Consider the following 128,677-nt stretch of genomic DNA (forward strand, 5'->3'; position numbering starts at 1 on the left):
AAATAATTATTATTTTGTGCCAGCTCCCAAGAACATGGCAATAACTCAAATTATGAAAACTGTGTTAAATTATGCAGTTTCTTACTTCTTATTCTGCTTGTGCCCAATATTATATTTTAATATATAATTAGTCAGGTCTTGAAAAACAGCCAAGGAAAATCTGCAGTAAAATGTGCATTTTATTGATGTTAAAGTAAAATATGGCACTTGTTAATGTAAATCACTTACAGTATTGGGTTTTTTTTTAATGCCCTAGGCAGCAATTTTAAACTTTTTAATTAGAAGAAAATTATTCTGCTCTCTGCCTACGAACATAGAATAAATAGTACATGTCACTTAAATATATGCTAATACTCTTTTGCTTAAATCAGGGGGTGGGAACCAGCAGCCCTTGGGAGCCTCCTTAACTGACTTGCAGTGTCCTTTCCTTGTCCTGGCCCCTGCAGAAAATAAGCCTCCTGTTGGAGTCAATATAAGTTATCTGAGCCAAAGTTTGAGGGTTGTCACAGGCAAGGAGGGGAGGCTTAAACATCCCCCAGCTGCTTGACAGTGGAACCATCTCCCTCAATAGGTTGTGGACTCTCCTTTCTTGGGAGGTTTTCTAAGCAGAGGTTGGATCACCATCTGTCATAGATGCTTTCACAGAGATTCCTGCATTGCAGGGGGTTAGACTAGATGACCCTCAGGGTCCCTTCCAACTCTAAATTCTATGATTCTATCTGTTGCAACTCTAACCCTGCTGGGGAAAAAATAGCTGGCTGTGACAGTATGCAGCCTCTCCAGCCACATTGTGCAACAAGTTCAATGTGAGCTTATCCCAGAAGGCTTGAAAACAGAATTCGGTAAGGTGTCAATGGAAGGAATGGCAGATGAAAATGATAGACTATATGAAACTTGCCGAACTGACTGGGAGACTCCGAGACCAGAGAGAAGAGACGGTGGAAGAAGATTGGAAGAAGTTTAAAGAATATTTGAAAAAATATGTTAATATTTAAATCTTAGAATAGCTTTGGAAGTGGATATAGGTTGTAGGGTTAGAAGTAGAAGATAGTGTGTTTTACAATAGTATTACTTGTTACAGATAGGTAGCCGTGTTGGTCTGCCATAGTCAAAACAAAAAAAATTCCTTCCAGTAGCACCTTAAAGACCAACTAAGTCAGTTCTTGGTATGAGCTTTCGTGTGCATGCACACTTCTTCAGAAGAAGTGTGCATGCACACGAAAGCTCATACCAAGAACTGACTTAGTTGGTCTTTAAGGTGCTACTGGAAGGAATTTTAATCGTATTACTTGTAAGGGATAAAATGTTGAGATTTTTATGGTAAAAGTAAGTGTGATAAAAAATGGTTAAAAATTATGATATATGTAAACTGCTAAAGATGAGGTAAAATGAAAATCAGATGGGGGGACTTGGGGAAGCTCACCTAACAATGTTTAGAAAAAATAAGGATAAGAAGGATAAGACAAGAATTTGTTTGTTTTTCTGTTTGTGTTGTTTTGTTGTGTTAGAAAATGAATAAAAAATGTTGAGGGGGGGGGGAAGGTGCCAATGGAAGGCTGTTTTCAAGCCTCATGACTAGTGCAGCTGGACAGGGAAGGGTTAAACATCTCCTCAGCCGCAGTTTCCCTTGTAGATCACCCACCTTGAGCAGTTAGGCATGCAGTAAAGGCAAAATGCTCGTCTTCCAAGTTGAAATGCACTGTGCAAGAGACTGTTTATGTCTGTGCTATATGCGTGCTGGCTGTGATTCTGCCCACTCTTGGCATAGGCCCCAGGAAGGTCAGCTCTCTGGCTGAAAAGGCTTAAGTGCTCTCATTTTGCCTGCTGCTTTACTCCGGGGTCCAACATTTGATGACTGGTTTTCTCATGCTTGCGTCTCACTCTTCCAACGGGAACGCACAGAGCAGCAAACAATTAAATCACATGCACAACATTACACATGGAAGTAAAATAGCGTTGAAAACAGTTCTATTTTGTTATTTGGGTTACATGGATAAAAACTGTTTTTTTAATAAAAAACAAACAAACCCAAAACTTTGTAACATAACCAGGAACGGAGCCGGAAGTGCCCTATCACACCTTGGATGGTAGTTTTTATGTTCTTGGCTTTGAATCAGGCAGTTGTGTTTCACTTTGGGCCCTATGACATTTGCTAGATCAGGAAGTGGTCTTCAGCCTTTTCAGATGCAGGACCCACTTTTAACACAAACAGCTATTTGGGGACCCATTTCTTAATCTTATACCATGCATTGCAATAGTGACTGTGCTCCTCTTGCAACCCACTTTAGGTCAGGTGGTGACCCACCAGCTGAAGACCACACGGAGGGTTCACATGTGTCATGGTGACTCAACTCTTGAAATGGGCATATGGCTTCACTGCCCTAGAATTCCAATCACTTGCGGACATTTTGTGCATTCTATAGATTAGCTGTCAGTTTAAGCAGAATCGTATTCTACATAACAAAGCAAAGTCTGGCGTGGCAAGGTGAATATAGTCTTTTTATTGACTACTGTGAGTAGAACAAACTAAATACATCTGTAACAGTTTGGGTTCCTTTATACAGTACATTAAATAAGTTATGCACATAAAATAGGTAACAAAAAACTCCTAGTATAGAATTGAATGGCAAAAATTAGATAGAAAACAGAATCCAAGGAGTCTTCCCGTAGTAGAATTCCACATACATTTTCAAAAATTGTTTTAAAATCATGAATGGTAGCATTCATTTATGTACATTGGAGTTAGTGTGTTTTCCTCTTAATACATAGCAAGCCATTGTAGTTGCATGGAAAGTTATGGAAGACTGCCTATTTACACACAATTTCAGAATGCCGTCTCTCTTTCTCTCTCTCTCTCTCTCTCTCTCACACACACACACTCACGCAGACCCCCCCCCCCCACACCCCTTAACTCTTTGGAGCAAATCTTTTCACGTCTCTGCAGAAAATAACATGGCAAGTGGGGATTTACAAGCCAATAAGTAATTTACAAGCCAATAAGTAATAAGTAATTTCAACACCACAGCTTTAATTATAATTTCCATATTTTTCTGCAAAACCGAATTAGTATTCCTTGCAGTACGAGAAAAGTTTGAGATTAACAGGGCTGCTTCTTTTACTGCTTTTTTCCTTTTTCTTTTTTGCATGTGGCAGAGAAAGGTCTGCATCCAACAGAAGTGGCCATTTTTGATAATTTTAAAACCTTGATCCTCTTCACTCATCAATAAAACTGAAGACTTCCCTCTTTGGCACTGCATCACTAAGTGATGGGTCGCATGCGGAATTTTTGGCTTTTTTTTCTTCAGGCAGTTTAGTATCTGAGGATGTGAATGCATGGAGATGTGTCTCATGAGCAAAACCAAAGCAGCTCCCAAGCAGTGTTCTAGAAGATCAAATATTACCTTAAAAAATTGGCTACTACGGGATAGCCATTAGAAATAATGCTAAATCACATTTGGGCACCAAATGAACAAGCCCTGTTTCTCATGTGCTCCTTCATCTTCTGCACTCGCAATTTCATCTCCCACAACAACAATAGTAGCAAAATATAACCTTCAAATGAGGCAAAGTATGCTTCTGCTGCTAAACTACAAGTGAGTTAGGCAATTTAAAGCACAGAGTTGCTTCACATGGTATACATCTGAATTAATCCAATGTCAACCATATCAGAATGATAACCTTTCAAAGACAAAAGCCTTACATAGCTGCTTTGCTAGCGGAATGCAGCTTTGGGTATATCTACACCCCCAATTTTGGGGGGTGGGTGTGTTTAAGTCTTTCCCCAATCCAAATCCTTACCCCCTTGCACCCCGGGAAAACAAGTAAGGCTTTCCATGTGGCTGCATTTATATATTAACTTTAATTTACTTTTTAATCTAATTCAACCATCAAGTTAACTTCAGTCTAGTCCAATCATATAATTTAATAGTTAATTTGGCATGCTCAAGATTTAGCATCACAACTTAATGGATTTAAGTTCTTAGTGGATTTGAATTCTTTTCAAGTGTCCTCCCAGTGACATGCTTTCAAATGCCCTGAAGTGAACAGGCAGGCTGCTAAAGATGCAACAGGGAGGCCTCACAACTCAGGAACATAGCCAAATGCGTTGGTAAAGTCACACTCCTTGGTTTTCAATGCACAGGATCCCTAGCTGGAGGTATCAGTTTAAAGATATATACTGTTTAGAGAAGCAAAAAGATCCCATTGGATGTTCATGAAATCTGTTATTTGCAACTTGAACTTTATTTAACTTAGCTCACATGCACTGAGAGACCAGGTGATAGAAAACCTGTTGGAATAAAACATGTCTAGTGGGGGTCCTGTTATTTTATTTATTTAATGTATATACCACATCAAAGCAGTTTACAAAATTTATGTATCAATGAATCTCAAACATTAAAAGCCAACAACCTCCCTCTCTCTCTCTCTCTCTCTCTCTCTCTCTCTCTGTGTGTGTGTGTGTGTGTGTGTGTAAGTAAATAATATCTTGGTGTTACGAGACAAAGCAATTAGATCTGAGGGAATGACCACCAATCCCTTTTGTAAAAATCTTTGGATGAAACATTTCAATCTGTTGCGGCCCATAGACAGATTCTTAAGCAGCTTGCCCATAACTGTAAGGAATTAAAATGGATCAACAAGTGGGATGGCTGCTGAGTCATTATATGAAGTAGTTTTAAATCCTCATTTCGGCAAACAAAAATAGCATCCTTGTACCTCCCCCCTTTTTTTCCATGTGTCCAAATTGAGAGAGAGGTGGTAGAAATGGAAAGGGGGTGGGGGAACCAATAAATATAGTCTTAGATAATGGGAGGAGCAGAAATAGCTAGAACTAAGAATCAAGCTTACTTACATCTCATTTCACCTGATTCTCTTTTGCCTGAGAAAGAAATTTTCAAATAACGGTCAGATTGCATACCAAAGATGAGAGAAGAGGATGCCCAGGCAAGCTCTGCTTTGTAGTAAAACGAACAACCATCTTGTTAAAACCTCGGGTGAGAGTACCATTTTGAGAAAGTTCGGATAAAATGAAACAACAGGTCAAAGTCCTCAGGGTCCTAGGCAGACCGTTCTGAAATCCCACTAAGGAAGGCTAACATGGACTCCTAAAAATGACATTATAATGGTATGGAAAATGCCCCAAAACAACATAAGCCTGAGTGCCAATGTGCTGGAGTACAAACCTTCTTCAACATTTTGAGGCATCTGTTTTTCAATGTAGAAAACTAATAAACTGTGTTGAGCGCAATCTTCTCTTTTTTAGAGTGCGTTACTGTCTATTGCTGTCACGGAGGCTGGGGTGGAGGATCGAGAAGTGGCAGCCGACGTTTTCTCTAGAGCCGGACTTGCTACCGCATCGACTGCTTTGAGGGTGGCGGCTGCAGATCGGCCTGCTGGTATAGGGGCTGGTTTGACTTGGCTGTGTAAGCCCTGCCCACAGATTCGGTGGTGCCTCTCCCAATCTTTGTGCTGGCAGAAGGAGCCACAGTAGCGGGCAATGTTGCAGCCGCTACAGGTCTCGCTGGCTTTGCGCCCACAGTTCCAGCAGCTCTGGAAAACCAAAGAACAAGCATTTCTCTTAAGCACTGCTCCGAAAAAGGCTGGCTATTGCCCATCCCAACTGAAGCCATCAGAGGAAGGTAACAAACGGTACCCCCCCCAAAAAAAGTGCTATCGACCGACATTTCTATAATGCAGGGGTTCATAGCAATCCATGCAAGTACTACCACCCGTACCATTAAGAGAACAGCACCACGTCGTAAGAAGCCTACAACAAATTAGCCGCACAATAGGTTTAAATGGGTTAATTTGTAAGAAGCAAGGTTTTTCTGAAAGCCCATCCAGCATGTGGAAGATCTTCCCAAGGCATGGGGGTTTCAATCTGGAAGTTGAGCAGAGCCAAACAATAACTTTGCCTGCCACAACTAAGCAACATGGCAGAAAAGCAACTGGGAGAAGGGAATTCTGCCGTGACAAAAGCATCTCCTAAATTTGCTTTCATTCACCTACATTTCACTGACTGCCAACACCCTGCAAATCCAACATATAGCCTCTCCAATATAATTGCTGACATTGTCCTCGCTGCAACTGTTCCCAAACAATGGGGGACAGCAAGGTGTGCGGGGGGGGGGGGGGGAGCAAATCTCAAAGCCTCATGCAGTCACTGAAAATGACAGTGGAGATTCAATGGCAGCACCAATGAATCTGAATTAGTTGCTTGTTGGACAGAAGTGTCTCAAAACTCTAATTGACTTTAGATTTTTTGCTCCAATCAGATTAATCAGAATGAAAAACAAGGATGAATCCGGAAAGATTGCATGTCATCTTTAAAGTTCTTGCCTTGGGACTTTTTCCATGACTGCCAGAGATATTCCCTTGGCTTCTCACCTCTGTAGACTCCTCCTGCTCATTGATGACTAGGAAAGCGTCTTCTGTAGCCTGGCGTTTTGCATCGGCAATGGTCTGCTCCATGCGGGCTCTCTCAGATGCAATCATTTCAAATGCCTTCTGCTCGGCCTCTGCTACAGCTTTCTGGACTTCAGACATGGCCTGGCGCTTCACTTCATTCACAGCTTCTTCTGAAGGGAAACAAAAGCCTCATCAAACGGCTTCACATTGGAAGGCAAAGTATATAGCATGGAAGTACCCAGTGGTCATAGGGGTTAAGAAAGTGAAGCTTTTGCATAGCACTTTAGCCTAACTTATGGCAATACTATTGAAATCATGGTCATACTCTGATTTCTTATGCCCTCTACTGCATCACATAGGAGCAGCAACAAACTTTTTGTATCCAAAGAATTCAGCATGCTTTGGGTTACCTTGAGCCTCTGGAACTGAGTAAACTACAAACCTAACTAAATGCATTGAGATAGTTACCCTTTTAACAAAACTGGCAGTCCATACAGAAAGTTAGGGATGCTATTTGAGTAAGCAAGACAGTAGAAACTCTAGCCTTGAAAATTAATGCAGTCTCTTTTCCTGGTGCCATGTCACTCCTTTACTGTCCTTGACCTCACTTGTTGGCCCATCCAGCAGTTTAATTCTACTGGCTACAGAGACCCTTGTGATTCTGTTTACGAGCACCCATGACACCACGTTAAGGGTGGTTTTGCTGCATCAGCATCATCAACAGAGAATTGGATTAAATGGCAGTGTCAGCAAATGAAGCAGAAGCCAATGAAAGAAGGGAGGGGGCACGAAAGGGAAGCACTAAAAAGAACAGTATCAAACAATGCAAATTTGTAGGAGACTCAGAAGGTCACAGAGAAGTCAGGAGGTACTTTTCAACATGCACAAAAATTAACACAAAATGAAGCAAATGGTTTCATCCAGCCTCTACTTAAAGCAAACCATCAAACATTGTTCAGAACCCCAAGATGAACCCCATTTTTAGTAGTGTTATCCTTTTAAAATTGATAATGAAAGACAATGGCCAAAGTCCGATGGAGCTAGGTATGCTTATGCCCATGAATTTACAGTGTGACCTATGTGTAGAACCTATATTTCCATAGTGTTTTCCCTATGAAACTATCTTTTTAACTATTAAAAACATACTAACACAGAGACACTTTTCAATATTTTTCCCCAGAGAAGAGGAAGTGGAAGATTGTCTACCTTAGAAGCCAAACTCCACATAAACAGAGGGACGACATGTCTTTTAGCTTGCTTACTTGATCTTGCCAGTTTTAAAACAGTTTGTAATGCTAAAAAGAATTTGAAAATCACCATCTTTTCATAATTAGCAGACTGCTTTGGAAACTGTTTTTAAAAGTATTCTTGAAACATTTGCTTGCAGTTGTGGTGTGTTGTTAACAGAAACACTCCTATGATTTTTTTTAAAAAAGGGATATAGAAAAGTATTCCCTTAACATAAAATGGGATTCCTTTCCCTCTGCCTTCTCCTTTGCCCTATTTTGTCTCAAGGAGCAGGGCAAAATTCCCTTCCTTTCGTTCTACTATGCCCTCTTCCAGCTTCTGCCAGAAAGGCAAACTGAAAAACCAAGTGAACATTGTCATTACCGCCATTTACCCAGACAACCCCCAGATTAAACGTGCAAGGAACAGTGGCACATGTGGGACTCTCTATCAGCTACCTCCAAGGAAAAGAGGCTCAGCCCCCCCCCCTCTCCCCCCACTCTGTCTGGGGAAGGTGCCAGCGCTGCCTGGCTGGCTGAAATCTCTAGGTCAAACGGACAAGCAGTGATGGGTCCAGATGGGTCCATCTGCTGGAGGCCCTGGTTGGCTCTGGCCATTATCACTCTCTAGGCAGTGAGACAGCAGCATATTTATGAGGCCTTTCCCCAGCCAACCTGTGGTGCGTAAGGCTTTCCATCTTCTCAAGAATCTCTTGTAACATTCCACAGCTTCTCTGTGTGGCACTTCTCTGAAGGGGGCCTCCTTACTTACCAGCCTTTTTCCATATCTCTTCGGTGACATAACCCGCTGCTCCTGACCTGCCGCTGAACTCCCGCTGAGAATCTGTAGAAGGAAGGGTGGTGTCGACAGTATTAGACACAGAAATATTCTCCCACCCAAACTCTAAGAATTGATAGCTTGCATCTGTTCAGCAAGAAGTAGCATGAAGAGAACAGGGTAGGATTAATTGATAAAAACCAAGCCAAGAGACTTCTGCAGTTTAACAGTGTTCACCAAAAGGCAAAATGATAAATGGCCACTTTTAATTTAGTGTCCTGCATAATTTATTGGACAGCGAAGCCAATTTCCATCTTTTAATACTCTGTCATCACAGGCTACACACTTATAAATATGTCTTGTCAAGCATCTGCTTTGCCCTACTGTAATGAGCATTAATCCTTGCTAATGGCACCTCACGTTTTTACAGCGCGCCTTGTATTCCCAAGGATTTCAGGCCACTGGAGCACACGCTATATTTTAAGGAGTCCTTTGAGAACAGGAACTCAAAGATACACAGTGCTACACAGAAATCAAGGAAGATTAACAGTGAAAAATTTTCTCACATACATTATATTCTCACTGTCTTCGGTTGCATAGTTAGATGAGATGCTGCATACCTTCAGATTGAAAGCAGTGCATTTCTGACACCCTGATGTAAGGGTAACCTTATGCGCTAGATGGGAAAACCAGAGGATACAGCATTTCTCAACCCAGAAGTAAGTCTCCATTCTCATCTTGCCCCTCCCCATAAATATAGCTCACTTACAGACGTACTGCAGTATTCATTACAGAGTGCGCCTTTGTTGAATTCAACTTACTTTTTACTCAAAGTAGACGTAAGTGAAATTAATGAACCTAAGTGAGTCATGTCAATGTAAAATAAAAAATAGAGGGTAACCAACGTAAATGAACTTAATAATCAGTCTATATAAGCTCAAAATCTAATAGATGTGTTGCCTAACATTTTATTACCAAAAATAGAGTATAACCCTGAACTAAAAAGGCATATACAAATACACAAAATTAGAAAACTGAATTTAGAAATACCAAATATAAAAGCTTTGTGCTACAATAACTAAAAAAGAAAAATTTATAAACAGAACCTATATCTCCAAAACATATAACCATACAAGAAACTCTTTCTACATTGCATGGGTTATACTTCATCTGCAGACAGCCCTGTTTAGGGAAGCTTTTAGTGTTTGACAGACTATTGTATTTTAATATTTTGTTGGAAGCCACGCAGAGTGGCTGGGGAAACCCAGCCAGATGGGCAGGGTGGGTATGTATGTATGTATGTATGTATGTATGATGATGATTTAAAAATGCTATTCTTTATCACAGGATGTTCTTAATGTCCATCAACCAGATTTTCTGGATGACTGCAATATCAATACCATACATGTTCGGCTTACAAGCCTTCTTCAGTGGTTTATTTTGTTATGCTGCATCCTTTGTGCATGAGCTCAGCCAAATTATGTCCAAGTGTCCCTCTTGCTTGAGTCAAGGTTACAAGCCAGTATCTCCAGTTGCAATCATCTATGTAAAAGTCTAAGGCATGACATTAAGTTTTTGGAGCTCCCCCCCCCCTTCCTCCAGCATTCACCACTCTCAAGAGTGCTATTCCATACTTGGAATCTTCTATCTATATCTGAACAGCCTACCTCCACTAAGCCAAGTTTTGATGGGTTATGTAAGAGGTTGGTTATTTTGCAAGCACACTTCCTTGTTCCAGTTGTCAACTTCTCCAGCCCCCAATCCATAATTAAAGCATTTGAGATGGCAGATAAAAGTCCCCGGGCCCAACATTCTGTTTAATGCATGGTTTTGCATGCACCTTCTACTACAAAGTAACATTCATATACTTCGTTATGAGGAAGAGATATAGAAATGCCTCCCCTGTCATATCACCAGGATATGGTGGAATACAAAAAATCATTACCAATATTTTTTTACTGTTCCCTGCCCACAGGTTCACAATCCAAAAAAGACAGGACGTGCAAAGAAAAAAGGACTTAGAATTGTAGCAAAAAGTACGACACTTTCATTTCCATCTGGCGTCATTGTTTTGAAATTAAAGCCAATGGTTGCTGCATCAGTAAGGATTTAAAAGCATTATGTAGTTGGTTTTGTACAAGCTGCAGCATCATGAAAGCAGCTGGTAGGGGAGAGGTAGGCAGAGGCCACAGAGAAAGAACTGCGAATGGAGGGGTTGTCATCTTTGGAACTCCTTGGGAAAATCACCAAAATAAATCTGCTGAAACCTGGAACTGGGTGTGTGCAGCCCAGCTGATTGACAGCTGAATGGGACACAGCTGTGAACAGCCTGAGGAAGCTCTGTCCACCTTGCTGCTGCCCATGAAAGCAAGCCTAGAGGTGAGAGACTAGGGTGACGCTAGCCGGTACCAGAAACCTTCTTTGTTGTGAGATTCTGGGGAGGTTTGTGAGTTTGTTTGGGCCTTAAGTGAGAGCCAGGAGACTGAGAGATATTGACTGGGGAAGTGTGTCGAGGAGAAAGAATTTACATGGTCTGTATTTATTCGTAACTTGTATCAATTGATTTATTAATCCTGTCTCCCTGAAATAGGCTTGTTTTTGACACTATCCTATCCACCCCAGAATTTCAGGAGATAGTTATCAAGACAAATCCTCCACCTAGATCAGGGGTCAGCAAACTTTTTCAGGAGGGGGCTGGTCCACTGTCCCTCAGACCTTGTGAGAGGCCAGACTATATATTTTTTTTTTTTTGGGGGGGGGAGGAATGAACGAATTCCTATGCCCCAAATAACCCAGAGGTACATTTTAAATAAAAGCACACTTTCTACTCATGTAAAAACACCAGAAAGGCTCCACAAATAACCCAGAGATGCATTTTAAATAAAAGCACACATTCTACTCATGTAAAAACATGCTGATTCCCAGACTGTCCGTGGGCTGGATTTAGAAGGCGATTGGGCCAGATCCAGCCCCCGGGCCTTAGTTTGCCTACTACCCATAACCTAGATGCATGCCACAGGTTAAATATTAATGTGTGGTAAGCATCCTGTCCCATCCTGTCCCCATTTTACATGTGAATTTCTAATAAGGAAAGTCACTAACAGTATAATGGGAGTCTTAATTGATTTCATTGGAATGTAGTGGGGGGAGACAGATTCAGTGAGAAAGACTGCATTGCATTTTTACACTTAAAATGCTAGAAGCAGCAGCAAAAGGTAAGGATTTCACAAATAAAAGAAATACTACATGATTTCTATTTATTCCTTTCTTGTTTCTTTTGCATACAACTCTACTTGACATCCATTCAGGTTCAAACTTCTGAATACCCAAGGCAAACAGAGGCAGGGAAGGCACAGCTTGCTCAGTTTCAGATAGTTCTATTTTTGTGCAGAAGTTAACTCAGAAGTAAGGTGCATTGTACTTAATTAATTTGTGTATAAGTAATTTGTGTGTTTGAAGATTACAGACTAAGCTGCAAAAGCAAAGGAGCCCGTTGAAAAGAATGAGGACAATCTAATACTTTGGTCTTCTGGCACACTAATAATACACAGCCACTTTCTGAAAATGGTTGTTAAATGTTATTCCACTTCATAACATATATGGAACATGCAGAGTTCCATAGCTTACCACTGTTAATGGAGTCTGAACTCCCTGGGCTATGTTGCCTCGTGATTAAGTCATTTCCCCCTTTCCGTGGCTCTGTGGTTTCACTGCATCGCCTCTTCCAATAGTTGAGCTCTTCTCTATCAGCCTCCTGACAACGGCGGAGAACGGCCATAGAGCGCCTGGTCTTCTCAACCATTTCCATGATGCAGTTCAATGCCTTCCAGAGAGAGGAAAGAACAGCGTTTGAAGAAGCTGTTAGAAAATGTATTTCCTCCTGCAACTTTAAGAAAAAAAAACTCAGGGGCAAAACTACAGTATCAAAATTAACAGGGCGAAGGTTTTTTGGTTTTGCTGCAGTAAATGGTTTCAAACTGTGACGTTGCATGTTGTAGTGACCCTCTTTTTAAAAAAAGAAATCAAGCCCAAACTCCTATATATATAAAAATACAAGCATTATGGGAAAGGGGGCTGGTCTAGTACAGTCATTGATGTGCTAGTTTTTTACATAACTGAGATTTATTTTCTTTAAAAGGAAACATTTAAATATGCAATTCATCACATGAAATGGTACAGTCCAGTACCACATTATGATGCTGGTCACATAGCCTGGCTCTTAATTAGCTGCAGGACACTCTTTTGCATGACTCTCAATCTGTACATTTATTTGTATCAAATTCTACTGGAGACACCAGGAACTGAATCTGGGACTTCCTGTATGTAAAAAGCATGTGCCCGATTACTGCATTATGGCCCATCTAGGCTAAACAATTACATTCTCTCTCTCTCTCTCTCTCTCTCTCTCTCTCACACACACACACACACACACACACTTGCTGCATGCACACATGTTGTTACATTTCCACTGCTCCATGACAGGGCACACACTTTACACGCAGAAAGGCCCAGGTACAATCCATAGCATCTCTAGTTCCAAGGAACAGGCAGCAGGAAATGAGAAGAATCTCAGCTGGAGACTCTTGAGACCCTGCTCCAGCCACAACACACAATACTGAGCTAGGTGGATAAACAGCCTGCCCTGGTAATTAGGTTTTATGCAGTCCAGGTTTATTTGGTGTTTTTTTTCCCATGTCAGTCTCTCACATGATCAAGATGCTTCCATTCATCAGCCCATTCTCTCTCTGTTAGTCGATGGTCCACGAGTTCATCCTGATAGCCTCCGTTTAACCCTGTAATGCATGGCAAGGAAAATGCTACGTCAGAAAAAGAGCCTTAACAGTTCAATGCAATACAAAGATATGGGGTGGGGGAGAGAAAAGCTATTACAATGGACCCTCCAGATATGAAATTAATTCGTCCCGGGGGTCCATAGTTACCCCAAAAAGTCCGTATCTGGAGGTGCGCGGTGAAACTTCTGGTTTTGCCGCATTTGTAACTCGAAATTATGTTACCCAAAAGTAACATAACCCAAGGTACCACTGTATTCTATAACGGTGGCCCATGGAAAAAATCCCCTGCCTGGGAGTCAAATTTTGTCTGTAGGACTCTCCCCCCCCCCCCCTTCAAAACCACAGCCATCTATCAATCCAGCTCAATCCTGCTTGGTCACTATCTCCCCTCATCATCACCCACCTATCAAAGTGGGCCCACAAGGGTGAGGAAGAGATAAAAAGTCTGGACCGCCAGGCCAAAAAGGTGCCCCACTCCTGCTCCAAAAAAACACAGCCCAGGCTTCTAAAACCCCAGAGGGATACCAGATCAACAAAGGAGCTGTGTAGGTTTGTGCACCTTTGATTTTGCTATGCAAGAACTGAATCTACGGAGATTCAAAAAGCGTTGAATTTGCAGCTTTAATGGCTAAGGGAAATGCATTTGAAAACTACATGGGACTCCTTACCTATGCCATGTCTATCTCGCAGTTCTCTATGCTCCAATGCCTTGCTTGGGTCTCTGTACAAATGGGACGTTGCAATATCTTCCAGGGTGTAATGCTGGAGTGGGGGTGGAGTAGGATGAAACTGTCCTGCTGGATTTATGACGGGCAACATCAGAGCCGGGCTGTGGCGAGGGGCTGGACTAATGGTGCACACCCTCTTGGCAGGAGGCTCTGATGGGAGAGGCTCTCTCTCGAAGCTGTTTTCTTCCCTCCTGTGAGCAAGTCAAGAAAGGAAATTTTGCATTAGTACTAAGAAACCAAATGCAGAAAAGGAGAGTAAGTAGGTTTGTGTTGTGCTAGCAGTGAAACCAGTAATTAATGGGGAAAGAGAGATATAGAAGTGAACTCTGGAAAAGAGATCAAGCAGAAAACAATTCACACATACAGATGGAAAACAAGAACCATGCTTCTGGATCAATCCAATGGCCTATAGTCCAGTATCCTTTTCACACAGGGAGAAACGAGATGTGATACGGAACATGAAATTCAAAACCGGGTCAAGGTTTTCAAATAGCAGGTATGGTGATCCACAAACAAAAGATGAGGGCAATTTCCCTCTCCCATTGTTGGGTCTCTAGTGAAGGGAGAGACATCAAGCTGAAAAGTGTGGCAAACGACAGATGCACCAATTCCAAAACTCTTTTTCTAAATCATGCAGGCTATACTGAAAGCCACAAGTCAAACATTCGCAGAGGCAACCTAAAAAAGCCACATGTAGGCAAGTCTTGAACTTCCAGATGCCTAAAGAGGTCACAACAAAAGGGAATTTTAATAGAAAGCAGCTTATAAGGCTCCAGGTTGTTAGTTTTTTTTAATGACAAATTTGTCTGTTTTGAAACCAGCTCCTGCTACCTGTCTGGACTGTGCCTCTTTCCGTTTCCATTCACTTCCATCAGCAGCTCTGAAGAGTCAGCTGGGGACGCAGTGTTTGTGTTCAGCAAGATGTGCTCATGCTGGGCCAGGTATTGGGAAGGGGTCTGTTTGGCTGCCCGAGCACAATGCAGCAGCTCCCTCTGCAGAAGGGGAAGGTTGGCCTGCAAAACAAAGTTAGGGTTGCCATTTAGATTTATTCAGCTGCTGGGATACCTCTTGCTGCTGACCATCTAATGAGCCATAGGAGCAAGCTACTTGTTAAAACAGGGTTCCTTTCTCACAGAGACACCCCACCCCCCCAAGAATCACTGTGAGCCTCCTCAAGAGCAAATAAGACAAAAGAAAGTAGAATTTGCTGGCAGTGCCTATATCTGTGATAGGCTGGGCTATAGCTTGCAGTACTTGATGTTTGATCTTTTATTGTGTTTTTAGTATTTTGTTGGGAGCCATCCAGAGTGGCTGGGGAAACCCACCCAGATGGCGGGGTAATGTTGTTGCTGCTGTTGTTATTATTATTATTATTATTATTATTATTATTATTATTATTATTATTATTCCCATGTCCCAGACAATAAATGTCTTCTGGAGGGATGAGCTCTCATGCAACTCTACTATGAATAAATGGGAGATTCAGTCCCTTCAAACAGAAGGTGGGGAAAGGGCTGATTCTTTCCTATTCTTGCCGGGTCTCACAAAGTTCAGAATTCAGCTCCCCCTCCTGCTTCCCTGTGTAGAAGTATCCAGCTGGATCAATGGTTAAAAATAAAAAAGGAAGGAAGGAACGCATGGGCCTGGGCATGCTGTAATGACGGAGGCACGCTGTACAGAACACCCTCCAGAGAAAGCAAGTTTGTAAAAAAAAAAAAAAATCCAGTTGCTTTCATCACATCAGCTGAAACACTGAAGGTCAGGAGCAGGCACATAACCCACTTAATGGTCAGAGGTTATGCGGTGGTAGAGAAAGGGGGCTCTTGAGCATTCCTTGGCAACTACTTTTGGCTACACATTACATGTAAAAGGTAAAGGTAAAGGGACCCCTGACCATTAGGTCCAGTCGTGGCCGACTCTGGGGTTGCAGCGCTCATCTCGCTTTATTGGCCAAGGGAGCCAGCGTACAGCTTCCAGGTCATGTTGCCAGCATGACTAAGACACTTCTGGAGAACCAGAGGAGCGCACGGAAACGCCGTTTACCTTCCCAATGGAGCGTTACCTATTTATCTACTTGCACTCTGACATGCTTTTGAACTGCTAGGTTGGCAGGAGCAGGTACTGAGCAACGGGAGCTCACCCCGTTGCGGGGATTCGAACCGCCAACCTTCTGATCGGCAAGCTCTATGATTTAACCCACAGCACCATGACATGACTTTCTCTCAAATAGTCAGAATCCTCCTCCTATCAAAAATCATTGCTTGGTGAGTCTCTAGTGTGGCACACAGAATTTTTTTCCTTACTGGCTCACCAGCCAATGCACAGTATTAAGCAATCACCTTCAAGAATGGAATCACAAATGGACGAAGAGGAAAATTGGTAGCCTCCTGGAGTTTGCAGTGAAATTCCTCTATTGTCACAGTAGAATTCTGTAAAGACAAAGGGGATTGACGTGGTTATTGATTTCTAATTCAACAGAAATTCTACAAGGCCTTTTCTCTCTGAGAATCTGGATTTGCATGTACCGTGTGGAAAGAACCAATATTCCTTAGTGTCCAGTCCTATCTGACCTGCCTCCTCTCACATTTGGCTAAGAACCATGAGCTACAAATTCTCACACTCAATGCATAATTTATACATTAAGAATTTATTCATTTAACTTATATGCATTTATAGGCCCCTTTCACCATGCAGTCTTAAGGTGGGTTACAAAGAGATGTAGATATAGGAGGCAGGGGTGGTGGGGCTGACATCTATCACTGCATTGTGATTACTTAAGAAGATAGCTACTCCGGTTTCATAAGCTGCTTCTGCACCTTTTCAAAGTGTGACCACAGTCATTAGAAGTTATCTGGAATCGTAGAGTGCTAATGCTAGCTAGACAACCTCCAAAATATAAAGTAAATAAATAAAAATCCGAAACAGGAAAAATGGGTGAAATGTCACGTGTCAGTTCCTAGCACTTAATCAATTTTTGACCATGTATAATCAGGGTATGAAAAGCCTTGCAATGTGTAAACAGAATTCTCGAGATTACACTGAGACAGAATTAGATGAAAGTACACCTCAGTTGTGTGTATGACTGTAATATATATGTTACACACAAACACAAATATTTCTCCTTTTATAAACTGGTTTGAACTCAAATCAACAGCATCAGAAAATTATTAATTCACCATGCTGCAATTAATTATGACAAAATGGACACCCCAATTTCTGAAAAGTTATGCAATGAAGGTTTGGGGGGGGAGCCCACTAATCCTAGACGGGGGGGCAAATATTGTAAGAGGTTTGGCCATTTACAGAAAGCCTACTGACAAAGTCTGAGCAGGATCAGAAGGGTCTGGAAACCAAGCCTCATGAGGAACGGTTGAGGAATTTGGGTATGTTTGGCCTGGAAAAGAGGAGATATGATAGCCTTCTTCATATATATAAAGGGCTGTCACATGGAAGATGGGGGCAGGCTTGTTTTCTCCTGCTCCAGAGGGTAGGACCCAAACCAATGGATTTAAGTTACAAGAAAGGAGACTCTGACTCAACATCAGGAAGAACTTTATGACAGTAAGAGCTGCTTGACAGTGAAATGAATTCCCTCAGAAGGTGGTGGACTCTTCTTCAATGCAAGTTTCTAAGCAAGGGTTGTATGGCCATCTGTCATGGGCACCTGTGTTGAGATTCCTGCATTGCAGAGTGTGGGACTAGATGCCCCTCATGCTTGCTCCCTTTCCAAGTCTATGATTCTGCGATACCATAATGAAACGCCAAAGCTTCTGCTTTTCATTTCTTTGCTGTATTTGACTTACTAATACTCACCACTAATGCCAGAACAAGGGTGCGGACTTTCTCCCCTATCTCTGGTGAAATGTCGTTGCCAAACTGCTGGAGGGTGGTCAGGAAGCGTTTGAGTTTGCTGAGCTGACGGGCCCCACAGGTAGCTGGAAGCTGCTGGTTGGTCAGTGAAGATGAAGATGATGAGGCAGGGCCATTGCTGAACCTCTGAGGGGGTGACGGTGCTCCATTCAGCGTTGGGGGAGAATGGTTCATTCCATTGGGTACTACAGTGGGGAGGGGGAAGGCAAAAAGCAATGAATATGTTAGCTTTATATTTTGAGGTTTAGCCCCAAAATGCTTCTTTTTTACATAAATTTATATACCACTTAACTACAAATAGTCTCCAAGTGTTGTACAATAAATAAAATACAGAAAAGGTAAAAACCAGTTAATGCTATAAAGCAGCGGTTCTCAACCTGTGGGTGCCCAGATGTTGTTGGACTACAACTCCCATCATCCCTGAGTTCTGGCCTTGCTAGCTAGGGGATGATGGGAGTTGTAGTTCAGCAACATCTGGGGACGCACAGGTTGAGAAAGGTTGCTATAAAGTAAGTTAAAAGCAGGGATTTAAAAAGTACATGCCAGAGGTTCAACAGTGCGGGGGCCTGTCTGATTTCAACCGGAAGGAAGTTACACAAAATAGGAAATATTGAAATGCAGGCACAATTGCTGAGAACACAATTCAGGAGTTGACATATTTGCTTTTGATACTGGGTGATGGTGTTAAAAACTATTTAATATTTTAGGAAATAACATCTAGTGGGGTTGAGTAGTGTAATACTGTATAAGCTTTGCAGGTTGAAGATCCCTTGTTAATTTCCTGGCCCCTCTGGTTTTTGTTTCTAAAGGGAGGAGGGTAGGGGAGCTGGTGGTGGGAAAGACTTCCATCCACAGCCCTGGAGAGCTGCTGCCAGTCAGAGGGAGCATTACTGGGCTAGATGAGCATTCAACCTGACCAGCAGAAGGCAGCTTACATTCCGGGACCAGAGTGCTCTTTTTCTGTTCCTTGCAGGATGTCTGCATTCTGTACCACCCTGTACAGTACACAATAAAATTTAAGAGACCTAAGAAAACCCTAGCACTGCAGAATCTGAGAATAAATAAAAAGTTAACACACCAGATGTGCTGACAAACACACCTCTTATTAATGAGAACAGAAAACACAGATACAAAGAACTTGATGTTCTCAAGAAATTAAACATTTTTTAAAATTGCTTCCTAAATTAAAACCCAGCTTAAACCTATCTCTATCTCTATATCTATCTATCTATCTATCTATCTATCTATCTATCTATCTATCTATCTATCTAATCTCCCTCTCCCTCTCCCTCTCTCTCTCTCTCTCTATATATATATAATATGCATCTCAGGAAACCTGCCTGCTAATAAAGCCACAAAAGTGTCAAGGTAATTAGGTACTATCCCAGCAATTCACCTCCCCTGGACTGAAACAACAGTCCCTCACTTCTGTAATGTCTGCATTAGAAAGAAAGAACTCGTGGTGGCTTTTTGTTTTTCCCAGAAAGCTGAACAAGCCACAGCCTTACATGCTGCTGGGGTAAATGAGACAGGCCGAGGTCCACCAGGGTTGACAGGCGGCAATGGCGGCATGCTGGATGGCGAGGATCTTGACTGTATCTTCACTTCCACAGGGGATCCTGGCATTACTGGTACCCTCTTCTCACTCGCAACTGAAATGGAAAGTAGAAGAAAGAATGTTAACAATCCAATGGAACTTAGGAATTACACGGTGCTTCAGTGTTCAAACCACGTCATAGTCAGTATCTGAGTAATCCATACAAGGAATGTCAGTATTCTCTCCATGGGGGATGATAGCGAAGTTTGGCCTAAAATCCAATTAGCAGTTCAGTGGCAAAGGTGAGATCTAAAGGGTGGAGGGACGTCCTGGCTTATGGGTGGCTCTTGAAACATCATTTCAAGCTCAATTGTTTCAAATATTAACTAGAGTTTGTCAGTCTCCGATGACATGACAAGCTCTGGTCAAGAGACAGTGGCAGCTCCTACTTGCAACCATGCCAGGGACGGGGGACTGTGCAAACCTAAGGCCTGTCCCACCTTGTTTATGTCACACTAAACTATGGTTTGGCTCTATTCAAGATCATCTGATAGTTGGCTACATTCAAACCTAACACTTAAACATGGTTTTGCATTATGAGAATGAGCTTATCCTTATTCCTCCCTCCACAACCTAGTTTGCATGCTCCCGCTCCCCTCTCCTGCCCAGTGAGGGTCCGAGGAGGGGACCAGAAGGTTCTTGGCTTGTTCCATCAATTGTAGTATGCCTGGGATTGGATAACATGGCAAGTTGCTTATTATTATTATTATTATTAATATTCCCTGCCCATCTGGCTGGGTTTCCCCAGCGACTCTGGGCGGCTTATAGCATATCTAAAAACATAAAAATCTCCCGATATATGCCTTCAGATGTCTTCTAAACATTATGTAATTCTTTATCCTTGTGGCCCCAGATGTCATGAGCCCTGTGCGGACATCATGGCTAGGAGACCAAAGGAGCACACGGATGAGTGAGCTGGGGACGGCGGCAGGGCGGGATCCTGCATGGCCACAAAGATCACTTTACAAAAATGGTTTTAGTTCAGAAATTACCAATATAGTTAAGTAGTGATAAGGAAGTCTATTAAGAAGTCTTTTTAAAAAATGGGTGGAACGATTTGCAATGCTTGACAACGTGGTCTGGAGCATCCCCAGATCAAGGTGGTGAGCTGCAGTACAGGATAAATGGGGAAGGGAAAGAAGCTACCTTGCAGGTGGGATGTAAAAATGCTGAATAATTCCCAACTATGATTCTATGATTCCCTTTGCAACAGTGAAGGACAGAGAAGGAAATACTTCCAATGTAGATAATAAAATAAACAGATTACCCAAGAGTCACAAAACTGTGCAGGTGCCCAATGGGATTTTTAACCACCAGTATAATATTTAGTAAATATTTTACTAACAATAAAAAGGAGCTTTAAATAAATTGCTTTCATCTGTGTATAAAACAACCCGCTGCGGTGCAAAACAACCTGTTGCAAGCATATATATTTTTATAAATGTTGTGGTACAAGATATATGTTCTCCATCTCGTTGAACAACATACGGACCACTTATTAGTTCCTAAATAAAGGGGTGCCTGTCTTATTTGATTATTCCACAAGCAATCTGGGACTGCACTGTAGCATGTCTCCATAAACATATTGACAGGTTTCCAACACATCCATCTGTGTCCCATCTCCGCTCGCCTCCCAACCTCTCCTTTTGTTAAGGGGGAGACAACTAGGAAGGGAAGGAACTGACAGTTGTCTTTCACGTTTGTATGTTGTGCACAGAGTGTGAAAGCCCAAAGGGAGCCCTCACTTCAGACCACCTGCTTTTTCAGTGATGGGCGCCAAGAGGCCTGGAAGAGATCTTAGTAGTTAGACACGTTGCAACCTTCGGGACTTGGCATAATGCTGGAATTCAGTACAGCTTACCAGCAGGCATGCTGAAATGCCTACTCAAAAGTTTAAACAGAAAACTCTCAGATTCTCCCTCCTGTTGAGAATTAGCAGTTCCTATGCTTCCATAACCACTGAAATAAGCTTCTGTGGAAGGCTTTAGGAACTAAGAACAATAAGAGACTTTGAGAAGAACCCAAAATTGGACACAGTAGTAGAATAAACTGCAGGTCCTGTTAGTACAAATAAGCTGTTACTTTCTCAATATTCTCCAACCCAGCATACTGGATGCTGCTTCATGACTGCTAACATTCAATTTTGGATTCCATGAGCATCATTAATGAGTTATCATAAAATCCCATAGACCATGTTTGGATGATCATATATCGGTTTAATAAGCAGAAATATGAGTGTGTCTTTTGGCTATGCGCACAGCCCCTTTGGGCCATTGCTTTGCATGAACAAGCAAACCAAGAAGTATTCCATTAACAAAAGGTTCTTGTTTCATTCAAATTGGGAAACTATGATTCACAGATCCAGAACAAGCATTAGCTTAATCTCCTGGTTTGTTCCAAAGTTATTATCAGAATGAGAACTCACAGTAGAAGACCTCCTTGCCTGCGTGGGTGCTCATGTGAACAGAAGCACAAAGGGGCTGCATGCGCAACATAAGACTCATGCATAGCTTGGCTTATTAAGTCCCAGATGTATTCATTCAAATACTCCCATAATTAATTTTAAGACTTCACTGCTGTAAGATGTGGTAACTATAAACTAGAGTAACATTTTTTCCAAAAGGAGTTAGATAAATTCATGGAGATTAGGTCTATCAGTGGCTAAACAAAAAATCCATGATTATAAAAGACAATGTGTTGGGGATCCAGGGTTAGTCGTGTTTGGCACAGAGTCATAGACCATCTGAAAATCAGTGGGACTTAAGTTAGCAATGACTAATATAAGTCCATTGATTTCAATGGGCATACTCTAAGCATTGCTAAATCTGGCTCCAACCCAGTGTCTCTAGGATTATAGATGGAGGGAGGCAAATATGGTTATTCCATCATATTTGATTAGTTTCACTAAGGCCATTCTTATCTATCGGTGGTTAAAGGGAAGAATTAATGTAGCAAGAAAAAGTTCATTCTGTAATATTTATTAATAAAATGAACACAGACACACCCTGCTTATGTAGGGTAATTCTGCGTTCAGTCTCCAGAAGTGCCAAGTGCTCTTATAGATACAACTATATATTCTCATAATACTTTCTTATTCTGAATAATAAAATTTTCAATGTACAGTACCCTGGTACTCTTTTAGGGTTGAACAAACTTGTGGCACAATCCTATGCATGTATACTTGCTAATATCTAATGTTTCATTCCAGTAATTCAGCTCTAATTGATGGGATTTCATTTCCCTTCTACTCATAATTTTGGGGAGTTTTTCCTTTTTTGTGGACAGATACGTGCCCATTTGTGTTTTAGGATGTAGGTACACACGTGTATATCGTTCACACTACGTGCTGAGAGCAAATGAGCTCTCTGGAAAAGCAGGTGCATGGATAGCTGGCCATTGTCTCAATATGCTTCTTTCTGCAATTCTGTGCATCACTGCCAACATATTCAATGGACATGTTTACTTTTATGTTAGAAAGAAACAGACTCTTAGCGCACTTGGGAGCCCTGAGCACAATTTGCAACATAAAACCACAAAATAATAACTAAAATAGCCATGAAAGCAGGGATCCAAAACTAATGATACAACTGTATATCAAATCTCAAACACATCCTGAAAAAGACAACATTATCTAAAGGCTTCCATATAATCCCCCAAATAACAAGGCTCCAATAGAACTAACTCAGTGGACCGCAAGAAATGAAACAAGAAAACAACTCTTCTTTATAAACAAAGCTTCAGAGGGCAAAAATGTCTACAGTAGGATCTCACCTGAGAATCTATGAGCTAGCAACATGAATAAATGGGCAATGCAGCTAAGAGTGTTGTATCGCTTTGAATAAAGGTCAAGGCTAGCATCTACAGCACTCCTGAGATCGTCACTCGTCACACGTTACAATCGGGGTGGGGGGGCAGGGGCGGGGAGCTCTGAAGTCTGTTAAGTGAGCAGAACAGAAGGCCCCAAGCCAAATAAAAAGGAACTTCAGGTTTTCGCTGAATTACAATGACATGTCCCCCCACTTCCCAAAAGCCACTTCTGTTGGCAATCTGTTCACCTAAGGGGGGAGGTGTTAGTGTGTTAAAACATGTGAAAATCTGAACTAGCACAGGAACCCTTCTGCACACAGTGCTGAGCCGAGCTCTGCCGTCCTTCACCTGAAATCCCCTGAAATCCCCCGTGGAAATCTGAAGCACCTGTTTTTTCAGACACACTGTGCCAGAGTTGGCTGACTCCATTTCCATGGGGGAGGGCGGGCAGAATGGATAACAAGGCAAGAAAACTTGTTTTGGGTTCTCTCCAATGACAGTATTTGCGACAACAGTATCTCATTAAGGTTGTGTCATATAACAGATGCCACACACACATATGGGGGAAACCAGTTATTTACAAAAGCACAAACAAAGGAGGGCATCCCATATCAACAGCACACTGGCTGCATTAATACAACAAGCAGATCACAAGGTAGTTTACAGAAATCAAAAAATGCAAAAAAAACCCCAACAACAACAACAAACAGTAAACCCTATGCAGTTATTAAAAAAAATAAAAATCCAGCATTTATTCCTTTAATTAATTGCCTCTGGCCTTCCTGCAACATGGTTCTTTAAGAAAGTGGCTAGCAAACTAATGTACTTGCATGAACAGACACTGGAAAGAAAATGCTGAATTTGTAAATCCCTTTGATGCCTTAAGACACAAATACATAGTGATGGCACTCTCAAACTACATAGATATTTCCCTAACTGAAAGTAGTTGCTTGCTTACAACTGCAGACTACCCAAAAGAAACGCTATTCAAGAAATCAAACCAGTTAGTTTCTCCATCTCTTCAATGCATTCTGAAAAACACTACTTCTGGATCTAACAGAATCAGCTGTACCATCAGGGACTTAGCATGGTATATGGGGTGCCTTTACTATGTTATGAGCTGCATATTTCTGTACACATTGCAGCGTGCAGAACATTTATTTATCTGCATAACCACTAATTTAATATATGAAATCTGACAGCAATGCCTCCCGGCAGTGGAAATGGAAACATGAATGATTCATTTCAAAGGAAAGCAAGAACATAAATATGAAGCTGCCTTATATCAAGTCAGACCAAATGGTTCATATAGCTCAGTATTGTCTAGACCAGAGGTAAGGGCCTATCTAGGCCTCCCATTCTGGCAAAGCCACCTGCACCTGCCCTACCCCTAGTGTCATATATGTTGTCAAGTGCTGGGCAGGTAAAAACCTGATTCACCCAAAGCAGGTAGGGGATTGCAGACACTGCCATCAGCTGTTTGGCAGTGCCTGCAAAGCCCTATGCCAAGTGCTGTGCAAGACAGCTGGAGGTTGAACTACCACCGAGCTACGACTCTTCCCATCCCTCCTGTTCTTTGCACTGGTTTGCAATATTTAAAGGGCAAGGTCTCTGTGTCCCTCTGCAGTCAGATGTGCAAGCTGCCAACACAGGGACACATTGCACATTTGACCATGAGGAGAAAGTACATCCTTTCTTGCAATACTCAAAGAGCTTAGCAAATAATGCACATTAGCATTATTAAAGAGAACACACACTGCCCCGTGTTTCCCCTTCAAGCCTTTCTCAGGAAACCCTGTGCCACTCAAAGCTTCAGGGGCCTAAAGGGCTCCATTAGCCCCCAGCAGCCCCATCACAGCCCACTCAAGCAGTTCAGGGGACGTGCCATCTAAAACAACCCACAAATGCCCCTCCCCAGAAGCCTCCATTCTCTTTTCTACTCTATTTTTCCGCCTCACTAATCCTTAAGCAAGTTGGAGCTATCCAAGAGCAGTGACACTGTTTATTTTTTCTTAACTTGTTCTGAAACCTAATTTAGACCAGCCTCCACTGTTTCCCACGCTTGATAGCTGGCATTAGGACCCTCCTACCTAAGACCTCCTTATAGATTTAACCCCATACTGTAGTGCCTCTTCTTGCCTCTTCCGGAAGGAAGGAAGGAAGGAAGGAAGGAAGGAAGGAAGGAAGGAAGGAAGGAGACGGAGAGGGCAAAGGGAAGTTAGTGTGCCCTTATTCTTCGGCCTTACTCCTTCCTTGGGGCTACCAGGCTGAGCCGCTGCAGTGAAGCAACAATGGGAAGGATTCCCTTCTCAGGATCTCCGCTGCTCCTGACTCTAGGCCCTGTACATACTTTGTCCCAGTAGCACTTTCTCCTTTGCACCTCTGTTCTGCTAGCATTGTCTGTTCCCCAGCATTGTCTGTTCGTGTTCCTCCTTTCCAGATCACTATCAACTTTCCTCCACTTCCTTTGTCTCCTGACCAGTCTCCCTAGAACTCTTTTCCTCCCCCTCCGCCCAAAAAGACCAAAGGTTGTAAAAGCACCGAAGGGTCTCTTCAGAGCCCTCTGACGATTTTCTTTTCCCTCACAGAGACAGAACTGTGAGAGGGTTTAGAATATGTCTTTAAACACTGAGCTATCAACATCAACTTATCTGATCGGTGACAGAGGCTTCACTGCTACAAACCGCAGTGACACACTCACACCCCTTTTACATAACACTATCAAGGAAAACACTGACCTAGCTAAATGTGTGTTGTTGCTTTTCAAAGCTGTCCTCTATCTTAAGAAATTCTACTCTTTGTGAAAGATACCATTCAACACCCTATCACCTAGTAAGACTACCATCTGCTTTTTTCAGGATTTGTTCTTAGGTTATTGCCACCGGAACTGTATTTTTTCCAGTAGCAAAGGAAGCAGAAACAGTCAGCGCTGCTACCTTAAATAACAGACCATTCTGCCATATGTTCTTGCCTCTATAATAGTGTGTGCATTGGTGGTGGATTGATTCTGCTTTAGTTTGTCCTGCAATGCTTCCCCAATCCCACCTCATTATTGCTCTCCAGAGGGACTATAGTGAAACCAATGGAACAAAAATAAATCAGAACATTTGTGGTATAAAAAGCTACAGGATTTCAGCAGGAAGATGTGAGATATGCACAGAATGGAAATGAAGCAGCGTGACTGCCCCGAAACGTTTGCATGTGCAAACAATATTGAAAGAAGGAACATGTGTGATCGTCTCAATTCCATCTTGAGAACAAATCATGAATGCTCAATAAAAAGGATGTCTGGAGGGGCCCTTATATACAGTATATGAAAATGTCCATGACCTACTTAGATGATTTCATAGGAAAGCATTGTAAGCACCACTTGTATTCTAGGCATGTTTATGAAGAGGTTCCTTGCTATGTTGCTATACCAGCATCCCAACCTCTAGCAGGAAGAGGCCATGCCTCCATAAAGGAACACATGGATCCTACAGTTTCACTTATGGTGGTGGGTGACTCATTTCCATTAGTATGACCCTGTTTCAAGGTAAAGGAAAACTGCCTCTTTTGTAGATATTGTAATTTGAATTTTTAAAACCAATGTTCCTATTCTAACCCACTTTGCTAATAGTAAAGGTAAAGTAAAGGTACCCCTGCCCGACTCTAGGGTTGTGCACTCATCTCGCTCTATAGGCCGGGAGCCGGAGCCATCTGAAGACACTTCTGGATCACAGCGTGGCCAGCGTGACGGAGCTGAAACTGGCGAGCCAGCGCAGCACACGGAACACCGTTTACCTTCCCGCTGGTAAGTGGTCCCTATTTATCTGCTTGCACCCGGAGGTGCTTTTGAACTGCTAGGTTGGCAGGCGCTGGGACCGAACGATGGGAGCGCACCCCGCCGCGGGGATTCGAACCGCCGACCATGCAATCGGCAAGTCCACCCGCGTCCCTTGCTAATAGTACCACGCCTTTATTAAGAAGGTGCATCAAGAACAGATATCTCCTTTGAAAAACATCCTAATGCCTCCTATCCGAAGCCACTACAAAGCAAATGACAAATTCAATACACTCTGATCCAACTACCAGGTGCCATGGTACAGTGGTACCTCGGGTTACATGCGCTTCAGGTTACAGACTCCGCTAACCCAGAAATAGTACCTCGGGTTAAGAACTTTGCTTCAGGATGAGAACAGAAATCGGGCGGTGGCGGCACGGCGGCAGCAGGAGGCCCCATTAGCTAAAGTGATGATTCAGGTTAAGAACAGTTTCAGGTTAAGAACGGACCTCCAGAACGAATTAACCCGAAGTACCACTGTACTAGATATGCAGGGGGGAAAGGGCACTCTGGCCCCATCCATCAGCCAAAATAATGGAGTCACCAGTTGCTATTCAAGCAAAAACCGCCAGCAAAGAAGGGTCAGCGTAGACTGAGCTAGACATTAATGACAACATAAAGCTCACTACTTTATTCTGGCCTTGAAAAACTGGTGTCCCTTCTCTCCCTTCTTCCACATGCCTTCCCTTATCTGTCTTACCTATGTAGTTGGTATTCTTGATGGAAGGGCTAGTTTCTTGCTTGTTTTTAATTGACATGAGCTGCTTTGGGAGGTACTTCTCTTAAAATGAAGGATCAAAATAAACATTTGGGGAGCAGCAAACATCAAAATGGGGGGCATTTAACCCTTTAAAGTCCCTAAAGCAGACGACAGACTAGATCCATTTTGTCCAAAATTGTAAAGAGTCCTTCCCACATACATTGATCAGCTTGTGTTTTCCAGGTATCCTGTGAATTAATTATTTCAATACAGCTAAAAGTAGCATCGCTGTAAATGGATGAGATATTGTAAACATGGCTTTGTCACCTCCCCAGCCTGAGTAAATGCTTATTTTCAACAACACGCTTATCTACTTCAGCTGCTCGCCATCTGTTTCAGTCTCCACAAAGCTAATATTTTTCACATTGGGAACCAGAAAAGGTGGTGGTGGGGAGATTATCTCTCTTGTTTTATAATTAACAGAACTATTTCAATCTGAGGTCATCCTGCCTGAACCCCTTCTCTGCCTGACGAGGTTTTTGTGGGTTTTTTAAATGTGCAAACCTATTCGTCTTTGCCCATATGCACTAAGATCCTCAACTGACAGTGGAAATAATACATGCAAGCATTCACAACAGACAAGCCAACGTGGAGAGAGTTCCCCAACAACAGAACTGCCCTAGCCTGGTTAAGAGGAGAATGATATGATAGCCATAGTCGAGGGCTGCCATATGGAGGGCTGGAACAAGCTTGTTTTCTCCTGCTCTAGAGGGTAGGACCTGAACCAATGGATTCAAGTTACAAGAAAGGAGAGTCCGATTAAACATCAGGAAGAACTTTCTGACAGTAAGAGCTGTGTGACAGTGAAACAGACTCCCGCAAGAAGTGGTGGACTCTCCTTCCTTGAAGGTTTTTAAGCAGAGGTGAGGAGGCCACCTGTCATATGTGATCTAGCTGAGATTCCGGCATTGCAGGGGGCTGGACTAGATGACCCTTGGGTCCCTTCCAACACCACAATTCTATGATGCTATACTCTTGACTAGTTCTGCCCTTGGGGAACGCCATTCTTCGGCAATTCTGGTGGGAGAAAGAGCAGCACTGGTATATGCTTTATCAGAAAGTGGAAGCCACTGAGCCACATCTGGGTTATTAACATGGGGGGGGGGAATGGGACACTTGTGAAGCATTTTGGAAACAGCTCCCTTCTCTGAAACAAGCATTCATGTTGAAACAAAAAGATCATGTCGAAAAGACACACTCCCATTTCTTTGAATGCTTTGCCTGGGCGTACAAAACACTCAAGGATAGATGTAAATGACACCAACATTTAGATAAATGGAAGTTAGGAGTACTGATGAAAACCTGTCCTTTGGAGTTTTGATTCTGCAGAATGCAGTGGGAGTGGAAGGGATTTAACACCTCTTCTGAGCTCTCAGCAGCTTGTAGGATTGAACCCCCGAAACATGGGCCAGATACTAGATAATTCAAAAATAAATACATGCTTCTCCCACACACAGCTGCTTCATTTTATCTTCAATTTAGCAGCAAAAATAAGCACAAATTTGATATAACAGCGTATTTTACCCTTCAAAGCCAGTTTGAAAAAGCATTTAATGCAGGGAAAATTGAATACAAAGCTTTTTCTTGCTGCAAATGCATAGCTCTTGTTTGAAGGTGATCCAAGCATAGCACTGCATCCACCGTTAAAATACACTGAAAATTCACAGTCTGAACATTATGATGGGTTGCCTTCTATCAGAATTATGATGCATTGTCAGCTTCTGCCTGTTTTTCCTGCGAAGGGCATGGTGCAATGTCTGAGTGGCCAGCCCAAGTAGCATTTCGGTCTCACAACAATGAGCCCAGGCTCAGCAAAGCTTGTCATTAAGCAACTTCTGCAGTTCAAACTGTAGTTCACTGCGAATTCAGTTCCGTGAGCCTCTCTACAAAAGTAGAATGGATCCACATGGCAGGAATCTATGCTTCTTTTTGATGGGCTCTAACACCAAAAGCCCCACCTGAGTTGGGGTGTTGAGAAGTGCAGGCCTTTGATGCCCCTGTAAGCCAGTTCTTCCTACTTTTAACTTCAGAAAAGGGAGAACCCTTAATCAACAAAGAGGAACAGTGTGGGGAGTGTTGAAGAAAACAGGCCCCAATGTAAAAACAAATGAAAAGCTGCCTCCAAAAGCTTGGATCAAGTCCACACTGTTCTATGACTCTGCAGACTGTATTTTGACTGGGTCGGAATTCAATTTAAAAAACCTTCCCGGAGCAAATGGAAATCCCCCCCAATACAAATTACAAATGTGGGGGGCTCAGTCTGGATCAGGACCACAATGGGGTGCAAAAGATTAAAGTCCTCTGCACCCCACACCTAGCCTTATTTTAAGCTAGCCATAGTTAATGTTAGCTGTAGTTCTAGGACCAAACTACACAGAATTATGTGATTATCTAAAAGCAGAAGTGGATACTCCAAACTCTTCCAGAAAGAGGAAAGTAGCTCCTGCACAACGCACTAAACCACCATTTAGTGTGAACACAGGGAGTATTTATAAAGTGCTTTTCCAGTGTGCATAAATTCCTTGACATATATTATCTCATTAACTCTTATAAACAACCCAGTATTATCCATATTAAGGATAGTTGCAAGAGATGAGTAGAGGAAACAGTGGCTTGCCTAAAAAGCCGCAATGAACTCATAGTCAAGGTGAGGTATAACAGGGATTTCGTGCTCACCGCTAAGTTCCAAAGCAGGCCACCTCTCTAGTATAATTAGACTTGATAGTATGACTTGAATATGCCTCCTGGAAAACACACAAAACAAATCCACGCCTAGTGCAGGAAAGAGTTTTGCAGCCAATCAAACTGTCCAGTTCCCCAGTTCTAATCATGTTTACTAAGAAGTATGAGCAGGCATGCTTGGGACTATATAGCTTTAGCTTGTTAACACTACATACACAAACTTTTCCAGAAGTCTGCTTAGTATTTCAAGAGGTCTATTAATATTCATCCTCTAGGCTACGAAAGTGTTACGTGAAGTTAAAACTGACAAGATCAAAACATGCAGCAGTGTTAGGTTTCATGCAAAAAAGGAAGCTGGAAGGGTGTGTGTGTGTTCAAGGGTAGCCTTTTGCTTCAGTACTCTAAATGTTCCTGTTACAATTTAAACTATTTCACTGCAACAATGAAGCCTAGAACGAAGTTTCCAGATGTGAACATCTGTTTCTCATTTTCTTCAGCCAAGAAAACATGAGGAAGATTAACGACTCCAAGCCCAGCAGTGCCCAGACATAACAAGTAAAACCTAAGAATACTCTGGAGCGATAGTTGCTCACAAACCCTCAAAAGGTGATATTCTGCCAAGTCCCTCAAGCACAGAAGTGGCACACACACACACACACACACACACACACACACACGGAATCCAGGTACACCTAACATGAAATTCAGTGCAACAGAATGCAAAGATCACAGTTTCTATTATAGAACTATGTTTTTGACTGAAGGACAAGGGTGGTTAGTATTGCTGGGACTCTACCCTGCCACACAGAAATCTAAAATTTGGTACACCTGTAGCCCAAAACTTCATGATTACAAGAAACAAATGAAAGGCCGATATCTATACATCTTTCCCCCTAAAACACTCTGCGTGGGAGGGGGACATGAGCAGAGCTCCAAAATAGTAAAGATGCTTTCATACTAGCTAGAAAGCTAGGATCTGGTGCACATACAGTCCCACAATCCTAGGAAATGCTTGTGAATCAGTTCTTTTACAACCAACAATTAAAGCTAAAGGACATGATGCTTACGTACCTCATAATTTAGCTTACTGCTCCTGCACTGAATAAGCCAAGCCATAAACAGGAACATGTAAGAGTTCACTGGTCCCTTCACACACTTGAATCAGAATTGGGGGAATTTCCAGTAACAATGATAAATATATTTCCAGAATGCAAGTTCGGTTTGTCCATATGCTTTATTCCTCGTTGTGCAACAGCAAGATTAGGACAAGATTGCTCAGGGGTGCCTGCTCCAACACTGTGAAGCTCCTTGTGGACATTGGTTTTCCTTGGAGCTATGAGCAATGAAGCAGGCTGCATGGCGACAGAGGAAGTGGAAATGGCTGAAGGCCCAATATCAAGCTGACCAAACAGCAGTTAAGAGTGTTTAACCGTGTCATGTCGTATGGTGATGAAGGTAGTGAAAAAGCCTCCATCGTGCCTTGCCTAGCAGAGCTCTTTCATGCAGTAAAAAAAAGTTGCTAGCACCAACTGTGATAAGTTTGCTGGGCAAACGGGGGACAAAATTGTTCACCTTCAATTAACCCAAAGTGTGCTCACCAATGATTCCGCAGGCCTTGGTCACCCTGATGAATGACCCTTTCCAGGGAACATGGAACCCTGTTGTTCCTGCTGAATCTCTCAGTAGCTTTTGACACGATTGACCATGGTCTCCTCCTCAACAAGCTCTTGTGAATTGGGAGCTGTAAGTATTGTTCTATGGTGATTCTATTCCTACATTCACACCAGGTTTCAGAGGGTAGCATTTGGGGACTCTGTGTTTATCCCCTGACAACTTAGGCGCAGTGTTGTAGATGCAAAGTGTTGTAAGGCACCATTTTAAACCCAGTGTTGTTTAACTTCTATATGAAGCCTTTGGGAGAAGTCATCAGAAGGTTTGGGCCTTTATTTCACCATTAAATCTGAGTCAAGAGAGGATATGCACAAGCTGAAACAGTACCGGGACACACTGGTGGACTGGATGTGGGTCATCAGGCTGAAGCTTGCTAAGATAAAGACACTGCAGGTGAATGATCCCCAGGTTCAAGAACTGAGGACTTTGCCTGTTCTCAGTGGGGTTGCAGTCTCTCTGAAGGAATAGGTATGCAATTTAGGAGGGATTTGGTAACCATCTTTGAACAGTACATGAGCCCTTGGGTAAAAGAGTGCCTGCCTATCACGAGCTTAAGCTGGTGTGACATTTGACTGTGACATTTCCTGGACAAACATAGCCTGCTCACTGTGGTTTATGCACTGGTAATTTCATGTTTAGACTACTACAATGTGCTCTATGTGGGACTTCCCTTGCAGCTAGTATAGAGGCTGCAACTGATGCAGAATGCAGTAGCCTGGGTGGTGAAGGGGGGGGGGGCTTACTGGGCACATATCACACCAATGCTAAGGAATCTGCACTGGCTCCCTACTACCCACAAATCCAGTATAAATGCAGTGTTACTTAAATAGGTAAAGGGACCTTTAAAGGTAACCCTGCCCGTACGGGCCAGTCTTGACAGACTCTGGGGTTGTGCGCCCATCTCACTTAAGAGGCCAGGGGCCAGCGCTGTCCGGAGACACTTCCGGGTCACCTGGCCAGCGTGACAAAGCTGCATCTGGTGAGCCAGCGCAGCACACGGAACGCCGTTTGCCTTCCCGCGGGTAAGCGGTCCCTATTTATCTACTTGCACTTGGGGGTGCTTTCGAACTGCTAGGTTGGCAGGCGCTGGGACCGAGCAACGGGAGCGCACCCCGCCACGGGGATTCAAACCACCGACCTTTCGATCGGCAAGCCCTAGGCGCTGAGGCTTTAACCCACAGCGCCACCCGCGTCCCGCGTTACTTAAATACAAAGCTCTAAATAAGTCTGGACCAGGTTGTCTGAAAGATTTCCTTTCCATTGCCCAGTAATGGTATTAAGATAAACAAATGGAACATGATTAGTATTAATTTAAACCAATGTGTGGGAGGACTTGTGTGCCTATGATTTTGAAGAAATTGCCAACTATTCAGTTTACGAACTCCGCAAAACCGGAAGTAGTGTTCTGGTTTGTGAACTTTACCTTGGTCTATGAACGGAAGCCGGACAGTGGAAGGGCACCAGCAGCGGGAGGCCTCATTAGGGAAAGCGTGCCTCAGTTTAAGAACAGATTTGGTTTAAGAACGGACTTCAGGTACGGATTAAGTTCGTAAACCGAGGTACCACTGTAGTGGCAACTGTTCATGTGATCCCAAATTATTAAGAATGCAGATTCTATCAAATGCTAACTTTTTTTAAAAAAAACTATTACACCTATAAAATTTACCTGAAGATTACAGTAAAATTGAACCCTTTGTACAGTACATATTTAATGCTGAACTCTAGACACATGGATGATTTACTTGCATATTTAATGTTGAACACATATTGGTCTTGATGACAATTCCATGCATGATTTTTAAAAAAACCAAAAAACAAGCCACATCTTTTTGTACTCTCTATATATTTATAGGCAGCTTTCACATTGACATTTTAAAGTGTTTTCTCCCTCAAATCTCAGAATGTGAGTCTCAAAAGGGGGGGGGGGGATTAGATCAAGGTGACTGTCAAATTTGATTTTGGTTGATGTCCAGTTTTTCCTTCTCAATTTCTTTACTACCATGGTTGTATAATCAGGCTCCCGTCCCACAACCAACCAATTAATTTGCAGATTGTAGGATATAACCAAATGCACAGGGAAACAGAAGTGCACATGAAGTGCCATGTCAAATCTTGGACCAGACACAAGTGCTTGTCCTAAACCATGTTTTGAGAGGATAAAACTGGGAGGGGAAGACTGAGCTCCTTGGAGGAAGAATGGGACAAACATTTAATAAAATAGTTCCTAATCAGTGACGTTTGTATATTGCCTCACAGTACAATGATGACATCATTATTTACATTTTACAGATGAGGAAGTGGAAAGAGCTGAGAAACAGTGATCTTCCCAAATTTAATGACTTTGAGACTAAGCCAAAAATTTGAAAAACAGGCTTTCCTGCCTCACTAGGCACCAAAACACTGGTTTGCTTGCTTTTCTCATCCCAACTCTCAGTGCCCTTGAGAATTGCCTGCCATCTCCAGGCGGATCTGACCAAGCAGAAGAGAAAGGGCCAGAAAAGAAGAGAGCTAAAGTGTTTAAATTCAGCTACAAATGAATGTAAGTTGTAGTGTCAGGTTGCAAGATCATGGGAGGGGGTCCAGAACTATTTCCCCATCTGTATGCCGAGTTTAATAAAGCTCTTCACTCACATGTATGTTACAAGCATGCCCAAGAGGCTTAATTAAAACACATTTATAAAGCACTTTATAACATTTTCCCAGATATGTAGGTGGTCCTCCCCTAGGCAAGGTCATGTCTCTAGCCACAGACAGACACCCAAATCCAGAAATCTTTTCCATGTGCGGAAGCGTTGATACTTAGAAAGCTCTCACAACAGCCTCTCTATTTCCTACACACACAACATGCCCCCCCCAAAGAGGCTGCTAAAGATCGCACACATAGATTGGCTCCCTCCACTGAAATAAATATGAAGCCCTATGCTTACAAGAGATCTATCTGAAACTGCATAGATCTCTGGGATTAGACACAGTGTACACTGTCAAAATCTAAAACTCCCAACATTAGTGCACACAGCCCAGGGTGAATGTGTTATATATGTATATATATATATATATATATATATATATATATATATATATATATATATCACCACATCACTTAGGCAGCCAGGATCCATTTAGGTTTTCATCCTGAATTTCAATCACAGCCAACTGGGAACCAGATGTAAAAGAAGGATAAGTACTTGTTGAGAATCTGGGCAAACAAGGGAAGTGATAATGAACCAAAAGGGTCAAATTTAATTTGCACATTCTAGTAATACTGAAAACATTGGGTTGGTTCCAATGCTAATCCTACTCAGAGTAGATACATTGGAGCTAATGGACATTACTAACTTAGATTAATTAATTTAAATGGGTCTACTTTGAGTAGGATTAGCATTGGTTACAGCCCATTTAACAAATTTAGACGATGCCTTATACATGTAGAAGTGGAACCAAGGTGCACATTCTCACTATTCTCAATTTACAAACCACCACCTTGAATATACTGAATCAAAATTGCCTGAGAAATCCCAAAATGAAAAGGAAGGAATTTGTATTTTCCCCCACTTAGCTCCTTATTTCTGAATCTTGCTAATTATTCCAATCATATTTTCAAAGATGTATCTCCAAGTATGATTGTTAACAGATGAACACAGATTCTTTGGTATTCTATGAAACCCACAAGAATAGTTTTTATTTATTAAATGATAATCAGTCTGCTATTGATCAATACCAATTCCAGGGCAGAGTACAACATAAAATTATAAACAACCCAATCAATAAAAATCATCATATCCTTAAAGACATCAGCGAACAGAGGCAACTAATAGTTATTTAACACAGCTGAGAAAGCTAAAAATAGTCATTCATACAAAGACGTAAAATGCGCTAAGTAAAGCAGATACGCCTTAACCTGGAACTGGAAGAACAATGACGTCACTACCAGACATGCATGTAAAAGGAAGGCATTCCATAAACAGGGTGCCAGCCACCACAAAGAAGGCTTTAGCCTCCAAACTTAGCCAAGGCCACTACCTCTCACACTTGACAAAACCATGCTTTCTATTTAACTCAGTCATCTGTCCCTTCTCACCCTAGATGAATTCCTCTTAAAAAAAAGGATGGTCAGAAGTGAAAATGGAATCTACAGGTAGATCTTTGGGTGATTTGCAGTAGCTTGTCCTAAAGAACCTGTATTCAAAGTTGAGAAACACTATATGGAAAAGTAAACTGAAACTAACAAAAATTGTTTATTTATGTTCTCAGGCCTCCTCAAGACTACAGAAAGCTAGCAAAATTAGCAGTCAATAAAATATTATTTCATAATGGCTAGCTTGCTGGGGACCTAGGGAGCGTATGAAACAGCAGAACATTGGCAACCCACACAAAAGTTTTAAGACAAGACAGACACAGGATATCGGAAACTTCAGTGAAGCCAAGAGAAAAGAAGCTACCATTTGGTGCAATTGCAGTAGTTATGAAATAAAAGTGATTATAGATACCAAATCTGGATGTTATCCAATAGAAAATGACCTCTCCAAGTTCAAAAATGTTGGGGACAAGGTCCTCATTTAGTAGCTAGAAGAGGTACTTACCCAATTAACTATAATCTAATAACTAGGAGACTCATGAAAGAAGTCATTGCAGAGGATCTCTCAATAGAGCACTGGTGTCCTCAAGGTCAGAAAGCCTGTGTGACTCATATTCAATATGGCAAGTCTCATCCCAGTCTCCCCCTCGCTTTAGAATTAAAAAAAAAAGACTGAGACGGAAAGAGAACACTATAGATACTATTCAGAAAATGAGGGTAATAGGATTTGCCAAACTTCTGAATTATTTGACCCCTCAATGAGCTTATAGTTGTCATCAATCCCAACCCAGATTCTTAGGGTTGTAAATGAAAAAAATCAATAAATATCAATATATAATCAGCATTTATTGATCTGCAGTCACCATTACTAGGAATGATAAAATGTAAAAAAAAAAGTAAAACAATAAAACAATATGGTCTGATAATACTGTTGTATTGTGGGATCCCCTTATTAAGTACAGAAATTGTTCACTGGCAAAAGAGGTATGCTTTGAACATGCTCGTGTCCCTTATTCTGAGCCTCATGGTTCCTAATTAAATGCTTTGCACTGTATCTTGTAAACTTCATTTCTACTACCTTTTTTACCCCCGTTCAGCCTCTAGGCAACAGCTTTCCCAACTTTTCATGTTGATGACACAATTTTTAGACATGCATCCCTTCACAACACAGTAATTCAGATTTACTAGCAAAATGGAGGTTAAACTACCACCCTTCCAGCCCCAGGAGGAATACAGGTAGCGTTCGTGCAACACACCTACACACTAACGTGTTGTGACACACAGCTGGGAAAGCTCTGGTCTAGGCCTTTATTCACCCCATGCCCAGTCCATTGACTCAAGGGGGTCGATAACAACCATTTTGTGAAACGCTGGTCTAGGTGGTATTTATTCTTTGAAGATTCAAGCTGGTATGAAAAGCTGAGAAGTAGCACATGCCCACAGAGAACGTATTATTTTTTTAAAATGGAGAGAGAAAAAGCACAACACAGCTTTTAAATGTACAACTATTTAGAAAGTCAGGTTTAATTAACCAGAGAACACGCAGTCAAGAAAATTACAGGCAAAGGTATTGACCTGGGATGAGAAAGAAGTTGCACTACAAGGTCAACTTTCCTTGATGAGAACCAGCAGAGAGTCACTAAACATCAAGGAAAAGTTGTGCTCTTTGAAAATCCCAGATGTGAAGCAAAGTGCTGCAAGCAAATGCAGGCTGGTCCACCAGGGGAGCTTCTTCACCAAAAGTTATTTTGGGTGGTGGCCTCATGCAGCAAGCAACAAGCAAAATGATGGAAGATATATAAAAAAAGGAATATGCTGCGATGGGGTGAGCTCCTGTTGCTCGGTCCCTGCTCCTGCCAACCTAGCAATTCAAAAGCACGTCAAAAGTGCAAGTAGATAAATAGGTACCGCTCCGGCGGGAATGTTAACGGCGTTTCCATGCGCTGCTCTGGTTCGCCAGAAGCGGCTTAGTCATGCTGGCCACATGATCTGGAAGCTGTAAGCCTGCTCCCTCTGCCAATAAAGCGAGATGAGCGCCGCAACCCCAGAGTTGGTCACGATTGGACCTAATGGTCAGGGGTCCCTTTACCTTTATGCTTATGGAAAACGCTCTAATGAAATGGAGGCAAAATGGAAACACGGAGAAACAAGAGGGATATATCAGCAAGCTTGGACAGAGGGGGAAAGAACACATTTCCCCCACCAAAAAGAAAAAGCCCAAACAGCCCAATGGAGGAAAGTGGTGGAGGTTTCTAAGCAGACAGTGGATGGCCATCTGTTGGGGATGCTTTAGCTGCAATTCCTGCATTGCATGGTGTTGGACTAGATGATCCTTGGGGTCGCTTCTAATTCTACAATTCTGTGGCAGCATTCTCAGTTGCCATGGACGAACAAGTGTCATTTTCTTTGGGGGGGGGGAATTGCTAGGGAGATAGAGGTTCAAGAGGAACATGCTTTGCTGAAAGCCATTGCTGACCCCCAGTAGGGGCATTACCATTAGGGTTTTTTTTTAGTTAGAGGTTTTTAGTTTGGAGAAAAGGCAAGTAAGAGGTGACATGATAGAAATATGTAAGATTATGCATGGCATGGAGAAAGTGGGTGGAACAAGTACAGCTGGTCCCTATCCGGAATGCAGATTTGCATTGTGCTGAAGTGGCTACTTAAGTGTCACCATCAGACACTACATGAACGTGGAAAAAATTGCCTTGGGTCAGGCAGCATTTGGCCAGAGGGTCCTCCTACATTAATTTTATTATCTAATTTTACGGATTGCAGTCTAGGCCCGCCCCCTAGTTGGGATTAGCTGTTGCATGTCCCAATCTGATAGTGTTTTCACCACAAGCCAAAATAGTATGGTAGGTACCTACCTGAAACTTGGTTTCCAATGTGGTGCACCCTACTTAATCGACTGCAATATAAGCTTTTCAGCTTTGCCTTCATGACAGTACAGTGGTACCTTGGTAAGAACAGTCCTGTTTAAGAACGATTCGGTTTACAAACTCTGTAAAACCAGAAATAGTGTCCTGGTTTGAGAACTTTACCTCGGTCTAAGAACGGAATCCGAACAGTGGAAGGGCACTGGCGGCGGGAGGTCTCATTAGGGAAAGCGCGCCTCTGTTTAAGAACGGTTTCGGTTTAAGAATGGACTTCTGGAATTTCTGTAAACCAAGGTGCCACTGTATTAGCATCACTTCTTCTATAATACTGGGAACCAGATTTGTGCTGTTCCTGTTGTTGAATAACTACTTGAAGGTTTCAGTGTTGCTGCTGTGCTTTAAGATATTCCCAGCATTATGACTTGAAACCATAAGCTCAAAGTCATATAGTCTACAATGCCCACTGGAGAAATCAGAGACCCCAGGTGGAAGCTATTTTGAGAACACTTTCCCCTGTTACAAGATCACTAGCAATTGCAGAGGTTGATGGTAGGCAACTTTGGATGCTACAAATAAAGTGCATAACAGAATGAGCAAGTGACTTGCACTTCCTGTGTACAGTGGTACCTCAAGTTAAGTACTTAATTCGTTCCGGAGGTCCATTCTTAACCTGAAACTGTTCTTAACCTGAAGCACCACTTTAGCTTAATGGGGCCTCCTGCTGCTACCGCGCCACCGGAACACGATTTCTGTTCTCATCCTGAAGCAAAGTTCTTAACCTGAAGCACTATTTCTGGGTTAGTCTTTAACCTGAAGCGTATGTAACCTGAAGCGTATGTAACCCGAAGTACCACTGTAATATAAAAGTCAGAAAATTCTCATGTCTCCTATGCAGTAAGATGCAAGAGTTCCAGCTCACTTACACCTTACATAAGCACCACCAAAACAAAAACACAAAACTAGAGCGTCTTCTTTCTATGCTGTTTGTAATGTCCTAATCCACTGTGTGCTAACTCCAAAATGAAACAAGTTCTACTCTTCTACAGCCCACATTAGCTAAATGATTATGTCAGCAGCTGGAAGGAAACAACTTTCCTGATCACTACCAGCTGGGAGGTTTGTCCCATTAATTTGTAAACACAGCAGGAAAAATCAATTCTGTCCCTCCCACCCACCCACACATTCAACAACAGAAGCCAGAACATTGAATTTTTTTCTCACCAAGATATGAGTGCAATGAAGCTACTTCTCGATTTGACAGGGAAGTGTCAGGGGGTGGGGGGGAGAGAACTCTGAAGTGACTGTAAGTTTAACACCCAGAAGAAACAAAAATTAGAGCTTAAAGGGTCTCAATGTTTTTCTAAAACACGTTACAAAATTGGACAAGTGGAGTCCTGAGATTTGGGACCTATACACGCTATCCAGGAGTTTCTCTCCAAGAAAGAGAAAAATCAAAACATCTGCTAGACATTGGTGGAAAACCAAAGTACAGTATTAATTGTCCACACCCCTGAACGTTAGAGACAGGAATTAGCAGTATTTCATGGGTTGGCTAAACAGAGGAATTACAGGATTACCGAAAGTTACAAGCCCATCTGCAAGAATAGAATGCCTACAATTTAGCTCACAGCCGGATTAACCACCAGGCAAAACTATTATATTAATATAATGTTGCTATGTGTTCAAAACACAAAGTTACCTAGTTTTTCTAAGTGGCCACTATGCTTTATAATATGCACTTAAGCACAGTACACAGGAAGTAGGTTGCTAAGTGCTACAGTGTGCGATAAAATTGAGGATCTGTATGTGTGATTTAAGATGCTCATTTTGAAGAATTAGCCTTGAACATAATGGCTCCCATTTACATGAGCCTAATCAGCTTCCTTCTTCCACCTGCTCTGCGTGCAAAATACTCGTGTGTTTAAACCTCTCAGTAATTGATGTCCATTTTCTCCACAGGATCTCAAGGTACAGTTTGAATGCAAGACAGACAGATGCACCCCTCACACACCCTCTGTCTGCATCGAAGAACCAAACCCCAAACAAAGCAATAGCTAAAGCCAACCTTTCCAAGAACATCCTGCGCTACAACACGGAGCAAACTATTTCCCTTTGAAACTCCTAAAACATATGTGACACAACAAAATTGTAAGTTCTGTTTTGGCAAAGGGTACATATTTTACTTCCTTCAAGAAAAGAATATCCACCTCTTACTAATCCACAAAACTGTTAGCTAGTCATGTGAGGAATAGTGCACATTATCAGTCATATGAGTTGTTTCAGTCTTCTTCCTGCATGAAGACAATGGATGTGATCAAGATGATCATACTTTAGCTTAATAAGCAGAGATACAAATGAACTTGGTGGCTACACCATCTGCAGCTTTGCTACTCTCGTTGCAGGAGTTTGCAAAGAAACCAGGTATTGTTTCCTGTTTCATCTGAACACAGAAACTACAGATTCCCCCCCCCCTCCTTTTAAAAACTTGCCTCCTATATTGTGATTGCACAGTGCTCACACGCACACATAAAATTGAGGGGTGGGAAGAAACTTAAGATGTCAAGCTGCATAATATCTAGGGGACCAGCTATCCAGAAAAAAAAGTTGGCTAGGAACCAAACAAAATGATTTCACTATCACTAGCAAATCCTGATACAACATCATTTCCTTGTTCAAATTATAGGCTGCCCTCTAGCTCTTTCTAAACAAAACAGAAATCCTCTTATTTGTTTTGTTTTTTGTTTAACCGTGCATTTTTGCTAGGCTCAACTTTGCAAAACAGAAACATATCTAAGGGTGGGGTGGGTGAGGGGACACACACAACACTTTCGATTAAATGTTAATAACTTATCTTGAGAGGAGCTCAGGCAAACCTACAGGGTTTTCCTTCAAGATCTCAGCTGAAACTCATCAGTCATTTGTTTCAATGGTGCTTGTGCTGGCAAACATCCAAGTAAATTGTGCCTTTAGATGAAGGTGGAATTTGATATGGGGAAGAATACAAATTTTCTTTCAGGCTCCACAGACTTATTTTTAGCAAACTAGCAAGCCGTATGTAAACGTTACTATTTTCCTCTTGAGGCAGCCCTTCCCTCATGTCATTTATAGGAGTGGTTCAACTGGACAAAAAAGTTCACTGGCTAAATACTTTCCATTGATGATCATCTAACCGCTGGCAGGGTCCTTCCAGCTAGTGAAAAATCCTCACACATTTGGCTATTTCAGAGCACTCCCTCGCTAGCCAACGCTTATTGCGCATTTGGGAAGCTTTGAAGGAAGAGGGGAGGAGAGGAGAGGGTGTAATTAGCTTCACTTGTAAAATGTTTGCCATAGTTGTAATGCTGACTGATGGGAAGCCTATGGGGGGAGCCTAATAGATTTCAGGACATTGTTCCTTGCAGATAATAAAGTGTGTGTGTTTCAGGGTGGAGAAATTGGTAAGTGGATACTACTTCCCACCACAAGCCCATATGGATGTAATCAAGCGCAAGGGTGGCAGCTGGGGCCAGTAACAGTCACCTGCAGTTGAGGGACACGAGGGGCTTGGGGATCGGTTTTTAATGCTAATTTCCCCTCCAAAACAATGAGCTAGAAAGAGCAAAGTAACAGACGAGATGGGATGAATAGAGACCGGCTGGAACAATAGCTGCACCTGGTGTTAGGAGCAGAGGAACAGAGCTGGCACGCGTCAACAGCACAGGGCACATCTGTTACCCTCACAAAGTAGCCCATCCCCCTCCTTCTCCACCAGCCTGCGAAAGCCATATGAGGCCTTTAAATATTCACAGCTTGCCGTACAAGCAACAAGTTTGAGTTCTTTCAAAGGCTCCAGTGGTCCCTTCTCCGTCTAGCCTACCAGAGTGCGCCGAATGACAGAAGGCGATCACAATTCACCTCACAGAACAGGGCAAAGAGACCCGTTGAAAAAGCGAGAGAAAGTCAAATTAAGTTAAATGGAAAGCCCCAAAGTCTGCAAATCAAGTTGCTTCCATGGTATGCAGGATGCGTGGGGTTTTTTTCAGGATCTCATAGGTTTTGTCTCTCTACCCCACTCCACAGAAATCTGTGCCATTAGCCAACCAACAGAGAGAGATAGCAGAACTCTGCCCAATATGTGCCATTTCTAAAAGACTCGCTTCATATTTGGGAAGACAGTCACCTACTGAGCTATCGTTAACTTGCAAAAGGACTTGGCAGCGCAACTGGACTGAATATAAAAGAACATGTTACGTACGCTTCATACTGCAAATATGCCACTCGGAGCAAGAGCCTTTAGTGAGGAAAATGTACACAGCAAGGGAAAGTCCACAAAAGGTCACTTCAGAAACTTCTTTCCTGGTAGGTCTATGCTACAGTCAGGAGGCTATGAGATCTTGGGAGTATACTATCGTTAAAAGCAGAAGTGGGAATGTTTCAAGATTCAGCTCAGAAACCCACACCCATAGCCTATATTTAAATCCACTTCATCTCAGAATAGCAGAAAACTTATTCTGTGGACAGACCATCAAAGCTTTATCCAATTCCCTCTCATACAGTATGGAGATTCGAGAGGGAGAAGTCACTGCCACATCTCGACTTTGAGAAACATGAAATATGTTAATATTTAACTTGTGGTAAAGTTAAAATATTTGGAGTGACTGAGAAAAACTAGTTCCTAGCAGTTCCTTTTTTCTTGTTGCCTTACATTCAACTTCTAGGGTGCCTGAATCAGTACAGCTGGCCAAGTCATTTTTTCCTAGTCTCAACGGTAGTTTCTGAATGGATCATACCTTCCACTGTTGAACGAGTGAAAAATGTAGCTGCCCAGAATGGCCCAGAAAAGTGATCCAGTCAAAAGAAACCACCTTCCTTATCCAAGGACAGCCTTCCCCACCCTGATGCTCTCTAGAAGTTTTGAACCACAACTCACATCTGGGTTGTTGTAGGCCAAACATCTGGAGGGTACAAAATTAGTGAAGGCTACCATGTACAATATGGTACAATATACAATATATACCATATACAGGGACGCGGATGGCGCTGTGGGTAAAACCTCAGAGCCTAGGACTTGCTGATCGCATGGTCGGCGGTTTGAATCCCCGCGGCGGGGTGAGCTCCCGTCGTTCGGTCCCAGCTCCTGCCCACCTAGCAGTTCGAAAGCACCCTTAAGTGCAAGTAGATAAATAGGTACCGCTTACTAGCGGGAAGGTAAACGGCGTTTCCGTGTGCTGCGCCGGTGCTGGCTCGCCAGAGCAGCTTCGTCACGCTGGCCACGTGACCCGGAAGTGTCTGCGGACAGCGCTGGCTCCCGGCCTCTAGAGTGAGATGAGCGCACAACCCTAGAGTCTGTCAAGACTGGCCCGTATGGGCAGGGGTACGTTTACCTTCACTTACCATATACAAATTGAAATTTAGCATGAAGCAATGTATTTCAATCAGCACATCTTAGAAGCTGCCATTGCTCTCCATCAAAATTACACCTGGATTTATTTATTTTAACATTAAAATTTCAATCAAGGGGAGGGCACTCTTTAAGCTTGACTTCAGGTACAGAAGTACCCCAAACTGGCACAGCCCCTTTCTAATGAACACAACCAGAAGCTATACCATCTTATAAAAGAAACAGCGCTTATATTTCTGTAGGATGTGCTTAATATGATTGCACTTGCAAGAAACGAATTAGCATTGGATTCAAATTATTGAGTACCAACATCAACATTTTTAGGCAACTGGGGTAGTCTTCAATACTACTCAGAGAAGACCCACTGAAGTTAATGAGCATGACTAAGTTAGGTTCATTATTTTCAATGGGCCTACTCTGCATAGGATTTAGCTGAATACCACCCTAAGTCATCAGGAAGTTGGAAACGTTACAGTTACTGGACTGCGTAATTTCAAAAATTTTGTTTGACAGCTTTAACAGTATCCATTCAGAATTCAACCAATTCCTCCATATTTAACCTCTCATCCCCACCCTCACCCCACAAGCAGGTGGCAAAATATCTTTAAACCAGGGGTCTGCAACCCGCGGCTCTGGAGCCGCATGTGGCTCTTTTACACCTTTGCCGCGGCTCCAGGGCGTATACTAGTGAGGGGAGGAGGCGCATTGTGCGCCCCGACACTCCCCACTGTGGCGGACGCTGTACTGGCTGTGACGTCGCATGGGGGCGGTGCGTGCGTTAGTCACGCACCGTCCCGACGTCACCTTCCCGCCCGCTACATTGTAAGAGGCATGTATGCTGGTCACTGCATTGAAAGGGGGCATGTACGCTGGTCACTGTTCTGAACAAAAAAAGGTAACTTGTTAATTTAACGTTTATTTCTATGAGGAGGAGTAATTCTGAGAGGTCAAACAAAGAAATAATAAAAAAGTGACAAAAAGGTTATTTTTATAATGACGAGTTTTGCGGCTCCCAGTTTTTTTTTCTTCGGAAACGGGTCCAAGTGGCTCTTTTTGTCTTAAAGGTTGCAGACCCCTGCTTTAAACCAACAGACATGGCACTTCTTGCATTTACAGCAGATTCACACCAATGCAAACTTGAATTAGGCTACAAACAACTTGAAAATGAATAGGAACAAAATTCAACTTTGAGTCTTTTGATATTCAACTGTACAGAGCTAATAGCATACAATAATATGGTGTTTATGGTCAGTGGACTTTGGGTTACTAAATAATATTTGTCAAACAATTAGATCTGCAGAGGGAAAGGGGGCATTAGAACAACAAAAGCCACATTGGTAAGTTCTTTACAATGGGAAGTATTCATGCTGCAGCTTTTACAGTAAGGAAAATACTCAGGTCTCTTTGTTGAACTGCATTCTCTCAATTGAGCAACAGTTCTTGGCTTACTTTAATCCAAGGATGGGGAACGCTTTTCAGCTTGAAGAACACATTTCCTTCTGCACAACCTTCTGGGGGTGATATGCCAGTGGTTAGCGGGGCCAGAGGCAAAAGCCCAGAGAGAAATGAATGTGAATGTTATGCTAGTTTTGATACACCCTCATGCATCCAAGCAACCACGAAGTGTTATCAGAGTTCATAGACACATTCCCGCCATGCAAAAACACCAAAAAGGGTGAAAGCAGGGCCAATGAGAGATTGGCCTAGAGAGACCAGAAGGACCACATCTCTCTTCTTATGTTATTCAAAACAGAGTTTGAGGTCTGTTTTCTCCAAAGTCTAGCCTTTCAAGTTATGGAAATTCTTCTCAAAGCTACTGAGAAGCTATCTGTCAATAGCTTGAGTGTCCGGAAATTCTAAAAGTAGCGTTATGCTTTTCACGTAAGAATGAGACCCCCAGTCCTATGGTCAAAAACTTACTGAAGGACCTCACCTTGAGTATTCATATCTGAAGATGCTGATAAATATCTACGGGTAGACCAACATGCTTCAGTCAAATGGCTTTCTACAAGGACTTTCTAGTAAATTATATTCATCCAACCCCTAACTCTAATTGTATCTCCTCAAGACGACACACTTATCAAACTCCTGGTGCTAGATTAGAAATAGTACACCACACAGAGAGACACACACAACAAACTACTGCTGGTTTCTCCATATAGCCTCACACTTCCAAGGAGCTCATTAGCAACACTGACCACTGCATGAGCCTTTGAGGAAATTAAGCTAGACACACATTGAAGATGATCGCCCACAAGACACTTTATGTCATGAAGCAACACCCACTATGTTTTTTTGTATGTGCATTACTGATGAGAAAAAAAGCAGCACTGCCTACTTCTTTTTTTTAAAAAAAAAAATATTTTTATTAAGGATTTTCTTGTTTTACAGAAGTGTAGTGCCTCGTATTTTTTTCTTCTTCTTCTTCTTCCATGTAACGTTTTTACAAATCCGTTTCATTTGTTGAGGCATTAGGGGGAGAAGAAAACAGAAAGAAAAAAGAAAGGGGGGGTGGGGAGAGGGAGGATGGATGGGGGTGGGGTCGGGTGGCGGTGTTTCTATTATGTTTAGTGTATGTAGAGTTTGGTGTCAGCGTTGCTTGTGTTGTTCACTTGTGTTCCTTTGGTGGTGAGAGAGGTTGGGGTTGGCTTAGGGTGTGATTGTTTGCTTGTGATTGGCTGTGGTGATCTTTGTTTTCGTGTGTGAGTGAGGTGGGTGGGTGTTTTGGATCAGGTTAGCCATATTGATTTGTATGCTGTTGGTGGATTATTGTCATTGTCCTGTTGGGCTGTGTATGTGATAAAGGGGAGCCATACCGGGGTGAAGGCGTCTTCTTCTGTTTGTCCCCGTGTCAGTTTCAGTTTATTAGTTAATTTTTCTAGTAGGGCTGTTTCCCATACTATTTGGTACCATTGGTCCATGCTTACTCCTGACAGGTCTCTCCAGTGTCTGGTTATGATGTTTCTGGTTGCTGAGAGCAGGTGGGTTATAAGTTCTTTGTGGTGTAAATGGGCATTGTTGTCTTGGAAGATGTTTAGTAGGGCCAATTCTGGGGTGATGTCTATTACTTGCTTAGTTATTTTACATATTTCTTGTATGGCTGTTGTCCAGAATAGTTGAATTTTGGGACACTCCCACCACATGTGGAGGTATGTGCCTGAGGAGGTGCACCCTCTCCAGCATTTTGGTGAGGTTCCTGGGTGTATTAGCGCTAGTTTCCTTGGTGTTAGGTACCACCTGTAGGTGAGTTTCAGTGTGAGTTCTTTTCTTTTTGTTGATATGGATTTAAAGGGGGGTTTAGACCACATTCTGGTCCATTGAGTGGGGTTAATCTCATAGCCTATGTCATTCTCCCATTGTTTTTTGATTGTGTCTAGGGGATTTGCGGGATTTTGGAGTAGTATTTTGTATATTGCGGATACCGTCCCTTTACCATTTCCCTTTGTTGTTAGGAGGAGGTTTTCGAAGGTTGTCAGGGGCCTAGTTGCTGCTGATTTTACTGTTGGGTTGTTTAAGAAAGCACTGCCTACTTCTGTAAACTATTTCTTAGCAGCACACTAACATAAATTGAAAGAAAGGACCAAAAATGAGGTGGGAGCAAAGGGTAAGCTCACAGTTGCAGTCATTTCTTTCAGCTCTGAATAACCACAACTAAGCAGAAGAGAAAGCCTGCTCAAGTCCCTATGTTTTCAGGTTTAGGAAAGCAAATGTTGTTTGGGATGCGAGCATAGGCATTGTTATAATGCAGTATGTCAGACTGGGGGATTTGGCTGTTAAAAGTGAACACATGCATAGTACTATTTATCACTTTGCTAAAAAGGGAAGCCCCACCATTTTGCATGAACCAAACAAAAGCAAGTGGGAATTAGGGAATAAACCTGCCTTGGTCTAGGTGTCCCAAAGGACGAATGCACATCTTTAAACCTTTCCAGTCTGATCTCTTAAGTAACTGGGTGAAGCATTTAATGGAAACACAGAAAAATAAAAACGATAGTGGGTCAAGAGTTTGAATCCTGTACACAAAAAACAAAACAATAATTTGGGGCAAACAATGATTTGGCACTTGCTGGGTGCGCAAAACAGAATCCAAGGTCCTGTAGCGACCCATTACACACAAATATACCTTGACAATGAAGATTTTTATAATGAGTGCACACTGCTGCACCATAAACTGCACCAAAGAGTTAAACACCGGCAGCATTAACTGCTGCTTTTTCCAGGAGAGGGAGCATGTTAAGTGTACACAAGCCTGACAGGAATGCAAACAGAACAATATGCATTAAAAGAAAACAGCATTAAAAATTATTTGAAATGAAAACTGGAATTCACTGCTTGAGTTTATCCCATTACTGCATGACTGTCATTTTTATGCAAATATTAAAAAAAAATTATTGTAGTGTAAAGTCTATGGCATCATATATATTTATTTAAAAAAAATCCCATTACACTATGAATTACTGAAAGCTAGCATCCTTCCTAAGAAATAATGTTTCCTCATGACAAAAGAAAGATACGGCATTTGCATTGCTTTTTCTCTCAGCTACGAAAATCCATGTAGCAAATCTGCTCATCTAATGAAGTTTTGACACAGCAGAGGCACTGCAGTCAAACTGAGGGTTGGTTAGGGAGCAGGGAGGGAGCTGTAGCAAAGTACTGCATCTGTTAACATTTTCTCTTGCATGCACACACACACACACACACACACACACACACACACACAGGCACCAATATAATGAATAAAATTGTGCTTCTGGTGCAATTTAGGCCACAAAACAGCTTTTTTAAAAAAAAAAAAATCCCAGTAAAACTGAAATCAGAACAGCCTTCTTTAAGAGGAGTATTATTTAGAGGAGCTCACTTACCGTATGCACCCAAATGCCAAACAACAACAACCAGGCTGCTGTCCAAAATACACCCGATTTCTTTAAAATATAAATAAAAATGGGTCTTCTTTTGCAGCTCCTAATCTTCAAGCGGAGTCTGTGACAAACCTTCCTTCTCTTTTCATTAGCTGGACATGTGTCAGCTTCCTCACATCTGCGATTTCTCACTGACTGGAGCCGCCTGTCTGATTCCAGATAGACACAGATGGATCCCAGATGGGAAGGTCCTGCCAAACAGACCAGCTCTTTACCTTGCCAGAATACCCAGATATGCGCTCTCTCGCTCTTGCTCTCACACACGTCTCTCTCTCTCTCTCTCTCTCTCTACTTCTCCCACCCCCACCCCCCGCCCTCCTCCCTGTCACTTGCTCTCTGTTACCAGGACTCTCTGCCAGCTGATGTCACTAAGTACACACCTACTGGTGGCTTTCACATTAAGTCTGACATTAATATGTTAAAGACTTGTAATTTGTTTATAGCCAAATTGGGGGGGGGGGGGGAGAGAGAGAGACAGCGCCGTGCTAAAAGTATCCAAGATCAACCCTGGTGAGTACTGCATGTCCAGCGGGACTGACCATGTCAAAAGCCTCCATCTTTATCCTCCTCCAGCTCTTCTTGCCTTTTATGAAACATGCACACTGGAGACTAATATACTATGTCACAAGCTTCCTTGGGACAAATGGACTGGTCATCTCAATGGGTAGCAAGAGAGCACAAGGTGGTTGTTTTTGCTAAGTGGGTTCCAATGAATGCAAGGGGTAGGATTTACGCCACATTGCTATGCAGAGCACAAACGAATACAAAAAACCAATCAAGTGAACATGGAACCCCATCACTGCGCTTGTATCACCTGCACCCAGCAGAGGCCACTTGTGATTAATGGCCATGAGATAGTGTAATCAAACATCTAGAGAGGGACAATACCTTTTAGCAGTGCAGCAGCCATTCCCAATTTCTACATTGTGCAAATTCCAATTAAAAAAATTAAAACGCCTTCCCCCTTAATTTTGCCAAATATACCCTTTTCTGAATAAATCAGACCTTGCCTCCTCCTTTCATGCCCTAGTTAACTCTGCACTTGATTATCATAATGTACTCTACATGGGGCTACTCCATAAAGTATTCTGAAATTTCAACTGGCACAGAATGCTGCCCAGCCTTAAGTAATCAGAACCGTATTAATTTTACCCCCCTCGGGTGTTCCTTAAACAATCTGTGGACAGCATAGTGGGAAGGTATGACTTTCTGAGTGGGAATATATAAATGACAGTTATAAGTGTATTCTGAGAGTCCTTACAGTCCTCCCCAGACATCAAGAAATCTGCATTAATCACAGTTCCCCATCATTCAACTGAATGTGTTTAGTATAGGTGGAGTACAAAGGGGGCTTCTAACTTGGGCAATTATTTCAGGAATCTGACAAAATAGGCCCTTTCTGTTGAAAGCTTATGCCATCATCTTATGCTAAATCTCTAAAGCTACCACAAGACTTGTTGCTGTTGTTGCTATTGTTGTAATATAGACCAATCTGGTTATCTTCCAAACCTCTCACCGGACTACTGAAGTGTTCATCAAAAGCTTCATCTTAACTTTCAGTTTTGATTTATTTATTTTTAAACTGAATTTGGAGAAATTGTTTGATAAATTAGCACATTAATTTTCTGAAGCTTTCCAACAGCATGTAAAACTTCCCTGTAAACTGTCTCTCATATCTTGGCCACAGGGTCTGCAACAATACAAAATGTGGCATGTGTTAGCAATTAGAAAGCAGCAGCGGGGGGGGGAGAGGGGGGGTTCTGATGTTACAGGAGTGCTAAACTAGATCTCGAATCCCCAACACAGGAAGTGCATGTTTATAAGGCAAGCATTCTCACAAGATGGAAGAAATGATCAAAGGAGGGGGAAAGCCAGTAAGATGTCACATGGTTTTTTAAGTTATGCAAGTGTGCTTCAGATGGCAGCCTCAGAAAATCCTTCAATTAATTGCCTAGTACATATTGCTGTGGTTCTTGAACTGTTGCAGGAAAATGTGTCATGAATGAGAATGATTTGGCCTCCATATTTTTAAAGATGTATGCCAATGCTTAAAAAGTAGGTGTTTAAAATTCCCAGAGTCAAAATCATTCTACTGGGTGCTGAAGAGATTTTCAAAAGCTAAACCAGAGTGCTTAAAAACCCTGTGGACAAGAAGGAAGTGAAAAACTCCCAACAAGGTAGCAATATCCCCAAGTTCTCCAGATTTCTAGAGATCCCAATATACATGGCATGGGGCTGAAATCCTACATTCTGTTATCTGCATTCACACACCAGTATAATCAATGAGGCTTCATAGGAGACATGGGCACTAGCACTCTGTATCACAGGCCTTTTTTAAAAAGATCTTGGATCAGAGAAGTAGTATTCCCTGATAAATTATTTTCAGTGCTGTTAAAAATACTGTGCGAGAAAAATGATTAAGAGCATATTCTAAGTCAAAAAGCAGACATTAGTTATTGCTGTCGTGAACTGCATGTGAATATTTAATAAATACAATTTTTCAGGAAAATTGCTCATACAAGAATAAAGATGCACTCTTTTTCTGACACAAGTATTATATTCTTACACATATATGAAAAAATATGAAGCTGCAACACACTAAGAATCTATTAGTTGGATTATTCAAGCAAACTGGGAAGTATATTGCTCCTTATTAAATAGCATCCAACAGTTGCTTCCATCAGAATAGAGCTGAAATAAAGAAACTTGCATCTGTTGAATTTCTGCCTGTCAGGCAGCTGTTGAAGGTTCATGAGCAATGTTCATGTGCCCGTCGAAATGTGATGGGCGCATCTCCTTCATGATAGCTGATTCTTTGGGCTGCTTCACATACTCCTTTTTCCAAATGAACCTATAAATTACTAGACGTTTTAATTTGAGCACACACATGCAGACACTGGCAAATACATGTGTCTTGCAGGTACACTCATAGTGCAGCTGGTAGTGGCCACAGCTCCAAGTTGTGAAGGTGGCATACCTGAGTAACATCTGAAACAGCCTTCAAAAACAATTATATGAGTTTACCCTTCCCTTCAAAGATTCACATTTACTTGATTACCACAGGCCCTTTTAGTGAATAAATGTCCTTAGTGTATGGCAAGAATGGGGAGCCTGTGGCTCCTTCAGATGTTGATGGACTATAATTCCTATCAGCCCTGGGCACTTTCCTTGCTTGTTGGGACTGATGGGGGTTGGCGTCTAGCAGTTCTCTACTTATTGCAAAGTATTGGAAGACTCAAGACCTACCCACTCTGGAAGAATGGCAGGTGAAGGTAATAGACCAGGGGTCTGCAACCTTTAAGACAAAAAGAGCCACTTGGACCCGTTTCCGAAGGAAAAAAAACTGGGAGCCGCAAAACTCGTCATTATAAAAATAACTTTTTTGTCACTTTTTAAAATTATTTCTTTGTTTGACCCCTCAGAATGACTCCTCCTCATAGAAATAAATGTTAAATTAACAAGTTACCTTTTTTGTGTGTGTGTGTTCCTCACTCCCCTTCAAAACAGTGACCAGCGTACATGCCCCCTTTCAATGCAGTGACCAGCGTACATGCCCCTTACAATGTAGCGGGTGGGCGGGCGGGAAGGTGACGTCGGAACGGTGCGGGACTAACGCACGCACCACCCCCATGCAACGTCACAGCCAGTACAGCGCCCGCCACAGTGGGGAGTGTTGGGGCACACAATGCGCCTCCTCCCCTCGCTAGTGTCCGCCCCGGAGCCGCGGCAAAGGTGTAAAAGAGCCACATGCGGCTCCGGAGCCGCAGGTTGCAGACCCCTGTAATAGACTATATGGGACTGGCAGAAATGACCGACAGAATCCGAGACCAGGGAAGAGAGACGGCGAAAGAAGATTGGAAGAAATTCAAGGACTATCTTAAAAAATACTGTAAAATTAATGAATGTTGAAACGATGTTGGTTTAGAAATTACATGGTTATTAGCTGTAATGGGTATGAAAAAGAAAAGGAAAGTAAAGATCTAAACAGGATTGAAGGAAAGGATTTGCTGAACATTGTTTAGAAATTGGAATACAGAAAGGGAAGGTGTGAGGAAGTCGGGGAAGTAAGGTTTTTGAAAATAAGGGAATGAAACTATACTTGTTTTTGTTTGATTTGTATTTGTTTGCATGGTTGTTTTGTTTTGTCTTTATAGAATCTGTGAAAATTCAATAAATATTTATTTTAAAAAAATAGCAGTTCTCTGGAGCGCTGGTGTATGGCATTGCTTAGCTGCACTAGCGTCAATGTTCCTCATCTATAAAATAGTAATTATTACTTGGTTGGTTACCTGTGATCACATCTTTATGTTCTCCTGGTGCTCTTTTAGATCTGATGTTAAGAGTTCTGCAGCAACTCAGAAATCAATTTGTACTTGTTACAGCAAGGTTTCTCCAATTTATGGCTTATAAGGTACAGGAATCCATTGTAATCAGCTCTTCCTCCCCTCTCCAGCTGCCATTTTTGGTACCAGTTCCAATTGGCTGATCCTAGAGTTCTAGTTTGAAAAACAAAAGGTAGATCCTACAAGCTTGAGGTTGGTCCAATTCAGTCCTAAACGGTTATCCTCATCAGCAAACCTCCCACAGAGGAAACAGATTTAGGGCATTCTGCATATGAACTTTCTAACACAGCAAGCTTTTGACAGGAAAAAAACAAGGCAGCAAACCAACTTGGAGGAGGAGCAGCCAATGCCAGGATTTTGCAACCCAGACAGCAACAGCTCAGTGGAAAGAAATAATACTGCCTGCAATGACCGGGAAAATGCTTTGAAGCTGTTTTATTTTCTTCATGTAAGAAATTTCCATGCAACAAACTAGGAAAACCAAAGTTTTGAGCACAGAAGACTATTCATATCTGCATCCTCGATGTGGTTTCCAAGTTTTAAGCCAGAATTTCTGTACCTATCACAGGCCATTTCCACAATTTCCACAGAAGTTGAACTTGTGCTGACTTTTGTTAATTGTGATGTTGTCATACAACCCTTCCCCTTTTGCTGCTAGCTTTTACCCTGGAAAGAGGTCTCTAACTATTAGCATTTATCAAAATGCTGCCACTGGCATGGAGATTATTTAGGAATGCAATAGCAAACACTCATTGGACCTCTTCCCATTACTTTGCCTAGCATGGGCTTGTCCTTTGCCCTCCCATGCTATAAACAGGCTGTGGGGTCTACAGGACTTTCCATATCATGAGTTAAATGGTACCCACTTCCTTTCACCCCTCCCTGTCTCATCTCCCCCTCACTTTTTTTTAAAGCTAAAGCATAAGATGATCCAGTGCAGAGGCAACATTGGTGTACCATTGATGTACTTACAACATTTATTAGGATCCATACCACTAAAGTAGGGAAATGATAGAGACCACCTTCCTGGCTGATGAGCTTTAAATACACCTTTATTGCCCTCTTTCTTTGGAATGCAAGAATCATTAGTCCTCTTCGGGCAAACACAATGGGGCAAGCATGCAAACCCCATCTCCAGAGACCCTGGTCATTCTAGTTGCACTTCAGACCTTTCTGTGTTGAGAGAGGGGGTGTGAAGGAGGGTTTTAAGAGCACTGGGTAAACATGTTTAGAAGCGTCCTTGTGATAGTGAAACCCCCGCAAACACAGGAAGGTCTAGTGTAAGGTCATGTAAGGGATAGCTTCTCCTAACTTTCTGCCCACAAATAGAAAACATTGCCCACAAATGGTTTGCTGTGAAAGACCAGAAGTATTTTCTCCCTGGGGAAATAACTTCTATTCAGTACGAATGCCTCAGATTAGAAGACCTGTACAGGTATAATTACTCAGTATGCATGAGTCAGCATGCTATTAATATGTTAATACCAGCACAGCAGCAGCTAAGAGGAAAAAAGGCTGCAACCCTATGCAATTACTGGAGAGTATATCCTAAGTTCAAGTAAGCATGCAATGAAATCCATGCCCCATTGATTTTAACGGACTCAGACAGTGTGCAGTGTAACTGAATACTCTCGACACTTTTACAACAAGCTGCTGTCGGACTGTTTCTTAAGCAATCTGATTTAGGGATGCAGGGTCAATTTTGCTGTGGTAAGATAGCTACTCCTCTCCTCATAGCATAAGCTCAAGTAGGTCTCTCCTTTATAACTTTTGTGAGTATTTAAACAACATAAATCAATGCTGAGGGGGCATTTTTACACTTCTGACCCTGATCCAGCACCTAAAGAATAATTTGCTACACAAACTGACCTCTTCAAAAAGACTCCTGCTCTGTGCAATAGCTGGGACCATCTTGCAGTAAGGGATCTACAAATGTGCTCAGACAGCAATTTCACCGCTTCTGAACAAAACTCCTGAATTGCCACCCCACACTGCATTTCAGTTAAGATTTGGTAGGGCTACTGTTATAAGAATTTTAAAGTCATATATAAAAAAATTAAATGTTCATAACTGTATATATAAACCACATGTCTGAAACCCCACAGATTAGGTCCTGAACAAATTGACCTCAAATATTTCTCTGCAAGGTCAAAGTGGGAAACCTCCCCATTGACTCTTTCCTCACAAATCCTGTCTTAAGGGCACATTCAAGATATGAACAGGGTGTGAGCCTGTGACCTAGATTCAGGAATTAAGTAGTTATAATAACAAAAGAGTGGCCAAAACCAAGATACAGTGGTACCTCGGGTTACATACACTTCAGGTTATAGACTCCGCTAACCCAGAAATAGTGCTTCAGGTTAAGAACTTTGCTTCAGGATGAGAACAGAAATCATGCTCCGGCGGTATGGTGGGAGCAAGAGGCCCCATTAGCTATGGTGGTGCTTCAGGTTAAGAACAGTTTCAGGTTAAGTACAGACCCGAGGTACCACTGTAATGCAATCAGGTAACCTGCCAGACAGGAGATAAACAACACACTCAGATTTCTGTTGTAGACCGCCTTTTCTGTGATGTAGGTATGATGTATCTGGGGAGTGTTCTTGGGCTACATCCCTTCTGTGATGTATGATGGTTCTGGGGGTGGTCTTGGACTCCAGGGCGGGCAATTTATATAGGGGCTTGCACACATGGCTCTGGGTCCTCCTCCTCTCTCCTGCATGTGGGGGAGCACCCTGCTGCAACAGTTAATAAAGATCAGGCTCACTAGCTGCTTTGCTTCTCAATATTCTCTGGTTGGTCTCTGTTATTTTTTCCTACCGATAGAGAACCTACAAAAGGACTCTATATGGGCTCTTGGGTACCCCATAAGGGAAAAGGAGCAGTTTTTTTACTTATATCAGCTACCAAAGGCCAAATAAGGTCTAATGAATAAATGCCAACTGACCCTCTCTCGCTGCAATTAGAACTGTGAAATGGGAATAAAATAATAATAATAATAGAAAAGAACAAAGTGCTCCCTTGAAAGAAGCAGTTTGGAACCCTATTCTAGAATCTGACTACCTCCAACATGTCTGTCTCACACCTCCAGGCATTGGTTCAACATTTGAACAGTTTTAATTTGGAAATGGTCTGTCATACTGCTTAGGATATTGGATACCATCAATTAAACTGGGATCAGTTTACACTTGCAGTTTCAGCAAACAAATTAATTACTCTCAAACCTCGATCCTGCCAGGGAATCGTGTCAGCTGCAGGATATGGGGGAAGAGAAAGCAGCCACCTCCTGAACTATTACTTGAAAAGGAGAAATATTAAAAATTGCAACCTGAATTAGATATTTATGTTCTACTCTTCTGTCCAATAAGGATCCCCAAGGAAAAAAATATTGTCACCAATTAAAAAATAAATAAGCCAGCCAACAATACAACAGCAGAAAAATCAAACAAAAAAACTAAAAAAAAACAAAACAAAAAAAACTGATGACCTCTACAACTAACCACACAATAAATAAATGCAGTATTGGGTTGTATCCAACTAAGTTTTACTCAGAGTAAACCGACTGAAATTGATAGACCTATCTTGTCACACGCAAACATGGCTGAAACTGAATATAAATCACTGATCCTAAACATCCTCTGAAATAGCAGTAATGTCTAAAACTTAGCACAGAGGGAACCAAACGGCTCCACAAAGGGAGGCTTTGCGGAGCCTAGGTGACACTATCAAAAAGGCCTCAACTTCCAAGGACATTTACTCTATTTCAGATAATCCAAGGGAGATAAAACAGGGCCTCTTTGGATGAGCCTGTATGCATAATCATATAGATATATGAATAACCTATCTTCTACAACCCTTTATTTAAGCAACCTTATATTTTGTTGCCTAACTTTAAATAAACATGCAATATGCAAACATTGACATATTTTGCCCTTTTCTGCTGTTACTTTTAATTATTTATAAATCTTTTTAACTACGATGATAGAATCGTAATTTATAAATATCTTGTAAACTGTTGAGAAGTTTTGCTACAATGAAATGGTGTGTAAATTTTGTTAAACAAACAAAAATAACAGGGAAATGTAATATTAGAGTTTTGTATAACTAAGTTCCAAACTTCAGTCCCACCTCTGCCTAAATCGGGGGGGGGGGGGGGAGTGATCAGAGGAACAGATTAATACCTTGCTTGGGAGAGGATGTTAGTAGTGAGAAAGATGCTTCTGTGGTTAATTACTTCAATGCAGCAATTTGTTATGCATGACAACAGGGAGTTCATACCTTTGTGGAACTACAAAACAAGGCAACAAAAAGTCTTTGGCTGAATAGCTGTCTGAACAAGATAGGAGAGGAGTGAAGAATCAGATGTTGGCGGCACTACAACCCCTCTGAACTCTCACCACTGGACTCCTAGAATTGGAGTCTAATGACAACTGGAGGGCTTGAAGTAGGTGTTTCGAATGTACAAATTATAAAATTCTAGTTTCAAGCTGCCTTCACTACTAGCAACACAATAACCTTGTTGCGAATCTCCAGATTTTTAGCTTTAAACCTAAATACATTTTTCACACACATTAAAAATAACACCTAAGATTCCCTTACATTATTTTTGAGGTGTGCAGATTGTCTTCATGTGAGCTCTTATGCAGAAGAGAATCAGAATGGGCACTGGTACAAATAAGTAAATGTGCTTAGTCTTTACTGTTTTGGCTCCAGGAGACCTACAAATCTATTGCGGCATAAGCTTTTGTGGACTACAGTGGTACCTCGGGTTACAAACACCTCGGGTTACAGACTCCGCTAACCCGGAAGTAGTACCTCGGGTTAAGAACTTTACCTCAGGATGAGAACAGAAATCATGCAGCAGTGGCGTGGCAGCAGCGGGAGACCCCATTAGCTAAAGTGGTACCTCAGGTTAAGAACAGACCTCCAGAACAAATTAAGTTCATAACCAGAGGTACTACTGTTTAATCAACTTCATCGGAGGCATGAAGGACTGTTTAATCAACTTCATCTGGTGGCAGGCACACGTATGCATGGTTGTGGGGAGGTGGGAATGATAGATAGAAAAAGTCCAGAGAAAATGAAATAAGGAAAGTAAAGATAAAGGTAGCTCTCTCTTCTCCCCCCACCACTAGGAAAAACAACTCAAATTGTGTATTCAGGGTAACGCCTCATGCATGCAGTGCTGTTCAAGAAACCTTACTACACCATAATGAATTTGCTAATTTCTAAGGTGCCAGAAGACTGCTGTTGAATTACATCTTGATCAGTGCTTTTGTTATGCAGATCCTGTATTTATATTTAAACAAAAACCAACTTAGGATGCAACCCTATACTGACTTACCCAGGATGAAGCCCCATTGAATTTTAAAGGACTTTAAGTACAGGATTAAACTGTTATGCTATGAGTGTGTTAGTATCAGTTTTAAGGGGCTCTTCCAACCATTTACATAGGGATCCTCCTTGCAGCCAATATTGTATTATTCAAACAAAAAAAAATTAATTTGCAGGTTCAATACTGGAATGCTTCCCTCTCATCCTTTCACTGATAACAACCTCCCAATTTGTATAGTATCTCCAAATATCAGTGTGCATATATATATATGAATAGAGAGAGAGAATGAATATGGCCAGGGGAGGAAAAAAGACAGACCTTTTTGTGCCTGGCCTGGCATTCCAAGCTCTCCACTCGTGGCTCCATGAAGTCTGATTCAGCAACAGTGCTGGGAGCTATTAGTTTACGAAGGACCAGCACGCCCACCCAAGCGCAGACGACTGCGAGGGGCTCCTCTTACACCGCCACCATGTGCCTTTCATTCTGCCTTAGAGGAGGCCTGAAAGGTTGTGGTTTTCACTTAAGACAGGAAACCAATCAAAAGCCAGAATGGCCAGGGGAGAAGGGAGCAGAGGTCAAAAGGAGAATTACAGGATCTCTTCCAGACTGCGTGGCTGGCACAGGAGATACTAATTAATGTGCAATTTATTGGGAGGTTTTGGCACCATCACCATCCATTAGCATAGTTCAATGTAAACTAATGTGCATTTCGTCCTTCCTTCTTTGCCCTTATTCCACCTCTCCCTTCTGTTTATAGATCTGGGGAACAGCCACTCTTGTCTCCAGTCTCGCTTTTCCTCTTCAGCCATTCTCTTTCCTTTCCCCATAGAAAGTAGGTGTCAGTAACTGCATGTTGACCTTCCTTACACCATCCTGTTCCAATAACTCTTTCAATCTTTCTCTCATATATATATTTATTTTAAATATATATATATATAAATGAATGTTATCTGTTGACAGAACACAAAAGTTCTCTTGCAGCAGTGATGCAGATACCTACAAAACAAACTACAGTACTTCTATATTTTTAAAACAAACAGCAGGTCTAAAAACATATCAAACAAACTAGAAACTAGCATTTCTAGCACAAAACAACTTTCAAATGACAAGCCTCCATGGCATGTAAAATGTATAGGTAGGGCAACCATACAATATAACCACAACTCAGACCCATGGCAACTTGAAGACCATTTGTGACCCAGGCAACTTTGTGGCAGTATTTCCTAAATAGCCTTTTTTTAAAAAAGTGCTCCTGCACCTTCTCTCACCTTCAGTGTTTACAGCAGCATTTCCTCATTCATACCAGCCTTTTAATTATATTGGGTAAGCTGCTTTTGAGAGACAGGTTGACTTAATCAATGCTATTTCTATTTATTTCCACACACTTATATCCTTCCTATCCTCCCAATGGAAACACAGGCCACCTAACGATGCAAATTACAAAAACAATCAAATACACTGATGTGCAAAGTAATCATAACAAGCAGCAGAATGAGCATGGGGAAATTGTGCAGCCCAAAGTCATGGCAGAATAAGAAGTGTTTACAGTAAGTTTAAAAGCAGCTGAAGTGGGGACAACCAAAGGGAAAAAATGGGAGAGTTCCATATCTGGTGGCCGGTACCAAAAATGCCCTTTCGCATGCCACCACCCAGGTATCTCATAGGCAACCAGTGCAAAAATTGGGAGTATCAGGGTTATATGACCCGCACCTCGCTGCCTCTGATAACAACCAGGCAATGCATGAGCTCCTGGGTGTCCTCTCTGGCATTTTGGAGCCTGAGAAGCTCCTTGGCTGGGTCAAGACGGGAGCACAGGAGGTACAAGTCTCACTCTGAACACTGATAAGAACATACAATCGTCCCTACCATGTGGCAGTGGAGGCTGTGAAAAAGACTTGTCTTGCAGCTCACATTGCATCCTCTACTAGCCAGCCATCTGATGGTCTGGAGATTAATGGAAGGAGGAACCTCTTGAGCATGCGAAGACCCACTGTGACCAACAGGCTTTTGGAGGATAAAGTTGCTTGACTTCCGAGCGATTTTGCACTTGTGGCATGCAATTTCACTGCCTATTTCCAGTAAACATTTCCTCAGTCTTTTACAAAAGTGTGCAAGGCCCACACTGCTCTCTGACAGCACAAAACCGAGCACAGCACAGTCTAGCACTGTGGCGCCTCAGATGGCACCAGTAATACAGTTGAGGCGTTCTGCCTCAAGGAGCCCAAGGAGTGCCCAGCTTGAGCAGCCTAATCATCCCTGGTATCACTGCAGAGACTGCCAAGTAGGGGGACCAACTGTGGCAGGGACACCTGTCCGATAGGAAATAGACTAAAACCAGCCATTCATTTCACACAGGCCAGTAAACAGCTGTCAGATGGTAATAACTTCATCAATGCCAACCTGGGCTGCAGCTGATCCAGTGACCTCCAAGTGAAAGGCTCCATATGCCATTCCTAATCTCCTATAAGCCATTTAGCGTTTGCAAATAATTAGTCAAGCTTTTTTTCCATTTCTTGTCAAAAATGCAGTTTAAATACAGCTGGGGGGTAGGGGAGGAATTAGTCGATCAATTGCAACAACTTATCAATTGATTCATTAATGCATTACAGAGGCACAGCACTAATTAAAAAGCATTGTACCCTAAAGGGAGCCAGATCTACAACAGTGCTCTGGTAGAAAGGGAAGCAGGGGCATTAATGCTGCTGGCATTGCCATTAACAAGCTTGATGCATGTCTCTTTCTTTCTCCAAAGTTAAGCAACTGGGATGCTTAACATCTGGGCTAGAAAACACAACTGGCAAGAGGAGACAGGTTTCTAGAATCTTTTTTAAAATCCTGTTTTTACTTTATTGATTTCATTTTATTACTTACCAAGGCAGTTGTTTCTGTTCAATGTTGGGGTTTTTTTTTTGAGTTATACATCACCTTCTTTTCAAGAGCATGGGGGAAAGAATCTAAGAAATTCCTGACTTCGAGAATATAACTTGTCACCGTAAAAACTCCAGTTAAGAAACAACTCTCAAAGATTCACAGGTGTAGAAGCATTACACCTGGTTGCTCTCTGACCGCACAAGTTGTTTCCCCCCCCCCCTCTTCAGCCATGAACATTAAAACCTTTTAATTAATTGCAATTTACTACATTTAGCTCTGGAGTAGAACCAAAAGAGGAAGTTCAGAAAAGACTGCTACGTGTGAATGCTGCTGATCATCAGTTTGCCCGCCTCACAACACTCTCAGCCTTTCTGGACAAAGAAATGACTTCTGCGTGGTGTTGCTGCAAACTTAAAAACTGGCGCATGCTGAGTGTGTCAGCCTGTGTGTCAGAAGAACATGTGGCAGCCCCAGGTGGCCTTCAGCAAAATCTGCCTGCCTACAAAGAAGTTCAACAGCTTGATCTCATCTTCCTCCCTACAGTTCCCCACAAAAGATGGTTAGCATCCAGCCACATTAGCATTTAGCTACATTAATGCTAATGTAACAGCACCTCCAGAGGAAACAGGGGAGGGGAGGAACGTTTTAATGATTTCGTAAGAACATTAGGACTTCCAGATTCAGCAGACTTGAACAAAATACTAATAATCAAGGCTTCATTAGATATAAGTCTTAGGGGCTTATTTTGCCTCAGCGGCTCAACTTAAGATGACTAGAATTCCAACAAAAGAGTTCAAACACGCTGATGTAAAAACACTCTGATTCCAGGACCATCCATGGGCTGGATTTAGAAGGCGATTGGGCCGCATCCAGCCCCCGGGCCTTAGTTTGCCTACCCATGCTATACAAGCCTGGCTCTGAGAGTTGCTAAGACAGGGACCATCTGGGAATCGCATAGAAGCTGCTCCAACCAATCTGAAGTGCCACACCACACACAATGGGCAGTCCCCATTTCCATTGAAAGTAGGAAGACCTACATCTGCTAAGCAATCCCACTGAGTCTGAGTATCAAACAAATTCATGACACACTCTAGCAGTGCTATGATGTAGATGCAACTATAGATTGTCAAATATGCTGCCACACAGTTCCAAATCCTAGTTCCTATTCGCCACAGCCACAAGTGCCTTTTTCGTGGGCTTTAAAGAACTCATATAATCCTGAGAACTTTCAGATCACTGATCTTTAAAAAGTTGTGCCAAGTTAAGGGTAAATGGCCATTGACACACAAATGCTATAGAGCTCAGAAGCAAAGATACCGTTTCTGGAAGCAGCCTTGTAACATAATGTTGTTAGCTGTTCACCAGTGAAAAACCATAAATTACATTTCAGACATGATTTAGCACTTTGGAAATATTTCCACAACGCAATATCCAATCCACAGGCAAACGAGAAATAAATATATTTTCAGATGGCTGTGTTTTAATGCTGAAAACTAAGCTAAAAAAATACATTTTATGTATATAGGGGTTGCATGAATTAGAGCAATTGCGAAATTTTGAGCCTTTCTTCCAAAATTCTGTGGCATCAGACACTGAGAATAGATCCAACAGAACACAACTCATGCTTGCAACCTAACATTAGCACACACCAACACCACGACCAGTCATAAGTACAGGATGGCTGGCAAGAACAAAGCAAAGTTATGCAGGAAGCCAGCCAGATAAAAGTGCATTCCAATTCGCCCTTCCTCATAACTCTGAGAGAGAGAAAATGCCCAGCAGGAGCTGGGTGGGGGATCTCTCCACCCAGGTCTGCCACGAGGTGACAGCCTGGAGAATCCTGTTGTTTTCAGCAGAGATATATTATTTCCCCCAGTCAAAATCCATGTCAGAATCAGAATTTGCTCCAAAGAACAAGCAACCTATAAATGGTTCAGCAGCATAAATCTTCTCTCTAAGCTAGTTGGATGGAATCGCCGTCTCTTTGACCTGTTTGAAAAGGGTGTATTTCCAAGGAGCCCAGGGCTCAAGAAGACCGTGACTACTTGCCCGCTTTCTCAGACAAGCCTCGCTGAAGATTGAAAGACTGGGTTTTGTCAGATTCTAAGTGTTATGTAAAACAGGCCCAGGTATTGTCTTTTACATTTCCCTTGTGGCCTGTGCAACAGTCCACTTGTAAAAAGGGGGTCTGTTGAATGAATACATGTACAGTGTACAAAGATCTTTTTTGCTCAGGACAAATTTGCTGTTCAACACATGGCCAAACTCTCACACAATAAATTAACTGTTTGGCAGCCGCTGAGCTATTTGCTGGAGCCAAACCAATTAGGCCTTTAATGTGATCCCAATTTCCTTTTTCTGAGAATAAGGGGAAAGGAGGGGAAGAGGAAAGGAGGGGAGGGTGCATAAGTAAGTAAATCCCCTCTTGCTTTATAAATCCTTGCCAATCATTCCAGATAAACCTGTCACCCACAGCTCTCAGATCTACATTCACACTCCTAAGCTCACAAAGAGGGCATGGGGCTGATCACACATGGCGTTCAGCATGTCCGACTACCAACATGTGTTTTCCATAGTTTCAAAATTCAATCATTTAAAAAATATTTACTGAGCTTTGTCTTTAATCAAAAAAACATGGCCAGAGATAAAACAAGCTTAGCACAAGTTACTGTTTCGGTTTTTGGAATGCCAGAAAAGCCTGTGATGTCACCAGATAAAGCTCAGTTCTGCACCCTGGAGAGCATTATGGTCTGCTTTAGGATTAAAAGAGTTGAGGCAAGACCCTTTAGGCCCCAGAGCCCAGAGACACACATGGAAATGGCTTAAGAGACAAATGGGGAGAAGAAATGGGTACCGTTACCTTTCCAAGTGTGACAGAATAGAAAGGAGAAAGGGGAGAATTATCATCTCTCACGCTTCCTTTGGCAAACCTTATGCAGCTTTCATGGGGTTTGTGAAAAGTCTGCCAGCCAGGAGCTAGTCCACAGCCTTGATGATGTTCAATAAAGTGTGGAATTTGCTACCAGAAGATACAGTGATAGCTGCCAACTTGGACAGTTTTCAAAAGGAATTAGCTTTATCCTCCATGAATTTGTCTATCAATAGCCACTTGTCATTTGTAGCTATATATTACCTCCAGTATCAGGGGTGTGAGGCATTACATCTCAGCATACCAGTTGCTGGAGGATGAAACTGGGAGAAGATGATTAAGCTCGTGTTCTGCTTGTTCCAAAAGGCTTAGTCCAGGGCAGCAAGATCACCAGGGAGGAGTAAAGTGCCCATCACCTCCTCTCTGGGAGCCTATTCATTCAGGTTTGCAGTAAGCCATAGTTTAGCTTAGCACGGCATGTGAACCAAGTCAGTGTTTCCTGTGAAGTGTATCGAGCTCCTGTGATCCGCAGGGCAATGAAGGAGGAGGCCACCTCCTCCTAAGAGACCATAAAGAGAAACGAAGTAGGCAAGGAGCAGAAGAACACACTGATGAGTTCGAGTGAACATATATTGTCCAATAAAGCCCAACATTAAGACGGCTCTGCTGAGATTGTATCTTGGCATTTAGAGTGCCAGGAGGATTTCTCCACTGTATTTCAGATGAAACATTTAGGCTCAGTAAAGCATGCTAAACATTTACTCAAGCTAGCTACTTCTTAAAGGATCAGCGGAGAAATGGAAAATACTAACATGTTAATCTGCCAGATTTCAGATCCAACACCCAGTAAGATAATATTATGATGGCAGTAGGTGGAGTGCCAAGATCCAAAATCAGAGCAACTGTTCATCATCATGGATGATTTAGCTGAGATTCCTGCATTGCAGGGGGTTGGACTAGATGATTCACTTGCTCCTTTCTGTACCTCCCTGAATCAACTTTTAGTAGGAAGCCTAGGCAAATAATCTCCCACCACCACCACCTTGCATCTGCTATGATTTCATACTGCTTGAAATCAATTAAGTATTTTAGAAGTACTGTAAAACCCAAAACTGCCCAATGCAGTTTGCAATTTCCAAGGAGAATACTGGCAACCGACCAGGGTTACTGCAATGAACAAGAAATTGTTACCAGAGAAAGGGCAGTATATAAATCTAAATAAAAAGAAATGCTACATATTTCAAGGCAGTTTGCCAGAAGTAGCAGGGGGGAGGTTATTACAAAAGTATTAAATAAAATAGTGGAAATGTTTTTAAATGTTTGCATGAATAATAAAAAGTGGGTACCCAACACCTAAAAGATAGCACATACTTAATTCCATGGAGGACACACCACTACCAAAACAGCCCCTTTTTTATGCAAGCCTCATCTCCAGCAGAGATGTTTATATAGAGAAAGGACCCATCTGTAACATACATTTAAAGCAGTATTCATATCACTTAAAACAGTCATGTCTTCCCCTCCCCCAAGAATCCTGGGAACTGTAGTTTATTAAGGGTGTTGAGAGCTGGTAGGAAACTCTTATTTCCTTTACAGAGCTACAATTCCCAGAGTGGTTTATCAATCAATCCCTCTTTTCAGGAAACTTTAGGTCTGCAAGGGGAAGAGGGGTCTCTTAACAACTCTCAGCACCCTTAACAAACCGCACAGTTCCCATGATACTTTCGGGGAAGCCAGACCTGTTGAAATTAGTATGTTCCTGCTTTAAATGTATAGTACAGATGGGGCCAAAGTTATTGGTAACGACCTTAGTATGCAGGCAGGTTGGCATGGAAGGAATTGCTCCTTCAAGTACAGTGGTACCTCAGGTTACAGACGCTTCAGGTTACAGACTCCGCTAACCCAGAAATATTACCTCGGGTTAAGAACTTAATTCGTTCCAGAGGTCCGTTCTTAACCTGAAACTGTTCTTAACCTGAGATACGACTTTAGCTAATGGGGCCTCCCACTGCTGCACCGCCGGAGCACGATTTCTGTTCTCATCCTGAAGCAAAGTTCTTAACCCGAGGTACTATTTCTGGGTTACAGAGTCTGTAACCTGAAGCATTTGTAACCTGAGGTACCACTGTACTACGGTCCCAAGCCATTTAGGCCTTTATAGTTAAGCACCAGACTTTGAACTGGGACCAGGAACAAATGGGCAGTCAGTAAAATTCTTTGAAAACAGGCAAGATGTGAGCCAAGCATGTAGTGCCAGTCAAAACTTGGGTGGCTGCATTCTGCACTAACTGAAGCTTCCAACCCATTTTGAGAGGCAGCCTTATATATAACACATTGCAATAACCCAGATGGGCATAGCAGTCAACTTTTCCCTTTTCTTGTGAGGAATCCTATTCGGAATAAGGGAATTTCCCTTAAAAAAAGGGAAACATTGCCAGCTATGCAGATGGGATGTTACAAGAGGATGACTAACTTGTGGCCAGATCTTCTATGTCCAGGAGTGGTCATAACTGGGGAATCATAGCTAGATCAGGGAATCCTGTTCCTTCAAGAAGAAGAATATTCCTGGATCTAAAGAATATTAATCTAGTACAGATTGTTGCTCCTTTCTACAGAAGACAAGACCTTTGTACAAAATTGATATTTTGGCTCTTTGAACCTGTAAGCAGGTTTAATAGTCTTCTTCCCCCCCCCCCCCATCAATACCAACAAAAGGTTAAAGTCAATAGGTTTATCTTAGTGCAGAACCAACATCAGCAGGTCAAGCAGCTGAACTGCATGAACTCTGCATGTATTGACTCTATTAGATTTTAAAAGTTGTATACTCACTGCATTTTTGGAGTTAAGAATTATAACTTTGGCTAAACCTTATATATACTTAAAAGGAGATTGCACTGACCAAAATGATCACAGTTTGGAATAAAGGTCCTTCCAGAAAAAGTTACATTTTTTGGTTTAGAAAAATGGCTACCAAGAGGTAAGCAACATTTAGCCTAAGTCCTAAATGGAAAGCTCTTTGTTACTCATAGGACTTAAACCTTCTGTTATAAAGAGTTGACAGCCTTCACAGTTTTTGGAGTGCAGATTGAAAGAAGAAGACATCCAAAAAGCAGAATAAATCAAATGGTTTTTCTTATAAATAATTCAACAATATGGATTCTATCCAACTAAGGTTTACTCAGAGTAGACCCACTGAAATCCAGGGGCTTTTCGCAATTAGCATCACAGTTTCCCAACCCTGAAGACGATCATCACCCCCTCCCCACTCCATCCCGCCCAAGAAAGGTATAATCCTGAACTCAGCATGCCACTTAAGGAACTTGCAACACCTTTTTAAAAAGGTATTGTGCTTAAGTAGCCCATCTCCTTCAATAAAGAACACAGTTAGATCCTAATGATGGTCCTGCATCTAAACCACAAATTGTTATTCAAGGGATAGACAGGTTCCTTGAGATTCCTGCATTGTAGGGGGTTGAGTCTGACCTAGATGACCCTCAGAGTCCCTTCCATCTCTTTAAGTCTATGATTCTGTTTCTACAATCAGCACAACTATCACAAAGTGAGACACATTTCAACTTCCTTAATATTCCTCTGAATATTTTACAAAGGACAGGATTCTGAGCCCAGAGGCATTATCTTTTCAAGTGCATAAGGATTCCTTGTAATCACGAAGTAGATCTCCTAAGAGAATGTCATTTACTTTGTTCTTCCAAACTTACTCCCACATTCTTAAGGGAGGACAATACTTTTCCATATCTCTTCCAAAATACAATGTAATAAGTCATCAGAAAAAGGCTCATAAATAAGCCAGTCTGATGAAGAGGATAGAATGTTGAGTTTCGATATAGGAAACCGAATTTCCAATTCCCACACTGCTTTGAAGCCCATTAGATAGCTTTGGGTAAGTTTACTGTCTCTTAGCTTAACCTACCTCCCAACTTCTGTTCAGTTCAGGCTTCAGTGTGCCATAATGGTTAGAGTACTGGACTTTGACCTGGGAGACCTTGGGCCAGTCAGTCTCTTAGCATAACCTACCTCACAGGGTTATTGTGCGGATGAAATGGGGAGAAGAATCATGTATACCACCTTGAATCTTTGGAAGATAAAGGTGGTATATAAATGTAAATAAATAAATAACACATTGCTTCCTTTTCCTCAGTAGGAAAACACAATACAAAAAAGATGTCCTTTGCTGCATTACAGTCCAGTAAGATTCACTGGTTTTTCTTCTTCCCATTCCTCAAAGCAGCACAGCCCATTTGAAGAGGAGGAGGAAGGGGCAGGAAGAAAGACATTGCACAGATACAATGTCAGTACCTTACTAATCAAGGGACGTGGGTGGAGCTGTGGTCTAAACCAGAGCCTAGGGCTTGCCGATCGGAAGGCTGGCGGTTCGGATCCCCGTGACGGGGTGAGCGCCTGCTGTTCAGTCCCAGCTCCTGCCCACCTAGCAGTTCAAAAGCATGTCAAAGTGCAAGTAGATAAATAGGTACCGCTCCGGCAGGAAGGTAAACGGTGTTTCCGTGTGCTGCTCTGGTTCGCCAGAAGCAGCTCAGTCATGCTGGCCACATGATGCGGAAGCTGTCTGTGGACAAACAGTGGCTCCCTCAGCCTACAGAGCGAGTTGAGCGTTGCAACCCCAGAGTCGTCTGTGACTGGACCTAACAGTCAGGGATACCTTTACCGATCATGGTTAGCAAAACTGTTATCCCAAAAGATGCTTCTAGCCACTTCAACCTCCAGTAATACTGCTCAATCTAGGAACACTCCCAAACTATGTACCTGCCACTTCAGAGGAAGTGCAACCTCATCTAGAACAGCCTATGTCAGTGGTTTTCAACCAGTGTGCTCTGCCCCTCTTTCCTTCCCTCCCTCCTCTGATGTCCTCTCGCATCTCTGCCTCCCAAAGGCTTGCATAGCTGTTTGTTGCACCCCAGGCGAATGGTGCTTCATGGGCTGGCTACGGGGTGCTTCCCAGGCCCCTGTGGGGCAGTGTCAGGAGGCACCTCTCTTTGGGGCAGGGGAGGCAGCTCAGAGACCAGGGACGACAGCTGTGGCTGCCCAGAGGACTCCCAAGAAGAGGGGAGAAGAGGGGAGGCTGAGGGAAGGGAGGGTGTTTGAAAAAGGGTGAGAGGTTGCCAGCTCTGCAGGCAAGGGGTGACATAATTGGGCTCCTGAGTCCCACGGGGTGCCGCAGAAAGAATGTAGTTGGGTCAAGGGAGCCATTGACCCCAAAAAGGTTGAAAACCTTTAGCCAGGTTTAGGAAGCCCTTGACCACAGGACCACTGACTTGTCAGAATTGGTTTATTGGCCCTCATCCAGCCTACCAACGTTTCCAAGCACTAATCCGGGATGTGCACAGCCTCACCCAACACAGATGACACAGAGAAATAGAGAAATAGAGCTCCACACTGGCAACAACTCAGGGGGTTGCAGCATTTTTAAACATTATTATAATCATCACCACCACCACCACCACCAACATCTTAGAACCATTTGCAGATACACTTTTTTAATATGTTGGTTAAGAAAGTAAACTAGGCTATGGTCCTTGTAGAAGATATTTCTGGAGTTATCGAAGAAGACTTGGAGCCATCTGCTAGTCAACAGGAAGGGCTGGATCAAACCCACAGTTTAAGTTCACTATCTTGCTTCCAACAGAAACAAAACACCAGAGAATAGCCAGACCTCTATGCCACAGAGAAACTGGCGCATAATCAGACCTCTGAGAGCCCCAAGCCACTCACTCATGAAAGGGGAGAGAACTGTTTTTAACAAGAAATAAAACTGTTAGAATTCATGTGGAAAGCACACAAATACAGAAAACGCAGCCGTGGTGCAAAAAGAGTGACAAGAGAGTTACAGAGTAACATCAAAGTACTTGTGCACACCTTAATTCAAATGAATTCAATACGATGATAATATGAGCACCCACAAACCTGAAAAGAAAATTTGCTAATAAAGAGATGGCTGGATCTCTCACACTTCATCTTTTACTACCATTCTCTGAATTCTCTTTGCACACATTTCTCCTGCATAGCACGGGGCGGGGGGGGGGGGACTATTTTAAACCATATGGATCAGAATACTGGACAAAGAAAAACATTATGGTGAAGCAAGCCACAACAGAAATGGGAATGTTTTTGTGGATGTTGGGACAGAACAGGCAAGGTAGTGAGAAACAGATGTGACTTGGCTAAACTGAAAATGCATTGCAGAAAGCAGTGCTTAGGAATGTGTCTAAGAAGTTCCAGAGGGGTAGCTGTGTTAAGTCTTCTGTAGCAAAAACAAAAGAGTATAGCAGTACCCTTAAAGGCAAACAGATTTACTGTGGCATAAACTTGCATGGACTAGAGCTCATTCCTCAGATGTGTGAAGTGTTACCATCAACTGTCAGATAGTGTGTGTGCATGAGGGTTTATGACAATTTTATGCAACTTTAAATGTATACAAGAGGAGTGCGTGGAGAGCTGGGGTCGATGTACTGGCAAATCTCTGAGCAATTTACAGTAGACAGGCAAGGATTTCTGACTCCAATGGTCTAACAAAAACTAACAAACTAAAACTTTAAAAAATATATATTTAAAAAATTGCTGAAAGAGATAACACTTGGGGAAAACCAGGAGTGAATTCACAGGCTGAGCTTGTGTTCAGAGTTGCCCTATTCCTTCATTCCTATGAGCATGTTTGCCTGCCCAAACCACTATTTTGCACCTGGTCTACCTGGTGGATCTTACAGTTCTGGTAAAAAAAAAAAGCCAAAGTAGATCCTGAAAGTCTGGCATGGACTCTAACCCTGGCATACAAGATATGCACAGCTACTATTTCAAAGTCCTAACAGGTGATCTTCCTAGATTTGTTATGCTTATTAGCACCTGTAGTGGGAGAAATAAAAGCACTAATTTGACTTGAGACCTAAGCAAATAGCTTCATGTTTACTGATAAAGTCTAGTTCAGCAATTTCCTGTAGGGGACAAAGATGAAGGATCAAGAGGAAGGACCAAAACATATTGATGTATATCCTCCAATTCTACACATGGGCCTTAAAACATTGAACAACATGTGTATTCCTTCCAAACCAAGGAGTATTCTTCCTACCTGCCTGTTCTTCACAACTGCACATTCACTGACCTTCTTCAGTTCCTCAGTAGTGCAAACTCACACATACACACTCAATATACACAGACAGCCACTAATAACTATTTAATGTAACCATATACATCAGCAATGGGGAAGCTGTAGCCCATCACCACCTGAAGGGACACAACTATGGGCATAGCCAGGATTTTTGTTGGAGGGGGCAAAACAGATGTGAATTGGTCAATTAAGTATTTCTGTTTTACTTTATCTAGGGGGTCAGCTGCACCCCTGACATCCCATAGACACAACTCCCATCATCCCTGACCGTTGGTCAAGTTGGCTAGGGCTGATGGGACTGGGACTGGGAGTCCATCAACTGATGGAGGACCAGAGGTTCTCCATCCCTGACATTCAAACTTTAAAAATCAGAGCCTTGGCCTAACCCATAACATGAGATAGTGAGGTTTACAGTGTAAAATGTACTGTAAGCAGAACACATTTCTTGTGTGTGTCCCACATTCAACATCTAACACTTTACTTTTTTCTAATGACTTCTGTTGCAAAGCCATTCTACAGTCTATATTAAGACAGGCAGTACAGTCATGAATATACTTTTTCTTTCCCCAAAGCACATATGCAATTTCTGTACACGAAGGATACATTTGCAAAAACATGCAGATTCTACCCAATTATGCTACCATGATAACTTTAGTTAACTACTTAGCATCGGTTGGGTCTGCACACATTGTTCCACTGAATACAGAGTTATATAGAACACCACTACAAGCCAGTTTTCTAATTCTAGGATGCACTCATAGTAAAAAAGAAAAATTCATCTTTTATTATGTCTGCTATTTGTCACAACAAAGCAACAATCCTTTAAATTGCTGACAAAGGACTAAGGGGCAGGTTTACTAGTCTTTAAGAGTCAGGGGCATGGGGAATGGTTAAGATTTCTCAAAAACATAACTTTTATTTTAAGACAAACCTTACCACCACCCCTATTATGGAACAAACGGATACCACACACACACAAAGCTGCACACAGAGAGAGAGGGAGATGGAAAGAAATTAAAGGTCTCCTCCAGAAGGCGCCACTTCTAAATCCCAATGAAATGATCAGTACCGTACATGAAATTAAGAAGAATAAGCGAAAAGCGAATAAGAGAAGCGTTAGAGGCCCCAGGTTAAATACAACGGGAGTGGTGGAGAAAAAAGCACCCCGAGACCTTGCAGGAGATAAGAAGCCCACGGAGTAAGAAATGGGGAGGAGGAGGAACCACAGATGAGAAGCCAAGAAGCCTCCTGGAAAAGCGTGATAAAGAAGGGGAAGGCGAGGAGGATCTGACTTGGGAACGGGAGAAGGCAGAAGAAGCGCTTGCAAGAAGGCAGTGTGGGAGAATGAGAAAGGGGAAAGACATAACGGAACTGTAATAGGAAAGCGCCCCATCCCTCGAAGTCCTCCTTCCCTCCCCGCCCGGGGCCCCGGGGGCAGCTCTCCCGGGCGGGACGGCGCTCGCTCGCCCGAGCCGGAGGGGCCCGCCAACCCGCCGGAATGGGGAAGAAGAAGCGCGCCTTACACTGGGAGGTTCCCGGGATGCCCACCATCGCGCAGCCGGAGCGGCTCCTTCCCTTTGTTCCGCGCTACTCGGGGCGACGAAGGCGGCGCGGCCACGACGGGAGCGCAGCCGGGGAGGCGGCGAGGGCGGCCAGCGCCGCGCTAGGCCCTTCCGCTTCGGGCCCGCCTCCTGCCGTGACGTCACGCGGCTCCTCCCTCCGTAGGAACCGAAGGGGAGGAGGGCTGCCTTGGAGGAGGGAGGAGCGGGGGGGGGCGGCCTGAGGCGGCGGGCCATGTGCGCGCCAGACGCCGCATCCGCATCACCCTTCCCTTCTTTAGGGGAGTTTTCACTGGGGTTAACATTCAAGTAACAGCCGGAGTTTTACAGCGCGATCCGAGGCATGCTTACTCCCAAATAAGCCCCACTTGTTGCACCGCTGGATAGACGAAATCGGCTGCTGCTGCTGCTGCTGTTGGCAATGGCTAAGAAAAAGCATCCCAAATAAAAGAGACCATTTCATCATCTGAGGCCCTTCTTCTTGTGCCCGCTCCATGAGAGGTCCAGAGGGCGGCAACATGAGAACGGGGTCTTTTCTGCGTTGGCTCACCGCTTGTGGAAGGCTCTCCCCAGGAAGGCTCACCTAGCCCCTTCCTTGCATATATTTAGGCGCTAGGCAAAAGCATTCCTCTTGTCCCGGGCCTTTGGCTAATTAAACAATCCATAGCCTATTAAACTGTAGGGAGAATGTTGTTTTGTTTGTTCCTATGGTATGTATTGTGGATGCTTGGGTTGCGAACGTGATCCGTGCGGGATGCATGTTCGCAACCTGCAGCATTCGCACCCCGCAGCAGCGCGTCTGAGCATGTGCCTGTTGCAATTCGGCACTTCTGTGCATGCGCGACCGCCAGAACCCGGAAGTAACCCATTCCAGTACTTCTGGGTTTCGGTGCTCCGTAACCCGAAAAAACGCAAACAAGCGTCTGTAACCTGAGGTATGACTGTATTTTTTTGTTTTTACATTGTAAAACACCCTGTGATCCTCAGATGAAAATAATAATAATTGATAAATAATATTAATGTGTGGTGGGTAGCAGCCCTGTTAGTCCAGGTAAAATTACCAAGAGCCTTGTGTGGCACCTTAAAGACCTAACGTTTTCTTATGGCATAAGCCCACTTCGTCAAGTGTTATCTGTGTATGTACAGAAGAATGTAAGAGCCTCTTGGATCAAGCCAGTGACATGTAGTCTAGCATCACAAGAGGCCGACCAGATGCTGGTGGGAAACCATCACCTCAGGAAAGACTCGCCGAAGAACACTCTTACCCTCCTGAGTTTTTCAGCAACCTGGTATTCAGAAGCACTGCAGCCTCCCAACTGCAGAACATATGGCTGGTAGCCAAGTTTCAGCAATGTACTTTCTTTTATCTGTCTTGATTCTTCCAGCATTCAGACACACAAAGTTGTAAGGAGGGGGATTGTAAGCAACTGGGGTCAGAGGAAAATTAAATGCAGGGAGGACAGTGACAATTCAATTGAATTGACAATTCAATTCAATTATTTTCAATGTATTGAAAATAAGCACAGAAGCCGTGTTAAGTGATAAAATACAAATGGCAGTGCTGAGTTAGTTAACATCTTTACAGATGTTACATGACACAAGAGTTACATGACACAAAAGAAAAAATGATTGGGAAGGAGGAGGAAGTGAAACTCGAAGTGAAACTTCTTAGTTATGTGGCGCTTTGTTAAACTATGGAACTTCCTACCACAATATGTAGTGATAGCCACCAGCTTTGACAACTTGAAAGGGGAATTAGAAAGATAAGGCTATCCACACCTACTAGTCATAAAGAATATATATTGTCGCCAGTATCAGAGGCCATATGCTGCTGAACACCAGCTGCTGGGGCAGAGGGTAAACGGCAGGAGAGGGCTAATTCACTCATGTCCTGCTTGGGGCTTCCCCTAAGCAGCCCATTGGCCACTGTAGTGAAGCCGAGGACAGAATGGTGGTTTACCCATATACCCATGTATATGGTCTGTTCCAGCAGAACACTTCTTAGGTTCAATACAAAAAAAAATTCCTTCCAGTAGCACCTTAAAGACCAACTAAGTTAGTTCTTGGTATGAGCTTTCGTGTGCATGCACACTTCTTCAGATACTGTGCATGCACACGAAAGCTCATACCAAGAACTAACTTAGTTGGTCTTTAAGGTGATACTGGAAGGAATTTTTTTTTGTTTTGACTATGGCAGACCAACACGGCTACCTATCTGTAACTGGAACTTAGGTTCAATGTCATCTACTCTATTTAAATGTGCAGTCTTAACCAGGGGCGGATTTAGGTTTGACGAGGCCCTAAGCTACTGAAGGTAATGGAGCCCTTTATATTTCCAGCTGTCCTTTGTCAACAACAAATTGTTGCTATTTTTTGTGTTGAATATATGCTATATGGTAATTTATGGACCTAATAGATATCTAAAGCCATTTGGACATCACAAAATATGTATTTTATCAAAGTAATTGTTGAACTGAAATAAGAAGTATATTTGGGGGGAGGCCAAGAGAGCAGGGCCCTAAGCTGTAACTTGTTTAGCTTATATGTGAATCCGGCACTGGTCATAACCATTAACTCCTTTTTTGTTATTCCTGTCTCTTTCCCCCTCCAAGCCTGCCACATGGCTCATTTTCTTTGTAAAAAGTGTGTTCTGGAGAAGTCGCTGTTATGGTCACCAGGTTTGATGTGCGAGTAACATTTAACTCCTTAAGGCAAACAGCTGGCATCCTTGCAGTCCAACCTTATCTTGCTTACCTGAAAGCGATTGCGCATAGGATTACAGTCTTATAGCACAATCGTTTGCCTGTTTGCTCAGAAATGTTTGCTCCGAGCTCCCCAAAACTGAGTGAATGGATGGTAAGATGGCAAATGCAATTCCGTTTAAACAAATGAAAAGTGATGAATGTTGGGGGGGGGGGATATCACATATATACTTGTGGGATCTGAACCAGCAGTGACTGACTAGGAAGAATGTCACAGCATTGTAGTGGAGTGCTCAGTGAAGATGTCTATCCAATGTGCAGTAGATTTTGGGCTTGTTCCACTGCCCTCAGAAGCTTTGGGGTGGGGCCTGACCCAGGAGAGGGCATTCTCTGCGGCAACCTCTAAGTTGCCCTCACCAGAGAGTTGTGTCTGGCCTTAAACAGCTTTCTAAGAATGCTGAAGTCACCTCATTACTGTGGCTTTTGGCACTTGAATTTATGTGTGTGTGTGTATATATATATATATATATATATATATAGGTATTTGCTTTCGTAGATTTTCACGGGTACAGGAATGCAGGTTTTGGTGTCCTCGGGTGTCTTCCCGTGTAAAAGTTGGGGTGTCTAGGCGACGTTTCGACGAGGTCTCACTCGTCATCTTCAGGCTGGTGCTTTCGGCTTCTTGTTACTGGAACAGAGCGGGATCTCAATGTTTGAGTTCCTATAAATACTGTAGAGGGGGTGTGGTGTCTAGCCTCCAATGTTCTGGGCAGAGAGGAAGTTCCCAGGCTAGTGTGCCTTTTCTTCTTTTGTTCCTTAATTACTTGAGAGATACCTTGAGTGATTTCTTGAGTGATATCCTGAGTACCACTTAGGTGGGTCATTAGGTGTGGATTAGTTGCTAAAGTCTTTGTGTCTTGACCTCTTGAACTTTGTGAAGAGTTTTCCTGAGAAGATGGCTGTATTGCACTTAGTTGTGCTTTGGCTTGGCTTCGTGTGTAGGGGCGAGCTGTGGTTTTGTGGCTTGTGTCAGCCAGATCTGTGTAGGGATTGCAGGGGGGTGCAGCATCCGGAGGTGCCACCATGGATTGGCTACTGGATGGTGTCAGTAATTCATCTGTGGAGAGGGTCTGGGTTTGGGTCTGGTGTGGTTGATTGGTGTTGGCGTTCTGTGTGCCTCTGGATCTGGTGTCAGTTTTTGTGGGGAGGGCTAATTTCCAGATGTCTGGCAAGCGGGATGTGTCGTCACGCTTGTTCATGTTGTGAGGGTGTTTCTCTATCTCGATGGCTTCCATGATTATTCTCTTGTGGTGATGTTCCGTGTTAAAGAGCAAAAACTGACACCAGATCCAGAGGCACACAGAACGCCAACACCAATCAACCACACCAGACCCAAACCCAGACCCTCTCCACAGATGAATTACTGACACCATCCAGTAGCCAATCCATGGTGGCACCTCCGGATGCTGCACCCCCCTGCAATCCCTACACAGATCTGGCTGACACAAGCCACAAAACCACAGCTCGCCCCTACACACGAAGCCAAGCCAAAGCACAACTAAGTGCAATACAGCCATCTTCTCAGGAAAACTCTTCACAAAGTTCAAGAGGTCAAGACACAAAGATTTTAGCAACTAATCCACACCTAATGACCCACCTAAGTGGTACTCAGGATATCACTCAAGAAATCACTCAAGGTATCTCTCAAGTAATTAAGGAACAAAAGAAGAAAAGGCACACTAGCCTGGGAACTTCCTCTCTGCCCAGAACATTGGAGGCTAGACACCACACCCCCTCTACAGTATTTATAGGAACTCAAACATTGAGATCCCGCTCTGTTCCAGTAACAAGAAGCCGAAAGCACCAGCCTGAAGATGACGAGTGAGACCTCGTCGAAACGTCGCCTAGACACCCCAACTTTTACACGGGAAGACACCCGAGGACACCAAAACCTGCATATATAGGTATTTACATATATAGGTATGTATCAATATATATATTGATTGTAGGTTGTTTTAAACTGTTTTTAACATTGAGTTTAAATTGTTGTAACCTGCCCTGGGATCTTAGAGCGCCGGAAGGGGAATTAATAATTATTAGTAACAACAACAACAACAAGCTATATTCCTCAGATTCTCCATGACTATTAAAGGAGTAAATAGTGCTTTAAACAGATGGTGTGACTGTGACCTTTAACAATCCCTATTTTTTTTTTCACTATCAGAAAGCTTGGCCACACCTTTCCCCCCTTCCCTTCTAACCAGGTGAATGGGGTCAAGGTGTCGGCCTCCTCTCTTTCAACTGTATTAGCTTCTGTAGAGACATATCAATTGAATATGATGTGCTGTTAACTCTCTTTTGTCAAGTCCTAGATACTGGCCAAGTGTCCTCTCAGGCAAGCCACACCTGATAGCCCTGCTCTCAGAAATATAATAGAACACTAGTTTTCTGCTAGTACAAACACGGAATTTAAATAAATAAATAAAACTACTTTAAAGGATACTTTGTCCTTCATAGGAATAAAAGAGTACTATTGGGTGGGGGCGGGGGAGATTTGGCCAGTTGCTGGAAGTAAAAGTAACATTATATTCACCATCTGTTTTATTGCATTTTGAAGAAAGAAAGTGTCATATCAGTATGAGATTGTAAGCAAGGTATACATGTTTAAACAAATAATAATAATAGGACAGAGCTAAACATTTTCTGCTGGCTATTAAACTGATATTTTGCTGTATTAAAACAGCCACATTAAATTGTGCTCCTTTGCTTGATAATGAAACCATGTTTGCCTGTTTAAACAAGGAAATGCTGACCCACAGAAAGCTTGAGGGATGTTTTTATTTTCATTACCATATTTTATATAAAAATATAGTTTTATAGCATTTTTAAAATAAATAAACACATCAAAGGGATAGCGTCAATGAATTGAATTAGGGCCAGTGAAGACCAGCCTGTAATTTGCATATTTCTTCTGGACACTCTTAATAGCATTAGAAACACAGATGTAATATTAATGCAGGGGGTGGCTTCTAAATGGACTTAATTTGCTGCAAAATATTCCCCAAAAAACCCCTTGCATGAGGGGTGGAATACCAATCCCAAAGCAAACTCCCATCTAGAAGCACTGACCTTTTTATTTAGCCCGATCCATAATTATATTTAGTTCTGGCCAGCTATTCAAGCATAGTCTCTGATTGGGGTTTAGAATCAGAGAATTGGAAGGGACTCTGAGGATCACTTAGTCCAACCCACTTCAATGCAGGAATATGCAGCTGTCCCATACGGAAATCAAACCTGCAACCTTGGCACTATTGGCACCATTGGCACCACGCTCTAACCAGCTGAGATATCTCCCTCCACTCAAAGTTTGTTTGAAATTATCATAACACAGTAACCAATCAGCAGTAAATACTGGGCTGTTTTACAGTGCAATTCCTGTATGTGTCTACTCAAAATTAAGTCCTGGCATTACACCTGGGTAAGTGGGTATAGGATCGCAGCCTTGTTTTTTTTTTAAGAGAGTCATAAGCTTGTTTGTACCTGCAGCTGCTAAAACCATTTATTTCAGTGACTGTAACTCTGCATTAAACTGGACAGAAAGTAATGCTCTCCGCTGGGGATGAAATCCAATAATATATTAATGCAAATCATTTGTCATGGCAGTTGCATGTTTCAGGTAGAGGCACAGACTGAAGTGCAGTGAGTAAAACAGTTTTCATTAGGCTTGGTTAAAGAGTTGGGCACTGTGGTGTCTAAGAGCTGTGAACCAGGAAATACCTGCTTCAAACATCACATGACGAACTTATAGGATGGTCTTGGGCAAGTCCTTATCTCTCAGCTGTCCTCTCCTATCTGGAGTATAGAGCTAATAATACTTAGCTATCTCTCGAGATTGTTGTCCTAAAGATTACTGAGATAATCTGTGTGAAAGGCTTCCGAAAATCTCAATTCCAGTAGACAAAAAAAGCACCATCCAGACATCAGCAGGCTTCAGGGCAAACTACAATTTGCAGAATTATGACAAATCTTCAGGGTGGAACCATTGGCAGGAGAGGGGACAGACAGACCCCATGCTCAGTGAGTGATGACAGACCTTGGAGTCCCAAATTTCAGTAGCCCCCTTAGGACACCAAAATTGAGTGCCCTCTCCACTTCTCCTGCTCCATTCTAAATCATAATTGCAACATCCCCTGCAGCACCCCAAAGGCTTGCTGCTCAGTGTAACCAAATCAATTGTGCTCCCCTAAATCCGCCTTTGCAGTGAGCATGGGATGCTGAATCTTGCTGATTGTGTATCCTGCAAGAGAGTCCCATGAACAGAACCGCTTGACGCTGCAACTTTTTTGTTGCGTGTCTCATTTCAATGCCGTATTTTACTTTCATAGGCAAATTGAGAGCAGAGTGTGTCTGAGGACATCCACTTGAATGAGGGGTAGGCAACCTAAGGGCTGGGGCCGGATGCGGCCCAGTCGCCTTCTCAATCCAGTCTGGGAATTGGCACGTTTTTACATGAGTAGAATGTGTCCTTTTATTTAAAATGCATCTCTGGGTTATTTGTGGGGCATAGGAATTCATTCATTATTATTTTTTTCCAAAATACAGTGGTACCTCAGGTTAAGTACTTAATTCGTTCTGGAGGTCCATTCTTAACCTGAAACTGTTTTTAACCTGAATCACCACTTTAGCTAATGGAGCCTCCCACTGCCGCCATAGCACGATTTCTGTTCTCACCCTGAAGCAAAGTTCTTAACCCGAGGTACTATTTCTGGGTTAGCGGAGTCTGTAACCTGAAGCGTATGTAACCCGAAGTACCACTGTATAGTCCGCCCCACCACATGGTCTGAGGGAGGGTGGACCGGCCCACGGCTGAGAAAGGTTGCTGACCCCTGACTTGGATGCGCTCTCTCTGGCTAGCAAGCAATCGTGCTAGCTATAGGATGAGGGTACTTTTAAAAAAAACACCACCACCAAAATATCAGTAATAGTTCGGGTGACTGCTGTTTGCTAAAACAGTAATGGCACATTCGCAAGCCGCAGTACTTCACAACTACAGCCTTGGCTCTGGAAACTGCACACCTGGTTCATTATAGGGCTTGTGAAAATTCATAACTCATAATCTTAACAGGGAAGGTAAGTAGGCTAATCTTGGCAAAGATTGCTCTCCAGGGAGCGAAATGAGGCCAAGCGACCAAAGAGGAGGAGCCGATCTCTGTTGAGACTAATGTCCCTTAAGTATAGGGGTGAAAAGGTTCTGAAGGTTCCTGCCGAGAGTGGGAGACCCACAGTGGGGCTTCTTTTATTTCTGTAAGCGTGCATCTGTTCAGAATTACCCAGGAGGAGGCAAGGTAGATTGAGGATAAAAATAAAACCGAATAGAAACATTTCCAACTCTCTCTTTAAAATACAAACCAAAAACAAAAACCCCTCTCACATGTGCTCTATATTATTAACTTTTTTTAACACTGACTGCAGCCAGAATATAACATTCAGCTTTTTCACAGCTTGGTTGGATGCATCTTACCCATATTCAGTTGGTCAATAATCTACATAATCAAAATAACAATGTGAAGCAAAGAGAACAGTCACTGTGAAGTAGACTCCAATATTTTCATGGTGATGTGGTATATATATTACTGTAACTTTCTTACTCTCGTGGTTGAATAGAAGCATTTTTGACAATTTATTCTAAGCATCCTAAATATGCGTCTCTTTCTGAGTCATTATCTTACAGAGGAAATATGCAGTCTAGATTTTAGATCCTATACATGATCTCTATTCATGTGTTTTCCTATCTGACCCACCTTCTGAATAACCCACTGAGATGCTTCTCCCTCAAGCTGCGCTGCGCTCTCTAAATGTTCCAGGTTCTGCACAAATGTCACTCAGCCAACATAAAGCATGACTACGAAATGTTACTTATGCACGATATCTTAATTTGCTTGATTTATTTCTGCCAAAGGAGCACTTATAAGAAGGCTTCAATCAATGATCTGAGTGAGTGGAGATTAGAATTCCTCCTGAATTCAAGGAGGTGGCTTCCAAGAGACTAGCTGAACAGAAGAAGCCCATATCTGTGATTAGCTTGTGTATGGGAAATATACCTGGAAGACAAAAATGTATTGCGAAGTTAGTGATCTGACACAGTTACCCTTCCTGCCTCTGTTCCTTCCCCCTCCCTCACTCTTGTTAAGTTCTTTGATGGTGTGAGAAGAGTCTTTAATGTCCTGAGAACAGTTGGGAGAAGCTGAAGCCCACACACAGCTGCCTTAATCAGTTGTGGATAGTGCCGGCTACCTTCTTTGATGTTGGACATTGCTTTGAGAAAGTGAGGCATTGGGATGGGTGGCTAATGGATGATCTGCACGTAGCCAGCCTAGCAAGCCACATAGGCTATCTATAAAATCGGATGGTTTGGGCAGAGTTTCTTTGAAGCTCATGCACGGACTGATTGGCCGCAGGGCCGTGCAAACTGAGGCTACCTGGGGGAGTTGCTTCGCCACTTCTTGAGGGCTTCCAAGTGGCACATTGAAGTGCTTGCTTGGTATGTACTGTATTGGCCCGAATATAAGCCACACTTTTTCCCTCTAAATTCGGGCCATGGAAAGTTAAAGTATAGCTCATAATCATGACCTTACTGCGTGACTCCCCCCCCCCCCCGGAAGCAGTCCAGGAGTGCGGGGCAGCGGCGCCTCGCCTGCCTGCCGCTCCCAAGCCTCCCCCAGCCGCCTAAGGTAGGGGGAAGGGGGGAGGCCGCCGGCAAAGCAATGCAGCTCGCCCTCCCCAGCAGCCTGGGAGCGAGACAGTGGCATGCAAGCTGCCATAAGGAAGGGGGAGGCCGCCGACAAAGTGGCGTGGCTCCCCCCCCCTCCGAAGTAGCCCGGGAATGTGGGGCAATGGCGCGCAGTCCGCCCAGCTCTCCCAAGCCCCCCCGCCCCCGTGTCAGCTTGGGGAGGAAGTGCCGTAGTGCCGGAAGGTGGGCCGCACCCGCAAAGAAGCCTTTAATTTTAAAGGTGCGGCTTATTTGCAGGTGCGTCTCATATTTGGGCCAATACGGTATTAAAATATTTAATCTTCTCACTCACCTGTGTTTTGTATTGCTTCTGAATCTCATTTTAAAAGAACCACCTTTCATTTGGCAAGACAGCTTGGAGCATGAAATTATGTCTTGAGATGATATAACAGGATCTCTGATATAGCTGATGACAAAGGTGCCGATTGGGCCCCAGCCCATGGGTGCCCAGCGGCACGCATGCAATGTGACATCAAGGGGGAGTGGGGCCCCTTTTTTCCTGGGTGCTAGTGGGCAGAGGCAAGGCCAAGTTTAGGGTTTCAGCACTGAATGACTGAGACTGGGGGGGGGGGACATCCTTGGAGTCGGTTAACAGTGAGAAACCGAAGGAGGGGCAGACCTTCGTGGGAGCTGGGGATTACAGGCTAGAACTAAGACACACAGGAGATGGTTTTTTGCTGTCCTTTGAATCCAATGCTGCCCTTAAGGGGGAAGCCAGACCTGCACAGGATCTGAATGCTCTGCAATCCCTCCTTCTAGGTGCAGGTTGTATATATGTGCAAATAAAACCATAGATCATAAAGACACCACAGTCTCTGCTGTGCCTAATTTCTGAAAGAAACATGAACTCTGGATAAGCTCCTGCAATCCCTGGAATCTCACACCACTTGGAGATAGGGCGGCATATATCAATATTCCAAGAGGCAGTATGCTTATGAATACCAGTTGCTGGAATCCACAGGAGGGAAGAGCAATGTATTACCCAGGTCCTGCTTGTGGGCTTCCCATTGGTGTCTGGTTGGCCACTGTGAGAACAAGATGCTGGATTTGATGGGCCACTAGCATGATCCAGCAGGCTCTCATTATGTTCTGATGTTCATGAGCAGACACACAGCCTTCCAGGTCTTCCTTACTATGGTGAGATAAGTTATATTTTAAATTACATTAATTATCTCTAAATATGCCGACTTTGGAGTTGCGGTGCTCATCTTGCTTTACTGGCCGAGGGAGCTGGCATACAGCTTCCGGGTCATGTGGCCAGCATGACTAAGCCGAACCAGAGCAGTGCATGGAAACCCCGTTTACCTTCCCGTCGGGGCAGTACCTATTTATCTACTTGCACTTTGACGTGCTTTTAAACTGCTAGATTGGCAGGAGCAGGGACCGAGCAACGGGAGCTCACCCCATCGCAGGGATTCGAACTGCCAACCTTCTGATCGGCAAGCCCTAGACTCTGTGGTTTAACCCACAGCTCCACCCGCATCCCTATGTATAAATGAGTATAGGCCAATTTTATGCATTTTCTGGTGAGGCACTTCCACTTTTTATTTAACACACGTGCCCACCCTAACAGTCTAAGGGACTGTTAGAAAGATGACTCCCTTCAGACCAGACATGTGGTTTTGCTTTGGACGCTTGCTGAGTCCCTGAACCAGCCTATTAGCACAGCCTGCTGATTTTTAGTAATTGCCTGGACTTGGAGGTCATCCCTGCACCACGAAGATAACTGCCTTTGGCTTCCATTACCACAATCAGCAGCCTTCAGGTACCCATCTTCACATTTGCAAACAGACAGGTTTATCGGTTTTGTTCAAAAGCAGGCTGCATCCCAGTCTCTCATTTTCAGAATGGCAGCAACCTATCTCAGTGCCTAGCCTAGCAGACTGCTTGCCATCTGCCAGCAGCAAAACAACATACAGTTAAATGTTAAATACACAGCAATGCTATGTGACACCCAGAAAAGAAGGCAATGGCTTAAAGCTATATGGGCTTTGTTACATAAACAGCATCCTGAAATTAGTATTTGCTTTTTGAAAAGTAAATAGACATTCTGAGTGTTCTGCCTAGCAGATGGTAGAAACAACAGTTCTTTCCTGGGGGGAAATTTGCTTGATGACCCGAGGGGAACTGAAGTCCCTCTGCTCTCCAGATTGGGGCCCAGAGACAGTTTGTTTCATTAATCAGCTGATCAGTTTATATCCTCGCCCTCTTTGCCTGCCGGCTGAGACTTCCAAAGGGTGATGGGCAGTGAAGCTAAATAGCCAGTGAGCAAAGGTTAAAATAGTAAAAGCCAGCAAATCAGTGAGCAAGGTTATAGCTCCCTCCTGCTAGTCAATAAAGCTGATTTACAAGTGTATTCTCCATTTCTGGTGATCACTGGTCATTATATTTTACGTATATTTCTTTATTTCCCAGCAACGTTTTTCCTTGCTTGATGGTGAAAGGGGATAAACTCTAACTCAGCCAAAAATTATGGAAATGCTACTACTTATTTATGCCAACACATTGGTAGATAAATGTATCTTCACCACCCACACTCATTACAAGAGGTGGGTGGTATAATCACTTGCTTGTCACTCAAATCCTAAAGGTCCGCATAGTTGTGACGGTCCTTTAAAAGAAGTCACTACCAGATATTGCATATCGTTGCTAAGTTTGCAGTGTCCCAATCCATTTGGGATGGCCCATAAATGAATGATGCAAGAAAATAGGAATATACTGAGTCAGACAAATGGTTCATCTAGTTCTATACTATTAACTGACCAACAGCAGCTCTCCCTACAGAGGCCTCTCAAAGCCCTATGTGGAGATATCAGAGATTTAAACAGAGACCCACATGGCAAACCTGTGATCTGTCATTGTTCAACTGTCCTTCTCCTGCCCTGGCTCATCTTTCCCCATTTCTGCGCTACTTTATGTTGTGCCCTGCCCTTGAATTCTGGGTACTGAAGGCTATCTTTTAACGTGGCCATCCCATCCTGATCTGCTACCACTGGCACCAACATCCTCTGTCAACTTGCAGTGGTGGCACAATGTATCAGCAATGTTGAAATAATATTCAACTGCCAATCCAGCTAGTTTTTTTTTTGGGGGGGGGGGGAGTTTATTTGTTTTTACTTTGTTACCAATGCTTTTAGGACTGGCCCTGGGTGTAATTATCATTTGTACTTGCTTTGTTCTTACAAGTGGAGTATATTCCATATGCAGGTCAAGAATCTGTTCATCAGTGTCAAGATATTAAAAATGAAAGCACCAATATGCCATTGTTGGCTTTATTTTTCCCTTTAAAATCTCTTTATCTTCTAGGAATTGGTGCATGGCCTAAGCCAGTGGTTCCCAATTAGCTAAATACTGCAGACTCCCCATTTTGCAAAGTCATAGACCCCCTACTTTTGAAAATTTTGATATCTTTATGGTAGTTTTTGTTATGTGAATGATGCCATGGACCCCCTGATTGGGTTACACAAACCCCCTGGGGTCTGTGGAACACCAGTTGGGAACCACTGGCCTAAACTATTCCAGGTTTTCTAGGCCTGCTCTAATCTGGATTTCACTGTAGTTTATAATCCAAGAAAGTTGGCACCTCTGTCAATGCCTTCATTTTCATTATTGCTCAGCCCAGCAATGAGAAAGGTTAAGGGGAAAAGAGTGACGGCCTGAGAGTATAAAGGCTTATTTGGACCTGCTTAAGAGTCAAAAACTGAGCTAGTAACAGAAAACTTCTGTCTGTGCAGTTTTGCCATTTGTTCTGTAGTTATTTGATTCATGACTTCTGTGTGAATCTCATTTCTTCTTCTTCTTTGTCTCTTCTCACCCTTGGCTCATTTTTTTTTGGCCAGTCAGAGCCTTCTGATGTTGGCTTTCGACTATAAGATTTACGTAGGGATTCCAGAAAGTAATTGTCAAATTCCAACTCTTCAATGAAGTCCCAAACACTTGTTCTTTTAAAAGAGGGAGAGAGCGCACAAAGCAAAACCTGGAGCAAAAAGATTCAGTAACAAGTTAAGCATCAAACAACTTATTAGGTGCAAAAATTAGTTAATGGAACTCCTTGGAAAAACATGACTCTTAAATAGAATAAACAGACTTGGCATGAATCCAAGGTCTGGTGTCACATGATGTTTAATCCGTCAATACAGGACATAGTGAACTCATGAGTAACCTCCTCCTCCTCCTCTCTTAGTCCTGCCTCCCCTCCAATGCCTTGCCCTTGGCTGCTGGGCTGCCACCTGCTCTCTCTATCCCACCCCACAGCTGCTGGTTTAGAATAACAAATTAACACCCACTTGCAGAGACCATTACCTACTAGGCATGACAAAGTAAACCTATTAACCTGGGACAGTGTGTCAGCTGGGAGTCTGAGAGGAAATGCAAGCCTTCAAGAAGTGGGCAATTTTGCTAGCCCAGCTGTAATAAAATAAAATAAACACTGGACCCGGAAGTGGTTTATCTAGGCCTACAAAGTAAAGAGACAAATCCTAAGAAAATAGGACTAAACTGCATGTCTCCCTGTTTAACTCAAAAGAGGATGGGTGGAGTTTTGTTTGGAAAGAGGGGCTGTTCCTGTTGAAGTGAAGGCAGAACCCTGGAAAACTCCTACCAGTCGGCATAAACAGCATAGACCCTAGAGCAGGGTAGTCCAACCCCACAAGTGGCCCTCAAGACCTGTTTTGGTGGCCCTCACCAACGTTTGGCACCCCCACAAGCCCTCAAGCTGCCTGGCTTTGGGAAGGAGGCATGAGGACGCCTTCCCAAAGTCTAGTTAGCACTTTTCCATCTTTGAGAAGAAGGTAGGAGGGCTCTAGGACCCTGACAGAGTCCTAACAGAGCCTCCTTCCCCAAACCCAGCACCTTGCTTAGTTGGCTTTGGGAAAGCAGCATGAGGGCTGGGGGGGTGGGGCAGAATATTTTGTCCTCGCTCTCCACCCCTGACGCGACAAGGCAGTGTGCAGCCCATGGGTTCCATGTCGAAGGACTCTTGAACTAGGTAGCTCTACTGGCAGTCTTCCTATGTTCCTGAAGGTTACGCATATGAACAGTGTAGCTATTCATCACAACAGTGGGGCAGGTGAAGTATGATGCCAAGAGACTCAGGCTACCATCCTAACCCAGTTACCTGGGAGTAAGCCCAATTGAATTTAATAGGACTTGCAAATGACTAGATTTGGTTAGGGTTAGGATGGCACTGTTAATGCAGTGAGCCTTGCCAGCATCCTAGGAGATATAAAGCTTCCTGGCTATTTCCCCCACTTCCAGGTCAATTGCCAACAATGCATGGGGCACAAGGCCAGTTTCTCCACCCCCACCCCCCTTTCAGACCTGGAGGGTGATACATCTAAATGAATAGAGACGGGTGCACACTGAGTTCCAGCCTGCTGGGGCCCATCCCAGCTCCACCCTAATCCTGCTCTGAGCTTTGCCCCCAAATTTATGGGTTGTTGTTGTCATTTAAATTGAAGAAAAACCCTAATTGCAACCAAATGCAAGCATGGGTGCATTTAGTAACATTGATTTATTTTAATTGTGAAATACAGAGCAGGAAAACTGATAATGAATGCTTAATAGCCACAATAGGTAAAGGTAAAGGGACCCCTGACTATTAGGTCCAGTTGTGGCCGACTCTGGGGTTGTGGCGCTCATCTCGCTTTACTGGCCAAGGGAGCCGGCGTACATGTAGCCAGCATGACTAAGCCGCTTCTGGCGAACCGAGCAGCGCACGGAAACGCCGTTTACCTTCCCGCCGGAGCGGTACCTATTTATCTACTTGCACTTTGACGTGCTTTCGAACTGCTAGCTTGGCAGGAGCAGGGACCGAGCAACAGGAGCTCACCCCATCGCGGAGATTGGAACCGCCAACCTTCTGATCAGCAAGCCCTAGGCTCTGTGGTTTAACCCACAGCGCCACCCGCGTCCCCAATAGCCATGATAGCCACTTATTATTCCATGCAGCTATTTCAGGCTTCCCAACACAAACACCAACAACACAGTGACACCATGCAGTATACTTCTGCGCAACTACTTGCACTTATTTGTGTTCTACACAGTTGCTTTTTAAAGCGTACTTGCTACTATTTTTTCCCTACCTGTGGGTGTGGTGTGGTAGTTAGAGAGTTGGACTAGAATCTGGGAGACCAGGGTTCAAGTCCACAGTCAGCCATGGAGCTCACTGGATGACCTTGGGTCAGTCACTGTCTCTCAGCTTGACCTACTTTATGGGGGATGATAATGCAAGGATGAAATGAGGAGAGGGAAAACTACGTACTCCTCTTTGAGCTCCTTGAAGGAAAAGTGTGATATAAATGTAATAATAAACAAACAAACAAACCCCTTTCCCTGTAAGTCACTAAAATAATAAAAAAGCTGGAGGCACAAGCTATTGAAGTTTGTTCAAACTCATTATTCTGTTTTCTCCCCAAGTACTGAGAGGCTGCTATCAGTAAAAAGCTTTATGTTCGTGCTCTCAAACTATGAGCAGTGCATATGAATTATGAATTGCTGATAACTTCGCATGTGGTACAATAGCTATCCTTTGTGCAGCTCCTTGCCTTAAGCACTTTAATGGCGAAAGCCTCAACAAGGCGCTAGGGAAGGCAGTGGTGCGGAATGCATTCTTGCCCAACAAGCCAAATGATGTAAAAGCTGCCTTAGATTCCAGACAAATGAGGGGACTTGTTTCAACTGGAAATGGAATGGAATTCCCTTGCAATGCACTAAGCTCCACTGCTCTCTTGTCAGAAGAAGAGGGAGATTGATTGTGCTAAAGATCTGGTCTAAACTTAGCTCTTGGAACTGCAAATTGGTTCTTGTTGCAAAATGGGTAGACTCTAGCTGGCAAATCCTCCTTCCAAAATTTACTAGGTTCCTAGCCTCAAAGGTAGGCAGCTAGCACATCTCGTAAAATAGGTTAAGCTTTGAATAGGCCTGCCTGAAAAATGAATAATTTATCAGAATCACTACAACATAAGCAATTAGTTAAGAAGCCAGAGGGAGTAATACTTGCACATCATCTGTCATTCTGACTGTTTTACATAAGACACAATCCTCTACGTACTCAGAATATTGCTGGACTGCATCTCCCATCATCCCTGACTACTGCCCATGTTGACCTGGACTGATGGGAGCTGGAGTCCAGCAACATCTGAAGGGCCACAGATTCCCCATTTCTGGGTGTGGCAGAAGCCCCACTCCACTGGCAGAACTTGAATTATGCCTACACACTGAAAATAAACTGATTTAACTGCATGGATGTGCTGGCACACCACTATGCCAGTATATTGGTAGCACTGATACAACTGCTGCAATATGCAGCAGCAACCCAGGCGGGATGGAAATTATGGTGATTGCAAATTAATGCACTTCTATCCCGCCTTTCTCCCAAGTTGGGAGATGGGGAGGAGCAGATTAGGCCAAATCTTATAGATTCCAACCATGTTCCTGTCAGTGGTTGCATCCCCTTTAAAGTCAAAGGTCTGAAAACAAGAATGGCCTGAGATAAATAGTTCAGTACTCTGGACAGATCCAAGAGAAGAGACAATTGGTTCTGATAAGGGTTGGTTGCTGACTGAGCTCCTAAGGAGTGCTGGTTTGGGTCCTTGGCTGAGACTGTCCTGAACCCCTGGCATACCTGATGGCAAGTCAGTATGTCAAAGTACATGCATCTAAAGTCCCACGGAGGTCCAGGAGCATCCAAGCCAAGGTCCACCAACATGGGCATTTGAGCAGACGCAGCACCTCAACTCTGCTTCCCTTTTATACCTTGCTTGCTGATTGCAACATCTGGGCTTGAGTAGTCATGTGACCCTCACCATCAGAATCACTTGCTCCTGCTGCCACAGTGCACATACGTGGTCGCACCTTAGTGGAAAGACACCTGTAATGTACTATGCAAATAATGTTCAGGAATCCAAGTCTGAGTTGCTGTATCTCCATTGTGGTATATCACTTGCTTTGTATGCAGAATTTTTTTCATTTTCAGTCACCAATATCTCCAAATAAAGGATCATAAGGGCCTGAAGAGACCACTGACCCAAGTCCCAGGAGACTTGTTTGTCATCTGAATAGATGATACTGGTGTAAATGCACCAACTGTCTGACTCAGAATGGACATCTTATCCTTATAAGCTTATTTACTTTTGCTTTTAGCCAGTAGTGTGCTGAGCAGAAACTGGGTTGGGATCTCATTATTGATAATCATAGTGGCAACCAGATCTATGCTTTCTTCACCATGCTGTTTTTAGACAGCTTGCTTCGATACAATTTGTGTTTCACGGAAGGAACATGTTTTCTGCAATGTCTGACAAGACTTGCATATACATTTGCGGAGGCAGCAGCAAAGCATTTATTCTGCTTCATTGGTGTGACTAGGTTATTCTGGTGCAAACAAAATGTAGCAGTGATCTATCTCAGTGTTTCCCAACCTTGTGCCTCCAGCTGTTTTTGGACTACAATTCCCATCATCCCTTGCCACTTGTCTTGCTAGTCAGGGATGATGGGAGTTGTAGTTCAAAAACAGCTGGAGGCACAAGGCTGGGAAACACTGATCTATCTGATCAGGCTGCCCAGTTACTCAGAGGTAACAAAGGCTGGTAGTGGGAAGGTGCGATGTTAAGCATCCAATTTCCTTTCCTGTTGGGTGCTCAAAAGGTGGCATAAATCACACTGAAACCGCAAAGCAGTACATTAGCTGGTGTCAGAGGCATCAGCACAAATAGATGGTGTAACAAGAAGCAGCCTTGTTAAATCAATACTGTTTTAACAACTTGGGAGCCTCAGAATATTTTCCAGCCCGCTCTTCCTGGGGGCATCATCAGCCCATGTGGAGCTAGTTTCTGATGGTGGGATAATTACATTAGTTCTTCCTTTCATCTCTTCAGTTGCTACTTCATAACTCAGATGCCTGAAAAGCTTTTTCCATATGAGATTGGATAGAATTAGATAATGTGCATATTTTGACAGCTTTTCTCTAAGCCTTCAAATAGTTTCCCCAGGAATATTTCAGTACATTATTGTTAGGCTAATCCATCTTTCCTGATTTAGATTTTAAGGGTGCAATCCTGTACCAAAGACCCACCAGTTTGGGGAGTCCTGGAATGTGGCAGATGCCTGCTGTGCAGGCAAAACTGGAAATAATTACTCCATCCAAACTCCCCTAACAAGCTCCATGGACAGAGCTGTTCCTTACACTAGTGGAATAGCGAAAACTGGGTAGAGACATGGGCAGAATATGGGTAGCATGGAGGAAGAGCACACTCAAGCCAAATATTGTATATTCCAGACTACATTGAGAGCAAGCCTTTGCACCACCCTTGGATATGGTATAATGAATTTCCTTCTTGGTTTCAATGTGAAGGGGAAATAAAAAATAGTCATTGTCCCCGTCTTCCACCTCACCCATATTGCCATGACATACTATAGGACATGGTGTGATTCAACATCCGATCACACCACATCGCCAACAGTATATAAACCCCATATATGAAGACCACAAGTCAGATGACAGGGCACATGACACGGGGCAATATCTTGGCGTCTTCATTGCATACACACTGTGTGCAAGGGGAAACCATAGAGAATGAGCACTTTACACAACAGGGGGCACTTTGTAGGTATAAAAAAAGCCTGGACTCATGACACACATGGAAACCTCAGCACATTGCCCACAATTTTGTGTCTAAAACCCTAACAGTTGCCTCACCTAGGGACTTCAGACAATGTCAACCTCATAGACTTGCATGGGGGGAAATGAAGGTGACATCCCCCCAAATGGCTGGGGTGGGGGAGCTTCTTGTCAAGGATTCATGGGGCAGTAAGGTCCTTGGTGGGGGTAAAATCCCTCCTTCCAGCCATTTTCAGGAGGATGCCGTCTATATTTCTCTATTTTGGGGAGCTGCTCTGAAGCATGTCTGAAGTTTCTGGACCACTCTACTTCAACTTGGACCATTTATTTGCTTTAAATGATGTCAAAATACCTCCAAATCATCCTGCTTCAGTTCACTATTCAAGCGTAGTGCAAAGTGGATGCAAATCTCAATTGTTTGGTCGCAGGATGGCATTTGTTTTAGTTGTACATGGGTGGAGTAAGCAGTTTGCTGTTGCTGTTCTGTAATTGTTTCTCTGAATAAAGGGGAGGGAGAGATGTGTGGATACTGTCATTATAAGGTTTAGCCACTAGGTGCCACTGGTCGGTTTCCTGTCCCTGTTCAATTCTTGTTGAACAGAGACAATAAAGTTCTTGTTTCACTTCCTGATGGTGTGTCTTTTAAGCCTTCCACAACAGTGAAGATGTCAGCACACAGCAGCAGCCCTTCTGCTGATTAGCAGAGTCCTGCCCTCTGGCAGTTGATGAGACTGTCCAGGTTCCAATGGGCAGAAGGAGCTGCAGATGGCTGGTAAGGATGCCAACCCCTCTGTCAATCTGCAGAGTCTTTGGATCTTGACCAGTATGCTTCACACTGTAGCATGGCAGTGTAACGTTATACACACATCTACTCAGATGTGAGTACAGAACTGCAGCCTTAGACCACCAACTCTTTTACATTGCATTTTAAATGGGAAATGTTATAAATGCCAAAAAATGTATTGTTTTCTTTCTTCAGATTCAAAAAATGATGCTATTTTGGAAATGGAAAATCAGCTGGGCTGAAAAAAAGAAAGAAATATAACTATGGAACAACACAGCTGATCAGTGACAGATGCATACATATATTCCAAATACTTACATTCAGGGTTTCTCAGCACTTTTTAATTGCCCAGAAGTTGCACACATTTTCTGATTTCCTGTGGAGGATTGTTGCCCTGAGACACAGGGCTAAGCACATGGCTTTTGGTCAAGGTAATTCCAAGAAATACAAAACCTTCTGGAAAACGTATCATGCAGAGCTGTAAAATGAACCCATTGTTGCTCCTGCACCCGGCTATCTCTTGACATCATTGCTGTGTACACAGCGCTCACTAGGACCCCCTCTGGCGGCTCAGAAAGAAAAGACCAAACAGGGCAAAACAGCTGGTTAGTATATGTGCCAGGGTGTGGTGCCTGTATGCAAACAGTGCTTCAAGGAGCCACAGATGAGAATAGTGTGTTGGAATTAGTCCAAATTCAATTAAGTTAAAGGGGAAGGGGGCTAACCCTATAGACAAATATCCTGTCCTGTTTCAGTGAGGCATGCTACCTATAAAACATATACCTACTCACTCTAGTAGCAGGCCCCCTCCTTGAAAATACACATTGAGTTGGAATCATACGGCTGCTGTTATGTGCGTTTGTGTGATGACTGCAAGTTCCAAGTGATAAATTGGCCATTTGAAGCTTCCACTGTATGGCAGCTGTCCTGAACTAAAACTTCTCCATAAATGCTGTTGATCACACTAAATTATGTTTTTACAACTATGTATTGTTAACTGGAGCATTGTTGAGTGATAGTTTATCATTCTGATTGTAAGTCACTTTGGACAGTCACTTGCCCCCCCAAAGTGAGCTAATATTATTAATATTTGGGAGCAAAGAGATTATCATATCTAAGTATCCTGCCACGTTGTAATTGTCATATTGGCTGGCCCTATGCTACTAATCTGGCTGTGGTCTAAACCACTGAGCCTTTTGGGCTTGCTGATCAGAAGGTTGACGCTTTGAATCCCCGCGATGGGGTGAGCTCCCGTTGCTCGGTCCCAGCTTCTGCCAACCTAGCAGAATAGAAAACATGCCAGGGCAAGTAGATAAATAGGTACCGCTGCGTTAGGAAGGTAAACAGTGTTTCCGTGCGCTCTGGTTTCCGTCACAGTGTTCCGTCGAGCCAAAAGTGGTTTAGTCATGCTGGCCACATGACATGGAAAGCTGTCTGTGGACAAACGCCAGCTCCCTCGGTCTGAAAGTGAGATGTGCTGCAACCCCATAGTCGCCTTTGACTGGACTGGACTTAACCATCCAGGGGTCCTTTACCTTCCACCTTTCGTACCTTGGGCTTTAGTTGAATTTTATTCAATTCTTAGAACTTCCATGGGGTGAGAGCAATTTAGGCTGGGGAATCTGGCACCCGGAAAAGAGTTACACAAACCATCCCTCCCATAGCCCAGTGCTGCAGCTTTTGATTTGATTTGGGTCTCCTCATGACTGCTTTCCACTTACAGAAAGTGAGGGCCCATCCACACTGGAGCTTAATGGGGGTTTGAATCTGCTTGCTTGTTTATTCATTTATTTATTTATTTATTTATTTATTTATTTTGCAGAGTCCACACAATAGCCTCTTCTGGTGACAGGCAGCCCCTGCACACCACTAAATTCAGATGTCCCCAATCCGTTGAGAATCCCAAAGGAAACGAAAATCCAATATAAAATCACATGTTATCTAACTGTGGATGTGCTGAAGTGCATTGTGTGAGAGAGTTTTCTTTTTACATGTGTGGTGAGGTTTCGCTGGGTATTGTCTGTTACCACACACTCCTACTTCTGGTCCATTTTAATCCTTGGCAACTCACTTGAAAACATTCTTGAAATGCAAATCTTTGTTTCTCGTTTAACCCCTAAAATATTATTTCTCATTAGAGATGAGATTTGGAATCATTTATCAGAGATAAGAAAAGCTCAAAAATCTATTCCCTGCTCTTTCACAAGGATTCTGAGGAATACCAACAGGTCAACATAATTTTAGCCACAAAATGATATTTAATTTTTCCAGCCCTATAGGCTCTGCTACTTCTCCAAAGGCCACCTAGTCAACTTTATGGCTGCCTGAAGACATTCCAACCCTGCACTCTAATCACTGAACCTCAAATTATCCTCTTTTATTGGAAAGGGGCAGCTACAACCCCAAGAAAGAAAGAAAGAAAGAAAGAAAGAAAGAAAGAAAGAAAGAAAGAAAGAAAGAAATTTTCCTTCTAGTTTTTTTAATAAGTCCTGAGGAGTGTTGTTGTTTTTTTACACAGTCTTGATTACCTTGGTGATCTAACCATTTTCCAAACTGTGTTTCAGGCTGCAGTCAAGCAAATGAGATAAATGACTACTTCACGTACCATCTGGCTTCTGACATGCTGACGGCAGAGTTCACCGGCTCTCCTGCTGACAGCATCCTCTGCATGGCAGTCTGAATTACAGCAGTTTGGAAAATGTAGGAGCCAGGACCAAGCGCAATAGGAGAATGCTCCATTTCATGTTTATGGAGGACACTAGGGCAGTTGAGGTGTGACAGCAGAACACTTCAGATCATTCGCTACCAATTAAACACTAGGTTTGTATTTGGACACTGATGTATCTGATAAAATTGCTGTCCAACACTGCATGCGCCTTTTGATTCACGCCCAAACGAAGAGTGAAAGTCCCAGGTTGAAATCTTCTCTAGCTGGAGAGGACCTCAAGTAGGAAGGTTGAAGAAGGGGGTTACCTGGTACCTTGGAAAGCAGGTGTGAGTCACTCATACTTTCTCTGCAGCTGGTTTCTGGGGGAGGCAATAAACTGCACCATGTCCCTGCAGATCTACGTGTTATGGGTTGTAATCTGAGGCCTCGTTCAACTGATTCCATAGTAAGAACTAGGATCATCCCAAGTCATTTTGCAACCTGAGGAAGAACAGCAAATGGCACTGCTCCTAGTTCAGGATCCGTAGGTACCCAAGGCCAGCCATGTTATTTTCACACTCAAGCCAGGCAATCCCACAAGGACTCTTTCCTGGGAGTAAAAATAGGATCATAGGGTCTGAGACAACTAAGCCAGCACAACGAGTCTGTCTCACACAAGAGGTGAGACTTTGCCACCTCTTGTTCCCCCATGTGCTCCTCTACCTTCCCCAAATGTGCTTGGGAGGGTCAAGAGAACACCCAGAACAGTACACAAGGAGGGGGAGATCATTCTGTCTGGCAAGCAATTTGTTGCCCTTCCGTGACACTCCAAATCAGTTGCCTGAAGCAACCATCTCTGTGTACCAAATAGTAGAGCTGGCGTAAAAGACAAAGCTGGTATTAACTTTGCAAATTGGCACATAGGCTGCTCGGAGTCTGTTATTAGTGGGAACCTGAGATGAAGAGTTTTGAAATAAGGAACATCCTTTAGGACCTGTGGGAATATGACCTGAAATAAGGGCTATTTCCTCTAATTATGACCAAGATTATTACTGTGAAGCAGTTTACACAGGGGCGTAGGAAAGGGGGTGCAGGCGGTGTGGTCCGCCACGGGTGTCATCCTTGAGAGGGTGTGTGACAAAATGGCACACCACAGGGGGCGGCACTTACCGTGAGCCTGGTCTGTGGTGCGCCCGAACTATACATCTCTCCTGGGAGTGAAGCGGTGGCTCAGGCCCCACGCTGCCCAAAACTGCAGCATGGGGCTTGCGTCTGCCAGGCGGACTCTTTGGGCAGCTTGAAGCGCCACCCTCCTGGGTGGATCGCCACCCCCATGCACAGATTGCTGCGCCACCCCTGTGGGTGGATCGCCCTGCCCCCACTGCTCCGAGTGCTAGAGCAGCTAGGTATGCCCCTGAGTTTACACACAGAGAGGTACAGTGGTACCTTGGGTTAAGAACTTAATTTGTTCTGGAGCTCTGTTCTTAACCTGAAACTGTTCTTAACCTGAGGTACCACTTTAGCTAATGGGGCCTCCTGCTGCTGCCGTGCCACCGCCACACGATTTCTGTTCTCATCCTGAAGCAAAGTTCTTAACCCGAGGTACTATTTCTGGGTTAGAGGAGTCTGTAACCTGAAGCATCTCTAACCTGAAGCGTCTGTAACCCGAGGTACCACTGTATCATGGAAAGGAGAAATAATAATAGCATCAATAAAAGGTTCCCTTAAAATAAGAGGCATTTGGTAGCTTTATGCAGAAGGCACAGAGTAGTACTACTTGAGACCATGGGCTAAAAATGGCTTTAGGTGTAAAAGGTGCAGCAGTATCCATTCAGATAGTAGTCTTGTATGATTCACATCTTTATTCAGTCTAAAGCATTTGCCATGTGCCATGCTTGGGAGTGCTGTTTTATGATGTTGGTTTTATGGGTTTTACGCAATACTGCTGTGTTGTATTTTCACTAATTGCTTGTTTACTGCCCTGGGATCTTCCGGCTGCACAGTGGATTACAAATACTACCACTACTGCTACTACTACTAAAAATCCCTCACTTTTTAAGAGTTGGCATTTTGAGAGCCTCCAGATTCTCAGCAGAAGCTTACGGTTTAGAGAAGCATCTGACATTTACTTGCTATTCTGAGAAATGGTTAAACATCCTTCCTTCAACACGAAGCTAGAGAGTCTCTGGGATACAATAACAACTCAGCCTTTCTCCCCTCCCCACCCCCAAAATCCCTGCCCCAAATTGGTTTAATTCCTAATCCTATAAAGCTCATGCATATACCAATCTGGTAATTTGGCTCAAGTCTGCTTTGAGAGTCTCTTGATATTCTTTTATACAAAAATGATCCTTAACAGTTGTTCCACTGTTCAATTTTACCAGATTTACTGAAAACATTTAGCTCTGTTAATTGCAACATGCTTCCTACTGTATGAAATACAGCAACAGATTGAGGGTGAATAAAGATGAAGAGAGCAGGGGTTTTTTTAAAAAAAAATTATTTTTATTCAGCAACAACCAAGTCAAAAATGATTTCCTGACAAACAGTGTGGCTTATTGTCTATTCTCATATACAAACTCCTCCACACCAACCATCTGATATCCATTATTACCATTGCAAACAACCACTAACTCCCCAGCTGGTCAGCTCCATCTCAACACTGCAATAACCATTCAGGGCTGCCATATGGTACGAGAGTTTCCTGAGCTGGGTTGTCACTCAGCTTTATACATTTCTGAATCATTTTCCTTCTGGGGATTTTGTAATATATAATTTGGAAACCCTATTTTCATGCAAGCTGAAAATTTGGTTTGAGTGCGCTCTCTCTCTCTCTCTCTCTCTCACACACACACACACACACACACACACAACCTGATGGTTAATCTACAGCTGTAGATCAACTGTCTAAAAATGGTGGAGGGAAATTTCTAGCTTATTGTGAAGCTGCAACTACAGCTGAAGAGGCTTCTTGACTTGGAGAATTTATGTATGCCCAGTTCTAAAATGGGTGCTAAAAGAAGTTCTTCCTATGCTGCTGAAAGATCTGTTATTAGGGTGCTTCCCAAAGTCAGGGCTAGGAAGAAAGGCTCCCCGCAACCCCCAGAAATTATCTAATGATAAAGGTTCTAGGGTAGAGGAAAGGTGAGCTACTAGTGCCATTTAAGTGCAATAGATGTTCCTTCCCAATTCTGCTGGTTCATATGGACTAGTAAAGGTAAAGGGACCCCTGACCATTAGGTCCAGTCGTGACCGACTCTGGGGTTGCGGCGCTCATCTCGCTTTATTGGCAGAGGGAGCAGGCGTACAGCTTCCAGGTCATGTGGCCAGCATGACTAAGCCACTTCTGGCGAACCAGAGCAGTGCACGGAAACGCCGTTTACCTTCCCGCCAGAGTGGTACCTATTTATCTACTTGCACTTTTGGTGTGCTTTTGAACTGCTAGGTTGGCAGAAGCAGGGACCAAGCAACGATAGCTCACCCCGTTGCGGGGATTTGAAGCACCAACCTTCTGATCGGCAAGTCCTAGGCTCTGTGGTTTAACCCACAGCACCACCCGCTTCCCTTCTTATGGACTAGCAGTGATAAAAATGGAGAAAACTTGCTTCCTCCCCCTTCTTTTAAAATTAAATGTATACTCTGCTTTTCTAAAAAATAAATAAATTATTTTTTTACTCTAGATAAAATAATGAACACTTTATTTATTTCCATTCAGTGTATTAGCACCAAGGAAGCTAAAAGGAACACTAAAAGTACAACAACATTATTTTAAAATAAGTTAATAGGTGCATTGGCAGGAGACCACCACAACCTCCTTAACGCTTCGCCCTCTTCCTTCTAGGAAGCACCAGTGACACCCCTCCAGGGAGGTGAGCTTGGTGGCTCTGCCCCACCAGGCAAGACATTTCTGCAGGGGTAGGATTGCTGTAGACAACATTACGACGTTGAAAACATTTCAACTCCAGGTCCTGTGTTTTTTGATGATGCAGATCCATGTTGCTCCAAGAAGCTCTCTTGTGTTCTGGTCTCAGGAAATCTGCAGATGCAGAGGGCGCTTGCTGATGTGCCCACATATGGGGCAATGTCACTTCAGCTCATGTCACTTTCCTTTGGGGGTGGGAGCTCAAAGTTCAACGCATCCTGTTTAGCCCAGTCCTTAGCTTTGCTTCATGTGGGATGCAGCTGCCAGATGTCTGAGCAGCACATCTTTTCTCTCTCTTTTCCTTGAGATGCACAGCTGGTATCCCTGTGGTGGAATGCTGCATATATGAAGCTGGAAGGGCTTTAGGAAAAGTCTGGTCGTCTGTCCTGCCATCTGGACCCCATGCCCATCTTGATGACCGAAGGCAGTTAAATCATCAATCACAGCTCTCACCTAAGTAGCACAACAGCAACAGGTCTCCATCTTCTAAGCTCCCTTCCTGGGAATTGCAGCAGCTACAAAACACAGCCAGTGTGGTGTAGTGCTTAAGAGCGATAGACTTGTAATCTGGGGAACCGGGTTCGATTCCCTGCTCCTCCACATGCAGCTGCTGGGTGACCTTGGGCTAGTCACACTTCTCTGAAGTGTCTCAGCCCCACTCACCTCACAGAGTGTTTGTTGTGGGGGAGGAAGGGAAAGGAGAGTGTTAGCTGCTTTGAGACTCCTTCGGGTAGTGATAAAGTGGGGTATCAAATCCAAACTCTTCTGCTAGGGCTACGTTGACCACTTAAAGGTAAAGGTAAAGGTACCCCTGCCCGTACGGGCCAGTCTTGCCAGACTCTGGGGTTGTGCGCCCATCTCACTCAAGAGGCCAGGGGCCAGCGCTGTCCGAAGACACTTCCGGGTTACGTGGCCAGTGTGACATCAGTGCTCTGGCGAGCCAGAGCTGCACACGGAAACGCCATTTACCTTCCCGCCAGTAAGCGGTCCCTATTTATCTACTTGCACCCGAGGGTGCTTTCGAACTGCTAGGTTGGCAGGCGCTGGGACCGAGCAACTTACAGATCGCCAAAATAATGAGGAAATGTATCTCTTTAATAAATAAAAAAGAGGATGAATGAGGATACCAATTCACATAAAATGTGAAGATGGTAATTTATATGTAAAGATGCCAATTTATAAAGAATTGCTAGAATTTAAATAGAAAAACAGTACACCTCACCCTAGTGAGAAAAATTGGGACCAGGCAGCCAGCAGCTCATTCTGCTATTGTCTGATGGGCAGCATCAATGCGTCACCTAGTTGTAAAACAATGCTGTAAGGTAAGCTATTATTATTATCCCTCATATTGCACATGGGGGACTTATAGAACGAGAAAGAGAGAGAACGGACTTCCACTAGGTGGAATTCCCTCATGCAGAAACTTGGGGGGCAGCCCCCCCCAAGTTGATGGGCATTGCCATTCAAATGGTGTGCATGTGCCACATCTTGTGATCAACTATGCAGGGCAGGGCTTATCTTGGGTTCCCCAATATTTTATTCAACTTGGTACGCCTGATGCCTACATTTGATTCCCTGTGAAGTACTAACTAGGCTTTGGGAAGAATGTAGGAGGACTCTAGGACCCTGTCAGAGCCCCACACCTTCTTCCCAAAAACCCAGCACTTCATTTATCAGGCTCTGAGAAGGCGCCTCCAGTGCATGAGCACTGCTCACACAGCTTTAAATCTGCCCCTGCCAAGGCTACCTGGTGGCATGGGTGAGACTTGAACAGGGGACATCCTGAATCATTGCTTTAGCTAGTACACCTTTCATTACTTAAGACAGGCACAGGCAGAGTCGGCCCTCCAGATGTTTTGGGACTACAACTCCCATCATCCCTGACCACTGGTCCTGTTAGCTAGGGATGATGGGAGTTGAAGTCCCAAAACCTCTGGAGGGCCATGTTTGGGGATGCCTGACTTAAGATGTGAAACATGCATAGGATCATGGGAAGCTGCCTACAAGGTCAACCTATTTGTTCATCTAGCCTAGCATGGTCCACACAGGTGGGCAGCAGCTCCCCAGAGACTTGGGCAACAACCTTTCCCATCATTGGCTACTGGATCCCTACTTTGTCTGGGAATGCCAGCAGCTTACCTGGGGACCTGCTGCAGCAAAGCAGAACCTCTGTCCCCTGTTTGCCTAATCTTGCTTATGACATTACACCTGAACCAATCTCTTTAAAATGCCCATTTGTCCTGGTTGCAAAACTGCTGTGACAAGCAGAAACAGCACAACCAATGGGCTGGGGCTGAGCTGGGTGGATAAAAGTGGGGCTGGGTCAGTGTGCATAGGAGGCAAAATGTTTGAAGCTTGAGGGAGGAAGGCTAAGGAGGCCAGGTTTCTGTCCAGAGCCTAAGAAATCCCAGAGTCCAGGCTATCAGCAGCCAGAATTCTGGAACTGTGTTTGGAACTGAGTCGTCATGCCTAACTTTGTGAGAATTATGAGTGTAATTGGGGAAGCCAGGGGGATAATGAAAGCACTCACAATTGAACAGGTGCTAATGAGCCCAGGCCTGCTAAAGATCAAAAGGTGAGCCAGGTGCACAGGTTTCAGAATGAGATGTTGAAGAAATACCAGCTGCAGGCACAGCAGGCTTTGAAGGATGCCTTCAAGCTGAATTTATTTATTCGCAGAGTGTTCTTCTGGTAAGAAGTTGTTCCTTACCACTCTGGAAAACTATGGCAGCAATGGCCATTTGTACAGGTACACTTTATTATTTTCTCCAGAGATTGTTAAGATTCCTGTGAAGACTTTGGATAAATACTATTAGAAATTACTGAGGTATCTAGAGCTTTGGCCCGTCCTGCTAGCAAATGCTTGTGCTTTGACTTCCACTAGCACAATAAGGCTCCTCTCCTCTTTTCTCCCCAGGCACCCACAAATTGCCTCAGGAAGGTGGGTGGGATAACCCCCCCCCCAAAAAAAAACATGCAGGAGGAGGAGAAGGGAGATTGTTCTATCAGACAAGTTGAAAGAGATCCCCACCCCCTGCTACTGCGTATAGAGTCAGTGGCCATTTTCAGACAATTATATACTGATTTGTCGAGCTATGACAAGAACAAGCCTTTTGCCTTTGCTGTGAGTTGCAATTAAACCTGGAAGTCTGTAATTAGTTTCCTGTTGCATCTCAACTGGGAAATCATGGTTACCCACTTCAAACATGGGTAAACCATAGTGTGAAGTTGGGTAGATATTGTGGCTTGTTCCAGAGCTGGTAACCATGGCTACCAGGCTCAGATAGAATGGGAAACCATGGTTAATTAGAAGGGACCCAATCAGGATCAAAAGGCTTGTGTAAAGCTCAGCTTAATATGTGGATATATGATCATTCACTTGGGATCACTCTATTTGCAAAGTTGGGTTCTATAAAAGATATATGAGCAAATGGTTCACAAAACGGTTTTTCCTAGGGCTGCATTCTGCTGGGTGACCGACTCTGGGGTTGCAGCGCTCATCTCGCTTTATTGGCAGAAGGAGCCAGCGTACAGCTTCTGGGCCATGTGGTCAGCATGACTAAGCCGCTTCTGGCGAACCAGAGCAGCGCATGGAAACGCCGTTTACCTTCTTGCTAGAGCAGTAACTATTTATCTACTTGCACTTTTGACGTGCTTTTGAACTGCTAGGTTGGCAGGAGCTGGGATACAGCAATGGGAGCTCACCCCGTTGCGGTGATTCAAACCACCGACCTTCTGGTTGGCAAGTCCTAGGCTCTGTGGTTTAACCCACAGCACCACCTGCGTCCCTGTGTGTATCTTCAGTGGCGTAGCGTGGGTTGTCAGCACCCAGGGCAAGGCAAGTAATTTGCATCCCCTAAACCGTGGATTTGTGCCCCCTAACCCGTGGATTTGCGCCTCCTAACCCGTGGATTTGCACCCCCTAACCCGTGGATTTGCGCCTCCTAACCCGTGGATTTGCACCCCCTAACCCGTGGATTTGCGCCCCCTAACCCTAACCCCCAGATGTTGCGCCTGGTGCGGCCGGCCCCCCCTGCACCCCCCACGCTACGCCACTGTGTACCTTTACAGATGATATTAATATGGCTTTGGAGTGTATGGTTTAAGAAGTCTGGGTATTTTCATGCACAGCTGGCTGTTACCATGTACAAACATTTTTTTATTTTTATTTTAAAGATTGCTTTGTACAGTTCATTACCCTATCTGGCCATACATGAGAAGAAGAGTAGTGTCTGTGCAGCTATTGATTTTTCAAAAATGGGTTTAAATTATCTCATGGCTTGTGCTTGTTCATTCATCAGGTTTTACATATGCATGCAGGGGCACATGGGTCATGCTTATTTTGTTAGCCGAAAAGCAAGATTATGATTACTATGAACAAGGCTTTCAAACATTCACTTCTCCTAATTGTGTGGTACATGACAAAGTGCAGCCACAAAGCAAGTTCGAAAAGCACTGTATATCAAACTCAGGTTGTTTCCTTATCGGGCTTGTTCTACATTCTTGGTTTCTGCATTCATCATACACAAGAACATTTGTAACGGCAGCAGTCTCGCCCCTACAACAGCATATCCATTTCTCCAAAACAAACTAAAGAAAATCCCCACAATACTAAACAGGTTCACACAGTCCATGCTTAAAGCATGGAAGGAAAAATAAGGCCCTGGCTTATCACCCACTATTCCAACACGCAGCACAAAACCTCCAAATAAAAACCTGGCAAGCCAAAGGTTTAAATCTAAAAGATTTTTACAAAAACAACAAACCCATACCAACACAAGAAATACAAGACAAACTAGGGGACACCCAAATACCCTGGCTGGCACACCACCAAGTATATGTCGCCTTAAACAAACCAGGAGTAAAATCAGCAGCCACTAGACCCTTGACCATCTTCAAAAATCTTCTCCTGACAGCAGAGGGACACAGCAAAGGGGTGGTATCCCCAATATACAAAATACTGCTCCAGAATCCCACAAACCATCTTGACACAGTCAAAAAGCAATGGGAAGACGGCATAGGCTATGAAATAAACCCTTCCCAAATGTGGTTTAAACCTCTGTTTAAATCCATCTCAGCCAAAAGAAGGGAACTCACTCTGAAACCTACCTACAGATGGTACTTAACTCCACAGAAACTGGCGATGATACGCCCAGGAACCTCACCAAAATGTTGGAGAGGCTGCAGCTCCACAGGCACATACCTCCATGTGTGGTGGGAATGCCCCCAAATCCGCCCCTTCTGGACAGCAGTCCTACAAGAAATATGCAAAGTAACTAAAGAGGTATTAGAACTCACCCCAGAACTGGCCCTACTGAACATTTTCCAAGATCATAATGACCACTCACATTATAAAGACTCACCTACTCTCAGCAGCCAGAAGCCTCATAGCCAGACACTGGAGAGACCTGATAGGAGTGAACATGGACAACTGGTACCCAATTGTATGGGAAAATCATTGGTTAGCTTCCTAGAAAAGCTAACCAACAGACTGAAACTGACATGGGAACAAATAGAAGAGGATGTCTTCACCCCAGTATGGCTCCCCTTTATCACATATACAGCCCAACAAGACAAGAACAAGAACCCACCGACAGCACACGAATCAGTCTGGCTAACTTGACCAAACAATTCCTCCCCTCCTCACACACAAAAATCTCACTGGGGCCAACTAAACACAATCAACCACACCCTGGGGCCCCCAATTCAACCTCTCTCACTACCAAGGAAATATAATAAACAGAAAGAGAACCTACCCAAATGACACTGACATAGAACCCCCACATACACACTTCTCCCACCTCCTTTTTCTCCTTCTCCAACCTTATTCTGCATACAACACTAATGTCTCTCATCATATCTAACTGGCATATAGAAAACAAAACTTTACAACCTGAAAAAAGAGACAATGCATGTACTTTTGTAAACCAAGAAAATCTTTATTAAAAATAATTTAAAACAAAACAAAACAGCAGCAGTCTCTTGGTTTCCCAGGCATCTATCACACTTCTTTTTCTGAAATCACAGTCCCTTGCCTGCGACATCAGTTTTCTGCTATAGGCATGATTAAGTTGGCACACACAATGGATTAGCTATCCAACCTGGATGAAAGTGAGATCAGATAAAGCCTTTAGAAACAGGGTCAATGATGTATGTCATACAAAGGACACTGGCAAGAATAAAAATTAGAGAAACAAATCAACCCCCTATAAACTTGCCTGCTTTCAAAATGTCTCCTCCCAAATGTGGGCAAACCACAGTTTTGATACGAGCCTAAAATGTTCAGTTTATACATTCCATAGGCCTCTGTACACTTCCCTGTTGACTCTTCTGTCTAAGCAACAGAAGTTCAAGACACACACACACACACACACACACACATTTTCCTGCCATAGTATAGCAGAAATGTCTTTGCTATCAATCTGGCTGCAAATGTGAGTAATTCACAAGTACTGTGTGGATTTCAGATGCATTTGGGCTGTAACGGTCCTCAGAACCTGTGTCAGGAATGTTTTTTTGGAGGCCAGCTATCAAACACAACTGTATTCTTGGAAGGATTCACTGGAGGAAGTGTAGAAAAGAGCAACTCAAATTATCTGAGGGATGGAGCACCTTTCTTATGAATAAAAAAACTTTAAAAGTTGCATATATATATGGAAAATATGGCTAAGGAGGACCATGACAGATTTATAAAATTATAAAGATGTAGCGGGAGGGGTTGTATCCAACTAAGTCCTTTCCCCCTCCTCCCAAATCTGCTCTGGGGTTTTCACAAGTAGAGGAATTTCTGTTGTAGGATCAGAAGTCATTCCTCTCATTACAGCAACTTACGAGATTCCAAAAAGAGTGAGCCTGACAGATCTCTCCAGGAAGGTCATTCTAGTAACACAGACTCCACTCCTTGCCTACTTTAAATTGGACAAGCCTTTGCATGAATGGAGAGTTAAATCTATTACTTCCCTAGGCAAGCAATTATGATGTCTTCACGGCAAGGTGGGAGCCTCATCTGGCTATAATGCATCTTGTAGAGACTTATTTTGCAAGATGCTAAAGTGGACAGAAGCAAAAGGAGGGCAGGGCTCCTCTTGTATGCACCAGAGATGCACAGAAAATGGCATTGCAGCAAGTGCAGCTGTGCTTGCTCATGTGTGGTCACATGTGTGTGTTGTTACCAGCACACGCCCTGATTGGTGCGCTGCAGAATTTTTATGGGCATTGCAGCCCTGGGCATCATTTTTATGCCATTTCTGCATTTTCTGCATTGTGTTTTTCCCTCCTAAGCAGTACACACATTGGCTACAGCATCCACTCTTCCAGCAAAGCCCTCTACAGCGTAACGGGAGTATGTATAGGATTGTTCTGCATTTGGAGAGCGTTTGGAGCCCTGTGACAGATGGAAGATGGAGGTTGGGAACAGATTGGTCCAGCTGACTCTGCTGTCACTTAAATCTGTCACTAGCCTAGATTGTTTTCTCCTTAAAAAGCACGTGTGCAGGGTGAAATCCACAAAGCAAAGAAATTCTTCCAGAAAGATGTGCCTATGTTTGCACAACGTTGTCTTCTGCTGTTATTCCCGAACCAGGGTTGCATGATCAAAAATGAAGGGAATTTTTGAAAAAATGAAGGCAACTTTTGATCTAGGGAGTCTGCGTCCAAATGAAGTTCGGTGGTGTTCATTAGCCCTGGGGGGTGGGAGAGCAGGTGAAAAGAAAAAAAAGAACATCTTTCCATTATCAGCTGTGGAACTGAATTGTTATGAAATAATGTCCAAAGTATTCAGAACTCATAGGCAAACAGCGAACTATTAGGGCAGTAGGGATAACAAATCTATGAAAATAAATAATCAGTCGGTGGTGGGTGGTGCCCTTGGGACTGGTAGGGCAGAATTCACTGGTGGTAGGTGGAGCTACAGTAAATGAAAGATGGAGTCAGCTAATTCTAGTTTCACCCTCACCCTTCTCCCTGCTTAGGTTCTGCTACAAGGGGCAACACAGGGACTAAGGAGGCGGAAGCTGTCAGGCAGAGCCATCCCTTGGACTCGTGTGAGAGTTGGGGCTTGGTTAAGAGCAGAAGGACATTGGTTGGGCAATGCCCCACTGACCCAAATAACCAGCCTCCATTTTCATCAGTAACACATCAACCTTTGCATCATTGTAATGTATGCAATTCAATTAGGCTACAGGTATTATCTCTTGAAATAGAATTCACAGAGGCATAGACTCCAGTTGTTGTCTCCCATCTGTCTCAGGAGACAATGGAGGAATGTGCCTTTTGGGGTGACGTCAAACCGCCAGAGTTACAGCACCTGCCGTGGCTGTAGAGGCTGATACAGGAGACATGTTTTGTTGCAGCTTGGACAGATGGTGTGTGGTTGTGCTGCTGCAGATGTACCATGGCATTTATTCCCTCTGTGCTCCTTCCAGTGGTCATTCCTCCGCTGGTCACTGCTGCGGATACATGACCTGACTGCCTGTCTCCAGGAAGATTTCCACACCTTCAAGGGATTTCCACATGGTGCAGTTGATTTCCAGGGATGATTCCTATTCCTTGGTCCATGTCTTTGGTAGATGATCAGTGACCCTATTTTGCCCCTATTGCTGCCTTTCTGGGAGCCTTGTTTTGTTAATGTGAATTTACTATATAGATTTCCTAGAGGGAGTTGATCATGGTGAGGTTTGCCAAACGTGCCTTCCTCTTAGCATGTTTCTCCCTTTAGTCCTGAGTTTGAGCATCTTCAAAGTCCATGACACCTTTGATAAAGGCTGTTCTCCAATTGGAGCACTCGCAGGCCAGTGTTTCCCAATTGTCAGTGTTTATACTACATTTTTAAAGATTTGCCTTGAGAGAGTCTCTCAACCACTTTTGTTGACCACCAGTATTACGCTTTCCATTTTAAAGTTAGGAACAGAATAATTGTTTTGGAAGACAATAATCAGGCATCTGTACTACATGACCAAATAGTGTTTCCATGCACTCTGGCACTTGTCCTGGTCCTCCAGGAACTGGTAGCAGTTTACTCATGCTGGCCACATGACCCAGAAAGCTGTCTGTGGACAAACGCCTGCTCCCTCAGCCTGAAGCAAGATGAGTGTTGCACCCCATAGTCACCTTTGACTGGACTTAACAGTCCAGGGGCCACTTGCCTTACCTTTAGTCAAGTAATATCTGGTAGGTCGACAGATTGCCCAACTCTGGAGTAGATGGATAGACGTATCTTCCTCTAGTGCACATGTAAGGAAATAGATGCACATGAACACTACAGCACCATGCAGCACACAGACTACCACTTCACATACTTGCAGGAGCTGATCACTTATTGCAGGACAATTATGGGTCTTAGGGTGCCATCAGCAAAAACACTTCTTGACTTTTAAATCAAGTCAAGTTGACACATGGCTACTATAGCACACAGCAGGTAGAGCCTTTGGTAATATGGAATAGTGGAAGGGATGAAGCTTGCAAAGTAACCCTTGGCGTGTGTGTGTGTGTGTGTGTGTGTGTGTGTGTGTGTTGGGTGGAGCGGAGGGCAGGGAGTTAAAATGCATGTCCCCACTTACGATCATAGTGAGGAAACCATTCTCATTCTTAAGTTTCCGAGTCACAAAGAACAAATGCCAGTTTAGGGATCCCATTACCAAGGAAGGATTAGCTGTTGTGAGCAGCTCTCTTCCGTGATGGCTGTTTAAGAATGGTTGTAAAACAAGAGAGATTTAAAGCACATTCAAAGCACATTTCTCCCCTCAAAGAATTCCAGGCACTCTCCTTTGAGAGTGCTGGGAATTATAACTCTGTGAGGAGCAAACTGCAGTGCCTGGAATTATTTGAGGGGGGAAATATGTGCTTGAAAGGAAACATTTCCAGCAGGAAAGGTGTGTATGCAGCTTAGATGTCAAGATACTCTCCTTGTCTTTCAGACTTGAACAGCTTAAATCAGTCAGGTTCTCCAGCTTTTAGAAACTTTCCTCATGAAATTGGATTACAGTCCTAAACACTCTTATGAGGGAGTTAACCCCAATGAGGTCCATGGGACAGACTTCATTGTGTGAGCCTTAGTTTCCCCTTCCCCTCAGTATTCAGGATGTCGTCTTTACAGGTGCTGCCCCTGCTGGAAATGTTTCCATTCTCTGCAGGCTCCCTTTTAAGTGCCTGGCTAGGAAGAGCAGATCTGCTGGGATGACAGCTGCTGCCACCTCCATCCATCGCCGCTTCACTTCAAGCTCTCACTGTGAGCTCACCCCACTGCAGCTTCCCGTCCTTCTGCTTCCTGAGCCATTGCACGAGGCCCAAACAAAGCAGGCCTCAGTGACAGGCTCCCTTCTGCAGACTGACAATGGGACACTCACACTTCTCCCATGTGACTGCCTTGGCAGCTTGGAGACGGATGATTCCGGAAGACTGTGGGGGATCGCTTTGGCTTTTTATTTCATGAATAACAAATGTCCCAGATCACCACAGTGTACTAGTAGCAGCAGCAGCAGCAGTAGTAATAATAATAATAATAATAATAATAATAAATTTCACAACAATAACAATAACTATAGCATTTTACAAAAAGAGAGAGAGAGAGAAGCTTACAGTCTACCGTAGACTAAGGTTAGGAAGAGATATGGAGATAGGGTAAACAATGGAAGAATACAATACAACTTTAGTTATTCATACTTATAGGCTAAGAATGCAATCCCAATCTGACGATCAAGTGGAAGATGGAGAGCACCCTGATGTGGCCATGAAAACCTCCTCAGAAATAGAACTACTGCCAGTGGAGTCTTTGCCAGTATTTCACCATGAAACAGAACATTCCAGGGGTGGCCCAGAGGTGGTCTTGTATCCATGGCATCCAAAGCCCCTTTGTTCCTTCAGGAAATGTCTGGACATTTTGAAGCTATGGGGCTTTTGTGGAGGGTTGGAAATATTGGGTGGGTGGGTGCAATACTCTCTTTTTTGGTATTTGTGCATATTGACAGTCACTCAGCTATTTTACAAACATAAGATGTATTATGTATAACTTAGTATACCATAGAAATGTCATGTCTGGTATATTAAAAGTACAGTTTATTCCTAGAATAATTACAAATTGAATTTGTAACAAAAAATAAATAAAAAAGGGCTGAGAAAAATAGGCGAGGGGGAACAAAACTCAAGGAAAACTACACGAAATTTAAATACCGTATTTTTCGCTCTATAAGATGCACCAGACTACAAGACGCACCTAGTTTTTGGAGGAGGAAAACAAGGGGAGGGGAAATCTGAATCTCAGAAGCCAGAACAGCAAGAGGGATCGCTGTGCAGTGAAAGCAGCAATCCCTCTTGCTGTTCTGGGTTCTGGGATAGCTGCGCAGCCTGCCTTCACCCCATAAGACGCACACACATTTCCCCTTACTTTTTAGGAGGGAAAAAGTGAGTCTTATAGAGCAAAAAATACGGTAGTCTCCATTTCTAAATCATCACAATCGGTTTATTTCTTCATATCTGTCATCATATTTTTTCGTGGACTTCTAAAAGCTGAAGGTTTGTCTTAACTGAAACAAGCTACTACCCTTTCACATGCCCATTTATTTGTTTGTTTGGTGTCATATTTCCAAACACCTGAAGATAATATGTATAGGTCAGTGACATCTCTTGTTAATGTCTTTCTCAGCTTTCCCCAACAACTCCCAACAGGGCCAGGTGCAGGGCCAATGGTCAGGCACATTGGGAATTGTCACCAAAAGCATCTAGTGGGCACCAGCTTGGGAACAGCTGGCCTTAGTAGTTCACTAACACAGTATTACAACTATTTAGGAGGAAAGTATCAGTTTTACATGTGTACAGATACTTGTTAAAACAAATTACATTATTACATCAATATCCCGGCTTTCTTCCAAGCAGCAATACCCGCCCTCAATAACAACAACACCCATTTTATTCTCCCAACAATCCTGCGAAGTTGGCCTGAGAGACAGTGGCTGGTCCAAAGCCACCAAGCAAACTTCATGGCTGGGTAGGGATTCAAACCTGGGTCTCCCCTGTCAGGTACTCCAGACACACAGAACAAAACCGATGAAACCAGTTGCAAGGCAATGTGAATAACGCAGAGGGTAACCACACAGATAGTCAAGCTAAGGGAATGCAAGGCTTTCAAGAAGACCTAATGAGACCGTGTCAAGTGGCAATGATAAATCTCTCTCTCTGCCTAGTGCTAGACAGGGTGAAGTTAGCCATGAACTTTGGCAGAGTCAATATCTGAATGGCGGCTGTTTGGGTCTCCTGCTCCCGAAAGCAGTCTTCAATAGCAAGGCAGATTGAAGGAGGGGTGGGAGGTTGCATTATACTGCTGGGGGTTAATATCATTTTCATAGAGGGTACAGGGTCTCAAACAAACAAGGGGCCATTGACCAGATGGGGAGATGTGTCTGTTTAATCATGTGATTCAGGCCCCTATTAATCACAACAAAGGAGGGTGCCTTCCTAGCAGCTGGCCCCGAGAAAGAGGTTAAAGAGACATGTGTTGGGGCAAAGCACCGAGGAAGCAGGGTGGCAGAGTGACCAGACCCTTTGTCTCCAGGGTCATTAGCCATCTGACTAGAGGAGCAGGTGGGGAGAAACCTATTCCAAGCATGATCCTCTTTAACTCTAGAAGATACCTAGAAGCTGCTGGAGCTTGGCAGGGATTTGGGAAATGCAGGATTCAATCAAGGGCTCTGGAAGTAAAGGGGTGGGGAGCAGACAGTCTCCGGGGAGGTGGGGACGTCTGGACAATCATGTTTGGCGAATGTGCTGCCTTTGTTGCCCAGGCTGATAATGAATAAATTTGAGTTAAGGAGCCGGATCCTCCCAATTATGCACACTCAGTGTCCTGTTCCTGATCCAGCTCGCAATGCCATGAGCGCTCTTATCAACCCAGGGCCCCTGGCAGAGGGCGGAAAAGCAGCGCACACAATTGCAATCAATAACCACCAGATGAATCTTTTCCTGTGAAGAATGGAGCTCTCACTTGGCTGCTCGTAAGGAGAGAGGAGAAGGAGGACACTCTTTATTCCGATTAGGCGCCAGTGCTCTTCTTCAAGCTGATAATAAATAAAAGATGTCAGCCAATGCCAGATAAAGCAGATCTTTGGCTGCAACGGCTCAAATAAAAAGGGTGGTGGTTTTGGGGTTGCTGTTTTTTAAGGAAACAAGACTTTCCTCTAGAGATGTTACAGTGAGAGCTAGTTTATAACTTTGCAAGGAAGCATGTGGAAACATTGCCAGTGTTTAGGATCTCATTAACATGTCAGCATTTTACTATGGATGTTTTAAAGCCACAAAAATAACACGATGCATGATAATAGTACCTATGTATATCTGTCTACACTCACTCACCACACTGTAATTCTATTTCCCTTTCATCTTGGAAAATAACTATTAATTATCCGTGTAGCATTAAATTCAGAAAGTCTAAAACATCTGTCTTGGGTGCCCATAGTCTGAGCCGCAGGAGAAATCTCTCTGATTAACTGGGGCTCTACCCTATAGCTATTTTATTCTGCGGTTAACCCAGTGTGAGAAGCTTTATGTTAATAGCAATCATATCACCCAGATGCAAGTGACCAAAGAGGCTATTTGCAGGATGTAGTGGGGTGGCAGGCCTTGGGTGCTGAGAACTTATAACAAGGGTGTGGAACCTGTGACTTTCCACAGCCTGTGAACATCAGTTATGCTGGCTGAGGCTGGTGGGAGCTGCATACCAAAAAGTCTGGAGGTTTAAAAATTCCCTGCCCTTGCCCTACAGGCTTGAGAATGTTTGGGCAACTGAATCTTGCACCTCTCTTCCTCGAATGGCAAAAAGATCCTGAATCCAGTAAATGAAGCATGCTCCTTGACACTCTTAACATGAAAGTGTCACTTATACAAGTAAATGCCATGGCTAGGGAAGGAGAGGATCACGTGTGCAAGATTGGGAGAAAATAGGCACCTTCTTGCTGCCATCCACTGATCTCTGCACTACCGTGGGCACTCAAACCCAGGCAGTTCTTGAACCGAGAAGGCTTCAAGCTGTATAAAATACAGCTATTGCCCTAAGTCATGGATGGAGAACCTGTAGGCCTCTAAACGTTGTTGGATTCCATCAGTCCTAGCCAGCATGGCCAAGGGTCAATAATGGAGTTGTCATCTATGGTGTGTTAGGGGAGGGGAACATATTATGCTCCTTCTGGGGTGGTTGGTCCATCTTATGGTAACTTGAAGCAATGGGCAATCAAGCCCTACACCACCCTGCCCTGCACCTAGTCTGGAGATATCCAAAACTGAGCATCCTTGGGTTCCTTCTGTTTGTGCCTTCTCTAGAAGCATCTCCTAGATTAAGCTGGCTGTGGATTGAGTGAAGAAGAAAAGAGAAATATCAGAGATTCTCCTCCTCTCTCTTTGTCCTTGCCTGGACAATTTCTCATAAGCCTTCATTTATAACAGTGGTTCTCAACCTGTGGGTCCCCAGATGTTGTTAGACTACAACTCCCTTCATCCCTGAGCTCTGGCCTTGCTGATGGGAGTTGTAGTTCAACAACATCTGGGGACTCACAGGTTGAGAAAGGCTGATGTATACCCTTTGAGTTCTCTTATACTTCTTAAGTTCCAGCCTAGAGCAATACTCTGTTGCTTCAGTATTATAGTAACCTTACAATGGGAAGGTCATTTCAGCTCAAGGAGTGCATTCCCTTCTGCGCAACCTTCCAGGGACCACATCCACAATCTAATAGAGGGTGGGGGCAGAGGCAAACTGGGAGCAGCAACGAATGTAAATCTTACCTTTGTAAAGTTGGCTACACAGGTTCACACAACCCTCTCTATTCTCAATTGAAGCAAGCAACAGGCTTAATCAAAGTTCAAGGACACCACACAACCAGGCAAAAACACTCAAGGAGAAAGCAAAGTGATAATTGCTAACTGTGGCCTGGGGAGGGGACCCAGAAAGAGAATCTTGGGCGAGGGTCACATTTGGACTCTAGGGCTAGGCTAGAAGTTCATCATCTTCATGCAATTAGATTACCTTAAACCTCCCACCCCATTTTGGGTCTGTTTGTGTAAACAGACCTATGCCTAGGATGGGGAAGAGTTTGGATTTGATATCCCACCTTTCACTCCCCTTCAGGAGTCTCAAAGCGGCTAACATTCTCCTTTCCCTTCCTCCCCCACAACAAACACTCTGTGAGGTGAGTGGGGCTGAGAGACTTCAAAGAAGTGTGACTGGCCCAAGGTCACCCAGCAGCTGCATGTGGAGGAGCGGAGACGCGAACCCGGGTCCCCGGATTACAAGACTACCGCTCTTTGGCCCTCTATATGTTGTTGGACTAGAACTCCCACCAGCCTTGACTATTGGCCATGCTGGTTGAGGCTGATGGGAAATATAGTTCAGCAACATCTGGAGGGCCAAAATATGTTTAGATGGTAAATCACTTGATAGAAAATGGGATGGGGTGGGTAACAGCAATGGGGATTAGAGCAGTGTTCTGTTTAAAAACTCTCAAATGTTAGCTGATTGCGCATACTGCAGCCTTTATTCTTTTATATCTCCTGCTACTAAACCTAGCCTGGAAAACTATTATTGTTGAAAACTCAAAAGGCACCCTTAAACAAAAGTAAACATATTTTATTTTCATATATATCATTATTTAAGGCAGCCTTGTTATTTTGAGAATGGTGGCTCGAACTGTGCTAATCCCACATGTCCACCCTTTGCTTTCCCTGAAGAAGAAAGCATTTTAAAAATAATTCCCCCTCACGAAGCAGGAGACACATCACCTTCCAAGTCCCAGGCATAACCTTTCCAAGTCCTTGCTGTGTGAATAGGAGTCGACTGCAGGCTTGCAGACAGCACCTCATTATCTGGACTAAGCCTTGATTTTCAGCGCCTGCAAATCTCTCCTTAGCAAAGACAGCAGTAGGCTAATTTCAATTAGCTGCTCTGTGCCATATGAATTCTATTAATATCGAAGTAATGAGGTAATTACTGTGATTTGAAGAAATTACTAGGGAATTGCTCTGGATGAAATCTAGCGAGCAGCAAATGAAAACATCTGTTTTCAAAGGAACAAAAGAATATTTTAAGAGGGACTTTTCGCTCCCCCACCCCACCCAAATTCCATTCTTCCTTTTTAAAAGGAATAACACATTCAACCTCTCTGATATTATCTCTGTGGAGAGTGGCACATGCTGAAGAAGGGGGAATGGTGCTGAACCTTTTGTACTTCAGTACCTGACTGGAACTGACCATCATTACCTCAGAGTTCAGCAGTGACCTGGACACCGAGGCTGAGTGGTGTTAATGCAGAAGTCACCACAGGCCCAAGGGCCACCAGTGAACTAGGCACCCCTAAGCCCCAAAAGACAGACACCACCCTGAACTGAGGTGTCAGAGACACCTTTGAGAGGGAGTTTGGGAGCACAGGTGCAGGATCCAAAGCAAGCAGTGCATGCAGCATAACCTTATAAGGTAACTGTTCCCAACCTTGGTCTCTTCAGGCGTTTCAGCCTACAACTCCCATCCCATCAGCTCCTGCCACCATAGCCAATGGTGAGGCATGATGGGAGTTGTAGTCCATATATATATATATATATATATATATATATATATGGAGGTTTTGGTGTCCTCGGGTGTCTTCCCGTGTAAAAGTTGGGGTGTCTAGGCGACGTTTCGACGAGGTCTCACTCGTCATCTTCAGGCTGGTGCTTTCGGCTTCTTGTTACTGGAACAGAGCGGGATCTCAATGTTTGAGTTCCTATAAATACTGTAGAGGGGGTGTGGTGTCTAGCCTCCAATGTTCTGGGCAGAGAGGAAGTTCCCAGGCTAGTGTGCCTTTTCTTCTTTTGTTCCTTAATTACTTGAGAGATACCTTGAGTGATTTCTTGAGTGATATCCTGAGTACCACTTAGGTGGGTCATTAGGTGTGGATTAGTTGCTAAAGTCTTTGTGTCTTGACCTCTTGAACTTTGTGAAGAGTTTTCCTGAGAAGATGGCTGTATTGCACTTAGTTGTGCTTTGGCTTGGCTTCGTGTATAGGGGCGAGCTGTGGTTTTGTGGCTTGTGTCAGCCAGATCTGTGTAGGGATTGCAGGGGGGTGCAGCATCCGGAGGTGCCACCATGGATTGGCTACTGGATGGTGTCAGTAATTCATCTGTGGAGAGGGTCTGGGTTTGGGTCTGGTGTGGTTGATTGGTGTTGGCGTTCTGTGTGCCTCTGGATCTGGTGTCAGTTTTTGTGGGGAGGGCTAATTTCCAGATGTCTGGCAAGCGGGATGTGTCGTCACGCTTGTTCATGTTGTGAGGGTGTTTCGAGATAGAGCCATCGAGATAGAGAAACACCCTCACAACATGAACAAGCGTGACGACACATCCCGCTTGCCAGACATCTGGAAATTAGCCCTCCCCACAAAAACTGACACCAGATCCAGAGGCACACAGAACGCCAACACCAATCAACCACACCAGACCCAAACCCAGACCCTCTCCACAGATGAATTACTGACACCATCCAGTAGCCAATCCATGGTGGCACCTCCGGATGCTGCACCCCCCTGCAATCCCTACACAGATCTGGCTGACACAAGCCACAAAACCACAGCTCGCCCCTATACACGAAGCCAAGCCAAAGCACAACTAAGTGCAATACAGCCATCTTCTCAGGAAAACTCTTCACAAAGTTCAAGAGGTCAAGACACAAAGACTTTAGCAACTAATCCACACCTAATGACCCACCTAAGTGGTACTCAGGATATCACTCAAGAAATCACTCAAGGTATCTCTCAAGTAATTAAGGAACAAAAGAAGAAAAGGCACACTAGCCTGGGAACTTCCTCTCTGCCCAGAACATTGGAGGCTAGACACCACACCCCCTCTACAGTATTTATAGGAACTCAAACATTGAGATCCCGCTCTGTTCCAGTAACAAGAAGCCGAAAGCACCAGCCTGAAGATGACGAGTGAGACCTCGTCGAAACGTCGCCTAGACACCCCAACTTTTACACGGGAAGACACCCGAGGACACCAAAACCTGCATATATATATATATATATATATATATATATATGAAGGGAGCCAGGGTAGGAGAGACTGACAGAGTAATGGCAGACAAAGTGCTAGGCCAGAGGCCTAGACCTTTCATGCCTTCCACTTTTCAAGGCATAGAGAAGCTGAGAGGGGCATTTGGATGTCAAGGCATAAAAGACTCCAGCCAGATCCCAGATGTCTGGGCAGCAAGTTGCTCATTAGGACATCTCTTTGAAGCTGTGACAACTGCACTGCCTTGTTGCATAGGCTCCTTTGCAGGAACAGGACATGACAAGGACAATGCAGGGATGCGTCAGACAGGGCTTGGAGGACACACCAGTTAGGAAGCTAGAGGAGAACCATTTAAAGCACTGTGATGCCTCCCCCCAAGAATACTCAGAACTATAGTTTGTTAAGGGTTGTTTGGAAACCTCTGTTCCCCTCACAGAAATACAGTTTGGGAGTAGTTTAACAACCAACCCTCTTATGTACTAAAATGCTCCCGTGTAAATGAAATCCTCAAGATTATTGGTGTTTCCTTGGTCTATAGAAACTGGAATTGTTGGGTGTTTTCTTGGAAGTGGACATTTTGAATAATGTTCTACACAGGCGGTGACCATTTTGCATGAGGGTTCCGTAGGCCAGGTATAAGCAGGCCTCGCCCCATTACACCCCACGTTCTGCCTTCTTCCAAGTCCAAAAGGACCTGCGCATCAGCAATTGTACATCATTTGGATGAGCCAAAATGGTCACTGCATGTATATAGTTGACAGGTGAAGAATCGGAAATTCTCGTTTTTTCTTTTTTAATCCCCTTCTGTCTTTCTTCTTTCTTATTCATTTTTCTTTTCCTCCTTTCAGTTTGTGTTTTTATTTAGTATTTTGTATAATTTCTTTCAAAACTCAATAAAATTTATGGGGGGGGGGGAGGACCGGCGATGTTTCCATGCAATTTGTGGGAACTGCCATTCCTAGGATTCTTTGGGGGCCCCATGGCTGTTAAAGTGGTATAATGCTTTAAGTGTAAAGTGCGCAAGTGCATAGGCGCCGACTCCATGGGGCCTGAGGGGGCCCAAGCCCCCTCAAAAATTCGTTTGGGGGGGCTCCGCCCCCCAATAATTTAAGAAAATTATTACCGTAAATTTCGCTCTATAACACACAGATTTTTTCTCCTAAAAAGTAAGGGGAAATGTCTGTGCGTGTTATTGAGCGAATGTGTGGTCCCTGGAGCTGACTCTCCGGAGCGCAGGGGCAAAAATAGGCAAAAATCAGGCAAAAATAAGATTGGGCGGGCGGGCGGAGGGAAGGCGGAAGCTGCTGCTTTCCTGCATTCTGCCTCAGGGTCTTACTGCCCACCCGCTTCTGTTGCTGCGTTTGCTCAAACTCAACAAAGAGCAGGGAATCCCCTGCCCTCCTGGCAAGCAGAGGGTTAAGGAAAGGATCGAGTCCTTCCTTCTAATTCTTTCCTAGTCACACTGCGTGCAGGCTCCAGCCCACCACCTCCTCCTCTCCGTGCTCTAGGGATGCAGGTGGGAGAGAGAGAGAGAGGGCTGGCTGGGGGGGGACTTTTGCCTTCCTTTCCTCCCCCCACCCCGTTAAACTCCTCCCCTGCATCCTTAGCCAGCTGCTTCTCCGCACACCCCTCTTGTGCTTCTTGTCCCTTCTGTGTTTTTCCTTCCCTCCCCATTTAAAACGTGGTGACAAAGCACGGATCCACATGGATCCTCAGGATTTTTGCATTGGGTCACCCCAAATTCACCATCAGATCACATAGCATGTCCATGGCTACATCTTGCACCAAAAAAATCACGCACCCACTGTTGCCTAGGGTCACAGTGGTGCAAAAAGTGATTACAAAGCATGGATCCACATGGATCCTCAGGATTTTTGCATTGGGCTACTCCAAACTCACTGTCAGATATTAAAAATCTTTATAAAATAGAGAATTAAATACATACAGAATGTTAAATTTTCAGTTTTGAAATATTAGTACTAGTTTAGTACTGTATTTCTATATTACTATAGTACTGTATTAGTTATTTTCAAATACTTAAATATTTTTAGGGTGTAAGACCCAATTAAAGCCCGTTATTTACATACAGTATTACAGTATTTACATACAGTATTAGGCATACTGTATTAACTTTATTAACTGTATTAAAGCATTAACTTTGAGATATTATATTTATTTAATGAACCCTCAGCCTTATTCAAAGTAAGCTTAAATTAGCTATTTCACTTATTAATCAAAGTGCTATTACTGTGCGACAGCAATATTTTATGTTTTATTCTTTTAATGATAGTTTAGGATTTATTTAAATATCATTTCAGTCTTTTCAGAGCTATATATTCACTGCTCTGTAATAGTCTATAAGCATAATTGTTACTGTAAATTAAATTAGCTTTTAACGAAAATACCGTGCGTGTTTTTGTTTTGTTTCTTTTTTCAAAGCCAAAAAGTGTTTCAGGCTTGTCGAGTTTCCCGGAGTGTGGAGTTATAGAGAGTCGAGTTTTCGGGGTTCTAATGTTGATCATATGACTCTAAAATACTTTTAAAAAACTTTAAAACTCACTAATTTTCATCTAAAATTTAGAAAACTTCCCGGGGCAGGACCCCGGTATGGGCCCCCCCAATATTTTTTATAAGTCGGCGCCCCTGCGCAAGTGGCCTAATTACTATCTCCTTCTAATGAGAACTGTACGACGAGAGTAAACATCTGACTCCAATATAATTAAGTCTAGTGCAGCCTAATAACTAAGCTATATAATGACAACACCCACCCAACTCCCTTTTGCTTAAAACAGGTAAATAAATCAGCACTGTTGAAACATCTGTAGCTCAGGTAATCAGTCACTCATCTCTAAATCTGAAGGGCTTCCAAATAACTTGATTGGAACGAAGGCCAATCTGAGTGGTTTAACTTTGTTGTCAGTCTTAGAAGCTGTGAGACTCAGGCAGAACCTCAGAAGAGTCACTTGGGTTTTTCAGCATCTGTGAACCTGATTATGTACCAAGCTGTAATGCAGGCATAGGCAACCTCGGCCCTCCAGAAGTTTTGGGACTACAACACTTATCATCCCTAGCTAACAGGACCAGTGGTCAGGGATGATGGGAGTTGTAGTCCCAAAACATCTGGAGGGCCGAGTTTGCCTATGCCTGCTTGATGAACTATTCTCTCACAGTTATTGTTCTCCATTTATATAACTATATAACAAAAATCAATAAGATAGATAGATAGATAGATTTTTTAAAACTTGGGTTTTCAGCTACTAGGTGCCTTCACATTTGGTAATAGCACTTTTCAAGAACCCTGAGAAGTTATAATCAGTTTACATTTAGTAATTAACATTCAGTCTCAGGTGTTTCAGCATCTGAAGTCTGCTGAGCCTTTACTCTATAATTTTGATATAAATTCTCTCCCCCAGCAATAAATGTAGTATTTGTCTCTCAGGGCCTGGTCCCATGACAGCAGGCTGGAGTGGATCAAGAGCTGGAACCAAAGAGGGCAAACCAGCAGAACAAGCCAAGCATAAGAACTGAAGAGCAATCAGGATCAGAGCAAGGCTAGAGACACCTAGAGTGCAGGTAGAGCTTGTTGCTCAAGCAAAGCACCTGAGCCAAGAAACCTCTTATATTCCTTCCAGCCCAGGAGGAGCCAATGGCCATTCTGGGTAGAGTCAGTCTAGAGAGTTCTTTCCTAAAAGCTGCAGGAGTGCTGCTCATTGCACAGGACAGCTATTGTTCTCAGAGTGGTTAAATGAGGGTCTTTGGTCTTCCAGATGTTGTTGAACTGCATCTCCCACCCTCCCCAGCCAGCATGACCAATAGTCAAGGGGGTGTAGTCCAACAACAACATCTGGAAGGCTAATGTTCCCCATCCTTGCTAAAAAAAAGCCTCTGCCTTATTTGGAGGTCTGTTCTAAATCTGTACTCTCTCTTCAAGAGTTGTGCACTCACAGAACTCTTCCCACATTGTTCTGTAGTAGAGTGCCTAGCAATGACAAACATCACTGTTCCCAGAGGAATAGGCTCCAATCTAACACACAGGCTTTTCCCTCTTGACTCACACAGTAGCTCTTGGCCGACCTCTGCTGGCAGCCTTAAATGGTGCGCTCGATCTCTCTCTTCCTGCCTCCCTCCCTCTCACTGTACCGATGCATTTTGGCAAGCGTGTTACATGGGTTGGTTCCACTCTACTGCACCCAACCATACCTATGCACCACCCATAGGTTTTAGATCATTGTCCCTCTAGTCTCCTTAACCTCCCCATGTATTTCAACCAGGACCCTGTGATCCTGCATTGCAGGGGGTTGGACTAGATGACCCTCAGGATCCCTCCCAGCTCTACAATCCTATGATTCCTTGATCATCATCTGAGGCCCTTTTTTGTGTGTCTTCTCCTGGGGTGTGTCAACAGAGGATGGGCCTTTTCTGCGGTGGCTCCCTGTATGCGGGATGCCCTCCCCAGGGATGCTCGGCTGGTACCTTCATTCCATGTTTTTAGGTGCCATTCCTAAAAACATTCCTCTTCTCCCAGGCCTTTGGCTAATTGAACGATCTATGGCCTTTTAAACTGGGACACAGGGGGTGATATCAGTGGCGTAGCATGGGGGTGCAGGGGGGGCCAGCCGCACCAGGCGCAACATCTGGGGGTTAGGGTTAGGGGGCGCAAATCCACGGGTTTGGGGACACAAATCCACGGGTTAGGGGGCGCAAATTACTTGCCTTGCCCCGGGTGCTGACAACCCACGCTACGCCACTGGGTGATATTGTTTTCATTTGTCCTTATGTGGCACGTTTTCCTGCTTTTAATATTGCAAACAGCCCTGTGATCCTCAAATGAAGGGTGGTATAGGGAAAAAAAACTATGTATATAAGCACATGGGACGCGGGTGGCGCTGTGGGTTAAACCACAGAGCCTAGGACTTGCTGATCAGAATGTCAGCGGTTCAAATCCCCGCAACGGGGTGAGCTCCCGTTTCTCGGTCCCTGCTCCTGCCAACCTAGCAGTTCGAAAGCACATCAAAGTGCAAGTAGATAAATAGGTACCACTCCGGCGGGAAGGTAAACGGTGTTTCCGTGCGCTGCTCTGGTTAGCCAGAAGTGGCTTAGTCATGCTGGCCACATGACCCGGAAGCTGTCTGCGGACAAACACCGGCTCCCTCGGCCTAAGATGAGCGCTGCAACCCCAGAGTCGGTCACAACTGGACCTAATGGTCAGGGGTCCCTTTACCTTTATCTATAGAAAATTAATAAATAAACAAACCAGGAAAGGGAAGATGCAGCAGAATTCAGCTCTCTTACTCTGCCATCGCTAGCCAGGCCCACGGGATTTCCTGGCCCTATCTGGGCTCTTTCTCTGGGATCTTAACACAGCAAAGGGGCAGGCTGCAGACACCCTCTTACACCGCTTCATGTTCTCCAAGTACCTGGTAGTACCACCGCCACCACTCTAGGGAACACTTACAGCCCAAGATACCAAGAGTCCTACAATCTCAGTTATTACTGGAGACGAAATTAAATTACACACAAATTCAAAATCTGGCAACATCCCAGGATTGTAATTCGGTTGTTTGAATTCTAAAAGCGATCCCATTTTGCTTCAAAGTTCTGCTTTCAAGGCATCACATGCAGGTACACACACACACAAAGACATATTACAGTATGTATAAGTCTTGCCAATAAATTCTACAGCATTAATGTAGGGTTGGTGAGAGCACCCTTTAATTCTCTAGCTTGCTGCTGCGAGCACTGGGATTCTGACTGACTCAGGGCAGGAGTGGCAATTGCTCTCATATGAGAAAGAGGAGGTGAAGTACATAGGTGGGGAGCAGCCCAAGAGAGGGGACAGCACCTCCTCCCCTTACCTTTAGAGAGCCACAGAGTAGACAGATTCCCTAGCAATGGGGCATCAACCACCTGGGAGGCGAGGCTGGGCAGCTGGAGAAGGACCCTGAGGAGCTGACTCCTGTTTCATCACCAATAACTGGGTTTGCCTCTGCTCTTGGCTGTGGACTCCACAGAAGTGCATGCCAGCAAAAGCACCAGTCATAGTGTGCCTATCTTGTCTTTAAAAGCTGGCAGGAGGGGCATGACCAGTTGTTGATAAATCTTTACAACTTTCATTCAACCTTACACCCCTGATGTCCTTTTCGTATACTGTCCCCGCATGCTTTATATCAAGCACCCCCAAACTCGGCCCTCCAGATGTTTTGGGACTACAACTCCCATCATCCCTAGCTAACAGGACCAGTGGTCAGGGATGATGGGAATTGTAGTCCCCAAAAAAAACATCTGGAGGGCTGAGTTTGAGGATGCCTGCTTTATATCAATAAAATATAAAACAATACAATCAGTGCTATTTTCTAGAAAAAGAGGTGCTGGAACTTGTCATGAACACCTCCCTCACTCTCTTAGAATGGCAAAAGTGCCCATTTGAGAGGTGCTGAAACTGTGAGCTCCCCCTGAAAAAAGCCCTGATTACAATAGAATAAAAATCAAATGTAATACAACATGCAGGAAAAAAGGCAGAATGAAATTATCCACTGATTTCATTAAAATTTGAGTGCAAAAAAATGACAGGTAGTAGCAGCATCAATAGTATATAACTCTACGTATTCACAGACCATAGCCTGAAAGCATATTCTTGAAACTAAGCAGGTCTAGCTTTAGTGAGTATCTGGATAGGATTCACTCTCCAAACACCAGGTGTGCCGTCTTAACTTCCATGATGGAAAAAGTCAGGGCATAAAATCGTAATTTTAAATGTCTCCCTCCCTGCTTTTATTCTCTTACACACACATGGAAATGACTCCCATTTTTTTCTTACGGTAAACGTGGTTAAAAGATTATTTCCTCAACATGGGAAGCATTAGAGATCCCTGAAGGGATTAGCTGGTTCTGATTCTGAACACCAGCAAATGGATCCCACTCAGTATTTATGCCAGTAATGGGATGAAGGCCTTCTAATTTAATAATCTAGATAATGTCACATTAATCCTATCCCACAAGAGGTTATGACATCCCTCGCATTCTGACTGGTAGCTCAAAAGGGTAATTATGCCCAACAGCCATCTCTAGACAAGAAGAGAGGAAGTGCCAGTTACACACGCATGATTAGCTGTGTAAATAAATCTAAAAAGAAATTTACCAAGTCACTGGGCCATTAGACTCTGGTGTAAATGCCTGAAACATTTGCAAAGGCCAAAATCCAATGCAGAGTTAAGTCAACAACAGGCCCTGCTTCTTTATCCTATGAAATCGAACAACTGTGCAGTTTTTCTTATTCTTTGTGTGTGTTAACTCAAAGTGTGTTTGTGTGTGTGTGTGCGTTGTACAGTATTCCCTAAATGATTCCTAAAGGTTTTTTCCCCCAAGATTAAAATTAGAAACATACTTCAGCCTACAGAGAGAAAGAGAGGGGGGGGGGGAGAGAGATTTATCTGGACCAAACTAAACAGAAGGGGGAAAATATGATTCTGTTTGCAGTTTTGAGAAAGTACCTAATCTGTCCTTCCCAGACTGACAAAGCTTGCCCTACACAGTCATAGTCCTCTCTTCAGAAGTTCACCCAGTGTGTGGATAGCAGCGTTGGGGATGGAAGAAGACAGGGCAACAGTGATAGTACAGCCCCACCCTTCCTCACACATGGCTGTTAATCACGAGAGAAGCAAAAAGCGAACAAGGCCAGGCATGGGAATTCTGGTTTGGAGCCACACTAAGGCTGCACCATGGGATTAGTTGGTTTCTTGGGAAGATGTCTCTGCTCATAGCTGATATTTTGGCAGGTGATGGAGCAGAAGACTTCCCCATGCCAAAAGTATGGAGCATCCCGGACAAACTTATCATATCTCACCCCCTTCCGTGCTCTGGCATGCATTTTGTGACTCGGTGCTGTAATGGTTGTGTATAAGAGGGGATTTCAAATATTTGCAAATATTTATTTTGGTTCTACTGCTTTCCTACATCCTATTGGATGAGTGGCCATTCCTTCCCCAGCAGCACAGCACAAACAATGCCAATGAGGGGAAACCACGCAAACTTCACATCTGCCACAAAGTTTCTTGGACAATTCAATTTTAGTCTGGGCTCTTTATTTGTAACAAATGCCGCCTGATATTTTTTTATATCATACCCTTCCTCCAAGAGGTTAAGGAGGTTTACATGAAACAATCCCGTTTTATTTCCACTACAACCCTGTGAGGTAGGCTAGGCAAGACATACTAACAGAACAATCACCCAATAAGCTTTGTAATGGAGTGAGATTTGAACTTAGTTCTCCTTGTTTCAACCCCATCACTGAATCACACTGGCTTTTATTTAAAATACTAAATACACACTTGGAATGGGTTTTCATGTCCCTACAAAGAAAACAACATGATGTTCTGCACAAACCCCAATGGATTATTAAACTATTAGGCATGTGATGTATATATTTTATAACTGCCCAGATTTCCACCGGTATCAATTATGATGAACAACATAGGGAAAGAATCACATCCAAATCATACTGGGTAATCAATCATTCTTCTTGAGCCTATCTTTCTCTGTTAAACATTGTGTTTTTGACCAGCAGGGGGAGCCTAGAGGCTACAGCGAAACTTTATGGGTTATTGAATGCTTCCACACCTGAACATCATCCTGAACATATTTTGTCCAGAACAGAGCATGGAGACATTCCACCTGATACACAGACACTCTTTATAAAGCATCTGGATAACAATGGTCTTTCTATAGATTATGTCAATACCCTTTGAAAATGCTCCCACACTTATTACAGGAGCCATCAGGGTAACCCAGCCAGATAGAACCAGCCAGATAGGCAGGGTATAAATAATAAAATCATCATCAGTGGTTCATCACACAAAATACCATGAGAATTGCCTAGCTGGGTGCCAGTAGGAAATTCACACAATGTTTTCGTTGCTCAAATTTTGTGTGTCCGTCCCACTCGTCTGTCCATTGATTATTATCAGTTTGCTTTACTATCAAGTTCAGCTCACGGATATCAAAAAAGCATGTTGGCTAACAGCTAATTTGGATATTCACAATGGTGATACTGTGAATCTGAAACCAGCACAAGTGGCCATGTTTTGGTTCAGATACTGACCCAGTGAATACTTCAACATACAGTACACCAGGAAATACATTGAGATCGCTGCTCACTAGTAATGCGAAAACATCCAGACTTTGAGATGAGGTGGCACATGTTCGCCCTCACCTGTCAGAGGTAGTATGCTGCTGCACCCAGATACTGCTTGTAGGCTACCCATAAGTAACTGGTTGGCCATTGTGAGAACAGGATTCTGGGCTACATTGCCCGACAGCCTGATCCAGCAGGCCCTTTTATGTTCTTATCTTCTTATGCTAATGATCTTGACACACATTGGAGCATTCACAAGAAATAATGGCAACTGATGTCGCCATACACAAATAATAACGTGAACTGATAGCCCCACCAGGCATAAGAATACAGTAATGCAATCCCCACCCCCTGACCTCTGGAAGAATATTTGGTCTCTGAATGCACAAAACTCCCTTGAAAGTTTTGTGACTTTTGAGAATTTCTTCTCAGTGGGGACATTTTTCCACTCTCTGATCACAAGCTCTTCATTTCATGTCAGTAGCAGTTAATTTAATTAATGTTACTAGGGGGAAATGTCTAGCCCTTTTTCTATAAATACACATGAGGTTTTGAACACAGCTCCTCCTCTATGCCTGGAGTCTTGCAAAGAAGCAAGGTGCTATAACAGATTTGGGAGTAGCAGAGTTTAGGGGTGCAAGGGCATTCATAACTGCTAGCGTTAGTGAATGTTAGAAATTAATGCAGGGTAGAATTTAGATAAGATTTGGAGTTTTGAAGGAAAAATGTCTAGCCAGAGCCTTACCTGCAATAGAAGTCATTAACAGTGACAAAAGGTGTTGGAAGCAAGTCATTAACACATCAATGAAAACTATGATGAGGGCAAGAAATTCTCTCCCTGTGGACAGAGGGGCGAGTTCCCATGGTTACTGTGGAAGGAGAAAGGATTAGGATTTCAGCTCCAAAGTCTAGGAAAACAGGGGAGGGGGCAGGCTGAGCCCACAGGGCAAAAAAGGGTTGCATTACACAAGGCTTGGTTTTTTTCCTAGCAAGTGTTTCTGGGAAGAAGGGGGTAGAGCCAGGACTCCAGACAGAGGCCACATGAGGCAGAACCACGATCCTGGCTGGGTGGGACAGAGGCAGAGAGTTGGTGTGCAGGATGCCTTGAACTCCAATGCTGCCCTGCTGTGGGGAACAAAACCCTCCTGAGATGTGATGCTCTGAACTCTCTCCAAAGAAGACCCAGGTGTAAACACGTGTGCAACAAATAATATTTCTTAAAGCCCTTGGTCTCCACTGTGCCTTGACTTCCCAACGGAAACACAACTCTGGGTGTTGTCAGGGCTTCAGGAATTCCACTCCTTCCTGTTGGCAGCAAGAAGCAGAGAAACAAGATAAAGGCCCTTTTAATGAGTTTATTCATTCATAACAGCAAGAGACAAAAGAACTCCCGTCTACCCTAATCATGGCGTTGCTCCAAACTGAGCTCCTCCTCCCTCCTTCCTAGCAACAACATCTCCCTTTACGGTGGCCCCTCGTGACCAAATGTCTCTGATTCCTTTGTTCCTGCACTCTTAACGAACGCAGAGTTCCGGGAGAAGGGGGATCAGAAATATTTTCCAGTGACAA

General features: G+C 43.4%; 1 protein-coding gene across 11 annotated transcripts; it reads right to left on the bottom strand.

Moving 5' to 3' along the window:
* Positions 1-2,482: 2,482 nt before the first annotated feature.
* Positions 2,483-73,673, bottom strand: CBFA2T2 (CBFA2/RUNX1 partner transcriptional co-repressor 2). Of its 11 annotated transcripts, XR_014566078.1 has the most exons (12): positions 73,470-73,647; positions 19,312-19,455; positions 17,747-17,988; positions 16,273-16,362; positions 14,765-14,946; positions 13,874-14,124; positions 13,120-13,205; positions 12,040-12,235; positions 8,407-8,478; positions 6,388-6,578; positions 2,890-5,550; positions 2,483-2,858 (listed from the first exon to the last, which is right to left on the bottom strand). XR_014566078.1 is itself a non-coding variant. In XM_083746230.1 (11 exons), exons 1-11 carry the CDS (start codon positions 73,495-73,497, stop codon positions 5,260-5,262), a joined length of 1,773 nt encoding a protein of 590 aa, XP_083602356.1. In that variant the 5' UTR covers positions 73,498-73,673; the 3' UTR covers positions 2,483-5,259. The 11 variants fall into 11 exon arrangements, 10 of the variants coding, with proteins under 10 accessions (XP_083602356.1, XP_083602358.1, XP_083602352.1 ...); XM_083746230.1 differs by having other exon boundaries at positions 2,483-5,550; positions 73,470-73,673; XM_083746232.1 differs by having other exon boundaries at positions 2,483-5,550; positions 73,495-73,650.
* Between the last annotated feature and the right edge of the window lie 55,004 nt (positions 73,674-128,677).

Source organism: Podarcis gaigeae (assembly GCF_964106915.1).
Source record: "Podarcis gaigeae genome assembly, chromosome: 6".
NCBI classification, from domain to species: Eukaryota; Metazoa; Chordata; class Lepidosauria; order Squamata; family Lacertidae; genus Podarcis; species Podarcis gaigeae.

Excerpts from the sequence above, each read along its gene's own strand:
- CBFA2T2 (XM_083746225.1), bottom strand. The coding sequence starts at position 73,497 with ATGGTGGGCATCCCGGGAACCTCCCAGT. Across the intron at positions 19,456-73,469 it reads CATCCCGGGAACCTCCCAGT|TTGCGAGTGAGAAGAGGGTA; the intron begins GTAAGGCGCGCT and ends TTTCCATTTCAG. Across the intron at positions 17,989-19,311 it reads CTCATTTACCCCAGCAGCAT|TACCCAATGGAATGAACCAT; the intron begins GTAAGGCTGTGG and ends TCCCCACTGTAG.